The following is a 144,179-nucleotide window of genomic DNA, read 5'->3' as shown; positions in this document are numbered from 1 at the left end:
CGAAATTTGGTCTTGCTATAAATCCTTGACATTCTACTGATTGTTCTCAAAACTAAGTCACTTCCTTCTTGCCTTACCGTCAACCAATCTGTCATGTTTTGTGTCAATTGAATGAACACTGTTTAAGGTGATTTTCTTCGATCAACGTCTACGACTATGACCGTGACCATTGACCTACTGGTTTTAAAAATAAGCATATTCATTAGCAGATCCTCAATCTTTCCACCACATTTGGCTAATATCAAGTAAAAATTGTTTCAGTACTTTTTAACACACACACACACACACACACACACACACACACACACACACACACATCAAAACATAACACCTGCTTTTGCTCCACGACGGGGTGTGTAATAGCCATCTGAATATTCTGATGTAAGAAACCTGCAATGTCTAAAGATGATGCACAAACAGCCCGCTGACCAAGTACTTTATCACTTATCTTTACCTTCATTCAACCTATAAAAACTGAGTCAACTGTTTCTAACATTACACACAGTGTATGTGCTAATCATTTTCCAGATCGAAGGCATTTGTGTCACAACAGTAGCAAAATTATTATAATTACCCACGATATTGTACTCTGATGGTTTAGTCATCTCCATCACAACAGGGTCACTCTAAACCAGATGGACTCAATGCATGTGCCGACATCAGTCCAATGGGATCAGCACTTATGAGATTATCCCAGATATTACCTGTGAAACTGATTCATGATCTTTCATATTTGACTGACCTGCACCCAAAACTAGTAATTTCTTCCCTGACTGACGTACAGTTTTACTGTCTTACTTTGACCCCTGTTAGATCAGACATTGATGAGGTACATCGTTAAGAATAGTGCACACACAATATATATAAATAAATAAGAGCTCCAGTCGAGCGGGGCTGTACCCCCAACGTGGATGGAAAGCTGATGAGAGGGAGAGCTGGAGCTCCCGTTTCATCAGCCCTCGAGACTAGGTCCCGACCATCCCCCTTTGCTGAACTTTTTCAGTGTCTCAGTAACACAGAGAGTAGGCCAGCATGCTTTCCAATACAAGTTTCTCTAACTATCAACATCAAACTATATGCACAATAACCACCACACTTCCTTTTCCAAAATTTGAAAAAATCATGGCAGTTCAACACGTGGCCTAGGACTCCCCAGGGGGGTGGACCATAAATGCACCCTCCTTTCGCCCCTCTCCCGGTGACGACTTAAGCTGCCTGGAACCATTGACTCTCTTCTTCTTCATGTCTGCAACATACGCGGCCTTTCCTCTAACTTTCGCTCAGTTGAGCACCACCTCTCCTTCTCTAAACCTCACCTTCTTTTTCTAACTGAGACTCGGCTGTCTGAGGCAACTGACAGCAGACCCTTTTCTGTATCCTCCTACTTTCTCTATACTCATTTCAAAGCCAAAGGTGGCTGTTGTGTATATATATGCAACGGCTTATCTTGCTCTCGTCTTCCTTAACTTGATTCTTCTGAATTCTCTACACTCTGGCTTAAGCTTCCCTGTCATTCTCTGACTAAATATATCTGTGCTGTTTACTTATCTCCTAATTCTACTATCAAAAATTCTTTGACTATCTTACTTCTGCAATGGAACGCATTCTTTCCATTGCTCCTTTCTCTGAAATCTCCATTCCAGGAGATTTCAATGTTCACCACCACCTTTGGCTCTCCTCTCCTTTCACTGATCCACCTGGTGAACAAGCCTACACCTCTTCTATCCTCAGTGACCTAGAGCAGCTTGTACAGCACCCTACCCGTATCCCTGACTACCTTGGAGAGAGCTCCAACATACTTGACCTCTTCCTTACAACTAATCCTTCTGCTTACACTGTTAATCTTATCTCTCCGTTGGGCTCCTCTGATCACAACCTTATCATCTTAACCTGTCCTATCGCTCCGGTACGGCCTATGGACCCTCCGTCGTCTGTGGCTCTTTGGAGCTGCGGATTGGGAGGTCCTCAGGCAGTACTTCTTTGATTTTCCATGGAATGATTATTGCTTCCATGGTCGGGAGCCATCCGAGTGTGCCTTGCGCATTACAGAGGTTATTCTCTCGGGCATGGAAGCATACATTCCTTTCTCATATCCTTTGACTAATGTAAGAAAGCCTTTGTTTAATCACGCTTGTTCTAATGCTGTCCGCAACAGGGAGAGGGCCTTTAGAAGATACCGGAGCCAACCCACCCCTGAATCACACCTTTCATACATTCCTGCCCGGAATCGAGCTAAGTCTGTTCTTCGCTCTGCTAAAAATAATTTCATCTATACAAAATGCTCTCAACTCTCCAACTCAAATTCTTCCTCTCCTTCTGGCACCTTGCCAAAAACCTTTCTAACAACTTTACCTCATCATCCTTCCCTCCCATTATCTACTCTGATGGCTCTGTAGCTATTTCTTCTACTGGTAAAGCAGATCTCTTCACTCAGACTTTTTCCTCTAATTCCACCTGAGATGATTCTGGTGCTGTTCCTTCATCACTTCCCCTCTCTGACTTCCTCGTGGCTGACATTAAAATTTCTTCACCTGATGTACTTTCTGCCATCACAGGTCTCAATACTAATAAGGCATTTGGGTCAGGTGGAGTCCCTCCTGTTATTCTCAAGAACTGTGCTTCTGTGCTTACACCCTGCCTAGGCAAACTCTTTCGTCTTTGTCTATCAACCTATACCTTTCCTTCTTGCTGGAAGTTTGCTCTCATTCAGCCAGTCCCAAAGAAGGGTGACCATTCCCAACCCTCTAATTATCGTCCAATTGCTAACATCCTGTATCTCAAAAGTATTCGAGTCAATTCTTAATAGAAAAATTTTAAAGCATCTTTCCTAGCACAACCTTCTTTCTAATCGTCAGTATGGGTTCCGTCAGGGACGCTCCACTGGCGATCTTCTCACCTACCCTTCAGATTCCTGGTCATCCACTTTTCGGGACTTTGGTGAAAGCTTTGCCATTGCACTTGACATCTCAAAGGCTTTCGATCGAGTCTAGCATAAATCTTTAATTTCCAGACTGCCCTCTTATGGTTTCTATCCTTCTAACTGTGCCTTCATCTCTAGCTTCCTTTCTGGTCGTTCTTTAGCCACTGTTGTAGACGGCCATCGTTCTTCTCCTACATCTGTTAACAGTGGTGTTCCTCAGGGCTCTGTCCTATCACCAACTCATTTCTTTTCATTCATTAATGACCTTATAAGCTGTACATCTAACCCTATCCACTCATACGCTGATGACTCCACCCTTCACTTTTCCATTCGGTTCCCGCAACGTCCACCTCAGCAGTAACTTCAGCAAACAAAGGCTGAGGCTATGGCACACCTAATGTCTGACTTGGCTCGTATCTCTGACTGGGGTAAAAATAATCTGGTTGTTTTTAATGCATCAAAAACTCAGTTTTTACATCTATCAACCTGACAAAATCTTCCACAGGTATACCCATTAAAGTTTAATAATATTCAGCTTAATCCTGCATCATCCTTGAACATGCTTGGGGTTTCATTTACTCGGGACTTATCTTGGAAGGATCATATTACATCTCTTGTAAAATCTGCTTCCAAGAGATTAGGTGTGCTTAGCCGACTCCGTTCTTTCTTTACCCCTGCACAGTTGTTGACTCTATACAGGGGTTTTATCTGCCTCTGTGTGGAGTACAACTCTCATGTGTGGGGAGGCTCCCAACATACAGCTCTTCTCAATAGGGTGGAGTCTAACGCTTTTTGTCTCATTAACTCTCCTCCTCTTACTGTCTCCCTTGAACCTCTGTCTCTTCGCCACCCTGTTGCATCGTTATCTCTTTTCTATCGCAACTTCAATGGTCAATGCTCCTCTGAACTGTCTGCATGCATTCCTCCACCTCTATGAAGGCCACGTAGCACCCGTCTAGCAGGAAACTCTCATCCCTTTTCTGTCCAACTCCCTAATGCAAGAGTTAACCGTTACTCCCAGTCCTTCATTTATGCAACAGATCAACTCTGGAACTGTCTCCCTCTGTCTGTACTTCCAGCTTCCTATGATCTCCAGTCTTTCAAATGCAGTGTGTCCAGGCATCTCGAAATAATCGGATCTTTAATTTGGCTCTCTTCTGTATTTTTTTTTTCTCTTGGAAGGAACAATTTTGTGGGCTCGTGGCATTTTGTTCCTTCTTCCACACATTATATATATATATATATATATATATGTCCAACTCTGGGCATAGGCTTCACAGCCTGCTTTCATGGCCTAGTAGCCCTCCTATGTACCACACACTTCTACATGTCACCATGTATATATATATATCCAACTCTGGGCAAAGGCTTCAGGGCCTATCCTTAGGGCATATCTACATGTCACCACTTTGGCGCTAACACCCAGCATCCATATGGAATACGTGCTAGGGCTGTCTCATACTGCACTAGTGTACTAGTTTTAGCAGGAGTGTTCTTATGATGTGTCGATGGGTCTTCTGGTAGATCAGTAAAGCCCCTGTCACACATACGCGACTCAAGGTCCTCACGATTTGCCAAAAGTCGGGTCACAGTTGCATCGTAGTCCAGAGTGTCGTATGTCAGTCCTGAAGCAGTCTTAGCTCAATTGGATGCATCGTGATGCGTTCGTTGCGTGTCAGCGAGCAGTTGCTGACAAAAAAACCTTACAACTGCGTAATGAGTTGCTGACCACGACCAGACCACGGTCAGACCGCAAAAAGACCCAGAGCCAACCATGCAACGCATTTTAACAGTCCAGTCAGCGATTCGGGATCATGGCTCAAGATCACGTGACAACTGCAAGCGGATCACAAGCAGACCACACGACGACTGGGCTAGGACCGGTCCCAGACCACACAAAGAATGTGCCAAGAGTCTTGGGAGGACACCGGGCATGGTCGGCAATCTGGCAACGCCTGTCACACATGGCAACTGCGTGCCAGGAAGCAAGCAGCGTCTAAAGCGTGAGAGGCCCGTGCTTGCCATCGTGGGAGGGGTCGGCGGGGGGGCGGGGGAGGCTCGGGGAGGTTGTCATGCATTCCCCGAATGTGTCATGCAGTCGTGTTGCATTCTCGGGCGGTCATGGCTGACAATAATCCGTTAAAATTTCAAACTTGAAGACTCGTTGTTCCTTCACCTTGTGAATGCCTTGCGGTCTCCTTGCGGTCACCTTGTGATCTGGTCGCGTTCTTGAGGACATCACGACCAGTCGTGAGGCAGTTATGAGCAGATTAGATTAGGGGCAGTCGTGAGGCGTGGGAGCCAACTAGGACACTACCTTGGGTCCCGCCACGGTCGGGCCTTGAGTCGCGTATGTGTGACAGGGGCTTAAAGTCTACTTTTTATGAAATTCTAATCCATTAGCTGTTCCCTGCCCCAGTGAGCATTTGAACTGGGGTCCGTTAGGACTGCAGGCCACCTCACTACCAATTGAACCGCCACCTCCCCACTATATATATATATATATATATATATATATATATATATATATATAGCACTTGCAATAGACTCAGTCTCTCTCTCTCTCTCTCTCTCTCTCTCTCTAATATATAATATATATATATATATATATATATATATATATATATATATTATATTATATTATATATATATGAGAGAGAGAGAGAGAGAGAGAGAGAGAGAGAGAGACTGAGTCTATCGCAAGCGCTATGCCTCTGACGCCACCAATCAGCTGCCATTGATCCGCAAGTAACTGCGTCATGGCTCAATCCCTGATCCATCTGATGATAGTTAGAGACGTTTCCACTGCGCCATGATCTGGTAGAAACTACACTACTTGGCAATAACATGCAACCAATATTCCTCTATCCTCAGTACACGCTGAAGGAGCTCAAGCAGCTCGCTGACACTCTGATAGAAGTTGTTAATTTCTACAAAGGACTAGTCGTTGGACCCAATATGATCTAAGAAATATGTGGTGTCACAGTAAAAGTTCGCCAACATTTTCCCGCACGCAGCAGCCAGGGAACCGTGTTTGACTTTGGAGCGTGCCCCACCAATATAGTTCGAAGCTCAAGCTGTGGCTGCTCTTTATGTGGGTGATGGTAGTATGACCTTTTATATGACTGGTGTTTGCAACATATCGGTTCTACTGATGGCTTACAGAGAGTCTGACGCAGACAAACATTACCATCACAACACATGCCCTTTCACGTGCATTAGTCTCCGAACAGACATAGCTTCTCCATTCAAGTTTCACCAGTATGTGAAAGAATTAATTCGGCTATCGCTCTCCCACCTTGGAGAAGGGCCAGTCTTGCAGTGGACTACCTACTGACTGATACAGTTGCAGCTAAAACTACCATGCTGTGCACCGATCCCCAGACCATGGGATGGCAATCAGGCAGCTTTTCCACTGCACCACGACCAGGTAGAAACTACCTCTACTTGCCACTGACTTGTAGCCATGATTCCTTGACTCTCATTAGACGTATTGGGTTAGATCCCTGGCGAAGTACAAGATGATGAATTCCAGTACATTATCAAACACACTTGAATAATACTTACCCAACATTTTCTTGAATTACTTGGTTGTGTTCAACAAGGCTTAGGAAATGTTAACTCTGAAATTTATAAGACTGCAGAGGACTGTTTATTACCATGTTATGTTAACAGATATAAGATGAAGAATGTGTGGTTAGCAAACCAAATGGTATTCAGTGCATGACGGTTTGGTGTAATGGGCGCTATAACAGTGTCATCGAGTTGGTGAACACTGAGCTTGACCAATTTACCGGCCACATACATTGAAATACCAAAGGAGGTTCTGCTGCTTTTGGTGAAAGCAATGCAATCCCCTCACCGAGATTTGTTCTACCTCCTCCAGAATAACAACTCTATCCATACGTGACAGGTTGTCAAGGAGTGGCTTGCTAACCATCCTCGCATCATACTGTTGTCACATTCTTCAGTATCTCTGACCATCATTCCTATCGAGAACGTATGGTGAGCCACGCTGCAGCTCATACCCGACTAACAAGAACATATGTGTTATGCTAATGTTATAGTCAATACTCTTCAGGCACTGGAGCACCTTCAACACCCTAATGGAACAACCATAACTGAGACATTCAGGGCACCCATACCTCGTAGGCTAACTAAGGTGTTAGTAGTAGTTCACACCAGTTATTTAATTAACATATGTGAAAACCATTGTCATCTTTTTTTTCACCCACAGTATACAGTTCATGCTTGTCAGCGGAGAAGCGCGGGTTTGGCCCTATACTTCCCAATATCCGTGGTCTTCGTACCAATTTCAATTCAGACCACTATTTCTTCTTCAGTCAGTATCCACTCTCCGTTCCTTACAGAATCCCAAATCTCTTCCTCTACTGAAGTATCCCGATTTTGTCTTCCTGGTAACCATCTCCTCACAAACTTCTATAACAAGGGTGGCACCTGTTGTTTTATCAAATCTGAATTTGCTGTTGACACTGTATTGAACTTCACATCAGTTAATTTTGATTATTCACTGCATCAACTAAGCTACCTATGTATTACCAAATATATTTGTGTAGTCTATTGCTTCCCCAATGCCCAGTGTATCTGATTCCATATCCATACAGCTGACTAACCTTAACCCTAAGCATTGAAATTAGAGTTTTGGGTGATTTAAATGAACATAATGAAGAATGGTTATCTCATTCTACCAGGACTGATGATACTAGTCTAGAATGCAAGCTGTTTCCAGAAACGTTTAATCTCGCGCAGTTGGTAAAGCAACCAACCAGAATACCAGATAATCCTCACCATGATGCCTATCTCTTGGATCGACAAAATAAAAAGTAGTACAACAGTGCCCAGGAGTACGCACGCGCACTCCTGGGCACTGTGTAATGAGCATCCCCGCTCCCCCCATATCCCTCCTACCTTCTGTGTACTACTGGGTATGCCTTCAGGCAAACCCCACTTCAACCCCCTGTCCAGGTCTACACACGCCTAACCCTGGACACTTTGTAATAGGCATCCTCCCCTCTTATATATTTGCATATATATATATATATTTATATATATATATATATATATATATATATATATATATATATATATATATATATATATATATATATATATATATATATATATATATTATTAGATCATACCGTATACCTGCTGTCCAAACCTATAAGTAGGGATGAGGAGCTTGGGGGGCCTGACTTTCCGTGGAGGTTGGTGATAAACTAAACTGAGCAGAAAATAACCTCCAGCAAAAAAACTTTCACCTGCCGAAAGATTCTCTCTCTCTCTCTCTCTCTCTCTCTCTCTCTCTCTCTCTCTCTCTCTCTCCATCCTGTATTCTAACTAATTTCTTCTCATTCTCCACACCATTACCATTATTGTTACCTGATTTAAGAAACGTCTTTTTATAAAAAGGACCAATAAAAAGCAGTGAAACAGTAATCATTTTTTTTTCCTATAGCTACTATCACTCACCTACACTGGAAAGCTGCATTTCTCTCACCTGTTCCCTCACTAAATCAGATTTTGACCATTTGTCACTTAGGCTGTCACCTGGCGAAAATATATAAAGCATTTGGAGCACTTCTGTGATAGCTGTGAAAGACAAATTTCAGTAAACAAGTCTCTCCTCCACCTCTTTCTTTTCTTTTTTTATACCCTGCTTTATATAGTCAAAATCACCCTTCAGCTAGAATTTTATAGCTTTATTATCATTATTATTATTATTAAGTTTATCACTACTGGAAAAATAATTAGTCTGTCTGTCTGTCTGTCTGTCTCATTTATTTTCCTCCTATTACTGTAGTCAAAATCAATATTACAGCTGAATTAACGACCACTAATATTTTCCATTATTAGAAAAAAAAAAACAATTAAACAAAATTAAATGGCTAAGAACAGTAATCTCCCTTTGTGAGAGTGTGTGCATCCGTAAAAATCTGACCACATCTCGATATGAAGATCACAGCTGGCAACTGAGGCTCTCAGGATTTATAAAGCCACCGATAAACTCTGTGAGGCCCCCCCTTTTCATCATGGTACGTCAAGAGACACGCTGCGAGAAGTGTGCCAAGAAGATTAACATCAAAACCGCCCACACTTGTGTAAAATGCACAGGTTGTGGACGATTTATTAATATTTTTTATCAGCGATATCACAGACAGTCCTGTTTACAAGGTGAGTAATCATAAACACTGAAGAGTAGCTCTTCCTGTTAAATTGTTTCACAGTATCATCGTGTGCAACATTCATGGATTTGGGAGAAAGCATATATCAGGGTGGATAAACAAGGATTGTGGGGAGCATCACGGCTGGATTAAGCATGTGGGAGGCCCGGGGCCCGCTTGGAAGGGAGGCCCCCTTTCCAACTCCCCCAGTGGCATACACCACAGACTGGTAACCTAAATCCTAATATATAAATAGGACACTTTTAGTTAGGAAATACTGAACGGGGACTATTCATCCAATGCTGTAATATATAATGCATAAACACGAAATGAAATGAACACAAGTTGCTCTGGTGGGAGGCCCCCTCTTGGTGGGTGGCCCAGGGCCCGGGCCCCTTGGGCCCCCCCCTTAATCCGGCGGTGAGCATTAGGAAATACATGGAGTACATGGGAATCGCTGTAGGTCGTGAAGAGTAGGTATGAGGGTGCTAAAGCTGCAGTGCAAGTGGATAGTGACCTGAAAGAAATTTTTCTACTTAAAGGTTGGACTGAAGCAAAGATGTGTCATGTCTCCATGGTTGTTCAGTCTGTATATGGATGGGGTACTAAAGAGATACAACATTGGGCAGTGGATGTTGGAGGGCCCCTACTGAGAGAGGGCAGTGCTTGGAAACTCCATGTACTGTTGTTTGTAGATGATACTGTGTTTTTAAGTGAAGACAAAGAGGAGCTGCAAGGCTTGGTTGATGAGTTTGAGAGTGGAAAAGGAGAGGGAGGGGAGATCAAGGATGAAATGGGGGATGGAGTGGAGAGGTTTATGAGGGGGGGAGTGAGCTGGGGTCAGGGTGACATGGAGGCGATTTGTTTGTGGCCACCCCTTACGGGGTTAAGACTTCTGGCAATAGATAGATAATAGATAGAAATTATCAGGAACAAAACTTAAGGGAAAAAAACACCGCTGTTCACAGGCAGAGTAGGGGGGAATTCTAAGCAGTTAAGACGACCCCATCTCTCTGGAAACACACCTGATGATGATGATGGTGCCACTTCCTCTACAGTAGGGAAGACGGACATACACCTTCATCATCTATGGCATCAACCTCAAGGTCATTTTTAAATGGCCTTTTAGAGGAGGTCAGATTTACTCCTCCAGGAGTGTACTGTCAAGATCCTCTAGTGTTTTTAACAGATTTTGCTACATTTTTCAGTCGCCATATTCACAATATCATGAGGCAGATGCAAGCACCATCTGTTGGCATATACTTAGTGCTGGTAGTTGTTTTAAGACGGGAACCTGTTTTAGAGAACCAGAACTCACTATATTCATACTCCACGAGTTTTCAATAGTCAACACTATAGGACAAACACTGGAGGAACTGAAACAGTACATATTAAATCATATAGAAAATGTACTATCGAACACAGAAGGGAGTGGGTTTATTTTAGACTACATCAAACATTTAGAAATAAATACAATTAAAAATGTTGTTCCTCAGTATATATGTACATATGTAGAATTCCCCACTGGTGTTAGGGAAAGGAGGAAGATATTTAATCCTCGACCTATAACAGGAATATATAAAGATGCTTGTACAATACAGTGTTTGGCTGCATATAAGATATTTTCTATCCATAATAAATGGAGGGATATGCAGCGTCGAGTGGATTCATGGGAAAAACTTATTACTTTGATAAAGTTTGCTTGAGGGAAAGATATTTCTTGGTACTCCCTTGATCAGTTAGAAACTCAAAATCTATCTATCTATCTATATACATAGGCTGCTTCCCCCATGGAAAGGGAGGTAGCCGAGACAGGACGACACACTCCCCATTTATTCATCCATTAAACACATTCATTTGCATCTTAGCCCCAAAGGGGAAAAGGGACAGATCCTCACCGCATCACACTGCACAAGGGTCAACTGCACAGTGCAATCAGTGACATCCACAGCAGGACCCGACAGCAGAGCTGGTTTACCCCTGCCACATCATAATAGACCCATCCCCTTACCCGCGCCTGACCTGACTAGCTGATCAGACCAGGTGCGGGAAAATATCCCCTCAGGGCTGCGTCATCATTTATTCATTCACAATTTCTCTCCATTTATTTCTGTCACACACAGCCACCCTTCCTTGCTCAACAGACATCCCTCTCACATCCAGCGCTCTCTTCACACTGTCCATCCATCCTATTCGTGGTCTCCCTCTCAGCCTTACACCTCTCACATCAGATCTAGTTATCTTTTTCACCAATTGCTCATTATCCATTCTCTCCATATGCCCAAACCACCCTCTGCCCAACTCTACCAGTCATCTCCCGAACAACTCCGGTTCTCCTTCGCACTTCATCATTTCGCACTCGATCCATACGCGTCACTCCACACATACTCCTCAGACACCTCATCTCCATTACATTCAAACTTTTCCTCTCTGCTACATCCATATTCAATGTTTCAGCCCCATATAACGCAGTCGGTACCACAACACCCTCATACAGCCTTCTCTTTACATCCATTCTAAGCGAACGACATCTAAACACTTTTTTCATTCCTTCCAGCACCTTACCTACTTCATTCTTTCTAACCTTCACTTCTGGATCTATTCTTCCATCCACAGCAACATGTGACCCTAAATATTTAAAACACTCTACCTCCTCAAGCGACTCACCATTCAAAACTATATTCATCCCCCTACCATCTACCAACCTCGTACACTTCGTCACTTTACTCTTATTCTCATTTACTTTCAATTTCCTCCTTTCACACACCCTTCCAAACTCCTCTACCAACTGTCTCAATCTCTCCTCTGAATCAGCCACCAGTGCAGTATCATCTGCAAACAACAGCTGCTTCAGATTCAAAATCAAATAAGAATTAATATTTATAGCTTGAATGATAAACATCCCTACGAACTGGCTATAGTCAGAATAGGGAGCAAGAAGGATGAGGACAAAGTAAATTTACTTTTATTAGACGAAAAACACTGTTGTCTGATATAAGATTTAAAGAAATGTCTTCAGGCTTTTCTACATAAACGTCAACCTATGAGTCCCTTCTTCTGTGAAGTGTACTTTTCGGAATTTACTGGGAAGGAGGAGAAGGTTTCACATTCTCAGTAGTGCTGTTCTCGACAGAAAGAAGTAATTCCTGACCCGGGTTCCACCATTAAATTTAAAAATTGATGGAAAAACAGTGTCCCCTGATTTTGTGTGCTTCTATGATTTTGAAACCCAACTGAAGGATGGGGGTGATAAGGATCATATTGTCAGCACACATCACGCTATAGCATAAGCCAATATCATTGTGGATAGAGATGATAATTTAGTAGATTCATATACATATGTTGGACCCGATGCAGCCACACATTTCATAGATAAAGAAACCCTCTCTTATGCACAGTTACAGTCACCACAAATTTCCCATCCATATGACTGACGAGGACGAGTAAAACTTTCAAAGGCAAATGAAGTGTCAGTTATGTGAGTCAGCATATGTTAATGGTAGCGATAAACACAGACACCATTTACATTACAGACAATTTAACAATTATGTATGGGCTCTGTGCAGGAAATGTAATATGCAGATAAAAGATAACTCTGATAGACTAATTACCATAGCTCATAATTCGTCCTATGATTTGGGGTTAGTCATTAAGGAAATGAAACAAGACTTCCCTGCTTTGAAAACAGGCACTTTTGTTTTTCAGGGTTGATATCGGCAAGATGAGATTCATCGATAGTTATGACTTTATGAGTGGGAGTCTTGCTGATTTGGCTAAGGTACACATTCAGTCTGGAAATTCTCTCAAATTCACTAAGGAAATACTTGGAGAAATGGATGAATCCTTAAAAGAAATGCTAATTTCTGGGAAGCAAGTTTTTCCATATGAATATCTTTCTGAGACTGATAAGCTTGAAGATCATAGTTTACCACCCATTGATGCATTTTACATTTCATTAAAAGGAAGCTGCATTACAGAGGAAGAGTATGATCATGCTTCAAAAGTATGGGCAATGGCGGGTTGCTCTAGTTTGAAGGAGTGCCTCATGCTGTACCTTAAAGTTGACTGTGGCCTACAAGCTGATACGTTCACAAACTGGCATAGAACTTTGCAGTAACAATACCATTTAGATATAGTTAATTATATCTCCCTCCCTTCTTTCAGCTTTGATAGCTGGCTGAAATCTTCAAAAATAGAAGTTCAACTCATCAGTGATAGTTCTTTGATTCACCTCATTCAGAATAACATCCGAGGTGGTTTCATTACGGTTGTTCGCCGCTTCATGAGAGCTAATAATAAATTCACCAATCCAAGTTTTGGTAGCATAAAAGAAATTTCAGTTTTTTTTTGTGTTATAACTTTAATTCACTCTATGCCTCTGTAATGACAGAATCGCTTCCCATTGGTGACATAAAGAAGCTTAGTGACAGTGAAATGAAAGCATTTCTTGATAAGGGAATTGAAAGGCAACCTACTGACGGTAGGTTTGGGTACTGGGTTCTGTGTGACACTACCAGTGTCTGCAGAGGTTGGTCAGTTAACCGATGATTTTCCTCTGGGCTTAGAACAAAAAACATTACTTTTGATGATTTTTCACCCTATTCTAAACAGCTATTAGAAAAGGAAGGTAGAAAACATCCTAAATTTAATAAATAACTTGAAGCTTCTCACTCAGCAAAGTACAACTATCTTATAGCTCTACCTTTGTTACAGTTATATATGAGACGTGGTCTGAGATTAGCTATAGTGATTTCAGTGTTCATTTTTAGACAGGAACCATATTTAAAAGCCTATATAGAACGAAATATACAACTCAGAAGTAATGCCTCAACTAAGGACAAAAAAGCTATGTACAAACTAATGTCAAATTTACTGTTTGGGAAAACTTTATTCAATCCCCAGAGATATGCCACCAAAACTAAAGTTTGCCGAAAGAGGAAAGAATTCCTAAAAAGTGTTAGGAATCCTTTGGTCAGAGGGGTGATGCCCTTAAAAGAAAATCGAGTAATAACAACCTCTCAGTCTCCCCAAATAGAACTGTCTCATCCCCAGTTTGTAGGATTTCAAATTCTTGAGTTGGCCAAGGTGAAGATGTATCATTTTTGGTATGATGTTCTCACAAAGCACAATGAGGAAAGAGTAAAAGCTGTGTACTCAGATACAGACAGTTTTGTATTATCACTTGAGTGTGAAGATATATATTCAGTGCATTACAAAGGTATCAGCTTGTGGACTGGATAGATACATCAAATTTCAGTCCCCAGCATCCTTTGTACAGTGATGCACGTAAAGGACAGTTGGGTCTGTTAAAAAGTGAGGTAGGGGAGAAACTGATAGTTGAAGCATGTCTGAAGCCAGAAATATACTCCTTACTTTTGCAGTCAGGTACAGAGATGATAACTGGTAAGGGTATTCCTAGTTATGACAGGAAAAAACTTAAACATCAAGAATACAAAGACACTCCTCTGGGGTCCAATAAGATTCATTATGTTAGAGCCACCAGTATATCTTACCAACAGGGACAGATCACCACGCTATCATCAAACAAGAGAGGGTTGAGTGAATTTGAAGATAAACGTTATTATTTGTCCCCTACTCAGTCAGCTATGAGCATCCTTTGGCTAATAACATTCAAGTACAAGGAGGGCAAGAAGAAGAAGAAAGAGAAGAAGAAGCAGAAGAAGAAGAAGTAGAAGAAGGAGAAGAAGAGGAAGAAGAAAGAGATGGGAAGGAGCTTCCATGTCTGTGGGGGTCACGACTCATTCCCATTATCCAACAGTATTTCCCATGCAAGCAAAAACAAGGGTCCGACTTAAATGACAGACAAAGGAAAAAGAAAAATGGTAAATATTTCCTAGATAGGGAAGCTACTTCGTGATCTATGAGGGTGTTTGTAACATTCTTTTCATAGATATTTTGTATGCAAATCCGATATACCGTATATATATATATATATATATATATATATATATATATATATATATATATATATATATATATATATATATACTAAAAAAAAAAAAACTTTACCGATAACGTGTAAAAAAGTGTCTGCAGTGTTCATGTTTTATTTATTTATTAGGTGAGGACATTTTTTATTCTCTTTCCTAGAAATGGAAGCTACTTCATGATCTATGAGGGTGTTTGTATCATTATTTTCATATATAATTTGTATGCAAAATCCTATATAGCCTACTGTATATCCTATGTTAAAAACCTTTACTGTTAATTTGTAAATAAAGTGTTTGCAGCGTTCATGTTTTATTTATTAGGTGAGGACATATTAGTTTTTTTATCAGTATCTGTTTAAACACCATGGAAAAACCGTACTGATGTCTAAACTCATCAAATACTACGCAGAAAAGTTTTCGAAATTATTTATCTGTGGTGTAAGCTATCACCCTCTTCAAGATGATCCAGTCATTGGTCGTAAAGTTTCTGTTTACAAAGATATAATTGACCTTTCAGTACACTCTACTCCACAAGGAAAATCACTAATCACATTAGATGCTTTGTATTTAAAGGCAATGCAGAGTCAAACTGTAGCTGAAGCTCCCATCAAGGGACGTCATTCAAACCTGAGTGTTGTATTAATATCTCAAAACCTTTTTATGAGAGGTCCCTTTTCTCGTGACGTATCCCTTCATGCCACTCATTTTTTACTCCTTCGAATGCGTGACTTGGGACAGGTGGAATGTTTAGCTCGTCCGATATTTGGTAAGCAACTAGTCCAGGTATTTTTGAAATATACAGGCGAGCCGTTATCAATAAATTTTATGGGTATTTACTAATTTATTTATCTATAAAAACTCCCCCACAACTGCAGTTTAGGTCAAACATTGGAGAGCCTCCTTGTGAAGTAGTCTATATCTATGGAAATTAATAGCTAACTTCGAAACATATAATATGATTACATCTCCTGGATCCTTGGGTAGTATTGAAATATTATATTGGGCCGCCAAAAAAATAAACACTCTAGTGATGAAACAGATGTGAAGAGATTTTTAAAAGGTTCTAGAGTTTATACTCTGCATAAATTACAAAGAAAAAGATTCCCACGACGAAACATTGTAGCAGCAGGACCACACATTATGCTGACATGTGACCTGGCTGATCTGAGGCACTTACGGAGGGAAAATAATCATGTACAATATTTACTGGTATGTGTAGATGTCTTCTCACGTTACTTTCGAAACAAGGGCGGCACCTGTTGTTATATCAAATCCCAATATGCAGTTGACACTATTTTAAACTTCACTTCATCCAGTTTTGATTACTCATTATATAAATTAAATTGCCAAAACATTACCAAATATATCTGTGTAGTTTATCGTTCCCCCAATGCTTCTTCGGAACCCAGTGTATTTGATTCCATATCCACTCAGTTGAGTAACCTTGACCTTGCCCTTGGCAATGAAATTACCATTTTGGGGGATTTTAACATACACAATGTTGAATGGTTATTGCATTCTGCCCGGACTGACGACGCTGGTCTAGAATGCGAGCTATTTGCGGAATCGTTTAATCTCACCCAGTTGGTAAAGCAACCAACCAGAATACCTGATAATCCTGACCATAATGCCCATCTCTTGGATTTATTCTTGACAAATAATCCAGATCAATACAGGATAGAGGTACTGTCACCACTTGGATCCTCTGACCACAATCTCATCAAAGCCTCATTAGTTAACCCTCCTACACCTCCCCATTCCGAACCTGTCAGGGTGACCCGATGGCACTTTGACAAGGCAGACTGGGTTGGATTTAGAAATTATCTTGCTGATGTTCCATGGCAGTCTTTCTTCTCTAGTGATCCTAGTTCTACCCAGTCCCACATTTGTGACTTAATACTAGCTGGTATGGATTTATTCATACCAAGTCAACAATTCACTAAAAGATCAAACTCTCCAAAATGGTTTGATGGCAATTGTGCCAGAGCAACAGCCCAAAAGTCATTAGCATATAACTCTTACTTAAAATAAAAAACACCTGAATCACTCTCCCAATTTAAAATTGCTAGAAATCATGCAAAAGCTGTATTAAATCTATCTAAATCAAACTTTCTTCAAAAGCAAGCATCAAAACTACTTAACAACCCTAATGACAATAGAATATTCTGGTCAACTCTTAATTCTTTCAATAATAACTTTAACAAGTCATCTTCCATTCCCCCACTAAAATCTTCAGATGGCAGTATTACAAATGACCCACGTGGGAAAGCAGATATCTTTGCTAGTACCTTTGCAAGAAACTCTACCATAGATGATACCAGCCAGAATGTCTCAGTACTGGAACTTGATTCTCCCGAAATTGCCCCACTTAAAATACAGACAAGATTTGTAAAATCCATCCTAGACAATTTACCTACCAACAAAGCTCCAGGTCCAGATGGAATTCCGCCAATTGTTTTGAAAAAGTGTTCCCCTGAACTTGCCTCTGTCCTAGCTAAATTATTCAGACTATGCATACGTACTTCTTTATTCCCAAATTCATGGAAAGAAGCAAATATCCACCCAGTTCCGAAGAAAGGAAGTTCGTCTGACCCCTCCAATTTCAGACCAATAGCTATCACATCTTCTCTTGGTAAGGTATTTGAAACTTTAATTAATAAGCATATTGTTAAACATCTTGAATCCAACAACTTAATTAATGATAGACAATACGGTTTTCGCCACGAAAGATCCACCATTGACATACTCAATCTCTTAACTCATACCATCCATCAATCAATAGATCTTTTTGGAGAAACTCATGCAGTAGCTCTTGATATCTCTAAAGCTTTCGACAGAGTATGGCACCGTTCCCTGCTGTCCAAACTCCCTTGCTATGGACTAACGTCTTTTGTTCCTTTGATTTCTTCTTATCTTAGTGACAGGAAAATAAGGGTAAAAGTAGATGATGTATATTCGAATTTCCACTCAATTAACGCCGGCGTGCCGCAGGGATCAGTTCTGGCGCCAACCCTATTTCTGGTTCATATTAATGATCTCTTATCTGTCACTCACAATCCCATTCACTCATATGCAGATGACTCAACACTACATAGTTCATTCACACTCAGACATCCATTTACAAAGTCTAATATCTCTACCTCTCAACTCAATACAGCCATATCCATAAATGAAGATCTATCTACAATCAGTGACTGTGGACAAAACAACCTTGTCTCTTTTAATGCTAGTAAAACTAAATATATACAGTTTACTAATAGACAGATTTTGCCAGACTCGTACATTACCTTCAGTGCTACTAATATTCCCATCTCTAAAAGTATTGAAATTCTTGGTGTCTCACTTAACAGTGCCCTCAGCTGGACCTCTCATGTCAGATCACTTGCTAAAACCGCCTCAAAGAAACTTGGATTATTGTACAGAGTCCGTAACTTCTTCGCCAATGAGCAGTTAGCTATAATTTATAAGAGTCATGTGCGCTCTCAGCTTGAATATTGCTCACCCTTGTGGAATGGTTGTGGAGAGGTTGCATTAAGGCAACTTGACAAAATTCAGAATAAAGCTGTTAGAATCATTAACAACCCTGCCATTACATATAAACTACCTCCCCTGCAAGTAAGAAGGAATGTTGCCTCCCTTGCATTATTTTACAGATATTTTTTTGGCAAATGCTCAGACGAAGTTGCGTCCATGGTGCCACCTCTCCATGCCTTCCCTCGTGCTACACGGGCATCTGGTAGCGCTCATGACTGGAATGTCACTCAACCATATTGCAGAACTTCTGCCTATCAGAATTCTTTCATTCCCCGAACTGCATCTCTCTGGAACTCGCTTCCCCAGAGTTGTTTTCCTCCAAATTTCAACCTACAACTCTTCAAGTCTAACTGTTACAGATATTTTATGAACAGAGGACACCAGTAATCTGGTGTATGGATTATTTTTTTTTTCTCCATTTGTTTTTCCTTCCTCCGTTCTGTTATTTAAAAAAAAAAAAAAAAAAAAACATGTTTGTCCACCCATTCAACGAAAAACTGGAGCTACTGTAACTAACGCTCTTTCAATCATAATAAGTAAACTAGAATCACATGGTTACTCAAGACTTTTCACTGACAGGGGGGCAGAATTTTATAACAAAACACTGAAATCTTACTTGAGGAAGAATATTACTCTGTATAGTATTTATTCACAAGAGACAAAGGCTAGTCTCTGTGAGCGTGCCATAGGAACTCTGAAGCACAAAATTTATCGGTATTTAACTGCATACAAGACTTTAAACTACCTACCCCTATTCTAAGTACACTGGTAGGCACATACAATCTCACTCCTCATCGAGGCTTGAAGGGCAAGACACCTAATGAAATTCACAAGCTAACAGACCCCGGAGTCTGGCGAAAGCAATTTACAATAATGTATAAAAAGCCTATCAAAAGTAAAAAAAAAACACTTAGTTCAGACTTGGCTGTAGGGGACTTGGTACGAATAGTGACTTCATCCAGGAGTAAGAGCTTTGCAAAAGGGTTTACTAAACAGAATACAGAAGAGATATTTCTCATTACGAAAATACACAGGAGTAAGTCAGGAATTTATACCTATGAGCTGGAAGACTGGGGTGGAGAATCAATCAAGGGAATATTCAACAGAGAAGTAATATTCCCTACTTTAGCCCCAGAAACCTTCCCCATTGAAATATTAAAGAGACGGAAAAAGAAAGAAGGCTCTTTGCAGAATTATATTCACTGGAAATCATACCCAGATCACTTTAAACGAGTGGATAGATGCCTCGGAGATCCAGCAAACCACTGATATTCCGCCATCGTGAATTTATTCAGTTTCTGAAAGAAACCAAACCAAAGCTGAGGAGTAAAAGTAATTTCCAGGTGTCGCAAACTAGAGTTAGACTGCTTATCAGAGATACTTTCAAATTTCTTGAAGAAAGACTTAACAAGAGATACAAAGGTAATAAGAAATCTTCCTCCACACCAGTCTGTAATTCGAGAGATTGCTTTGAAACAAACACCTTTAAAGAAAAAAAGGCAGATCCTTACCTCTACCACTGCAGGGTCTATTCTAAGCATCTTGCTACCCATTGCCAGTGCTATATTAGGGAGTCTTCTTAAATAATGACAGTCAAAGAATTCTGCCTAGTACCAAGGTCTCAGGCGGAAACCATTCTTTATGCTTCTACCACTCAAAGACCCCAGGAAAAAGCTTATCCAAAGTCTTCCCATGTAATTGCCCCCATTCAGCCTTCAAATACAGAACATCGTCACCCACTCGAGGACACAATCAAAATACCACTCAAATCAGAAGTCCATCAGTATGCTTTAAGTACCTTATCATATATACGACAACACCCTTTAGTACACTGGGATGATATGGGTAATTTGATGTCTCCAATTCGCTTCATTAATATTACAGATGTAATTCAGTACTGGGTAACCCGAAACAGCACGTTTGTTTCACGTAAAATAATTGACTTACTAACTTTGGTGAAACTTGTAGATTTACCCGAGGCTTATATCAAGAATCCAAAGCCAATGAAACAACTATTCGGGGGTAGGGTCACATCTCATTATAAAAAAAATAAAGCAAAGTTTTAAGAGGTGGGACCCATAGTAAGTCTTTCATTACAGCCTGTAGAAACAGTCTGCCTTGAGATCTCGAACAGAATGGATGTCTGTGGGAGAGGCATGCAAGTCCATGATCAATTAAGGGAATTTCGTTTGGCCTACGCTGTCGCCAGACATAGGGCCACGATTATCAACTCGCTATTTGAGACATAACAGACTAGTTGGCAATCTCACTGAGGATTACTATAACCAAGAACTAGATTTAGATGTTTCCACTCTAAGTCTGAATGATAAGGATATAGACACTTAACTTCAGTATTATCAATAACAATACCATCGTTATAGAGAGGTGGCTCTCCAATTTTTGTCTGTCAAGTCTTTACTAGATGATCTTCGAGCCATATGACAAGATTTGTAATTTAACTACCTAGAAAAAGAAAAGTGGGAATTCCCACCCAGTTACGACCTTGAAAGAGGTGAGTGAGTGAGTTTGTTGGTTACCATTCCCCCATAAAAGGAAGGCTCCAGGAGTTCAGCCACCACACTTTGCTCTTTAACACTCGTTCACACTTTAGAGACCCGGGATGGACGCTGAGGGTATATTTTTTCAAAGAGTTAGCAGGGTAATAACTGACGATCAGTATGACGTCAGAGACAATGCTATTTGTCACATAGTTAATGCTACTGGAGTACAAAATTACGGCCTTTGTGCTGCAATTTCTGAAAAGTACCCTTATGCCAATTTGTATTCCACTCGAAAACTCCTTTATAATATTAACAGAGCCCAGGTCAAATCACTTGATACAGATGGGTCTGTCAGAATATTTAAAGAAAGTAACAGACCCTATATAATTACTTTAGTAGCCCATTGGGGTCCTGGCTCTTAATTAGAGACCAACGAGACTGCCCAAGCATTAATATCAAGGCCGTCAGACCGACATTACATTCAGGGTCTCCAACTGGATACTCTGATTGGACGTGTGGGTAACATAGCTCTATGTATTGAAGAGCTAAAACGTATCCTATCCCATTTAGGTATTAACAGTTTATTAGTACCTACAGGGACTGGAAGTGGTCTGTGTGGGGATACGTGGGCTTTAAAATATTTGCCTTGCTTTGAGAAGCTTGCGATATAATGCTGGCGTAACAACATCAATTGTACAATTGTTGATAGGAGATTTAATGTCTCCGATCATAAATCCGCAGTTGGAGTACGCGAGTGGTATCCACCACAGAACCACTAGTACAGCTTCCATCACAACCACAGCCTCTAACACAGTTTACATCACAACAATCACAACCTCTTCCACATCATCCTTGCTACGAGGAGGTGTGGCTGGAGGATCCAATGTTACTACCCCTCCTCCAGCATGAACCACTACAGCAGCGGCAGCAGCACCAGCAGTTGTCCCATCCCCAGTATGAGCCACTACAGCAGCAGCAGCAGCACCATGGACAATGCAAAGACCCACGAAAAAGACCTGCAGCAGCCTCAGATGAAATGGAACCACTCGGTATCATAAAAAAAAAAAAAAAAATAGAATAAGTAACAGAGTTCGTGTATTAAATGTTTATGATGATTCCCCCGCCTGAAAAGAAGCCAGAAACGTAAGTTGTTATATAAAAGAGGCCTCTGATCGATCCTGATTTTAAAGGAAAATTTATATAGAGAAATTACTTACAACAATATTACTTAAGAAATTAATACTTATCAAAACTAAGCATTCCCAAATTTGATTACTAATAGTAGTTTGTAAGATGTTTTGGGGAGATGGTATATAATTCTAATTACTGAAACAGATTTACTTAAGAAAATCGTGTATACTACTAGCATTTAGTCATAATAGCCTATAAGATGTTCCTGGGTGATTCTATGTAATTCTAGGTACTGTGTTTTTTGAGGGTTGGTAAAATTCGTATGTAAGTTGTTAGTAAAAGTAAAAAAAAAAAACAAGATTTACAAATCATTAGTTTTCTTAACCTATATTACAATGGTATATAGTACTTTTTTGTTAGTATATATTCTACAAGGGAAACACTCATGTCACTGAAAGACACTGATGACATATACCTCTATCTCTCGTCCATTGCAAGTGGAGATGTTTACCGAGATAATACCACAACAAACTTTCAGAATCGCATTATCCCATTGCAGCTAGATCCAAATCATGAATATGAAGCTGGGTTAAGTAATATTTTATTCCCAAAACTTTATTACTGTCTCAGAAATGGTGATCCGGAGTGTAAAATTGGTTTTCTTGCACGAATAATGAGATCTGAAAACGAAGACTATGAGTTCAATTTTTATAATTATGTACCTGAAACAAATATTGTTTGCAACTTAAGCTCTTGCAATTTAGGATCTATAATCGAATCCATTAACCATCAAATGATGAAAGAACTTCAGGAAATTATTCAAGAAACGTATGCTGATTATTTCCCTTACCAGCAAATATTCCACTATGATTACAACCTAGATAGGGTTGTCATTAAAAAAATGGTAGTTGGGGCTGACTCAGATCGTTTATACACCGAGTTATCAGTGGAGTTTGCTCCTCAAATTGCCTTAGTGCTGGGGTTTGAACCAAGAGTTCGTTATTTGGTATTTCAAAAAACTAAAAAGGAAAGTCCTTCATCCTCGAAACCCAATCCTGTTGAAGTTTTAGGTCCATATCCACCCAGATCTGATGGTTCCAATGATCATTTATATGTGTACTCTGACCTGGTTAACTCTTCACGATTCGGGGGGCAAATTGTGAATATCCTTGATGATGTACCCCTACCGAGTGATGTGACAAGTAAGGGTGTTCATCCTATACTGTACAAAACAATTAGTAGTTCAACCATAGAAAGTGTTGTCATAAAAATTACTAATCAAAATGGTGGACCAATATACTTTGAAGACAATCACAGTGTTACCTTTGGTTTACATATAAGATGTAGGTAAAGATGATCACAGACTCATTACTGCTTTTGACACCATGATGCGTACTACCCTGATTCCTCCTGTCATAAAAGACTTTGTAGCTCCTTTGTGGTTACTTGTAGTTGAGTTATATATATATTAGACTTGTGGGCGAGCGGTTGTTATATTTGAGTAGCTTTGTAAGTTGATAATCTTCTTTCCCATTTGTCATGTAGTGACAGGAGAGGTAAAGAATAGTATGGGACTATTTTTATTTGTCTTGGAAATATTAACAAGTCTCTCACACAGAGCGAAGTATAGAGTCCCGCTAGCTATCTCTCTGTCTCGCTCTCTCTGTCCCTCTCTCAAGTTGCTAAGCCCTTCTCCCTGCGACCTGTCTGTTGTAAGGCTAGCTTCTTTCTTTTTCTGACCTTCCTGTTCTATGGCCTGTCTCCTTCTGCCCTCTCTTTCCTAAATTCTGGTGAAACAGGAGACGTATCACGTGTGTTCCTTGTGGAATGGAAAGTTCTAGAAGCCTGTGTGTGAGTATGTGTGTATGTGTGTGTATGGTCACTAGGGCTTTGTTCACCAGTGGATTGCTGACAACTAACTGCATCATCTCCTTACTGGCCACTGTCGTCAGCTTTCCTCAGTGTAATTTGCAAGCTCATTTCCCATTCCCAGGCTCGCATAGAGCTGTCTATCTATCTATTTATCTATCTATCTATTATGATTTGTAACTACAATATGGAGTCCCAATACATTGCTCGGTCACGCGAAAATGGCGTACCATCGACAGTTAATAGTTATAACATATTAATACATATTATATACACATTATAATGAACTTATAAGCTAATTAAGTGAAATACATACTATTGTAAATGTAACATAATTGTATGAATATTGTATACATATAATATTCATAGTAAATAGTGATTATTCAGTAATATTACATTTTAAACAAGTTGTGTACATATTTGAATAAATGCATTAAAGTAAATTATTTAACTGTAATACAGTATGTACTTGGGTTATTGTAGTGAAATGCATACATGTGTTGGCCTTATAATTGTAGTTACATTTTGTTAATGCAACTGTTACATAAGTGTCTTGGCCTTATAATTGTAGTTAAAGTTACATAAAAGTTACATCTTGTTAATGCAACTGTTAATTGGCAAAGTGTAACATAATGCAATCGTTTGTCGTTACATAATTGTTACATATCGTTTGTAGTTACATAATTGTAGTTAAAGTTACATAAAAGTTACATCTTGTTAATGCAACTGTTACATAAATGGTACATATTGTTTGTAGTTACATAATTGTAGCAAGTGTAACATAATGCAATCGTTTGTCGTTACATAATTGTTACATATCGTTTGTAGTTACACAATTGTAATAAGTGTAACATAATGCAATCGTTTGTCGTTACATAATTATAATATGGAGTTACATAATTGTAATAACTGCAGTCCTAACATATGCTGCGGTCGATGATAGTGATGATGTGTCATGCCACTTGCTTGTGGAGACAACAATTTGCTTTTTTATTTGTAGTTTATGTGGTATTTTGACATATGTAGTAACACTTACACTTATTTTCATTTGTTTGTTATGTGATCTTACTCTATTTCTCTCTTTTTTCTTTCTTTTTTTTTTTTTTTATGTATGTATTGATTTTCTATAGTTTGTTTTTCTTCGCTTGTGTACGCTTTTTCCATGTTGTTCATGGTTGCATAATTACTGGCTAATTTCCTTGGGATACTTTTTTAAAGCTTAGTTTATATTGCACAGATATTATTGAAAATGATATTATATAGTCCCATATTTTGTTATTTTATATAAAAAAAATATATATACACTATATACAGTATTAACTATATACACTGACTTGTTCTTCACCTGTACCTATCGTGGGTAATATGTGTGTCAGCACTGTGTGGAAATCATTGTCTTCATGATTGTGTGGAAGATGTTCACTCTTGCTAACATCATTTGTGTTGGCCATTTTTTTTTTTCTCTCTAGTTTACCCTGTAACTTAATATATATGTTTCCACTAGGTAGCTTTAATTAATAAATGTTTAATACAGTTCTTTTAATCGCTCACTGAGTAACTGTGATGGTATATTTTCTTTATTACTTTGTAGATGTAATAATGTATAGCTGTATGTATGAAACACGTATTTTATGTAGGTATAAATGGTAACACTCGTTGGTAGTAAATAAATGTTATGATAAATGAATGAATATATACAGTGTAAAATATTTATTGTTGGTGATTATTTAGTGTTTGAGTTATGCAGATAACTGTAGTAAGTATGTGTATTTAAGCTGTAACTATACAGCACGTGTTTGTGCAGAAGCTTATTGTCTATCACTGTGTATTGTATAAATGAAGTAACTCACTAATTTTTTACCGTGGTGGGAATGGTGTGACTGGTGGTGCAGGTGGTGTGTTGACCGACGTGGCGTCTTTTCAGCAAGCACGCATGATGACGTCGACTTCCCACACTGGTGGCTGTGGTGAGTGAATGAGTAGCGATGAGTAACTTGAGTGAAGACGAGTGAGTAAGATGAGTTGTGAATATGGACTTGGTATTTGCTTCGTCGTCTTGACCTCTTCACTCCTGCGGGGGACGATAGCAGAGAGAGGAGGGTGAGGTCAGGTGGTTATGAGTTGTGAGTCGTATCTCACTCTTCGTTTGTTTGTTTGTTTGTTTGTTTTTTCTTCCTCGAGGTATTCTTGGTCCTTTTTTCTTGTGATTTACTTGTTCTAGGATGAAGATTGCCGCTACTTGTAGGTGCGTGTAGAAGATTATACAGACGACTCGTAGAGTTGTTACTTTTAGTTGATTGTAGATGGTTGTAGTTCGTTGGTTCGTCGTAGAAATTTCAAGATTGTTTGTATCAGTACTTTGTTAAATTACTGGCAAGACGTCGTGTGATCACTTCTACATCAGCGTGATGATCGTGGAGACGGAGGGGACTGGTTGGAGAGAACTGGCAGGAACTGGTTGTAAGTTGTTGGTTGTGAGAGTTTTTTTTTTTTTTTTTTCAATCTTGATATTTTTTAGGAATTCACTGTTGATTCGTAGATGAGGTTCGTATACGTTCGCTGCTACCAAATGTCATAAAAAGACTTAAATGTCATAAAAGACTTTGTATTTATTTGTAGTGGAGTTTTATATATATTAGACTTGTGGGCGAGCGGTTGTTATATTTGAGTAGCTTTGTAAGTTGATGATCTTCTTTCCCATTTGTCATGTAGTGACAGGAGAGGTAAAGAATAGTATGGGACTATTTTTATTTGTCTTGGAAATATTAACAAGTCTCTCACACAGAGCGAAGTATAGAGTCCCGCTAGCTATCTCTCTGTCTCGCTCTCTCTGTCCCTCTCTCAAGTTGCTAAGCCCTTCTCCCTGCGACCTGTCTGTTGTAAGGCTAGCTTCTTTCTTTTTCTGACCTGCCTGTTCTATGGCCTGTCTCCTTCTGCCCTCTCTTTCCTAAATTCTGGTGAAACAGGAGACGTATCACGTGTGTTCCTTGTGGAATGGAAAGTTCTAGAAGCCTGTGTGTGAGTGTGTGTGTATGTGTGTGTATGGTCACTAGGGCTTTGTTCACCAGTGGATTGCTGACAACTAACTGCATCATCTCCTTACTGGCCACTGTCGTCAGCTTTCCTCAGTGTAATTTGCAAGCTCATTTCCCATTCCCAGGCTCGCATAGAGCTGTCTATCTATCTATTTATCTATCTATCTATTATGATTTGTAACTACAATATGGAGTCCCAATACTCCTTCCAAAGATGAATTCTTCCTACTATCCAGAGACCCATTCCTACTCAAATGAGGAGGGGCTCTAAGTGATATAATTATTTTTAGGAGCCCCTTATACTACCAAGGGGGGGCTGGTATTTTTGACTTTCTAAGGGGCATAGGGAAACGAGTAATTCCTTTCTTTATGAAAAATGTAGTTCCTGGAGCTCTGGGTATGGGACGAGGTGTACTCGAGGATGTATCTTGTGGCAAGGCAAACCTGAAGGACTCTCTGAAACAGAGAGGAATTACAGCCCTGAAAGGTGTCGCTCAAGAAAGGAGGATGTAAACGAAAGTCAAAAAGGAGGCGGATATTACGGAAATGTTATAAAAAGGATGTATTTGACTTAATATAGCTTTGTTAGAATAGTGATTTGATTCTGGTAACATGTCTCTTGATGTTGCTTCGGGAGTAGGGGTAAAATCCCCTCTCAACAATTATTCAGCAGCCATATCAGAAATGTTTCCTTGTCCTCACAAAGTCCGTATGATAGAATCATCAGCTGCTTCAAAGCAAGATATGGATGTTCTACCCATAAACGCAGGCTTTGATCAAAAAATAACTAAAAAATATGTAGAATTTCGCATACCTAGAGCTGATGGGTCATTCTTTGATATGAACACTCTAGCCCTCGAGTTGAGATTACGAGTTACGAAAGCAGACGGATTTTCCGTACTCGTAGACAATGATAAGATGATGTTTGTGAATGCAGTATTACATAATTACAAAATTTAAAAATGCATCTGTGTTTTTAAATGGGATTCAGGTTGAAAATAACTCTATGTATAATCATGCAGCCTTTATAAAATAGCTCACAACACTTAGTACCTCCAAAGTAGGGACTATAGGTAAAAATTTTTATTTACTTCATGATGAAAATGGTACTGGGATTGGAGATACTTATACTGAAGACTATTTTCTTGGGCTCAGTGATCAGGGAAAAAGGTTTCTTACTCTAAGGAACATGGACTGCATCTATGTAGTCCACTACTGGTGGACTTGAATGGGTTGGATGGATATTTACTTGATAACATTGACGTCAGTATTCGACTTGAATTCGCTAATCCGAGTTTTATTATTAACACTCATCGAGATGGGGGCAAAATGCAGCTCCACATAGATTTGTGTAAACTGTGGGTTACTCGTGTAATTCCTCAGCCGGCGGCCATGGCTGCACTTAATGTTTCTTATCTGATCCAGGGTCATTTGTAGAGTATGTGTATAATAAACAAGTGGTAAAATCATACGTCATTGCTCAAAATCAAAGTTCAATGACTGTTGACAACCCTTGGGGGAACCGTATTCCAAGCAAACTGTATTTGTGTATGGTTAATATGGGGGCTGTTTCTGGATCATATAATAAAAATCCTTTGTATATGACTCATGCTGACTTGTTAGGACTAGCTGTAAGTGTCAATGGGAGAAGTTTGTATAACTTCATAATCTCTTTCCTTATCAGTACGCATCACTGTACCATTATAACTTGAAGGCTGTAGGTCTCAATTGAGATCACTTACTTAACTTTGAGGCCTATACCAATGGAAGAATGATTTTAGTTTTAGACTTATTACCTGAGGACGTAAAAGATGCAATTGATCCCGAATACACAGGAAATTTGAGAATAAATACAACATTCAAGAAAGCCAGTGGGTCTAACCGTGTCCTGCTGATGTTTGGAGACACTCAAGGAATTCTAAGGATAAATAGTGATCGGCAGATATATTCAGATGTGAGAGCTTAAAGAAAGAAAAAAATGAATGATCAAGAACTCGAACTGTGATTCGTAAAAATTTACCCCCTCACCGTATTAAACAATTCTGGGGATGTCTGGCAGCTGATGAAATGATAAATGTGAAAATTCCTAACAAACCAGGACCTGTTTTATCATCGCTAACATATTACCCACTTCAAAAACTGGAGAAATGGGGCACTGGGTTTGTTTTTTTCATAAAGGATCACTGTATATATTTCCTTGATTTATATGGTCTTCTACCCAACCAGTACTCTGAACATTTTGTAACTTTTTAAAGAAATCATAAAACATATAAACTGTGCACACAACCCTACCGCCTGCAGAGTGTTTCTTTCTATGTTTGTGGGGCCTATGTATTATTTTTCTTACATGTCATATGTACAGAGGGTGTAGATTGATTGATGATGATAATCAAAAAACATTTCCGCAAACATAATTATGTCGAGAACGATAAACGGGTACTAAAATATGCATATAAATATTTTCTTGTACTTATCCCTGACTGCCGACGCACATTCTGTGTGAAAAATATAATTACAAAGTATGCGCATTTCACCTATGCAAGACTCTTCCCTGAAGAATGTAGTCACTACACACTGGTATGTATCAGTCCTTACAATTCCATAATACTGTAGGTGATGGGTGTATGACAGTACTTGGTAATAATCTAGAGATGGATATAATATTATAAACCTCTGGAGGTGAGACTCCGACAGACATCTATGGAAAATGGGAGAGCCGGGTGGGTAAGGTATCTTTGATGGGCTACTCATGAAGTGTTTGTTTTACCGTATCTAAGAGTGATTTATTGGACTTTTTTTCCTTAGGTACATGCCTGGGATGTGACCTATGGACGGTTATCAAACTCGACCATAACTACGCGAAATCACCCTTAGCTGAACTGTTGTGTGATGAACATTTGGAAACACTGTGTGATCCACACAAGATACCCATGATATTTTGCTTTAAATATGCAGATCCAATGTACCTGATGATGCACAGTGCCTAATATGTCCTGGTTTAGGTTGTGTGCAATAGGAAAGAGATTTAATAAATTGTCTTCAAATATTTAACTTTGTTTTTTATTTGTCCTTTATATGAGAAGACGTTTCTTCAATCAGGTAATAATAGTGGTAATGGTGTGGAGAATAAGAAGAAATTAGACAGAAACAAGAATGAAGAGAGAGAAAGAGAGAGGGAGAGTTACTCGCTTATGAAAGTTAGTCAAGGCCACTCACTCGAGCATTCCCTCAGTCATTTACCCACCACCCACCACAGAAGATGGACGTGTGAGATGAGCTCTCTTGATTAAAACATTTTCAACCCTGTGTAGATTTGGACAGGAGGTATGTGACCTAATAATGGGGGGGGGGGGATGCCTATTGCAAACTGTCCAGGATTAAGCATGCGTAGACCTGGACAGGAGCTTGAAGTGGGGTTTGCCTGAATGCATGCCCAGTAGTACGCAGTGGGGGAGGGGATGCCTATTACAAAGTGTCCAGGACTAGGCATGAACATATCTGGACAGGGGCTTGAATTGGGGTTTGCCTGAGGGCATGCCCAGTAGTATGCAGAGGGTGGGGGGTAGGGGGGAGGGGGTAATGCCCATTACACAGTGCCCAGGAGTACGCATGCATACTCCTTGGCACTGTTGTACTGCTATAGAATTACTATCACCACGTGGATCCTCCAAACACAATCTCATCAAAGCCTCACTAGTCAGCTCTTCCAACCCTCCCCATTCAGGGTGACCCAATGACACTTTGATGGGGCAGACTGGGATGGATTCAGATATTATCTTACTGGCATTCCATGGCAGATGTTCTTCTCTAGTGACACCAGTTCTACCCAGTCCCACATTAATGACTTAATATAAGCTGGTATGGAATTTTTCATACCAGGTCAAAGTCCAGTAAATGATCGGACCTCCCAAAATGGTTTGAGAGCAATTGTGTCAGAGCAACGAACCAAAAGTCATTATCATATTACTCTTACTTAACCCTGGAAAAGTAGCATTGCCAGCATCACGTGCCTACTAGCGATGTCCGGAATCCCGGACAAACTTCGGAGGTAGAAATATACATATAGGAATGGTACAGTTTATTTTTTAAAATTTGCACTTATATTAGATGCTAACCTTAACTCTAGGAACTATGAACTAAATGTATTTAACTAAAACATTATAAAAAAAATAAAACAAAAAATGTGTAAAAATGACAAACAATGCTACATCCTTGTAATCTTTTCACCACTGCCAGCCACAGTGTTGCCTGATGCTGATGACTTGTGCCACACATGAAGTCCAGACGTCCCCCAATATGCTCCAGCCTCCCTAGACAAAATTCAACATTTTACAGTATATGTTTCGTAGGCACACTCACAAGGTCCTATTTTAATTGCGTTGTATGAAATACCGGATAATTGGCTACAGCAGATGAGACAATAACGGAAGCAACACGAACACACCTCACACACACAGGACAGAGTACAAACTGAAATGTCATGGCAGCTGAGCACCATAGGCCTTGGAGCGTCTCCTCCACAACCCAAAGTAGGCCTAAATTCGGAATCCCGGATGACGCTACTGAACTAGGGTTAACCCCTATCTTCCGGGTAACGTGTATACACATCACAGTCAGGCTGCTACGGGGCTGCCAGGTAGCGGCTATACACGCAAGCATTTTCCCGTCACCGTTTGAGCCCGTGACCATTTTCTCTCATTACCATAGGGTAGGGAGATACCCAAGGAACCCCAGTGATGCATGGTTCAGTTTGTACATGGCCTTGACACAGCGGTGCGATGTCTTCCTCAAGCTTCTTGTCCGATTCCATCCCCTCAGCGGCCATTCCAACTGCATCATCAATCCCCTCAAAAGTTCAGCCCTTATGAGCAGGGGAAGGGCTTAGTGACAGTGCCATAGGTCATGCCCAGGAGGAAACTGTGTCCTCCATGAGCATGAGTGGTGAGACTTCCTCCAATGGAGGGAGAAGCTACCACACAGAAAGTGAAGTATTTCGCCCTGTGTCCCCAACCCGCCCAAAAACACCTGAAAAACCACTAGAATTGCTACAGGAGGGCAGGGGTAAAGAGAGTGATGAGTTCACATCCGAGGTGGAATTGGATGACCCCTGGCCACGGAGAAAACGAGGGAGATGATGGCAATCATCTCCTACACAAATGCCACTGCCGCATCTCACCACCACTCTTCTGGACAGATCAACGCATCTCTCCCTCCAACGTCATTCATCACCACAACCCAGCTCCTCAAGGGCATTATCTTTCCAACCTGGCCCGTTACATGTGGCCCAACCTGGCCCTTCACCTGTGAAAATTTCCACTTAGTCCTCATATGGTGTGACTGGGCCGCCAGCATCTCCCCAGGGAAGGCCCAAGGCAGGTGAGTCATCACCCCCATACTCCCCTACCTTTGCCTCTCCTTCCCCTTCTCCCTCCGCCAATGGTCGCCCCCGTGGGCGTGCACGTGGGCGAGGGCGTGCAGTTTGCTGTGTGAAAAGACGTCTAGCCCGAAATCATGGCCAAGGCTCCCAGGTGATGGGAAAGTGGATGCCTTTGTGGGGGAGGAGGGGACAGGATTCAAGCGCTTTGTGGCTGCCTTTGATGAGGAAGGGGCATGTGTGCAGTTTGGTGAACCGTTGCCTGGACCCAGGACTGTGATGTGCTTTTTGAAGGCGAACTTCACCACTGCCATAATGCAGTACCTGGTTGCCAAGATAAACTATCATCAGGCAATAAGTGTGCGCTGACTGGATGTTTTGGCCAGCGAGAGTATAAAAATGAAGAATGGGGTGCTTTCAAAGCTAGTATTCCGGTAGATGGCACCACCATTTGGACAAACACATTCCCCGCACTGTTTAAAAAGCATACTTCTCTTTTTTAAATATCTACACTGTTGTGTGAAACTGTGAATGATGGTAATGTCATGTACCAAAATATAAATAATACAAATAAAACATGTATATATAACGTAGTGTGAAGTGTTTATTTTTATCATAAACGGAAATTAAAATATCATTGATGACACATGATGGCAACCCGCCATTTCAGTGGTCCTATATTATATAATCTCTGCTACATTTAGTGGAAGATAGGTTCTTAATACATAGTTTGTTCAGACTGTAAATTACGCCTAGTGGGTATCTTGACTCATTCAGTCTCTGTGTGGGCAGACATTTAATGCTGAGCAGATACTGGTACTCAACATTTTGCTCACTCCCTTCACGCATGCACGCCACAAGACAGTCCCATGTTTAATTTTTTCACGAGAGATTTGTTTTCAAAACAAACGCACAAGGACTAATGATTAAAATAATACAATATAGACTACTTGTGGCCTGGTTAGGTTAGATGAAGTAAGGTACTGTAATTGCTTTGGAGGGCCTGAGGGGCAACACGGGAATGTCTTGTTGCGCACATGCGTGAAGGAAGTGAGCAAAATGTTGAATCCCAGTATTTACTCAACATAAAATTTCTGCCCACATAGAGACTGAATGAGTCAAGATACCCACTAGGTATAACTTACAGTCTGAACAAATCATTTATTAAGAACCTAACATGCACTAAATATAGTAGAAATTAAATAATATAGAGCCACTGAAATGGCGGGTTGCCATCATATCCATCAATTAATTTTAATTTCCATTTATGATAAATATAAACAATGCACGCTACGTTATGTATATGTGTTCCATTTGTATTATCTATATTACAGTGTATAACATTACTATGATTCACAGTTTCACACACCAGTGTAGATTTTTAACAAAGAAAAACATACTTTTTAGACAGTGCAGAGAATGTGTTTGTCCAAATGGTGGTGCCATCTACTGGAATACTAGGCTTTTTAGAAGCACCCCATTGGGTTCCAGTGGAGGTGGAGGAGATATTTGTTTGGTTTGCTTTGACCATGATGATGGCCCAAGTGAGAAAATAAGTGCTCCATGATTATTGTCCATAAACGAACTTCTGGGCACACCTGTCTTTGGACAACATATGGCCCATGATAGGTACCTGGTACCTGGGCCAGAATCCAATGAAAGGTTATGGAAAATAAGGCCAATCTGACCATGTTCAAAGAGTCTTTTGCAAGGCTTTTCTGGCCATTTCAGAAAGTGGTTATCAACGAGTTGCTTTTGTTGTTCCAGGGTCGTTTAGCATTTATTCAGTATATTCCCTCAAAGCATAACCGTTTTCGACTGAAGTTCTTTGTCCTATGTGACTGCAAAACTGGGTATGTGCTTGATGTACCGGTAATAGTTTATTCAGTAACAGATATTGATATACCTACCGATGATCCTCATGGTGTCTCGGCACCAGTCATGAAAGTGCTCATGGATAGGTATTTCAACAGGCACCATATCCTGTTCACTGACAATTATTACACCTCCCTCACGTTGACCAAGTATTTGCTTGAACATGGTACTGAGTCCTGTGGAACTGTCCATGCTGGTCGAAAGAATTTTCCATCTTTCCCTGAGAAAACTGAGAAAGGTTAACTCCTAACCAGGGAATGTGGTAACATGTTAGCCCTTATGTGGCACGACCAGCGTAAGGTTAACTTGTTGACCACAGTTCATAAGGGGGTTATGGGGGACACAGACAAGACAGACATCAGGACCAGGGAACCCATATTCAAGCCCAATGCTGTCAACAACTACAAAATCAACATGCAGCTCGTTGATAAGTCGGACATGCAGATAGGGGAACTTGATTACCTCCATAAATCCTGACGGTAGTACAGTACAAGAAGGCATTCTTACACCTTGATATTGCCATCCTGAACAGTTACATACTCTTCAAGCAGGTTTTGTGAAGGAATCTTTCTCTATGAGAGTTCGAGAAAGAGCCAGCACACAAGCTGCTTGCAGAGTATGCAACTGCACAATTGACAGTTGGAAGGCGGGGGATGTACCAGGCGGTGAAGGCAGAGAGGCTGCGCTCAGTGTTTACAGCATCACTTTTGTTGACGTAGACGATACACCTGCAAGTCGGCCAGCCTACAGGCACTGTCATGTGTGCAGCAAGACAAAAAGCCACTCCCCCCACACGGAAGGAAAGCCCTACCAATGTGATGAATGCAAGTTTGTGCTATGCCCTGAATGCTTCTTTGAGTATCATTCTGAACGTGATTATTGAGAACGTGTGTGGGAAAGTGTAAAAAGTGAACGAGTGTGCACTTTTTTTTGTTGGGTAAGGTTTATGAGGAAAGTGAAAAGGGCGCTCACCATCCACTCACTCGATGTAGTGCTGCTCTCGGGTGTCTGCCCCTTCCTCTCCTCCACCCTTCTTTTCTTCCATGCTCTTCTGTCTTTCTTTCCTTCATTCTTTCCTTGTCCTTCTGCCTACAGGTGACTTTACACTCCCTCTTCTGTCTTTCTTTCCTCCATTCTTTCTCTCTTCCTTCTGCCTGTGGGTGACTCTACACTGACAAGCCAAATGGTTTCCTGTACACCAGGAAACCATTTACCATGTGGGTGGTAACCATATTACCAAATTTTGGCGCCTGGTGTTTTAGTGGGTAATTATTGCACTCCAATCGGATTGAGCCGGTGAAGATTTATATCCAAGGGGTAGTTGAGATTGATTGCTCATATAATGCCACTCAGGGATAAGTGAGGCTGGTCACTCTCATCTTAAATGTCGGGACCAACTGCCTAGCTCCGGGCTCCTACGCTCCTCATGGGGCAATGCTGGATTGGATGATGAATGGATGGATAATGTGATGCCACTGTTGATATACCATGAGTAACCGTACCTGATGTATGAAAGAAACCCAAGAGTGCACGCAATAAAATGACTGTACTGGGTAAAACTATAGTTTCTTTTCACTTATCCTTGAAAAATTTGGGAAGATGTACCATAAAGCGTATTTGTGAGCTAAAGTACAAATATTATAAGTTGTATGGAACATAAGTAATATTTTCATGGTACCTGAGAATAGTAGAAAAAAGCCAAAATTATATACAAGTGTATACCTCATACTGAACCATACTGCGTGCAATATGTTGAGCAAAGATGCTTTCGAGTGCATTACTTTGTTGGGCAAACAAGATTTTTTTTCTTTATTTAGCCTACTCTTTGAATATTTGTGAAGATGTGATAAGAAGTCTATTAGTGATCTGAAGTACAAATAGTATAAGCTGTTGAGAGCATAAGTAATATTTTCATGATACCTGTGAAGAGTAGAAAAAAAAATACGTACAAGTGCATACCTCATGCTCAACCTTAACTGCGTTCAATATGTTAAACAACTATTTTTTCAAGTGCAATAAACTGTAATTGTGATATGAAGTACATTATAAGTTCTAAGGTAAGTATAATAACTGATGCCTGAAAATAATAAGGAAGAGCATAACACGTAAGTTTTCCCACACAACTGCGGGGCATAGTGCCACTCTGTTACGGCTAGAAAACCAACGGCGAGCCACATGGACAGGGTGATGACTTATCCTTATGATGGTGCGTAAGGAAAAGTGGAATGAAGAGTGAAAAAGTTCAGGTGTTTGCGAAGGAAGGCACGCATGTTACAATCACTACTCCAGTCAGTGCTGCCAATGCTAGCCAGGCTCGCCAAGGCCGCTGCCAGCAGAGCGCACTCCGAGACTCCCTGTCAAAACACCAAAACCCACTCATCTCCTACTCGTCTTTAATCGTAGGCCCTAGAGACATGGGGATGGTTTCATTTGCAAAAGGACGATTTGGTGAGCAAAATGTTTTCTGTTTTTAATTCTATTTCTCTAGCTATTATAATTTTCCAGATATTAAGGTTTGAAAAAGAGCTACTTTGCCAGGAATGCGTGTAGTGAGAGCACGCCCAGCTGAAAATATGCCCGGCGTTCAGGGGTTAAAATAAAAAAAAATATCTGAATCACCTGGTCAATTTAAAACTGCTAGAAACCATCCAAAAGCAGTAATAAATATTGCTAAATCAAACTTTCTTCACAAGCAAGCATCCAAACTACTAAACATTCCTAATGACAATAGAATATTCAGGTCAGATCTCTGTTCTTTCAATAATATTTTTAACAAGTCATCACCCATTCCCCCACTGAAATCATCAGATGGTAACATTACAAATGACCTGCGTGATAAAGCGAATATCGTTGCCAGTACAGTTGCCAGAAATTCTACGTTAAAGGAATTTTTTTTTTTTCCTAATAATCATGGCGGCGCAACTGCCAGGGTACGTTAAAGGAAATCATCCAGAATGTCCCAGTACTAGAACTTGCCTCTCCCAAAATTCCTGCACTTAAAATACAGACTATATATGTAAAATCTATCCTGGACAATTTACCAGTCAACAAAGCTCCAGACCCAGATGGAATTCCTCCAATTGTTTTGAAGCAATGCTTCCCAGAACTTGCTACAGTTCTAGCTAAATTATTCAGACTATGCATACGTACTTCTTCATTCCCTAATTCTTGGAAAGAAGTTAATAACCACCCAATTCCAAAAAAAAATATGTTCCTCTGAGCCCTCTGATTACAGACCAATAGTTATCACATCGTCTCTTGGTGAAGTATTTGAAACTGTAATGAATAAGCACTTACATAAACATTTTGAATCCAACAACTTAATTAGTGACAGACAGTATGGTTTTCGTCACGAAAGATCCACCATTGATATACTCAGTCTTCTGACTCACACCAGCAATCAATTAATTGACTAACGTGGAGAAACCCATGCAATAGCCCTTGATATTTCTATAGCTTTTGACAGTGTGTCACCATTCCCTGCTGTCCAAATTCCTTTGCAATGGACTGACGCCTTTTGTTCCTCTGATTTCCTCATATCTCAGCAACAGAAAGGAGTAAAGGTAGATGATGTATATTCCAATTTTCACTTAGTTAACACCAGCGTGCCACAAGATCAATTCTGGCTCCAACCGTATTCCTAATTCATATTTATGATCTCTTATCTGTCACCCATAATCCCATCCATTCATATCTAGGTGACTCAACACTTCACAGTTCATTCATATTTAAACACCCATTCACTCAAACCTCAGTACAGCCATCTCCATAAATCAAAACTTTTCTAGGATCACTGAATAGGGACAAAATAACCTTGTCTCATTTAGTGCTAGTAAAACCGAAGATATTCAGTTTACTAATACACAGATTTTGCCAGATTCCCATATTACCTTACTAATACACAGATTTTGCCAGATTCCCATATTACCTTCAATTCTACTAATATTTCTGTCTTCAAAAGCATTGACATTCTTGGTGTTTCACTTAACAATGCCCTCAGCTGGACCTTTCATGTTAGATCGCTTGCTAAAACCGCCTCAAAGAAACTCGGATTATTGTGCAGAGCTCGTAGCTTCTTCACTGAAAAGCAGTTAGCTATAGTGTATAAGAGTCATGTGTGCTCTCTCAGTTGAAATATTGCTTACCCATGTAGAATGAATGTGGAGAGGTTGCACTGAAACTAGACAAAATTCAGAACAAAGCTATTAGAATTATTAATAACCCTGCTATTACACATAAACTACCTCCCCTATAGGTAAGAAACAATGCTGCATCCCTTGCATTATTTTACAGACACTTTTATAGCAATTGCTGAGAAGACGTTGCGTCCATTGTGCCACCTCTCCATGCCTTCCTTGTTACAGGGACATCTGGTAGCGCACATGACTGGAATGACACACTGCGATAGTGCAGAACTTCCACTTATCAGAAGTTTTTTATTCCTCAAACTGCATCTCTTTGGAACTCGCTTCCCCTGAGTTGTTTCCCCCTCAGGCTGCAACCTACAGTTTTTGAAGTCAGCTGTTACAGAATTTTATGAATAAAAGACACCAGTAATCTCGGAGTTTGTGTCCAGCAGCTGTGATGACATCTCAGACATGCCTTCTCCAGCTACCTCGGCCTTCGACCCGTCGAGAGGGGCCACGACAGTCACAGAGGAGTCGCCACGAGCGCAGTCCATCATGGGGGTCGTGAAATGGTACAGCATGAAGGCGGGATATGGATTCATTAGGTGCCAGGACACTGGCGCTGATGTTTTTGTACACCATCTGGGGATTGCTGCTCCCATTCACAGAGCCTCCGGCGCCCGTTAGGCGAAGGCGAGACAGTCGAAATCCGTCTCCACCAGACACCGAAGGGTTCCGAGGCTAGGGACGTCACTGGACCAGGGGGTGCGGCTGTTCAAGGCTCTGCCTATACACGGCAGCACCCCACGGCCTGGGGGGACCGGCCTCTGGATCCCCGGTGTACTGGTGGAGTGGAAATGATTGTTGCCATGTGCATCGTGACCGTGAGGGCTTTCTGTGGTGATGACAAGGAAGCGATGCTCGTTCTTCTCCCCCAGATATTCGAGAAGAACAGGCTGCTGCACCTTGTTATTCCACAGATCTTCGCCTGTGGTGCACAGGCAGCCCTTCATCAGTAGCATCGTGTGGTCATGCTGCAGCCTCCCAGACTTGCACAACACAGCGGAAAAGGCTGCAGCTCGACGCTCCACTCAACAAAGCGACTGCCTCATCCACCACCACCTCTGCCATACCTATGGACACCATCAGTATTCAAGACAGCACAGTCACTCACCACCCACCGTCAGCAGCTGTGGAGAGAGCCACTTCTTCTGCTCCCTCCATCCAGCAGGGAGAAGACTCTCCCCCGCCCCCCAGCACCATGTGCCACATCACCTGCTGAGGTTCCAAAGTGTTCACCACCCAAGAAGAAACAGAAGACGAAGGGCAAGAGCCAGGGCAAGCCTCCACCCATTGCCTGGTGCATCGCAAACGCCCGTCCCCTCATCGATACTGCAACGGCCGCCCACCTAGCCTCTTGCACTGACACTGACCTCCAGGTGATATTGCTCGACCTCTTCATGCCAGCCTAACCTGACGACGCTTCAGCTCCTCTCTACAGGCAACTGTACATCGACCTGAAGGAAGGGTACATAGCACAGCCCATCCCCCATCCCCGCCAGCCTCGAGTCTCTGCAGATCCTCCATGGTCTGTAGTCCTAAATTTCATCGTTACCTGGCTGCTGTCTTAAAGCCCTCTAGTAACATCGATCTTCCTCTTGCGGGCCCATATTTGACCCGGTCCTCCTACAGGAGGTAAATCTTCACAACACAACAACCAGTAATCTGGTGTACGGATTATTCGTTTTATTAATTTGTTTTGTCTTCATCTGTTCTGCTTTTAAAATACTTGATGCGGCTTCATTGAATGTAGTCTGCTGTTCATTATGCCACCGTAACTTACTACAATGTAATTAATTCAAACACAAGCACCAGCCTAATATCGCATATCGTACGTACTTACACATTCTGAACCATATTAGATTAAAGTTCCGCAGGTGTGTACTATTATACGGTCGTTAATGACATCAGTGGAAGTGAAGATTATGCAATATCATTGATAACCCACTGCACCAATGAGCACCATCATCAACGTGATCCAGGTGCTGCAGGTAATAGGTAAATTATTCACTAAACACTGGCCACTTAAAGATGATTTGATACGAAAAATTATTATGTGTCTGGAAGTGCAGCTAATGGTATTAATGTCGTGTCTTTAGCAATGGTGTGTAAGGACATGTAATGCAGCATTGCCATAAGTAAACGGGGCAGATATGGATTCCTTGTATGTTGTGTCATATTCTTTCGTACGAAAATCCTTGCGGTAGTTTTTAATTACACTAAGTAATGAAACCCCGACTAGGCCTTATAATTTGTATTATAATTCATGTATTTTTCTGAAATACCTATCAAGGGAAATGAGACCTTGCCAAACTATTTATCGTTTTACAAGCGTGTTCGAATTTTCTCTCATTAGTTTGGAACTCTGAATGATTAAAGTGATTATTGACAGCAATAGTACATTATCAGCATATTAATCTGGACTAGCATAGTTTCACTGATCATTATATGACACACTTCTCATGGTTGCAGTTTTTTGTTCTTTGAAGTTTTGGATTCCTTACATCATCAACTGATGAAACTTTGTAGCACTTCTTGCTTTGCGATTTATTTGGTACTGTACATTTTCTTATGCGCCCAATTTTGAACAGTGCAGCGTTCTATTGACGTGCACCACATTTCCAAATCTAATCCATGCAATACTCACCACACAATCTGAATGCATTCTCAGAATGTCCGAGTCAGTACAGGTATAATGTTATTAGCGAGGGTATTTCATGCCATGCTTATGGATCTTGCTGAAGATGGGTAAAATAAATTGTATCCCATTTGAAATACACAACTGTTTGCTTACGCAACGTGGGGTCTACCTCGCGTCCTTTTTCTGTCAGCACATCAATTATCTAACCACCAGATCACCACCTGCATCAGGGTCGGATCCAGCACTTTGGAGAGAATGGGAGGCGTGATTCCTAGCACAATTACCGGATGATGCATTCAAACTGTTAACTCAAAATTAATTTTTATTTTAGGTTTTTATTCATAGTAGTATTATAGAAAAGTGCAAATGCATTAAAATATTATTCTGACAAATATTATAACATTTCTTCCGGTTGTAAGTAATCACTGTTCGCCGAAAAAATTGCCATGCATGTTAATTGCCGTTTTTACGAATACACAGATGGTATATACTTTTTTTTTTCCCTATCGACCAAGGTATATACTTGTCATAGAAGAGACTATTAACGTACCATACTGAGGAGTAAACTGGCACGGGAGATTATATGCCAACCCCCCCAAAAAATTCAAAGTGTGCGAAGTTAACATATGCATATGTTGTGTATTTCCCGCTTGTTTTGGCTCTTAACTATTACTGGCCATCCATAAGAGAGACACATCTTCCACCGGAATTTTAATCAATTCATCCTATTTCAGTTGGCAGTAAGTTTATGATGATGATGACGATGATGACTATGACAGCAGAGCTGAACATCAAAGTACGAATGAACGGAGACTTGAATGTTGAGTTTTCTGTGAATGTTGGCGTGCATCCTTACGGAGGATTCCAGATTATCTCAGCTGACTGGCCGAAACTGACCTATTGACACTTTGATGGACCATGAACGGACGCCTCAGTACTCTAGTTGCTACCAACCATAATGCTTAATCACCAATGGACTAATCTCTTCCAGCGTCATTTCTTCACACTCAACACCTGAGGCCTTCCAACATGCAATTTCACAGTCCACACTCTTAAATTGTTTTCTTCATGTATTCCAAACCTAATACACGTATTTGTTTATTATCGCCATATAGCCTTCCATCATCATTATATTCGGATCACTGTTATATGTATCTGGTGTCTCCTGACCAGGCGATGATATCCAAAATATCTACATCAATTTCACGTAGGAGACTTATTGTCAGTTCATTTTCCTCCCAACAAAGTTTTCATTTTAGAATTTTTTTACATTCCATATAATAAAATAAATGATTAGTAATTACAGCTACAATATAGTTGGTGCCTAGGCCTAAAAATATAGCGATCTGATGTCACAACAGAAGACAACTCCAAAATTGCCCAAAAGAAGGAACAATCCTGGTGGTGTTGGATTAGGATTCGTGCTTACGGCAGCAGAACAAGTTCCAGTGACGGTAGCCATGACTGGTCTTTACTTTGTACAGAGACTGCGAGGAAGCGAAATGAACTTGTTCCCTACCATAAGGTCGGTAGGATATGTAAACCAAGCAGAGCAAATAAAAAGTCCTTGTTGCCCTGGAGCAATTGAGGCACGGATGTGTCCTCGTGGAATCATATTGTTGTGTTATCTTGTTGTTTTCACTTATGTTATCGATATTACTCTATCAATCTGATACTTCTGTGATCATTTCTTCCCACCGCATTTGGGGTGACATTCCGTCTACCGAGGGAAGAACTGTAATGTATGTGTCTTACTGTACAGCTTGTTGTATGATGTAGTCGTAGGAATATCCAGTGTAGCTCTTGGGACTTATGTTGTGGCTAGATCAGAATATCTGCAAGCGCAGCACAACTTGACTAGCTCTGGGCCATTGCCTCTTCCTCAGGCAGTAACAGTCAAGACTTCATAAGACACCAGATCTATACTGCTCGACTCAATAAATCATAAAGTTCCACCCTCAGTTGGCTTCTGCTATCTGGACCTGTACCATCTATCAACACCTGTTTTAGGATGGAGTAGCTCATAGCCGGTCAGGTTGCACCGTGCTTGCAAATACTCTGTTCTAGCTACAACAGAATTCCGAACAGATACACTGTTCATTTCAATAACTACATCATACAACTACCAATCCCGATCTGGCCTTAATGAAGTCTTGACTGCTACTGCTTGAGAAGGGGGCAATAGCTCAGAGCCTGTCAGGTTGCCGCTGTTGTAGATGGCCATCGTTCTTCTCCTAGATCTATCAACAGTGGAATTCCTCAGGGCTCTGTCCTGTCACTAACTCTCTTCCTCTTATTCATCAAAGACCTTCTAAGCTGTACATCTAACCTATTCACTCGTATGCTGATGACTCCACCCTTCACCTTTCCATTCGGTTCCCCTGACGTCCACCTCAGCAGCTTCTTCAACAAACAAGGGATGAGGCTATGGCAAACCTAACGTCAGACTTGGCTCGCATCTCTGACTGGGGTAATAATAATCTTGTTGTTTTTAATGCATCAAAGACTCAGTTCTTACACCTATCAACCAGACAAAATTTGTCATGGGAGTACCCACCAATGTTTAACAATATTCAGCACAATTCTGCATCATCCTTGAACATGTTTGGGGTTTCATTCACTCGGGACTTGTCTTGGAAAGATTATATTAAATCTCTTGTAAAATCTGCTTCCAAGAGATTAGGTGTGCTAAGCCGACTCCTTTCCTTCTTCACTCCTGCACAGTTGTTGACTTTATACACGGGTTTTATCCGCCCCTGTGTAGTGTATTACTCTCATGTGTGGGGAGGCTCCTAACATACAGCTCTTCTCAATAGTGTGGAGTCAAAGGCTTTTCATCTCATTAACTCTCTTCCTCTTACTGGGTCCCTTCAACCTCTGTCTCTTCGCTGCACTGTTGCATCTTTATCTCTTTTCTATCGCTACTTCAATGATCACTGCTCCTCTGAACTGTCTGCTTGCATCCCTCCACCTCTACGACGGGCGTGTAGCACCCATCTAGCAGCAAACTCTCATTCCTTTTTTGTCCAACTTTCTAATGCAAGAATTAACCTTTACTCCCAGTCCTTCATTTATGCAACAGGTCAACGCTGGAACTGTCTCCCTCTGTCTGTATTTCCTGCTAGCTATGATCTCCAGTCTTTCAAACGCAGTGTGTCCAGGCATCTCGAAATGATCAGATCTTGAATTTGGCTCTCTCGTATCTTTTGTTTTTCTCATGGAAGGAACAGTATTGCGGGCTCGTGGCCTTTGGTTCCTTCTTCCTAGCATAAAAAAAAAAGGCGTGCTTGAAATATTCTGAAGTAGCCAGTAGCTATTAAGGCATATACATTACAATACAATGGCTGTCGGAATTCAGTAAATCGCCTTTTGAAGAATGAATTTCTGACCACCTGTCATCCGCTACCATATCCCAGACGAAATTTCATATATCTGTTGGTAGTGTGCACCTGACTAATGAAGCCGGTGGGGAGTTTATAATACATATAATACATATGTGTTTCTGTCCACTGCCTACCTTGAGTGTCTGGAAACCCATTACTGAACTAAAAAGCGTTCAGAGAGCGCATACCTCCGCCACTGCCATTGCCATTAAAAAGAATCCTGATCCGGATCCGTGGATATAGGATCCGCATCCGAATCCGCCCCCAGATTTAACCAACTCTTTCTTGGTCCATCCTTTCCACAAAATTTCATTGAATTTCATTGAGAACTTTTGGACATATTGTGCGGGATACTCCGGAGCCTGATCCGCCCCCAAATTTAATCGTTTTTTCCTTGGCCCATGGCCCAGCCTTCCACAAAACTTCATCAATATCTGTTCATAACTTTTTGAGTTATCCTGGATCCGGTTCCGTGGATATAGGATGCGGATTCGGATCCAAATCAGCCCCAAATCCAGTCAATTTTTCTTGGTCCAAGGCTCACATTTCCATAAAATTTCATTGAAATTCATTGAGAGCTTTTGGAGCTATTGTGCGAGATACTTAGGAACCGGATCCGGATCCATCCCCAAATTTAAGAATTTCTTCCTTGGCTCATGGCCCACTCTTCCCCCTAAGATGATCAAATTTCGTTCATAATTTTTCGAGTAATCCTGCTAACAGACAGAAAAATAAATAAAAAAACGCGGGCTAAAACATAACCGCCTTGGCGGAGGTAAAAAGAACACCTTCGTCCATTGTGCACTTTCTTCATTCATCTTACTTGAACTGACCACCTGCGAGTTTGCGGCTAAAAGGATGCCGAAAATATCGATTTTGACAATTTCAGCAATATCAGCATAAATCGCTTTTAAACTAGATCAATATCGTGTGAAAATAACTTTGATTTAATATCAGGTACTTGCTGAACTATGTTACGCTTTGATTTAGCTGCAAAAAAAGGATATAATCAGATGTTTCTGAAACGGTTTGACATGATGGAGAAACATAGTGATTTGGATGACAACATTCCAACTGCAACTTTTCCAGAGATATGAGGTCGTTATAAATACCTCTAAAACACCTACAAACAAGGAGCTATCTTTAAGCCGTCTGATTACTGACAGTATGAAACAGGAGGAGGATTTAGGTAAGCAACTGTTGACTATTGTCATGTGATTTTTTTATGTGTCCGACTCTGGGCAAAGGCTTCAGGGCCTATTCCAAGGCCCAGCAATGCTCTTACAACCTCCATATGTCACCACTTCGGCGCTAACATCCACCGTCCATATCGAATACATGCTAGAGCTGTCTCATACGGGACTGGTGTGCTGGTATTAGCGAGGGTATTTTATGATATGTCGGCAGGTCTCGTGGTATATCAGTAAAGACTGCTTTTATGAAACTCAAATTCTTAATCTGTTCCCTGCCCCAGCCTCGATTCGATCCTAAGTCCATTAGGACCGCAGACCGCCTCTCTACCGATTCAGCCACAGCCTTCCCCTCATTCGTTCATTTAGCGGCAGCACTGAATAATCAGAATGGGAAACAGTGGTGGGAAGTTAACAGACGCTCAACGTTGTTGGACGTGAAACTACCAACGATAACACTTTCCACTATCTGTGGTAAAAGGATAGAATGGCTGTAGTTTTGGTATGCATTTTCCTTTCTCATTCACAACACATAACTGAACAGCATTAACAAAAACTACTCTTTAATGCGAGAAGTGGAATAGGAAGTTCCAAAGTTATTAAATGTTTTCGGTAATTAAGTGATACTTAAGAGGAGGCAATTACTTCGCTTAAAAACGCGTATGGCGACACAAAACAGTTAAAAATAGCTCATGTAACTGCCTTGTAGCAGTTGCATGTAACCAGAAGCGAAGCTAACGATCTTAGTAAATTTCAGGGTGCAATGGAGTGTTACACCTGTTGTCTGACTGTCTTGGAATATTATTGAGGAGTGGAATTGATGATCATTATTCTAAGGAAAAAGATGCCAAACAAAATTTGTGATTGAACATTCAACGTGGAGCAAATAAATGAAGACCTGACAAGTGAAATCAATTATATATCTTACTCTCGTGTTCCTGAATTTGAATCCTCTGATTATCTACACTCTGGCTTCAGCTAACCTGATATTCACTGAATAAATATGTCTATGCTGCTTACTTATCCCCTAATTCTACTGTTTATATATATATTTTAGACTCCATTCCTTCAAGATGAAACACATTCTTTTCCTTTTCCTGAAATACCCAGTGTAGGAGGTTTTAATGTTCTTTCCACCTTTGTCTTTCCTCTCTATTCATCGATCCATCTGGTGAATAAGCCTACATCTTTTCTCTCCTAAATGACCCAGAGCAGCTTATACAGTACCCAACCCATAGCCCTGACTGCCGTGGAGAGAATTCCAACATACTGAACCTTTTCCTTTCAGTTTATCCTTCGGCTTACTCTGTTAACCTTTCAGCTCCACTGGACTCCCCCAAACACAATCTCATAAGCTTAACCTGTTCTATCACTCCAGTAAGGCCCATGGACCATCCGAAGAAGTGGCATCTGTGGCTATGAAGCTGCAGAGCGGATGGTCCTCAGGCATTAATTCCGTTATTTTCCTTTGAAAGCTTATTTCGATGGCCAAAGGTCATCTGAATGTGTTTTGAACACTGCGGGAGTTATTCTCTCAGGCATGCCAACATACTGAACATTCCAATCTCTTACCCTCTGCCTAATGCAAAAAATCCTTTCTTCAATCGTGCTTGTTCTAATGCTGTCCACAGCTATGAGCAAGCCTCCTAATAAAATCAGAACCAACCCACCGCTTACTGTTTTTTTTTTTTTTTTTTTTTAATGTTTCTGCCCAGAAACATTCTAAGTTTGTTCTTCACCATACTATGAATAATTTCATTCGTACTAAATGCTCTGAAAACTCTATTTCAAACCCTTCTCGCTATTTCTGGCACCTTGCTAAATACTTTTTTGACAATTTTGCTTCATAATTACCGTTCCATTCATTTTACTGCTCTGTAGCTGTTTCTTCAACTCAAAAGGGAAAACTTTTACCCAGACTTTCTCCTCAATTTCTACTTTGGATGATTCCAGAGCTGATCCTCCATCTCCTTCCCCTCTGATTTCCTTATGACTCATTAACATTTTTTAAAACTGTGTATTTTCTGCCCTTACTGATCTCACTCCTAATATGGTGTACAGACCTGACTGGGTCCCTCTTGTTGTTGTCAAAAACTGTGTTTCTGTGCTGACACACTGCCGAGGTAAACTTTTCACCTTTTTATGCTAGCCTGTACCTTTAATTCTTGCTGGAATTTCACTCTCATTGAGCAGTCTTGAAGAAGGGTGGCTGTTCTTATTCCTCTAACTATCGCCCAATTACCCTAACATCAAGTATTTCTAAACTCTTGGGATCTGTTTTTAACAAACAAGCAAAGAAAATTCTTGAACACCTTTCCTATCTTAACGTTCTTTCAGACTACCAGCATTGGTTCCGCCATGGACGCTCCAGTGGCGATCTTCTGACCTTCTTTTTAAACTCTTTTATCATCCTTCTTTCATATAGCTGCCGAAAGCCTTACCATTACTCCAGCCATCGGAAAGGCTTTTCACTGAGTCTGGCATAAATGCTTAATTTGTACACTGCCTCCTTACGGTTTCTATCCTTCTGCTTGTGCCTTAATCTCTAGGTTTCTTTCTGGTCGCCTTACATCTGGCGTTCCAGATGACCATTGTTCATTTTGGAGCTATCATAGTGGTGTTCCTTAGGATTCTGTTCTGTCACCAACTCTCATCGTTCTTTCACAAATGATCTTCTGAGCTGCATAATTATGTAACCATGTCCAACCATACGCTGATGAACCCACCCTTCATCATTCCATCTGCTTCTCACGGCGTCCATCACAGCAGTTACTTCAACAATCACGCGATGAGGCTATGACACACCTAATTTCTGACTTGACTCACATCTCTGACAGGGGCAGAACAAACCATGTTGTTTTTAACACTTCAAAAACTCATTTCTAACATCTTTAGACCTGCCAAAATTTTCTGCAGCAATATCCGTTATTCAGCTAGTAACAACTTAGTCCTGCATAATCTCGATATTCATGATATTTCATTCTCAGGAATCAGTCATGGAAAGATCACATTACTTTTCTGCAAAAACGGTTTCTAAGAGGTCTGAAGTGTACTAAGCCGTCTCCATGACCAACCAATAGGTAAGGATTTATGTGTCCCTGTGGAGAACAACACTAATGTGTAGGGAGGTACCTACGAACAGCTTTCCTAAACAGGGTGGAGTAAAGTCAAAGGCTTGTCATCTTATCAGCTCCCCTCCACTTACTAACTCCCTTCATCCTGTCTCTTCACCGTACTGCTGAATATGTCTCTACCATCGCTACTTCAATGGTCACTGTGTTGTGAAATATATACTAGTGCCTATATAATGCCTACATGTGGGGTAACCAGTTCTAGTCGGTTAGTCCACGTGAATGGAAATCTACAAGACACTACATCACACACACACATCCTCTCTAAGCTGTACGAGTACCGGTATATAATGTCGGAGAGATTCCCTTCAGGTCAGAAAGAGTTAGAGAAGGCCCCAGAACACAATCAGGGTGTAGGCAGGAGATAGGGTCAGCTAGTCGGCTTTGCTGTCACGCTACGTTACGCTGTAAATTATAAGTCGATATAACTGTGTACAATAAACTCTGTAACCCAGAGTTTCTCTGTAACTCACCTCGCTTATGATACACAAAGCGGGAAGGTGAGAAAACGATAGAGAGACCTACCTATTCACTCTACCCGACGACACACCATTTTACTAAGCAGCTACAAGTTCGAGCCATATGACGCCTCACGATTTTATACTGGCAATGCTTCTACGATCTACAGTCAAGCTCCCTATCTTCCTGCATCTGTCTACGTCTACGCTCATCGTGAACTGCTCCTCTGAAATGTATTCTTGCATTACGGTGGGCGGGTAGCACTTGTTTGGTAGCGCACTTTAATTCGTTTTCTGTCCAGCTCTGTAATACATGAGATAACTGTTACTCTCAGTCCTACATGTATGAAACAAGTCACCTCTAGGAATGAATTCCGCAGTCTGATTTTTCCTCTACCTATGACCTTCAGTCTTTTAAGTGCAATGTGTGCAAGCATTTTAGATGAATGGATCTTAAATTTGGCTCTCTTGTTTGTTCTTTCTCCGGGGGCACAACCGTGTACACTTCTAGCCTTTTGTTTCTTCCTCTCAGCCTTAAAAAAAAAAAAGAAAAAAAAAGAAAAAGAAAAAACCTTAGTCACTTATCTGCAAGTTGGATAAATGAAAATCTGGGGGGGGGGGGGAAGAAAAGAGACATTAAGTGTGACAATAGGTTGAAATTAGAATCAGAATGGGATGGATGGAAGTGGCTATAAACTTTACCTGACCTAAATACCAAACTAATGGGGCTCATGTAACAAGCCAAGGGGTTAAATTTATGCATGAGTTGTTTATCCAAGGATCATCGGAACAGTGGTTATTGAACAGCAGGATATCTAAGAAAATGCTCTCACCGTACGGGTTGATATTTCGGATAATTAGGCATGTCGAAGGAAATAAGAATTGATGAAAGCGAAGTAAATCCGTCGGTAGATGGAACAACAGTCCTGGCTTTGGCGACTAGAGGACTGTATGAATATTACTTGCTGTTCCAATGCCTGTGCTAACCATAGGCAAAATCATCCTTTCTCCAATCCCGGTGGATCAGTATGCCCAGAAATCTTACATAAAGAGCGGCAAACTCAACTTGAGGCATTGTAAACCTGGCATAGGTTTCCTCACATTTTAGGTTTCACAGATGTGGAAGAGACAAGAAGAGTTAATGTTCAGGACTGGTATATCTCGTATATAATAATATTTATTTTGTCGAACTATGTAGCAACTCATGCAAGAACATGAACCTTTAAAGCCAGTTTTCCTCTCACCCGTGACCTTTTCGTTCTGGTAACAATGTGAGCACATAAAGACGCACGCACTCAGTGAGTGGAGCGTGAGACGAATCCCTGGACTGATTCAAATATTTGTCCACTTAAGGGGAGGTGGAGAGGAGGGTGTGGACTTCTGGGGGATGTCTGTTTGTTGGTTTGAATAGTGCTGGAGTTATAGTTTCGTATGTTGAGTATCAATATACCTAATGCTTAGACTAACACAACGATCTTAGCGATTTGCTCACTCAGTCGGGGCCAAAGCACCTTTTCTGGCCAAGTGGTTGCATCAGTATTTTATTCTGGGTAACTCCAGACAGTTTTATCATGCTGTGGAGGAACAATGAATGGTAAACATGTAAACACTGAGAAAGTCCCAACTTCATTAATGTATCGTTTTACATCGTTCTCACCTAACTTTTCATTTCAGCTAAAACCTTGAACAAGGCACAGTTGACATTATGTTACACAATAGGTGATATATCCGTCAAAGGGGCCATTGTCTCTACGACTGGAGGAACAAATTAATGATAATTTTAGACCACGTCATTGTGCACTTTTGATATGGTAATTTAAATACCAAGATTTACAATACCCAAGGCCTCAAAGTACATAACCTTCAATATTTAGTATAACAGTGGAGCTGAGAAATGGTTCCTGGAGGGCAGGCAACTGAAGACCCAGACAGACATAAAATGTCATACCATTATCCTCATTTCCCTTATTCATACCTCTGCTTACCAATTTCTTTCATCTCCCTTGCATCACAACCTCATGCAGTATTGTTCTAGAGTAATAGATGACTGTAGTAGTTACAGTAATAAACATGTGGTAGTGCGGTGTACTAAAACATCGTCGTTAAATGTCCAAGCTTCCATGCAGATGGTGAAAGGATAGAAATAATTCGTCAGGGGAAATACCGCAACATTTAGTAATTAATGCCATATGAATGATTAGATTCTGCCTAATGTAACAATGTGTGATGAATGTTTCTAAACAGTTGTTCTTCCCCACTGAATTTGTATATGAACTTCCACCCTCTCCGCATAGCATGGTGTTGGGAGGAGATGCACGAGGGTTGGTGGAATACACAGAAGCAGGGTTGGCGGGTTGGTGTATGAACAGTAGCGGAGCGGGTCTTCATAGGAAACTATCCATTTTCCGATCCGACAAGCCCATATTTTCGAACTAGCCCATATTTTCGAATAGCGTAAGCAGGGCTAGTGGGCAGAAGTATGAGGGCTGGTGGGTAGATTTGCGAGGGTTGGTGGGAGACACAAACGTACAATACAGTTGGCGGGCAGGTGCGTGAGGGTGAGTTGGCGGTTAATTTTGAGAGGGTTGGTGGGAAACACACGGCAGTGTTGGCGGACAGATTTATGAGGGCGGGTAAAAGATAAAGAGGTAGGGTTGGTGGAAGTATGTGCGATGGCTGTTGTTTCTGTGACCCTAGGTTCATCAGATTATGGCCCAGGTGAAATGGAGTCTGAAGTTGCCTCTCTCTCTCTCTCCTCCTTCCAGACAACAGTGAGTGAGTTGAGAGATGTTTGTATAATCAGGAAGTGGAGCCACACAGTTACATCAGTCCCACGTGAAGGTGTCCCTCTTCACCATCAGATATGTGAGGTATGGTAGGGAACAGGGATAGGGATAATGGATTCATGTTTGATGATTGGTGGAAGACACAGAAGCATGAATAGTGGAAGAATGTGTTGGTTGGTGGAAGAAAGAAAGGGTACGAAAATACGACTTCGAAAACGTAAAAATATTGGTGTCTATATACATCAGTTCCAACTTTACCCCTGTTATCAATGTTCACACTGTGTTCATTACAGCTTCCCAGCAGATCAAATGGCACATTATATCATTCATTCAGTAATGCATAAACTCACATAAGCATCTCTGCATGATTTTTTTTTTTATTATGACATGAATCCGCTTGGCACATTACATAATACTTGTAGACGGAAACTTTGTGCTATATGAAATGTATTATTTATTAAAATATAAGGACTGTATTATCGATACTGCACTAGCTACACAGCAACTGAAGATCTTATGAGTGTTTACGAAAAAAAAAAAATTAAACACCACTGAATGGGGATTGATTCTTCTGCAATTCCATAACCACTAGGTAAATGGAATGGGACAAAATTTTAATCAACCATTCGATGCACGATGTTATCATTTGTGTCATCTCGTAAAGTACTGTTGCACGAGATTCACCCTGCAATTGTGTGTGTGTGTGTGTGTGTGTGTGTGTGTGTGTGTGTGTGTGTGTGTGTGTGTGTGTGTGTGTGTGTGTGTGTGTGTGCCTTAACTCCTCTCGGGTGAGTTAGATAACATCGAAGGCCTTCCACTATATACAGTTTTCCAGTCATGATATTTAAGGGGGTTAGTTCCCTCACCAAATTAAAATTTCTCAGAAATAGAGAATGGAAGGCATATACGGCTTTGATACATCAGCACATGATGTGCAATACTCGCAGACCTCCCCCCCCCCCTTCCCCAAAATGAAAATGATCAGAAACAGGAGAATGTGAGCATCTGGATTGCAACTAAACTTCTTACGTCAGTTCGTCTGGTTCGCTGAAACGTCTTCCACTATATAAAAGTATCCACCCTTATTTTTAGGAGAGTCAGAATATGGGAAGCAGGGCAAATATCGCTCCGATATCTTGGTACATGATTTTTTTTTTTTTTAATAACAGAGAAGAGGAGGGAAAAAACAAATGAATAAAAAAAATTATCCACACATCAGATTACTGGTGTCCTCCATTCATAAAATAACTGTAACAGTTGGGCTTGAACAGCTGTAGGTTGAAGTTTGGAGGGAAATAACTCTGGGGAATGGAGTTCCAGAGAGATGCAATTCGGGGAATGAAAGATTTCTGATAGGCAGAAGTTCTGCAATATGACTGAGTGACATTCCAGTAATGAGCGCTACCAGATGCCTGTGTAGCAGGAGGGAAGGCATGGAGAGGTAACGCAATGGACGTAACTTCATCTGAGCATATGCTATAAAAATGTCTGTAAAATTATGCAAGGGAGGCAACATTCCTTCTTACTTGTAGGGGAGGTAGTTTATTTATAATAGCAGGGTTATTAATAAGTCCAACAGCTTTGTTCTGAATTTGTCTAGTTGTTTTAATGCAACCTTTCCATATCCATTCCACAAGGGTGAGCAGTATTCAAGCTGAAAGCGCACATAACTCTTATAAATTATAGCTAACTGCTCGTCAGTGATGAAGTTACGGACTCTTTACAATAATCCAAGTTTCTTTGAGGCGGTTTTAGCAAGTGATCTGACATGAGAGATCCAGCTGAGGGCACTGTTAAGTGAGATGCCGAGAATTTCAATACTTTTGGAGATGGGAATATTAGTAGCATTGAAGGCAATATACGAATCTTGCAATATCTGTCTGTTGTTGAATAGGCTCCCATCCACCAGCTATGACTGTTTTACATAAGGATACTAGCTTCTTTTCTGACGCAGTTTCATTATTTGTTACTTCCTTCAAATCGGCATGCATATCCCAAGATTGGGTATGCAGATTCCATGCTTTATCTGAATGCACAGGAAGAAACTGCACATCAATTTTATTGGTAACTGAAAGTCACTAATGTTTTTTTAAGACAACGTGAAATATGGTCGAAAACAGTGGGACTTGACAAACGTCTTCCCCAACTTTAGATTCTGATACCTCTCTCGCTTCTATTTTCACATAATGTATAAGTTTAAATTGTGTTTGACTCACTGTGGGACTCTCTCTCTCCCCGCGAACCACCCACCCAACCCATGCAGAATGACGGCTCATTGTGACTTGAATAGTTATACCAACCTGACTAACTGCCATTAGCCCCACACACCTGTTCATTATTTATATTAACTGAATGCTTTGCGACATACAAGATCCCATGAAAAATTAAACTAGTTACACTACACACCATAAAGTGGAGACGTTTACTGCAGCCTACAGAGAAAGAATGAAATGTTTTGTTGGTAGCTGTGGAGTTGTAAATTTCTTCACTTCTGAATTTCACTTCATCCATCAGTTGTGTTAAGCATTGTTTCACCATCAGTAAAGTGGGTTAACACAACACTACAGCATAACATTTTAAGATGAGTTATTAATTTGGTTAACACTAAAGCATAACATTTTAAGCTGAGTTTTTAAAATTAATAGTTAACAGCTAGATCCAACATTCATTTACAAATTTTGTGGGTAGGCTACGGCACGCAGTGCAGAAAAACAGACAGAACACAATAGTGCCCTATATCTGTGTCCCTCTACCGTGAGGCACTAGGCGTATCTCTGCCCTTCCTCATGTACTTTATGTACTTTACACGAAGTAAAGTCTTTCAAGCAGTTAACAATGTTCCTGAATAACCTTTGCTTAACAACAGTTATGTATTAACTTACAGTATCTTCATTATCCAATGACCCTATTCTTACTGTGATGTGTAATTTTGCCTTTATTCTTTGCAGACAATGTTATTAAATTTGAGGAAAATTATATAAACAGCAAGGGTTAGACATACCCTTTATTTACCGTTTCACCATTAAGACTCCTTCCAAGCGTGAATAAACCGTTCGCTGATGGCCTTAGCAAAATGGCAAAATGCAGCACCATTCCAATGTGACGCAGTTCAAAGCCTTGCCTGCCTAAAGTCTCTAGAATAACACGGGACCATTGGAAGTTTTACCTGTATTTATAGTCATACTGTATATACAGGAGAGAGAGAGAGAGAGAGAGAGAGAGAGAGAGAGAGAGAGAGAGAGAGAGAGAGAGAGAGAGAGAGAGAGAGATAAAGTATGGAACTTTTTTCGGTATGTATTCACTATTAACAAATAACACAGCTTCGTCTGCATTTATCATAACTGACGTACTCCACCCTTAACTCACGATGATTATCTTCATCCATGGCTCCATAATTCGTACTTTAACTCTCATAAGAGAAACGATATATATATATATATATATATATATATACTCACAGCCTCGTCTACCTGTGCACAGGCTTCATTACAATCAAGGAAACCCGCAAAAGCATTCGGCAGCACTCCACTTAAACCATGCATATGCTCGGATCCCTCAGTAATCTCTTTGTTTACACTGTCGCACGCTTTTGGGGGGATCGGTAAATGCCATGTAAACATTACAGTATGTTTCACAAGCTTTCTTCACTGCCTGTTTCATTGCATTTACTTAATCAATAGTCCTTTTGCGATTTCTAAAGCTTTCCTCCTCCGTACTTTCCACACATTCTGATAAACAGTACTTTTCATCTTCACAATGGAAATTCTTTCATACACCTTTCATACAACACTCTATACTATCATAATTTTCACACTTCGATTACTATTGTTTTTGTACGAGGGTACATTTACAGCCTTCTTCCACTCCACTGCCACGCTTCCACTCCCCCAAACTCTCTTGCATTTTTCCAACAACTACTACATTCTTCTCTGTCCACTTCAATTAATCATCTCTGCATACACCTCAACATTTCATGTCTTACCATTTACCAGCAGCTTCAGAGCTTTCTTCTCCTCTGCCAGTGTAATATTTCTTGGTCATACATTCAATCTCTGCACATCACCAAACTAGCTACACGTATGCTTACTCTCAGTCTGTTCTCATAATTTCAGATCTTCATCTTTTCATAAAATTCCTTCCTTCTCCCTGCGTCAGTTTCACTTGTTACTATTCTTTCACTCTTATCTCACATATTTGTATGGTTCCGTCCACCTATGGTGGAAGAAGCATTAAGTCTGTCCGTCCGTGCGTGCGTGGGTACGTGCGTACGTTGGTGCTTTAGTGCGTCCGTAACACTTTTCTGGGCGCGGTATCTCCTGAACCCATAGATGGATTTCCACCAAACTTTTATCAGTGATGTAGTATGTGATGAACTGACTACGTCAGTTGGTAAGGGGGTCAAAGGTCAAGGAAATATGAGTCGACTTAGTTTACCCTTGTGGCCGCGATATCTAGTGCTCCCCCAAAGGATTTCAACCAAACTTGTCAGTTATACAGTATAGTCAAGGGCTCAAAGGTCAAGGTCATTCGACTTAGTTTATCCTTGTCGGCGCTATATCTCCTGAACCCCTCTACAGATTTCGGCCAAACTGTTGTCAATGATACAGTATGAAAGGACGATGAACTGATTAGTTCAGCAAGGTAAAATTGTAAAAGATCAAGGCCATATGGCATTGGTCGCAATATTTCCTGAACCCCTCGACTGATTTCAACTAAGCTATTGTCAGCGATTCAGTATGAAGGGACACTGAACTGGATAGGTCATCAGTGTCAACAGGTTGAAGGTCAAGTTTATCTTAAGTTTCATTGTAATCCACAATGAACCCTGTCATGGAGGTGGTATAGCAAATCTGTGCGCAAGGCTTAACGGAGGCAAACTGAGCGATGCTCTGCATCGACAAATTGGGGCCCGATTTCTCGGCGTTTCATTTAAGTCTCTTTCTTCCATCCAGTATTGCCATTTCTTTCTTATTTCCTCCACTGTCCATTCAGCCTCTATATTTCTTCAAGCTGTATCTCAGTAATTGCTACTATCGCGACTCCACACACAGCTTTCGCATTCCTGACCAAACATTCTATATACGCATTCCACAGTTTTCCAGATCCATTAGCTCCAATTTCTTCGACATTAATTCCTCCACTACCTTTACTTAGTATTCATTATCTACCGTACTGTTGTGTAGCTTCCCCCATTCCAGTCTGTACTGTGGCTACTCATCTCTTTCATCATCCACACGTTCCTCTCAGTGTTACCTCGCAGACAGCGGTCACATGATCAGAAAATCTTTCGCAGCGTCACCTCGAGTTCTTCGTATCACCAACACTTAAACACCATCAAGTACGTATTCGTATTTTCTTCTCAGTACTCTCTCCAGTTTCTCTACACCATATAACTCTTAGACATCTGCTCTATCATTCCATTCAACCAGATCCAAGCTTGACTTTTTCTTCCACATTTTCAACATTACAAGGTGCATACGCAACAACCAGTGCCACTTTTCCTTATCTTAAATTCTATTTGACATACATATGCCTCTAACTGACTAATTCATAATTTTTCATTTCCCTGTGTGACTAACCATCAGTAGCATAGCTACCAAAGGGGGGCATACTTGCGCCCCAAAATGCTGACCCCCCTCCCCCCCCGAACGCTTCCTCATTGCTCAGCCAACTAGAGGGAGGTAGAGCCTGACTCTTCACTTTTTTTTTTTTTTTTCACTGAAAATTTGTAATTCAGGATTCAGTTGGTGCCGCCCTCAGTCATTGTATCCAGAGTACTCAATAGTCTTCATAATTACTGGAAACATGAACATTTAGTAACTGTTACATAATGATCATTTTGATTGAGCAACATACGAGTGTACAGTATGTGATATTTTTTCATCAGTACATATATTATTTGCAACATATCTGTACCCAATTTTTCATCATAGTATTTGCATATTTATGAATTTCAAAGATTTTGGACATGATATAGGATATATTGTATTTCCAGACATAATTGCATTTATTGTCGTCATGTAATAATTTTGGAAACTTGTGCGATATTGTTACCAGCAGCAGCAGCAGCAGCAGCATTAGTAGTAGTAGTAGTAGTAGTAGTAGATGTAGTAGCAGTAGTATATTAATATTATATTAATTATATATAATTCTGTCTATTAACCTGTGCATCTTTCGTTCAGCTCTTGCCCAAAGGCTGAAATGAGAGCTGTTTTTGGATTACACGTTCCTTTGCGTGAAACCAATTATTCATGCTGGACGGAGGAGCAAGTGCTTCACAGCAGCTTCATCCATCCTGCCAGGCTTCATCGAAATTTATTTTCTAGTTTCGGCTGCTCAACACACACACACACACACACACACACACACACACACACACACACAACGATTACACTATATATATATATATATATATATATATATATATATATATATATATATATATATATATATATATATATATATATATATGCATGGTGTGCCTGGAAGAAATGAAAATGAGGAACGAACGATAGGGATGTGTGTTGAGCGAGAGATGGTGACTGGAAATACGCTGTTCGAGAAGATATTTCTAAGTATACATGGGTGAGACAAGAGGGTGGAATGGTTGTGGATAAAGCATTGATGGACTATGTGGTTGTGTCTAGGAATGTAATAGGAAGATTGTTGGATGTGAGAGTTCTGAGAGTGGAGGGTGGAGGTAAGAGGTTGGTAGATGGTAGGGGGATGAATATAGTTTTGAATGGTGAGTTGCTTGAGGAGGTAGAGTGTTTTAAATAATTAGGGTCACATGTTGCTGTGGATGGAAGATTAGATGCAGTTGTGAAGTTTAGAATAAATGAAATAGGTAGGTGCTGGGAAGAATGAAAAAAGTGTTTAGATGTCGTTCGCTTAGAATGGATGTAAAGAGAAGGCTGTATGAGGGTGTTGTGGTACCGACTGCGTTATATGGGGCTGAAACATGGAAAGGAAAAGTTGAATGTAATGGAGATGAGGTGTCTGAGGAGTATGTGTGGAGTGACGCGTATGAATCGAGTGAGAAATGATGAAGTGCGAAGGAGAACTGGAGTTGTTCGGGAGATGGCTGGTAGAGTTGAGCAGAGGGTGTTGCGATGGTTTAGGCATATGGAGAGAATGGATAATGAACGATTGGTGGAAAAGATAACTAGCTCTGATGTAAGAGGTGTGAGGCTGAGAGGGAGACCACAAATAGGATGGATGGACAGTGTGAAGAGTACGCTGGATGCGAGAGGGATGTCTGTTGAGCAAGGAAGAGTGGCTGTGTGTGACAGAAATAAATGGAGAGAAATTGTAAATGAATAAATGATGACACAGCCCTAAGGGGATATTCTCCCGCATTTGGTGTGACCAGCTAGTCAGGTTAGGTGCGGGTAAGGGGATGGGTCTATTATGATCTGGCAGGGGTATACCAGCTCTACTGTCGGGCCCTGCTGCGGATGTCACTGATTGCACTATGCAGTTGACCCTTGTGCGGTGTGGTGCGGTGAGGTTCTGTCCCTTCTCCCCTTTGGGGCTAAGATGCAAATGAATGTGTTTGAATGGATGAGTAAATGGGGAGTGTGTAGTCCTGTCTCGGCTACCTCCCTTTCCTTGGGGGAAGCAGCCTAGATAGATATATATATATATATATATATATATATATATATATATATATATATATATATATATATATCAGCTGTGGCTCTGGATTAGAGCACTCCGCTCTGACCGAAGGTTCAGAGGATCGAATCCACCCACGGGTCATTGGTAGACATCAGAAAGGGCATCCGGTCAAAAAATGCTACACGCTCCATTCAAAAGTCCTCTACCCAGGGACAACGCCTTAGCCCTTCGGGGATACCTGGCATAAACACACATACACACACACACACACACACATATATATATATATATATATATATATATATATATATATATATATATATATAGATAGATAGATAGATAGATAGATAGATATAGATAGATAGATATAGATATATATACCAACACTTACCCCCTACATCATCCTCACGCCCCCCCCCCCACCGTCCCATGGCCCGACGGCTAGCTACGCCACTGCTTAACATCCATCAACATTGCAACTAATGTTTTGAAATTTGCCGGATGCCACTCTTGTACAGTCGCCCCAATAAGTGATGGAAGAGTTGCAGATTGCTTCGGTCACTCTGCATTGATATACGTTCAGTGCAAACTTAATGAATATATGTTAAAACTTCTGTGCCTCCATTACGTCACATAAAATAAAATATCACGCTAAGAAGTTATGCAAACGATTAACATGAGGTAGTGAAATATTAGAAGTTAACTCTCACATATGTATCCTGATTTGAATGAATGTGTAATGTATTAGTCCGCGCGCGGCGTGCAGCAAAACCCCTGCTCCTCATGTATTTGCTTCTCAGGATTTCAAATACAGATGTTCTAGTTTCGAAGATCAGTTAAGGAAAATTCTTGTGACTGCAATGCACTACCATGTTTTCGAATGCTGTGGTGTTGATACATCAACAATAAGGATGCTGCAACAATGAAGTTTATTTTAGTAATGATACCCTAGCTGTGGTAGCAGCAAGACCATTCTTCCTTTTATTCCTGTCTTCCCCTCGCTTATAATAATTTGCTACTTTAATCCTAACTAATGCAAAATTATTCTAAGTTGTAAGAACATATGACGAATTTTACCCTTTTCTCCTACGCTAGGCAATGAAGAGGACCAAAGCATGACTTTATACTCCTGCAGTGCAAAAGCACATACTTTTTGCTCTATCTCTTAATCTCTAGTATCCTTCTTTTAAAATAAACCTCTGTATCCTGCTTAACTGAAGTTTCTGATTTGAAAGTTTTGAACTCAGTGGCTTGTTTATGAACATTTGCGTTTTACTTCTTGCCAATTGTTTAGACAATGAGGATACTGGGCTATGATACAAATTTGTCATTATCCAAAGAGCTTCGTCTCTCGGCAAATGTTCGAGGTTTTCCTTGTTTTTCATTCACCGATGGTCCTCTAGCTTATATTAAAACTTCGAGAGAATTTTCTGAATGAAAAACGGGCGAAAAGCAGTGTACTAACTGCATGTCTTTGAGTAAAAGTTGTTTCCTTCCGTGCATGTTTATCGAACCATTTAAAATAGCTAAGTACTAACTTACGCCGCATTCCCGCTTTCTGTCGACGTCTATGACGATAACAAAAGCGGAAATAAATGATGTTAAATAATTCCTTAGTATTGTAACGGAAACTATTTTATAAATGATAAGGACTGATTTTAATTTATTATTAAAGCGCTTTTCTTTTTAGTCATATGCTATTAAAAAAAATATTGTGTTACCATATTAGATATGAACCCCGCAAATTATTCCTGACTGTCCCTGAGCGATAGTTCTGAAATTTCAATTTGTTCCATTTAGCATTTTCTATCATCGTAACTAACGAACTGATTCCTACAATTCTGAAATATACCGGTGCTTTTGCAATTACTTATTGTTTTTTGTAACAATTTTACATAATAGGTTTCACCTTGAATTGGAAAATGTGAGTACGTTTAAGTATTTGGGTAGTGTGATGAGTAAGGATGGAGGTTTGGAAGGTGAAGTGCTTGAAAGGGTACAGCAGGGAAGAAAGGTTGCTGGTTCCTTGAAAGCAGTGATAAGAAACAGGGAAGTGAGCATGGAAGTGAAAAAGTTACTACATGACAGTATTGTGATACCAACTCTAACGTACGGAAGTGAAGCTTGGACATTGTTGGAAGGACACAAGTCAAGAGTGAGAGCAGTGGAAATGAGTTATTTAAGAGGAGCCTGTGGAGTCACGTGGAGAGACAGGCTGACGAATGAGGATATAAAGGAGCGTTGTGGTGTGGATGTGGATGTGATAGGAAGCGTTATGAGGAACACACTGAGGTGGTTTTGCCATGTGGAGAGGATGGAGGGTGAAAGACTGACGAAGAGAGTGCATGTGAGTGAGGTGGAGGGGGGAAGAGGGAGGGGGAGGCCGAGGATGAGATGGAGGGATGGGGTGGAGAGGTATATGAGAGAGGGGGGTGTGAGTTGGGAGCAGGGCAGTGAAATGGCGGGGGACAGGGCGACTTGGAGGCGATTTGTTTGTGGCCACCCCAAACGGGATTGAGGCGTCTGGCAATAGATAGATAGATAGTTTCACCTTGTAAAGATATAAGGAAGAGTATGTACAGTCAGGGAAAGTTCCGCATTACCCACCTCTCGAAGACTGGTGTGAGACGTGCGAATGTGATGCAGCAGCCTGACCTCAAGTGTCTGGTAACTGTGAGTGTGAAGGAGGGGAGGCGGGGGACTGGGGGCAGAGGAGGGTTTGGTGATAGGTTGGGAATCAAGTGTAAGTCTGCAGTGCATGACTTGGATGGTGTGTTTGAGTTAATTTAGTAAGGATGGATGACAATATGATGCTGGCATATTATTTTAAAAAATAACATAGATGTTTGTATATCTAGCGCTGTCACGGAAGTTAAGGAAATTTGCTGGGTTCGGACAGGGGTTTGAATGATTTCATTCCCTCTCGACTTTAACATGAGAAAACAAAGCCTATTATATCTATCTATCTATATCTACCTATCTATCTATCTATCTATCTATCTATCTATATATATATATATATATATATATATATATATATATATATATATATATATATAATATATGTGTGTGTGTGTGTGTGTGTGTGTGTGTGTGTGTGTAAATTCTTATAAATTTCTTTATCCTCTGCCATCTCACAGTAAACATCCACCTGCAAACATTTCTCGAACTTAGAGGCTAGGGTAGTGTGTGATAATAATTAAAAAAAAAAAAAATCTACATGAGAAATTAACAGACTTTTCGTTTTCCTTTAGACAGAATCACATGGGAAGTCCTAATTATAAGATCAGTCTCTGTAACCATCATTCCTATCGAACATTACAAAACAATGGCAAAGAAGCATACCTTGAACAATAAACATGTATTATACATGCAGTAACGTTGACAGACTCAGAGAACAGTGTGATACCATGCAAATAATAACATACAACTTCGCACTTTGAGAATACGTCGGACGCATTATCATTGGCTATTGATATTATGACGTGAGCATCTCTCCAAACCCTCCCACCTTCGGCCACCCTCCCTCCTACTCACAGTTACCAGACATGTGGGGTCTAGCTGTTGCTTTGTGACTATTCGTCGGCCATCAATGCTCCGAACAGTGAGTAATGCGGAACTTTCCCTGACTGTACATTATAGCTGACTGAAAACTTCTGGATACTCTGCCGTCGCTTCTTAGGTTAACTGTACAACTGATGATTTTTTTTTTTTTTTCTATCCAAAAACAAAGTGGTTGCCTGCCAAGAGAAAATTACAACTTCATAGTTTCTGGTGACAGAAAGTCAATCTTTGCGTCTATCTGTGTGTTTTGGGGGTCAAGAAATGCAGAGATGAATTTTACATGTACACAATATGTTAGAACGTTTTCATATGAATTTCAATTTTCATGCTTGTAGTGAAATCGTTATCATAATATCTTTAGTATAAATTCATTTTTTCAGTTTTGGCATCATACATCTTTTTTTTTTTTTTGTGTGTGTGTGTGTGTCCGACTTCTGGGCATAGGCTTCACAGCCTTCTCTCAAGGCCCAGTAGTCCTCCTACATACCATACACCTCTTTACATGTCACCACTTCGGCGCTAACACCCACCGTCCATATTGAATACATGCTAGGGCCGTCTCATACAGGACTGGTGTATTGGTATTAGCGGGGGTACTTTTATGACATGTCGGCGGGTTATCTGGTAGATCAGGAAAGTCTGCTTTTATGCAATTCAAATCCTTAAACTGTTCCCTGCCCCAGCCGGGATTCGAACCTGGGTCCATCAGGACTGCAGATCGCCTCTCTACCGATTCTGCCACCGCCTCCGTGTGTAAGAGTACATAGTAAAATAATATCTTAGCAGCAGCTGAAGTATTTTTTTTTTTTTTTTATTCAGTTATTTCTTTCCAGACATATACCGGTAGTGGCATCATTACTTTTATGATTATGGTTTTCCTACATGCAATTGCCTCAAAGTTCCAACACTTTTCCTCTCAAACAGCTGGCTGCATGATTTAATAATTGTCTGGTGATGGCTCACTGTTACGACTTTTTTGTTTTTCTAGACAAGCAAACGTATCTGTACAGCTATGTATGGTCCTACTGCGTTGACTTCTGATTTAAAACTAGAAAGCACTTAGAGAGCGCATACCTCTGCCAATGCCATTGCCATTAATAAGGATCCGGATCCGAAGCCATGGTTATTAGAATCCGGATCCGGGTCCACCCTCAAATTTAATCAATTCTTTCTTGGTCCATGGCCCACCTTTCCACAAAATTTCATTGGAATTCAATGCGTACTTTCGGAGATATTGTGCAGGATACTCCGGATCAGGATCCACCCCCTAAATTAACCATTTCTTCCTTGGCCCACGGCCCAATCTTCAACAAAATTTAATAAAAATCGTTCATAACTTTTTGAGTAATCTTGCTAATAGATCCGTGGATATTGGATCCGGATCTGGATCCGAATCCGCCCCCAAATTTGTCCACTTTCTTTCTTGGTCCATCGCCCACCTTTCCACAAACTTTCATTGAAATTCACTGAGAACTTTCGGAGATATTGTGCGAGATACTCAGGATCTGAATTTGGATCCTCCCCCCAATTTAATCACTTCTTCCTTGGCCCATGACCCACCCTTCCAAGAAATTTCATCAAAATCCGTTCATAACTTTTTAAGTAATTCTGCTAACAGACAGACAGACAAACAAGCCAACAAACAAACAGGCAAACAAACACTGGCAAAAACATAACCTTGAAGGAGTTAAGTACAGACTTGCAAGTGGTGAAGTCACTCAATATCAACCTATTTCTTTTGTTACAGGTTAAAATGGCAGCATGGAAACTCTTAATGTAGAATATTATGGTTGCTTGTTCAATAACAATAACGACCCTTATCAGCTACTCAACTGTGGCCTCACTGGAATACTCGTAGACAACAACAGAAAAACGCAGTAACACAGGAGTTGATGGCATTTTTCATAAACTTGAAGGACACGTGCCAATGCAGTGTCATCAAGACAGTGTGTCAACATACGTACAACTGAGCACACATGAAATGCTATTGATGCAAGAAGATGATACTGAAGTTCAAAAAAGAAGTCAGCTGCATCCGATTTCAGATTCAAAGGCTACTGCATTTTTTGTGTTCAGCCATGCATACCACTTGATTCTCGTCATCCAAACAGGTGGAAGAAAGTGGTTCGATGCCAAACAACTGATGTCTTTAGTGAGAGAAAAGTAGATATGTGTGACCTGCACAATGAATCTCTGGCTGATAAGTAAGAGTACTCGGAGCACCTCAGAAGAAGCTCTGGGTAGAGGTATCAGATGGATGTGCAATGTTGTGTTCATTGCCCAGTACATGGTAATGTTGAGGACTACATCAGAAACTCTATGAACAGTCATACCCAATACCTGTGAAAGTGTTTTGGCCAGTTGAAAGCACCAGGTGACTTTGCATACCCAACTTCCAGCCAAAAAGGTAGTTCTGAATGTTTCAAACTTCAGTTTGCTTTGCTCTTACCTGGTACAGCAGTTCCAGGACAATATTAATGAGCTAATCATACGACAAACCATCCAGCTCCTATCTCTATCAAGGATGGAGAAATAACCCTATGGGGTGGTCAGCAAAATAACACATGAAGAGGCTTATGTCGTCATCGTAATTCAGCTAGTATTATTAGGAACACATGGCACTTTAAACATTCGTGTAACATGTGATGACACAGATGTATGGCTGCTTCTTATGTATTTTCACACCAACCAGAAGCTTACTTCTGTTTTGATGGAGAATTTTATTGCAGGTAGAAGTATTATCGACTTCAGAGGTATAGTCCACAAACAAAAGAACATCACAGATTTGCTTCCAGGCATGCATGGACTTACTGGCTTTGACACTACTGTGGAATTTGCAATATAACCTCTCTGAAAGTACTCCAGAGTGGGGAATCAGTTAGAATGCTTGGTGTGGATGGAGTAAGTGTGGAGGTGATATCTAAGGAAGCACAGTTTGTAGCACACTGTTAACGGTCGAAGATTTAAGGGAGTATGAGTATGTCATCTTTGATCGTGTACGCGAAATGGTGAATCCAATGGTAATATATGTCACAAAGTTGAATTCATTACCTCCTATGGCAGATGCCTTCACAGAACATGTGTTTCGTGCCCATTATCAGATGCTGATGTGGAAATTGGCACTGACAAGCGAATCACCAGATGCCAGACCACTACATTATGGATGGATTACCGTAGTAACTAAGATAAGCTTTTCCTAGTAATATTACTTGTCGATGTCTTCCCTGTTCACATTGGCATACTGAAAGTGGGCAAATATGAATGTGCTTCAGCAAGACCATGCTGATCTGGAAAGTGCAATTGTGTATTTGCTCAGCTGTCATAATCCTTGTGATGCAGTTATCATCGCAGGAGTGGAATATAAGAAATACCTCGTCAAAACTGATTTGTTACGGATACATGGGGAGGACATTTCAGTAGAAGATAATCAGTAATCAATATTTTCGAGAATGGGTTGCTAAATCAATGGTGCAGTTGAAAATGGTTTGCATCATTCGTACATTTGCATGTGGCATGTGTCAGCATTTATGTTACATGTTGCTCTGAACCAGTTAAATTATTGGTGGAGGTATTAATTGCTTTATTTGTGGTTATTTGCAAGACTTAAAAAACTTAACGTTTTGTCGAGTTAGATTTTAATTTAACTGTGGTAGTTTAGATTAGTTTATGAATTAGAGTGGTAGGAATTGAAATGATTTGACTTGAACAAACAGGAAATATATAATTGTAATTTTTATAAATACATATCTGAATTTAATGTAATTTACAAATATTTTATGTTACACTATCAGTCCATAGAAAAATATAGAAATAAATACAAAACCAGATTTATTGATCCTAAAATATAAACAGACACCAAGATTGACTTCCTATAATCAGTAATGAAGTAATAAATGGTTTTCTATCGGCAGGTGACCTATTTGATTTTTGGCCTCTTAAAAAACTTCCTCAGTGGTTTAGAGTGGCACCCAGCTAATTCCAGATCAGGGCATGCCATAGTACCAAAAACAGCAATAAAGTATCATTTATATCGCAAAAAATGCATTAAAAAAAACTTCCAGTGGACTAAATCTTGAACATGACACAACTTCCCTCCTCACACGGTCATCATTCACTCCCCTCACTATGCTCATGGCCATATAAGCCTGACTATTTTTCCTGGACCTTGGTCAGGTACAGGAACCAAACTGGACCTTCTCTGATCTTTTGCCATGGATTATGAATGAAGGGTGGTGAAAATCTAATCCCAGCCATGCATTCCATTTTGACCTCAAGCCTTTGGTAGTACGAGTGCAAGTGTAGTAAGTGGTCTGCTTGGTTTCAGGAGAACTTGTTTCCCACTCATTGCAGAGTCAACTGTCGATAGCCCTACATTGTCGAAGTTGTTGAGTAATTCCGCAGGCAAGAGACAGACCGTGCAGGTCCGTCCTTTGCAATGAACCGGTGTTCCCCTGTGACCTGCGGGAAGAGTATGGATGTTTGGTTCCTGGTTGGATGGCGCATTTGCGTCTCTCCACCCAGTAAACAGGGGTGCAATTGTGGCTCCACATCACCCAGTTATTTGGCTATACAGTATAGTCACCACCAAGCACTGTAAATGGTTTCTTGGATTACAGGAAATCATTATGCTTGCCACTCAATATAGGGCCATCTGAACTGAAAAGAAAAGTAATAAAAAGTGACAAGAAGGATGAAAGAACTAGGATGACAAGAGGCAGACACAAAAAAAGGTTGATGAGGGTGGGTGAAGAAGAAGGCAACACTACACCCAGTGAATGGATAATGATCACCACCACCTACCACCATTACATCGAGTAAGTGGGATAATTTGTAACCACGCCTACCAATTATCTGTAAAAAAAAAAAAAAAGATAATTGTATACTATTTTACAGTAAGTTAGTGCTATAGATTATTGACACTACTGCAGTAGCCATTCTCCACATCAGCCAGCTTAGTAGTAGATCCACGTTCCCTCGTTACGGTTGCTTGTTGTTGATTAACCCGTCACATCTCAACCGATTTCCCCCCTCCGATACCACCCACTCTTGAGCTATTTTGGATTTTTTTTTTTTTTTTGGCTAAAACATCCGCTTTGTTGAGAAACAAAGGAAAATCACCGAGAAAGGGCTTACCGGGGTCCATAAGTGGTCAGAACAGGTGAGCCTCCCTGTGTCAGGTATCATATTCTGTCAATGACATGTCAGGCTCTCACGTTTTCTATGGTAGGTAATTTTGGGAGAAAACACAAAGAACACGTTTACATTTATTGATTTGGAACTAATAAACAATCACAACAAGAATATAATGGTTTTCAATTAGATATATAGGAAAAATAAGCATTGTTCCATTGTGCAAGCATAGCAAGTTTGGTCACATTAGTTACACGGTTGTTGCTAAGTTTCTTGTTTCAGGAAACATATAATTTTTTCTACTTGCATAGTACTGTTTCAATGACATTTTTCCGTTTTTGACTTTATGTAAATGTTTTCAGCTGTTTACATTCATTACGATGATATTTAGCATAATGATTGCACATATTTGCCTACTCAGCGCACTCGCTATGACTCTTCTCTCAACATACATTACATTTTTTTTTACTTTCATATTATTGTTTCCATGCCATTATACCATTTTTTAACCAATGTAAATGTTTTCACCTATTTACATTCCATAGGAGGATATTTAGCAAAATGCTAGTGCATAATCACATAGCAAGCACACTCACTACCATTCGTGTTTCAACTTATATTTTATTTCTTCACTTCCAATATACTTCCCCACTTACATTACACCCGCTTCCACTTTATACTACAATTTCCATATTTACGGGCCTTATTTATTACACTGAGCATCAGAATATTGCATCTTTATACACTCGCTAGGAATGTTTCGACTTAGAGTATATTTATGCACTTACATAACAATTTTCCACTTACACTACACCCGTTTCCACTTTATACTACTATTTACATATTTACGGGCCTTATAATTACACTGTCTGTATGTCGCATATTTTCCTGAGTACAGTATGAGCGTCATATCGCATTCACACCGTATTAGTAGTGCATCAAGGTGTGATATTCCCTGAAACAAGGGTGAATGCAGAGACCCAGGTTACACTCAACGCACTCATAGCTGATGTCTTTTCTTTGAGTGGTGGGTCTCACACGTGAATTACCACACACATGACACCTGCACTGGGGACTAGGTCTATTTGGCTGGGTAGGTATAGGAGTGGCAAAATGGCAGGAGGAAATTCTCAGGGGAGTTTAGGTGGTAGGGGCAGTGTGTGGACGTTGTTGGGTCCTATCGACTGCACACTGAGCTATGATCTCACGGCCAAGCTCCCTCACAAACCCTTCAAAGGTTTCCTGGACTCCTGTTGTCATGGCGTGCAGGTGGTGGTAATTGAGGGCAGTTATATTGAGGAGGTGAAAGAAGAGATTCTTGTACCACTTCATCGTGGTCCTGGCACACTCGACAGTGGATATCATGGAGTCAGACTGGTCCACCTGCCGCATGTTTATGTTATAATCCAGCACACACTCAGGCTTCCAGATGCGGTGCCTCCTCTTGCTATGGTAATCCACTTACTCTGTACGGTGAATCAATGGGTGGTGAACTGTGGACAAGAGGCAGACTTCTCTGTTGTGGTTCCACACTGTAGCTATGATGTTCTCCTTGAAGAAGACCACCTCATTTTTGTCTAGTTTCTGCACCGCCTTGACCATGTGATGCCGGTTCACCTTGACTGTACCACAGAGTCCCGTGTCACGCAGGTGTTGATAACGAGCAAGAATAGGGCTAGTGTACCAGTTATCCAGGTAGAGGACGTTACCACGATGACGGTACTCTTCAATCATTGTCTTTACCACTGCTCCAGACAGTCCAATACTCCGATCTTCTGTTATGTCTGTCTGTGCACATTACCAGTCCTACAGTCACACATAACAAAGATCTTGAACCCAAAACAGTGACTTTTGCTGGGTATATACTGACGAAAAGAAATATTGCCTTTCCAGAACACGAGACTCTCATCAATAACAAGGTCTCTATGTGGTAGGTCTCCATATTATAATTGCAAATCATAATAGATAGATAGATAAATAGATAGATAGAGAGACAGATAGAAGCAGGAAGTCAAATGATGAGAAGGTGTTGTGTCTGCGAGAATCGAGCAGTGCTAAGCATGCTTACACACTCTTAATACTGAGGAAAGCTGACGACAGCGGCCAGTAAGGAGATGATGCAGTTAGCTGTCAGCTAGTCCACCCACGAGGAACACACGTGACACACCCCTGCTACACCAGAATTTAGGAAAGAGAGCTCAGACGGAGATTAGCCACCGAACAGGCTAGACGGAAGGAGACAAGCGACCCTAGAGAGAGGTCGAGACGGAGATTAGCCACCGAACAGGCTAGACAGAAGGAGACAAGCGACCCTAGAGAGAGGTCGAGACGGAGATTAGCCTTAGAACAGAAAGAGAGAGAGATAGCGAGACAGGGAGGTAGCTACCCGGGACTTATACTGTTATACCTGTTTAATATTTCCAAGACAAATAAAAATAGTCCCATACTATTCTTTACCTCTCCCGTCACTACATGACATCTGGTGGGGAAACTACTACAAGATATAAAAGCCGCTCGACCACAAGTCTAAAATATACTTCTCTACAAGTAACTACAAAGTCTTTATGACATTTGGTGGCAGCGAACGTATACGAACCTCGTCTACGAATCAACATTAAATTCCTACAAAATATCAAGATTGAAAAGAACCAACAATATCAGCTCCTGACAGTATTCTCTCCGTCCTGCCCCCTCCGTCTCCCAGATCATTACGCTGATGCAGAGGTCAAGAGATCACTTGACGCCTTGCACGTAGCTTAACGACAAACCAGCAAATCTGCGGACATCGTCTCCGAATTAAAAGCAAATTTCTACAAAAGCAACCGATACTACAAGATTAGCTTCAGTTCTACATTGAATCCTACAAAATACAGCCTACAGTGCAAATAGTCTACAAGTCTACGACGAATAAGCGAACTACAGCCATCTACAATCAACTACAATTAACAACTCTACGTCGTCTGTATAATCTTCTACACGCACCTACAAGTAGCGGCAGTCTTCATCCTACAACGAGTAAATCACAAGAAAAAAGGACCAAGAATACATCAAGAAAGAAAGAAAACATACAAACAAACAAACAAACAAACGAAGAGTGAGAGACGACTCACAACTCATAACCACCAGACCTCACTCTCCTCTCTCTGCTACATCCACCCAACCCCCAACGCTTACGCAGGTGTGAAGAGGTCAGGACGACGAAGCAAACACCAAGTCCATATTCACAACTCATCTTACTCACTCGTCTTCACTCAAGTTACTCATCGCTACTCATTCACTCACCACAGCTACCAGTGTGGGAAGTTGAGGTCATCATGCGTGCTTGCTGAACAGACGCCACGTCAGTCAACACACCACCTGCACCACCACTCACACCACGGTAAAAATTGGTGAGTTACATAGTTACTTCATTCATACAATACACAGTGATAGACAATAAGCTTCTGCACAAACATATAAAACGTGTTGTATAGTTACAGTTTAAATACACATACTTACTTCAGTTATCTGCATAACTCAATCACTAAATAATCACCAACAATAATTATTCTACACGGTATATATTCATTCATCTATTATAACATTTATTTACTACCAACGAGTGTTACCATTTATACCTACATAAAATACGTGTTTCATACATACAACTATAAATTATTATATCTACAAAGTAATAAAGAAGATATACCATCACAGTTACTCAGTGAGCAATTAAAAGAACTGTATTAAACATTTATTAATTAAAGCTACCTAGTGGAAACATATAAATTAAGTTACAAGGTAAACTAGAGAAAAAAAAAAAAAAATGGCCAAGACAAATGACGTTAGCAAGAGTGAACATCTTCAACACAATCGTGAAGACAATGATTTCCACACAGTGCTGACACACATATTACTCACGATAGGTACAGGTGAACAACAAATCAGTGTATATAGTTAATACTGTATATAGTGTATATATATATATTTTTTATATAAAATAACAAAATATGGGACTACATAATATCATTTTCAGTAGTATCTGTGCAATATAAACTAAACTTTAAAAAAGTATCCCAAGAAAATTAGTCAGCAATTATGTAACCATGAACAACATGGAAAAAGCGTACACAAGCAAAAAGAGAAACAAACTATAGAAAATCAATACATACCACAAAAAAAAAATATATAAAAAAAAAAAAAAATAAAAAAAGAAGAAGAAGAAAAGAAAGAAATAAAGAAAAGTAAGAAAGAAAAAAGAGAAATAGAGTAAGATCACATAACAAACAAATGAAAATAAGTGTAAGTGTTACTACATATGCCAAAATACCACATAAACTACAAACAAAAAAGCAAATTGTTGTCTCCACAAACAAGTGGCATGACACATCATCACTATCATCGACCGCAGCATATGTTAGGACTGCAGTTATTACAATTATGTTACTCCATATTATAATTATGTAACTACAAACAATATGTACCAATTTATGTAACAGTTGCATTAACAAGATGTAACTTTTATGTAACTTTAACTACAATTATGTACCTACAAACGATATGTAACAATTATGTAACGACAAACGATTGCATTATGTTACACTAACTACAATTATGTACCTACAAACGATATGTAACAATTACGTAACGACAAACGATTGCATTATGTTACACTTTGCCAATTATGTAACAGTTGCATTAACAAGATGTAACTTTTATGTAACTTTAACAACAATTATGTACCTACAAACGATATGTAACAATTATGTAACGACAAAACAGTTGCATTAACAAGATGTAACTTTTATGTAACTACAATTATAAGGCCAACACAATTATGCATTAACACAATATTTGGTAACAATTCATAAAATGTTACAATTATGTAGTACCACAATGTTAGTACAATATTATAAGTCATACAATTATAGCACAATTCTATATTACCAGTATCATCATACAAGTTAGGTGAAATATTAGACATTACTAAAGTGATAACTCAAATATGTAATGTATAACCTAGCAGTATTACCATTGCACAATTATATGCGTACATCTGTTGTACATGCACGTCTTACAAAGTGTTATACAACAAACATTGCATTTATTCCAATATGTATACAACTTATTTAAAATGTAGTATTACTGAATAATCACTATTTACTATGAATAATATATGTATACAATATTCATACAATTTACTTTACAATATTATATATTTCACTTAATTAACTTATAAGTTCATTATAATGTGTATGTAGTATGTATTAATATATTATAACTATTAAATGTCGATGGTACGCCATTTTTGCGCGGCCGAGCAATGTGGTAGGTCTCCATATTATAATTGCAAATCATAATAGATAGATAGATAAATAGATAGATAGAGAGACAGATAGAAGCAGGAAGTAAAATGATGAGGTGTTGTGTCTGCGAGAATCGAGCAGTGCTAAGCATGCTTACACACTCTTAATACTGAGTAAAGCTGACGACAGCGGCCAGTAAGGAGATGATGCAGTTAGCTGTCAGCTAGTCCACCCACGAGGAACACACGTGACACACCCCTGCTACACCAGAATTTAGGAAAGAGAGCTCAGACGGAGATTAGCCACCGAACAGGCTAGACGGAAGGAGACAAGCGACCCTAGAGAGAGGTCGAGACGGAGATTAGCCACCGAACAGGCTAGACAGAAGGAGACAAGCGACCCTAGAGAGAGGTCGAGACGGAGATTAGCCTTAGAACAGAAAGAGAGAGAGATAGCGAGACAGGGAGGTAGCTACCCGGGACTTATACTGTTATACCTGTTTAATATTTCCAAGACAAATAAAAATAGTCCCATACTATTCTTTACCTCTCCCGTCACTACATGACATCTGGTGGGGAAACTACTACAAGATATAAAAGCCGCTCGACCACAAGTCAAAAATATACTTCTCTACAAGTAACTACAAAGTCTTTATGACATCTATAGGGATAAAATGAGGAATGGAATGTTTGCCGAAGGTGGTCAAAAACCAACCTAATTCGCCTCATTTTATCAATGTCATTTGCATTGGCAGGATCATCAGCATCGTAAAAGTGTAGGTGGCTTAGAATTTGCTGAAACTGATTACAGCTCATGATCTTGCCAAATATAGGTGTCTGCATGAGAGGGTCCATAGTCCAGTATGACAGAATTCTGTTTTTATGTAGAATTCCCGTCAAAAGTACCAGGGCAAAAAATACAAACATATCTGCCAGGGAGACAGGGTAATCGTAAATGATCGAATGCCTGCTCCTTGTGCCGAGTCGTTCACTCTCACGGCGCTGGCTGCTAGCAAAACGGTAGGTTTGTTCCACAATCTGCTCCACAAAACCCTCACCGAAGAACAGGTGGAAAAAATCCAGCCTGGTGGAACCACAGTGAATCCCATGAGCTGTGCAGCCAGTGTGCCCCTGCTCAGTGAAGGGGTAAATGATGGGAGAGAAATCACTGCCATCATCCCAATTCCAAATCACATTACCCTCACCCCCATCGTCCCCATTGTCGCCTCCGTTGGGGTAGGGAGGAGATGCTGGTGGGGGAGGTTGGGGAGGAGGAGTGCAGAAGGCTTCCCCACTCACACTCCTCTTCCCTCTGCCTTTACCTTTCCCCTTTCCCTTACCCTTACGGCCTTGGGGAACATCAGGGGGCTGTGGGGAGGAAGTCCTGGAATATTGGGGAGCATAAGACTTGCTGGAGAGGGGCTCCTCCTCACCTCCCGGCTCCATTACCACACCATGTGATTCACCACGCACCCTCACTGCCCCACACGATACGCTCCGCTCCCTCGCACCACCACATAAGAGTGATTACTCAATCCCGCCACTCTCTCTTTCAATTACCACCCGTACACTTTCAATTTCACTCCCCACTCCCTTCACGCCACTTCTGCCCTCCCGAAATAAAACACTAGGCCCATAGCTGATAGAACTACGTGCTGTCTGCTCGGGGCTGCGATGAGTGATGATCTTGCGGCAGTACCATGTGGCAGCACATTCCATAGCTCCATCCTTGTCCTCATCCACATCCTCGTCCTCGGTTTCAGGCTCTACATCACGTAGGGGCTGGAGAGAGGTGATTGCACAATGTTTTGGTGCAGGCTGGTCCTCTCTAGTGGCACGATATGTGACGTAGTGCCGCTTCCTCGGGGACGGGACCTCCTCATCACTGCTGCTACTTTCCTCCTCCTATGGTTGTATATAATCCTTGTCTGCCACCTCGTCATCGAGGGGCAAATCACTGTCACCTGTGAAGGCATCCAGGGCGGCTTGAATTTGCTCTTCTGAGAGACCTCTGCACACCATGTCTAACCTTGGTCATTGCTAACAGTTGAGTGACTGAGGTGAGGGTGAGTGCTGGTCACGCGGGGTCGCCGAGTATGGTGGCAGGTAGGGGAAAGTCTCCTGACCCTATGTACCAAAAATCAAGTGCGAGATTTGAAAATTGGGCAAATTATGAACCTTGGAATTGCGCGATGTACCGGTATGTCGACAGGTCTAGCTGTGACAAAACGTTGCGATGTACCCATATGTCGATGGGACGCCTCGGGTTAAGGCCATTTTTGGCCGTACTGGCAGATCGGTTATTTATGGCACATAGTGTGAACAATACAAAATTATTTGCAAGATTCATGGCTCTGAGTTGCAATGTTGGTTTATAGAATGTGGTTTTATTGATAAGTTAGTTGACGCAGAAAAAACCGGCAAGATTATGAACCACTATTAGCCACTGGGATAAGTGACAATTCACAAATACCATACATGAATAATACACTCAGTCTTTCTATCACCTACAATTGGTATAAAAATGTAGGGTCTCAGTGGTGTGTATGAATACATTCATATTTCAAAATTAAGACTTTATAAAGGATAATTCATTCAAATCATTGATATGCATGTTTTCACACTCTTACACGGTAACGAAAATAGGTTAATGTGAAACATATTAGTATGTCACCTGGACTTTCAACCAGGAAGCAAATGTTAACAGTTAATATTCACAGGATTTTGTGGTTACTGTGTCTATTTCATTGACTTAACTGAAATATATGCGGAGTTAACCAGTTAATCTGACACGATGTCACTTAAGTTAATTTTTTTTTTTTTTGTCATAACCAACTGTTCAGTTGATCAGTCATGTGCCAATAATGATTAACTGCCCCGTGCCTGAACTAAAAGGACCGTGTAACAACCACGGTATCATAACCTCTCCCCCCAAAAAAAATATGCAATCCACAATGACCCATCACACCAGAGCCACCACATTGCAACTCATATACAGGAACTAACTCAGGGAGATAGCCTACACCCACACAACTTCACCAATATAACACAGTATAACGAACAGCACTACAACCCCCACATCCCAGCTACTGTACCATGTCACAGCCACCACACCAACTCCACACCAGATCTGCCACACATCACCAGCCCCACATTACAGCCACGACACTACACCAGGCAAAAATAACAACCACCACATTACGCCAGCTCCACATCTTAACTTTCAGACCACATCAGAGCCATCACAATGTATCGGCCACAGCACGTGTACTACAACATAGCCACCACAATAGCACAACCACAACACTAACCAAATACTACACCCAACGTATTCGTAGCATCAGCATACAACCATCACACTAAAACTACCGCATCAAAATCAGTGCTACTACCGCCACATCACATCTACTAAAGCCCATTCATTTAGACCAGCGTTTCTCAATCTTTTCCGACCTCAGCACCCCCCTTGTAATAAGGCCTCAGTCTACTGCCCCTTTACATCTGGTTACTGGGACTACAGTTGCTACACTACTGTAGGGTTAAAGTAAAATGAAGTACTGCCTAACGGTTTATTTTTTACACTCTCAGAAAAAATCGAGGATGCTAATACTAAGCAAAACCGGTAAAAAAAAAAATAATAATAATAATAATGCAGCATTTTCCAGCACTCCCTAAAATTGATTTCAGCACCCCTGGGGGTGCTAGCACCCAAGGTTAAGAAACGCTGACTTAGACAGTCGCAAGGAGTCCAGATACAGTTGGAAGGTTGCTGCTGATTGGCTGGTACAATACAGTCTGATGGTTGCTGTTGATTGGCTGATACAATACAATCTGAAGGTTGCTGCTGATTGGCTGATAAATACAGACAGTTGGTTGCTGCTGATTGGCTGATACAATACAGGCAGTAGGTTGCTGCTGATTGGCGTATACAGTACAGTCTGTAGGTTGCTGCTGATTAGCTGATGCAATACTAGGCGTGGCAGTGGACAGTGAGGTGTTCCCGATCAGTCTGACTAATGTGTTATCTGGTGCATCATAGAGTTCATTCGTAATGTAGATTTTTTTTATTTAATTTTTATATTACAAACAATGCAACGTACCCATGACAGTCACTGTCATAGAACAAGGCATGAGAAGTGCAGTGAACAATGGACACGGAATGGTAACGACCTCAGTCCCTCAGTCGTACTACGGGTGCTATGAGCGTTCGACACGTGGTTCACTAAGGGTAATCACTTAATTCAGTCGTCTGGGAGGAATTAATCGACGCTCATGATTGGCCAACACAACGAGATAAATGTGGGGTGGTAGGGTTGCCGGAAGAGTGGTGGGATAGTAGTCAGTGTGACTATGAACCACAGGTCAAACGTTCACCGCATCCTTAGTACTGATTGAGGGACAGAGGCCGTTACCTATTCATATCCATTGTTCACGGTGCTTCTTATGCCTTGTTGTATGGCAGTGACTGTCATAGGTACATTGCAATGTGTGTAACATAGGGATGAAGTAAAAAATATCATGCACATTCCGAATGAACTGTACAAAGCACCAGAGAACATCGTAGTCAGACTGATCAGGAACATCTCACTGTTCGCTGCCACGCCTAGTACTGCATCAACAATCAGCAGCAACCTACAGACTGTATTGTATCTGCTAATCAGCAGCAACTTTCCACCTATTTCTGGGCTCCTTGTGACTGACTTAAGAGAATGGACTTATATGTTGTTGCTGTTGAGTTGTCCAAGCACCATCAGAAACGTGAAACCAGTGTACAAGGGTCGTCAGTTGCCCTACAGCACTCCTCAATTTTAACATGCACAGTTAGAGAACGGATTTGTGGTGCAATGCATTCTACTATGCTTCGATGATCTAGCCACTTGCATGAATGCGTTGAATAACACTGATAGTTTCCTATAGCAGAAATGCAGACTAAGGAAGAGAACACTTAGAAGACTGTTTTTTGTGGACAAATCCAAGAATTCCTTAACTCAGTAACGTGATGGCACTGGGTAAATGGATGCTAAGTTACTTCTCTTCCAATTAAATTAGGAGGGACAGAGATCAGCAAGATCTTCAGAGCATGAGAAGGGCATCTTTCAATAAAGCAGTCAGCAGTTTGTCTATCTATCTATTGCCAGACGTCTTCATCCCGTAAGGGGTGGTCACAAACAAATAGCCTCCATGTCGCCCTGTCTCCCGCCATTTCACTGCCCTGCTCCCTGCTCACACCCCGCTCTCTCATATACCTCTCCACTCCATCCCTCAGTCTCAACCTTGGCCTCCCCCTCCCTCTCCCCTTCTCCACCTCACTCATATACACTCTCGTCAGTCTCCCACTCTCCATCCTCTCCACATGGCCAAACCACCTCAGTCTGTTTCTCCTAACGCTTCCAATCACATCCACATCCACATCACAACGTTCCTTCACTTTCTCATTTGTCAGTCTGTCTCTCCATGTGACTCCACATGCTCCTCTCAAATAACTCATTTCCACTGCTCTCACGCTTGACTTCTGTGCCTCCAACAAGGTGCAAGCTTCACTTCCATACGTTAGAGTTGGTATCACAATACTGTCATGTAACTTTTTCACTTCCATGTTCACTTCCCTGTTTCTTATCGCTACTTTCAGGGAACCAGCAACCTTTCTTCCTTGTTGTACCCTCTCAAGCATTTCACCCTCTAAACTTCCATCCTTACTCATCACACTACCCAAGCACTTAAACGCACTCACATTATCCATTTCCTCCTCATCCAGCCTCACTGTACATTCACTGACTTCACCTCTCTCAAAGATCATAACTTTACTGTTCCCTACAATCACCTCTAGATTCTGTTTCTTACACACTCTCCCAAACTCATCTGCCAAGCCTTGCAACTCTCCTTCGTCTTCACTTAACAACACAGTATCATCTGCAAACAACAGCACAGGGAGTGGGGGCATATTTATAGCCTGAGTTCCCTATTGTATATCTATAGTCCTACAAGTCCCAACTTCCATAATTTGCCGGACCCTCATACTACTCAATCCTCCCTCCTGTGGATGGGGAAAAGTTTGAGGAATGGTTACATAACTGGGTAACTCCACCACCTTGTCATATCAGTGCCATAACGTGAAAGCGTCCCTCCCCAGCCCCAGTCATTACACTAAAATCACAATATAACCACCACACCAAAACAACGTCACCAATATCGCCACCACTATCTCAGTTACATCCACACCGTCGCTAAACAATGACCACCAAACAATGACGACCGCGACATAAACCACCAGTGCCATTACAAACACACCCACCATTGCCACGAAGTTAGTCGCAACACAGTCATAACTACAGCATAAACCAACACTATCCTCACCACCACACCCACCACTGCCACCAAACCACTCATACCACACGTTAACAATCACCACTTGTCACCACTACTCCCACAACCACACCCACCGCTGCCTTCAAACCCCCAATACCACACTAGGATGACCACAAAAAAGGCAACCACTACCAGCAACCAGGGACGTAGCCAGAAATTTCACAAGGGGGAGGGGGGAGGGGGGAGAAAGATGTCTATAGATTCTTGAAAAGGTGGTAGGGAGTGAAAGATAAAAATGGTAGATTACTAGTGGAGAAGGGAGAAAAAGTGAGCAGATGGAGAGAACACTTTAAGGAAATGTTGAACATAGAGAATGAAATAATGCAAGTATAAGTGGCTGGGGCATGGCTGGGAGAAGGAGGGATGTGAGAAGAGAGGAAGAAATCAGTAAGATGGAAGTCGTGGAAGCAATGAAGAAAGATATAATGGGGAAAGCCCCAGGAATTGATGGAGTGTGTGGGGAAATCATGAGGGAAAGATAGAAGTAGAATGGATGTGGAAAATGTGAAGATTGGCCTAGGAGGAAGGTAGAGTACCGGAGGATTGGAAGTCAGGTATAATTATTCCCCTGCACAAAGGAAAAAAGTAAAAAGAAGAGTGTGGTAATCATAGGGGTATTTGTCTTCTTAGAGTAATAGGAAAAGTATATGGTAGGATACATATTGACAGAGTTGGGTAAATAACAGAGGAATTCGTTGAAGAAGAACAGGGAGATTTTAGGAAGGGTAGAGGTTGTGTAGATCAGATATTCATTCTTAGATCTGTGGAAAAGTTTCTAGAGAAGGGATTGAAGTTGTATGCGGCCTTCATGGATTTGGAGAAAGCATATGACAGGGTGGATAGACAAGGATTGTGGAAAGTATTAACCCGAGATGTCCCATCGACGTATGAGTATGTTGCAACATTTTGCATTTGCAAGTCCCGTTGACGTACTGGTATGTTGTGCAATTGCAAGGTCCCTAATTTGCACAAATTTCAATTTTCATGCAGGATTTTTCGTACGTATACATGGGACACCTTCCTCTACTCCTCTACAAGATGCCAAACAGGGACAATGCCTTACACTGCATAACCTCCGCCTCCCCATTGTTTCAGCAATTCACCTGTTACCAGTCACCTGGCCAATGAAGACATTCAGGGCCAGAGTGATTCCCCAATCAATGACAATGTAGAGGACAAAGTTTACATAGCATTAGAGGAAGAAACAGTCGGAAATGATGATCAGGTAATGTGGCAAAAGAAGGTCAGGAATGGTGATGAGTTAGTGAGTGAAACAATGCTTATAATGCCTATATTACTGTTTGAAAACCAATATACTCTCGTACTACATATAAATTCGAACCAAATAAATAAATAAATACCGTTTATGAGTGGTGTGGAATAGTTATCCTCCCATAGAACTCGTTTTCTTTGCAGCCAGTCTGATAGAAAACCCTGTAAGGTAAGGAGGTACTCCTACCTGTATCGGATATTTTAAACCTCAGGTGAGCGATTTCTCTATGAATTTTCGATGTTTCTCACCAAAAGCGTAGGTTTTAGCAAAAAAAAAAAAGATGTTCCAAAAATGCTCGGGACTGGGGGGTGTCGGATGTGCGAAAGTGCTCGGGACGTGACGGGTTAAGAATATATGGAGTAGATTGGAAGTTGCTGAAGGCCATGAAGGGTATGTATGAGGGTGCTAAGGCTGCAGTGCATGTGGATAGTGAACTGAGTGAAATTTTCTTTTTAAAGGTTGGATTGAAACAAGAATGTGTCTTGTCTCCATGGTTGTTCAGTCTGTATATGGATGGGGTTATAAAAGAGATACAAGGTAGGGCAGTGGATGTTGGAGAGGCACTAGTGAGAGAGGGCAATGTTTGGAAACTACCTGTACTGTTGTTTGCAGATGATACTGTGTTGTTAAGTGAGGACGAAGAGGAGCTGCAAGGCTTGTTGGATGAGTTTGGGAGAGTGTGTAATAAACGGAATCTAAAGGTGAATGTAGGGAACAATGAAGTTATGGTCTTTGAGAGAAGTGAAGTCAGTGAATGTACAGTGAGGCTGGATGGGGAGGAAATGGAGAAAGTGAGTGTGTTTAAGTACTTGGATAGTGTGATGAGTAAGGGTGGAAGTTTAGAGGTTGAAGTGTTTGAAAGGGTGCACCAGGGAAGAAATGTTGCTGGTTCCTTGAAAGCAATGATAAGAAAAAGGGAAGTGAACATGGAAGTGAAAAAGCTACTACTTGACAGTATTGCGATACCAGCTCTAACGTATGGAAGTGAAGCTTGGACCTTGTTGGAGGGACAGAAGTCAAGAGTGAGAGCAGTGGAAATGAGTTATTTGAGAGGAGCATGTGGAATCACATGGAGAGACAGACTGACAAATGAGGAAGTGAAGGAGCATTGTCGTGTATATGTGGATGTGATAGGAAGCGTTAGGAGAAACACACTGAGGATTTGGACATGTGGAGAGGATGGAGAGTGAGAGACTGACGAATAGAGTGTATGTGAATGAGCTGGAGGGGGGGAGAGGAAGGGGGAGGCCAAGGATGAGATGGAGGGATGGATTGGAGAGGTATATGAGAGATGGGGGTATGAGCTGCGAGCAGGGCAATGAAATGGTGGGGGACTGGGCGACATGGAGGCAATATGTCTGTGGCCACCCCTTACGGGATTAAGGCGCCTATATATATATATATATATATCCCTGCTTGTCGTAAAAGGCAACTAAAAGGATTGGCGGAGGGTTAGTGCCCTCCCCGGAAAACAACTAACTAAAAAGACAAACAAGACGCCTCGGACAAGGACTGACCAAACGATGACGACCCAGGACTGGACAAAGGACTTGGTAATGGCAACATGGAATGTAAGAGGAGCAAATGATGAGGTGAAAGAGAGAGAGATTGTCCAGGTGTTTGAGGGTGCGAAAGTGGATGTATGTGGAATAACTGAAACAAAATGGAGAGGAGAAAGTGTGAGAGAATGGGAGTATGGATAGGGTACATGTGCAGAAGTAGGTGAGAATGAGAGGGCAAAGGAAGGAGTATGTATAGTTGTGAGTAAAAGATGGAAGAACAGCATAAGACAGTATAGATCGCTTGGGTCAAGGATTGTGTGGGTAAGGTTGAAAGTTGAAATACAAATGTGGGTGATTGTGTGTGTGTATGCGCCAACGCAAGATCGTGCTAGCAGAGTGAGAGAAGAGTTCTGGACAAATGTGGAAGTGTGCATGGAAAAGTTTGGAAGGAATGAGAGAGTGTTTTTGATCGGTGATATGAATGGTAAAGTACGGAATGTGAAGGTGGATGGAATAATTGGTGAGTGGGGTGTGCCTGCTGAGATAGATGAGAATGGCAGTGCGTTAGTGGACATTTGTGCTGTGAGGGGGTTGGTGATAGCCAATACTCTCTTCAGGCATACAATGATCCACAGGTATACATGGCGAATGATGAGAAGGGTGGGTGGTGAACTGAATGAAAGGAAGGCAATGATTGATTATCTGCGTGTGGATGAAAGGATGCGAAGATGCGTAATGGATGCAAGAGCTTATAGAGGTTGAGGGAGTGGACAATCTGACCACTACTTGGTGGTGGCCAGAATTAGGATCCAAGTAAGATCAAGAAATAGAAGGGAAAGGCGAGAGGAAGGAGTAGTTGCAAGGAGAGTGGAAAGGTTACAAGAGGATGAGAAAAAGGCAGAGTATAAGAGAGAAGTGGAGGAACGACTGGGCAAATATAAACTGGAGCAGATGGGGGACGTGGAAGGAGTGTGTGCAGGATATTTACAGAAGAAATATGTGCAGCATGTGATGTGGTGTGTGGGAGGAAGAGAAGACGGAGGGGTGTGCAAGGAACAGCGTGGTGGACTGAAGAGGCAAGACAGGCTGTGGCACAAAAGAAGAAAGGATACACTAAATGGATGAGAAATAGGGGCGTGGAAGAAGTTGAGAGGCGGAAGAGAGAGTTATATGTAGAAAGAAAGAGAGAGGTGAAAAGATTAGTAAGAGAGTGTAAGAAGAGAGTGGATGAGGAATTTGGAAGGAATTTGAGTGTAAAGTGGAGGGTCTGTAAGAAAATGTTCTGGAAAGATGTGAAGAGAGTAAGACAGGGTGGAAGTGAGGTTAGCAGAGGAGTGAAAGATAAAAATGGTAGATTACTAGTGGAGAAGGGAGAAAAACTGAGCAGATGGAGAGAACACTTTAAGGAATTGTTGAACATACAGGATGGAAGTAATGCAAGTATAAGTGGCTGGGGAATGGCTGGGAGGAGGGAGGTGAGAAATCAGTAGGATAGAAGTTGCAGAAGCAATGAAGAAAGTTAAATTGGGGAAAGCCCCAGGAATTGATGGAGTCTGTGGTGAAATGGTGAAGCATGGGGGAGAGAATGTAGTAGAATGGATGTAGAAGATGTGTAGATTGGCCTGGGAGGAAGGTAGAGTCCCGGAGGATTAGAAGTCAGGTATAATTATTCCCTTGTACAAAGGAAAAGGGGAAAAGGAAGTGTGTGGTAATGATAGGGGCATTTGTCTTCTTAGTATAATATGAAAAGTGTATGGTAGGATACTTATAGACAAAGTTAGAGAAAGAACAAAGGAATTAGTTGGAGAAGAACAGGGAGGCTTTAGGAAGGGAAGAGGTTGTGTAGATCAGATATTCATTCTTAGATCTTTAGTGGAAAAGTTTCTAGAGAAGGGAAAGAAGTTGTATGCGGCTTTCATGGATTTGGAGAAAGCATATGACAGGGTGGATAGACAAGGATTGTGGAAAGTATTAAGAATATATGGAGTAGATAGGAAGTTGTTGAATGTTGTGAAGAGTATGAATGATGGTGCTAAGGCTGCAGTGCGTGTGGATGGTGAACTAAGTGAATTTTTCTCTTTGAAGGTTGGGTTGAAACAGGGAGGTGTCATGTCTCCATGGTTGTTCAAGCTGTACATGAATGGGGTAATAAAAGAGGTACAAGGTAGGGTAGTGGATGGAGTGGCCCTGGTGAGAGAGGATAGTGTTTGGAAACTCCCTGTACTGATGTTTGCAGATGATACTGTGTTGTTGAGTGAAGACGAAGGGGAGCTGCAAGGCTTGGTGGATGAGTTTGGGAGAGTGTGTAAGAAACGGAATCTAAAGGTGAATGTAGGGAAGAGTAAAGTGATGGTCTTTGAGAGAGGTGAAGTCAGTGAATGTACAGCGAGGTTGGATGGTGAGGAATTGGAAAATGTGAGTATGTTTAAGTACTTGGGTAGTGTGATGAGTAAGAATGGAGGTTCGGAGGGTGAAGTGCTTGAAAGGGTACAGCATGAAAGAAAGGTTGCTGGTTCTTTGAAAGCAGTGATAAGAAACAAGGAAGTGAGCATGGAAGTGAAAAAGTTACTACATGACAGTATTGTGATACCAACTCTAACGTATGGAAGTGAAGCTTGGACGTTGTTGGAAAGACACAAGTCAAGAGTGAGAGCAGTGGAAATGAGTTATTTAAGAGGAGCCTGTGGAGTCACATGGAGAGGCAGGCTGACGAATGAGGATATAAAGGAGCATTATGGTGTGGATGTGGATGTAATAGGAAGAGTTATGAGGAACACACTGAGGTGGTTTGGCCATGTGGTGAGGATGGAGGGTGAAAGACTGAAGAAGAGAGTGTATGTGAGTGAAGTGGAGGGGGGGAAGAGGGAGGGGGAGGCCGAAGAGGAGATGGTGGGATGGAGTGGAGAGGTATATGAGAGAGGGGGGTGTGAGTTGCGAGCAGGGCAGTGAAATGGTGGGGGACAGGGCGACATGGAGGCTTTTTGTTTGTGGCCACCCCAAACGGGATTGAGGCGTCTGGAAATACATATATATATATATATATATATATATATATATATATATATATATATATATATATATATATATATATATATATATTTATCTTCCAACTTTAATACGTGGGAAAATGGATCGATGTTAAGCTCAAGGAAATTGCTTCTGTCAGACAGCAAACTTAAAATTTTACCCATTTAATCAGACTTATTCAACACCACTACCCCTCTCCCTTTGCCTGGCTTAGTTATGGCGATATTTGTCTCAGTCTTTGGCTTTGTTATAACTAAGCCAGACAAAAGGAGAGGGGTAGTTGTGTTGAGTAAGTCTGATTATGTGGGTAAAATTTCAAGTTTGTTATCTGAGAGAAGCAAGTTCGTTGAACTTATAGGCCCATTTTCCCACGTATTAAAGTTGGAAGATAAACTTAATAGAGTTCTTAGGAGAATAAAGAACTTGATGTCATCACAAACTTATATATATATATATATATATATATATATATATATATATATATATATATATATATATATATATATATATATATATATATATTTATATATATATTTATATATATATACCTGATTTCTATTTTGTTAATGGGCAATAAAAGCTCTAGTACTCATTCTAGCTGATCGTTTTCATACCTTGAACAGATATTGCTTAAGAAATCATGATTCTGAATAATTAAATTAAAAGGAAACACTGGTTAATAAAAACATAAGATACTGTCGAACTCAGACAAACAAGTGTACTGTAGTTTCATTCTTTCTGGTACTCTATAACCACTATGTCTACTAAAAAAAAAAAAAAAAAAAAAAAGTCTGGATACGTGTACATGTTCTCTGCAATTTTGCATGTCAGTACAGTACTGTCTATTCAGAAAAGGAGATTCGGTCTTCTTGTTTTTCTCTTTCACAACTGATCCAAAATTATGTCTCCATGACGCTGACTCACCATGATTCTCTGTCTGTCTGTCTGTCTGTCTCTTAAGTGATTTATTTATTTATTTTTAAAGATTTATTATATTTTTAGCCCCATACGATTTCAAGACCTTGGGGGGGGGGCGGCCGCCTCCTCCGCCCCCCCCCTCTTCGCTACGTCCCTGCCAACAACACACAGCACAACCATCCCACCACAATCACCATTACCAAGGCCAAAACCCTCACACCACCACCACACACCAGACCAGCATAAAGTGGATGTCATTCCTAGTAGCCAGTGGAATTTTATGAACTAATATCACGACACTCATAAATTCTCATAACCTGCTCTCTCTCTCTCTCTCTCTCTCTCTCTCTCTCTCTCTCTCTCTCTCTCTTCTAATCAGCGGTCTCCACTTTTCACCATGTTAGGTCTCTCTGATCTTCGGTTTCGCATTGGCGTCTTGGACTCTCTATGGGACATATTCTCTAGGCTTAGGAGGCTTTCAATCACCTTTTCCTTATCGTTAATCTGTCTTTATATTCCTTAATAGCGAAAGATCTTCCGTAACGAACGTAGGTGAAATAACCTCAACTTCTCGGTTCAACTCTCATCCCTACACTTTCCCCTTTGTTACAGTCCCCTTCTGCCTGTCTCATTTAAGCGTAAGCAGATGAAGAGGACTGCCATAATGCTGCCAATTACTGGCAGTAAGAGCCATCCCGGCAACCTGTGCATGTGTAAAGGCTGGTAGTGCGGGAGGGTGGAAATTGGGAGATTGTGGGAGCTAGAGCGATGGACTTAAGGAAGTTTGGGAGGGACTGAAAGTGTGGGAGGAAAGGGAGTGTGGGAGTATGGAGAGTGTGGAGGGAAGGGAGTGTTGGTGTATGGAAAGTCTGGGAGGAAAGGGGTGTGGGAGTAGGGAATGTGGGAGGAAATGAGTGCGAGAGTACGGAGGGTGTGGGAAGAAGGGAGTGTGAGAATAGGGAAAGTGTGGGAGGAAGAAAGTGTGGAGTAGGGAGGCTGTGGGAGGATGGGAGTGTGGGAATAGGGAGAGTGAGGGAGACAGGAAGAGTCTGGGGATGCAGGGAGAGCGTGGTGGTGGGAAAAGTGTGGTAGGTAGAGTGTGGGCTAGTGAGATGGAAGGGGCAGGGAAAGTGTAGCAGTGGCAAGAATATAATGAAACACACATATTTGTTAAGAAGGAATTTCTGGTGAATTTTTAACTTCCGCAGTTCAACGGACGTACTGTACACAGATTTTATCTTGGTGGTGGTAAGAGGAAACAATTAAAGCATCAGGCGGCGCTTTCTTCATCTTCTTGAGGAAGTTTAATATATATTGCACCCTGAATGTTTAGTTCATGCCCCATGTAGTCTAATGAATTTTTTATTGATTTTATTTTGGGTTTAAAGTAGGCTACGCAGCCCAGCACATTCATACATCTTTTTATGCAAGGAAGAAGGAACCAAAGGCCACGGGCCTGCAAATTCCTCCCTCCAAGAAAAAAACGAAAACAAGATAACAGAGAGCCCAATTCAAGATCCATTTATTTCGAGACGCCTGGAGACACAACGTTTGAAAGACTGGAGATCGTAGGCAGTAGGAAAAACGGACAGAGGGAGACAGTTCCAGAGTTGACCTGTCGCATACATGAAGGACTGGAAATAGTGTTTAACTCTTCTTGTATTAGAGAGTTGGACAGAAGAGGAATGAGAGTTTGTTGCCAGATGGGTGCTACGTGCCCACCGTAGTGGTGGAAGGATGCAAGGTGACAGTTCAGAGGAGCAGTGACCATCGAAATAGCGATAGAAAAGAGCTAACGAGGCAACAGTGCGAGACAGAGGTTGAACGGAGGCAGTAAGAAGAGGAGAATTAATGAGACGAAAAATCTTTGACTCCACCCTGTTGAGAAGAGCTGTGTGTGGGGAGCCTTCCCACACATGAGAGCTATACTCTACACAGGGCGAATAAAACTCGTGTCTAAAGTCAATAACTGTGCAGGGGTAAAGAAGATACAGAGTCAGCTTAGCACACACAATCTCTTAGAAGCAGATTTTACAAGCGAGATAATATGTTCTTTTCAAGATAAATCCCGAGAGAATGAAACCCTAAGTATGTTTAAAGATGATGCACGACTGAGCTGGATATTGGTAAAAATTAGAGGGTATTCCTGTGGAAGATTTTGTCGGGTTGGTAGATGAAAGAACTGAGATTTTGATGTATTAAAAACAACAAGGTTATATTTACCCCAATCAGAAATAGGAGCCAAGTCAGACATTAGGTGTGCCATAGCCTCATCCCTTGTTTGTTGAAGCAACTACTGAAATGGATGCTGAAGGAAGTGAATGGAATGGTGAAGGGTGGAGTCATCTGCATGTGAGTGGATAGGGTTAGAAGTACAGCATAGAAGGTCATTGATGAATAAAAGGGAGAGAATTGTTGATAGGACAGAGCCTTGAGCAACACCACTAGTGATAGCTCTAGGAGAAGGACAGTGGCGGTCTACAACAGCAGGAATCGAACGACCGGAAATGAAGCTAGAACTGATGGCACAGACAGAGCATTGAAGCCGTAAGAGGGTAGTTTATAAACCACAGATTTATGCCAGACTCGATCAGAAACCTTTGAGATGTCAAGTGCAATGCAAAGCTTACAAAAAAGTTCCGAAAAAAGAATGGTCAGGAGCCTGAAAGGTACTGTAGGTGGGAAGATCACCAGTGGGGCATCCATGGCTGAACCCATACTAACGATCAAAAAGAAGGCTGTGATAGGAAAGATGCTTTATTTATTTATTTTTTTTTGTTAAGAACAGATTCGAAAACTTTTGAAATACAGGATGTTAAAGCAACTGGGCGAGAGTTAGAAGGCAAGGAATGGTCACCCTTCTTTGGGACAGGCTGAATGAGGGCAAACTTCTAACAAGAAGGAATGGTGTAAGTTGATAAATAAAGACGAAAGTGTTTGCCTAGGCAGGGTATATGCTCAAAAGCACAGTTCTTGTGGACAACAGGAGAGACCCATCAGGTCCATATGCCTTGCTAGTATTGAGGCCAATAATGGCACAAGTACATCAACCGAAAAAATTTTAATGTCAGCCATGAGGAAGTCAGAGAGGGGAAGAGATGGAGGGACAGCACCAGAATCGTCTGGAGGAGAAAGTCTGAACAAAGAGATCTGCTTTATAAGCAGAAGATATAGCTACATAACGATCAGAGTGGAAAAGAGAAGGGAGGGATGATGAGGTAAAGTTGTTAGAAAGGTTTTTGGCAAGGTGCCAGAAGGAGCAGGAAGAATCTGAGTTAGAGAGTTCAGAGCATTTAGTACGAATGACATTATTTTTAGTAGAGAGAAGAACAGACTTGTCACGATTCCGGGCAGAAGCATAAAGAAAGATGAGCTTCAGGGGTGGGTTGGCTCCAGTACCTTTTGTAGGCCTTCTCCTTGTTGTGGACAGCATTAGAGCAAGCGTGATTAAACCATTTTTTTTTTCATTAGTCAAAGGAAATGAGAAGGAAATGTATGCTTCTATGCAAGACAGAATAACCCCCCTAATACGCATAACACACTCAGATGGCTATCGGCCATGGAAGCAATAATCATTCCAGGGAAAATCAAAGAAGTATTGCCTGAGGGCCTCTCCATCAACAGCCACAAAGTGCCACAAACGACGTTTCTTTGGAGGGTCCACAGACTGTACTGTAGCAATAGGACAGGTTCATGTGATGAGGATTTGATCGGAGGAGCCCAATGGAGAGGGAAGATGTATAGCATAAGTTTTAGTTTTTTAAAGGCTCCAACATGCTTGCATGTGTCGGCCTTGGTCACCTAATGGCGGCTCTCACCGCTGCACGATCCATTGCAGCCTCCCTGTTCAGTCCCTTAACCCTGAGGTCACACTTAATGACCTCGTCCCATGTCTTTCTTGGTCTACCCCTCATAACCCCACCCCCAATATTAACACTTCTCACGTTCCTCACCCAATTATCATCCCCCATCATCTCCACATGTCCAAACCATCTCAATCTACCTCTCCTCATCACAACACCAATACATTCCAGTCCCATCCTACCTCTCAACTCTTCCATTGTAAACCCAGCCCCTCTAGGCCTTGGACTCAGGGACACACTGCACATCCACCTAATCATTGTCATTTCTGTACGTCTGAGCCGGCGAATATCTTCCTCCTTCACTGCCCAGGTCTCACTACCATACAGTACTACACTCCTAACACATGCTGCATACAAAGTCCCCTTAGCACGTAGGGAGAGTCCTCTCAATGTCAGGAGAGGCAAGAGCTCCCTGAACTTCTTCCAACCACTTCTCACCCTAGCCACAGAGCTAGCTCCAGCCCCACCTCCAGCACACATGTCTCCCAAATTACAAAACTCTTCCACACACTCAAGAGATTCATCAGCAAGTTCAATCCTTTCATGTCTGACAATCTACACCTGCTCACCCCGACAAGCCGTACACATAAAATCAGCATTATCTCGCAGTCTACCTCTGATACCACTACATCTCTTATGCACCCATTTATCACAAACACTGCACAAGATGGAATTACTTCCCACGCCCTTGTGGCAAACTGCACATGGCTACTCTCCCTCGTCTTTGACAGTACTGCCACCAACATTAGATATCATCACTTTTGTTTTATCTACATTTACCCTTAAGCCCTTCTGCCCCATACTATCTCTCCACTTTCTAAACCTTTCCTCCGCCTCCCTTTCGTTCTCTGCAATCAACACCAAATCATCAGCATACAACAACTCCCACGGGAGTCCGTTTCTAAAGTCACGTGAAAGGGCCTCAAGTACCATGATAAACAACATGGGACTCAAGACTGACCCCTGATCCACACCAACATTCACGGAAAACGCATCACTCAAATCTCCATTCACTCTTACCTGGGTGTGAGCACCCACATACATAGCCATAACCACCCTAAGCAGCCACTTCTCTAAGCCAAGCTTTCTCATTGCCCACTTCACCACCTCTCTAGGGACTCTGTCAAAGGCCTTTTCCAAATCAACAAAAACAAAATAAAGATCCCTTCTCCTACCAATATATTTTTCCTGAAGCTGTCGAACAATGAATATAGCATCAGTGGTCCCCCTACCTGGCATAAACCCAAACTGCATCTCATCAATATTCACTCTTTCTCTAATCATACCTTCTAAAACTCTCTTCATTACCTTCATTATCTGATCTAAAAGCTTTATACCTCTATAATTTCTTCTTCCCAGGGCGTCACCCTTCCCTTTATACACATTTACAATTACACTCTTCATCCAATCATCTGGGACAACACACTCATAAATAATCCTATTTATCAGGTCAGTGACTAACCTCACCCCTATATCACCTGAGGCCTTCAACATTTCGGCAGTCAACCCAAACACACCTGCTGCCTTCCCCACCTTCATACTGCCTATTGCCTCACTCACAGTAGCAGCATCAATCAAAGGCCAAGGGCCAGACACTGGATCTGCTGGCTCCAAACCTTCCCTGTCCCAGTCAAACTCCTCATTCAACAACCGGTTATAATGCTCTCTCCATGCATCTTTAATATCCTCACTGTTCACCACTACCCTTCCTTCATCATTCTTCACGCACTGCTCACCTATAATATCCCAATTATCCCTCTTCACATGACCTGCCACCCTAAATATCATATATTTCCTTTCCCCATGATTTAGGTTATCAAGTAATAGTCTCCGTGACTCAGACTTTGTCCTGTATACCTCTCTTCTAGCGCTCCACTTGGCAGCCAAATATTCCTCTTTGCTACCACCCTTCTTTCATTCCCGGAAAAGCCTTCTTTTCGCCTTAACTGCAGCTTCTACACCCTCATCCCACCACCAAGTTACTTTATGTCTTGGATGTCCTCTTGTCCAACCGCATGTTACATCAGTAACTCTCATGAAATTGTTCTTGAGAGCTCTGTACTGTTCATTAACGCCTCTGTCTACAGCTCCCTGTTCAGCCACCACTTTCCTCAACTCGCTATAGAAGGCATCCCTTGCTACTTGGTTTTTCAGCTTCCATATTTTCCTCCTAGGTACATAAGTCCTCTTTTTCATCAATTGTTCTGTAAGCACCATATCACAAATCAATAGTTTGTGCCGCTGCACACAGTCCTCATTTCCTATAACTTTAACATCCCTCACTAACCTCCTATCGGCCCTCCTAACCAGAAAATAATCTATCTGGCTGCTATTTCCCCCAGACTCATACGTAATTAACCTACTGTCTCTTTTCCTAAAATATGTGTTGCACACAATCATATCCGTTGCCTCCCCAAACTCGAGTATCCTTTCCCCTTCTGCATTCCTTATACCATAGGCACATCCCCCATGCACTCCTTCATAACCTTGTGCTGCATCACCTACATGACAATTTAAGTCCCCTCCCAAAATCATTATCTCATCATCCCACATACCACCCACTACACATATTACATCATCCCAAAATCTATCTTTCTCTGATTCATCCAATCCTGCCTGTGGAGCATATGCCGATATAATCGCAGCTATCTTTCTACCCAACGGAATTTTCACTACCAATATCCTATCGCTTATTCTCAAAACATAACATATTCCACCCATTTCTCTGCAACCATCACACCAACCCCTCCATATCCGTCTGTCCCCCCCTACTAAAACAACTTATAGCAAAGTCCTTCCCAACAATCTTTCTGGCTGATCCACCCCTGTACCGGACTTTCTGCAAACACGCCACATCCACCCACCTCCTACTGAATGCCTCAACGACTTCCCTTGCTCTTCCCCTCAGACTTCCCACATTCCATGAACCCACCCTCATCCCCTTGGGTGATTTACTGTCCTCAGGTTTGCTTTGAAACTTATTTTGTTTTGTCATCTTCAATATTAATAAAGGGGGATAGACATAGCACAGGCCCCACTCACTGCACAGTCCCAGGTCCAGGCAATGGATCTGGGACCCCTAGCCCACCAGCTTACCAGTGGCTGTGGTAATGGCCTCGGGGCACCCTGTCAGGACAGCTGCAGGGACACCCTGCAAGCAAGCCTTGTCACTGCAACTATCCCGCTATTATACACCCACTGATAGGGCAGCCTCCTGGGGTGCTACTCCCAGGTTCGGGCCCCTCTCTATTGGGTGGAAGTGGCAATCTGGGAACCGCAGTGCCCTGTACCCTCTAGCACAGGCCCAAGCCCCAACTCGCCCTGGACCCATGATCTATGCCGGCGGAACCCCCGCCATGCCTCCCCCCAGAAGTCCGCCACTAGGTAGCGGGGGCAAAGTTTTCTGGCCGCATGCCCTTGCTGGCACTAACCCCTGTAACGCAGTGGGATACGTTGTGTGAAATGTAAAGTGCATGTGGTGCAGTGCATAGATAGTTAGAGGAAATGTTTGGGAGAGTATGCTGGTCTACTCTCCATGTTACTGTCACACTGAAAAAGTCAGCAAAGGGGGATGGTTAGATAGCTAGTGAAACAGGAGCTCCAGCTCTCCCTATCACCAGCATTCCCATTCCCCTAGGGGGTACTACCCTGTTTGGCCTGTGCTACGGCCTCCTCCAATTATTAATTGTAATTGTAAGGCCGAGGTCAGTTATGTTGGAACTCTCTCCAATGTAGTCAAGAGTACAGGTAAGATGCTATACAAGTTGCTTTAGGTTAGTAAGGATAGAAAGGATGTAGGCTTGTTCACCAGGTGGATCAGTGAAAGGAGAGGAGAGCCAAAGGTGGTGGTGAACACTGAAATATCATAGAATGGAGATTTCAGAGAAAGAAGAAATGGATAGGACGTGTTCCACCACAGAAGTAAGAGAGTCAAAGAATTTTTCATAGTAGAATTAACCTGCCCCGTACCCACAACGTACGATGCATGACACAACTTTTTTTCATGCTCAGTCCCCACGACGTGCATCATACGTTTTGCAATTGAAAGGCCTGTCGTCTGCACATTACTCGAGTTTCGTGGGTGATTTTTGGTTGGCATATATGGAAGACCTTCTTCTACCCCCAGCTAGGTGGCGACACTGTCTGACCCTTTGTAACCCCCTCCCTCCCCGCACGCCATTTTCTCAGCAACTCACCTGTTAGCAGTGACCTAGCCAGTAAAGACATGTAGTATCATGGTCTCTCCAATGAAGAAATTCAAGGCGAAAATGATTCTCAATGTGGAGGACAAAGATTACATGACACCACAGTTAGTAATGAGCACAAGATAATGAGGAGGTAACAACTCCAAGGTAGATGCAGTATGTTGATGTGTTTGGTGAGTGAACAACACTTATATTCCCTATATTCTTGTGTGAAAACCAATATACTTTTGTACTACTTATGAATTCGTACCAAATAGATAAATATCTACCTATTCTCAGTGGTTTTGGTTAAGTTTCTTTCCCATAGAAAGCGTTTTTTATGGAGTGCGGCTTCACAGAAAGTAGTACCAGGTGAGGGGTTTCACCAGTATAGGGCATATTTAACCTCAGGTGAGTGCTTTCTCTCTGAATTTTTGATGTTTCTCATAAAAGTCGGAGGTTTGAGCCAAAAACTAAAAGTCGAAAATCTGTCGGATTTTGGGGGTGGGTTTTGTAATAAATTAGTCAGTATGGGGCGGGTTAAGGGATAAGTAAACAGCAGAGATATATTTAGCCAGAGAACGACAAGAAAGCCAAAGCCAGGGAACAGAATTCAGAAAACTCAAGTTCAGGAACACAAGAGCAAGAAAAGTCATTGGGTACATATATGCAACAGCCACCTTTGGCTCTGAAATGAGTATAGAGAAAGTAGAAGGATACTGAGAAGGGTTTGCTATCAGTTGCCTCAGACAGTTGAGTCTCAGTTAGGAAGAGAAGGTGAGATTTGGAAGATGAGAGGTGGTATTCAACAAAGAGAAAGTTAGAGCAAAGGCTGCGAATCTTGCAGAAAAGAAGAATATGTGAGTCAGACAGTGGTTCCAGGCATCTCACTGCGTCGTCACCTAGAGAGAAGCAGATGGTGGGGGCATTTATGGTCTCCCCCCGGGGACTCCGAGGCTTGGTTAAACAACGCCATTTTGGTTAATTTTGAACAGGAAATGTAGTGAATATTTTTTTTTTATGTGAGGAAGAAGGAACAAAAGGCTGCAAGCCCGCAATTAATGTTCCTTCCACGAGAAAAACAAAATACAAGAGATAGCCAAATTCAAGGTCTGATCATTTGATATGCCTGGACACACTGCATTTGAAAGACTGGAGATCATAGGAAGCAGGAAATACAGACAGAGGGGGACAGTTCCAGAGTTGATCCCTTGCATATATGAAGGACTGGGAGTAACGGTTAACTCTTGCATTAGAGAGTTGGACAGAAAAGGGATGAGAGTTTGCTGCCAGACGGGTGCTACGCGCCTGTCGTAAAAGTGGAGGAATGCATCCAGACAGTTCAGAGGAACAGTGACCATTAAAGTAGCGATAGAAAAGAGATAAAGATGCAAAACTGCGGCGAAGAGACAGAGGTTGAAGGGAGTCAGTAAGAGGAGGAGAGTTAATGAGACGAAAAGCCTTTGACTCCTCCCTATTGAGAAGAACGGTATGTGGGGAGCCTCCCCACACATGAGAGTTGTACTCCACACAGGGGTGGATTAAACCCCTGTATAGAGTCAACAATTGTGCTGGGGTAAAGAAGGAAAGGAGTCGGCTTAGCACACCTAATCTCTTGGAAGCAGTTTACAAGAGGTGTAATATGATCTTTCCAAGATAAGTCCCGAGTAAATGAAACTCCAAGCACGTTCAAGGATGATGCAGGATTAAGCTGAATATTATTAAATATTAGTGGGTATACCTGTGGAAGATTTTGTCGGGTTGATAGGTGTAAAAACTGGGTCTATGATGCATTAAAAACAGCCAGATTATTCTTACCCCGGTAAGAGATACGAGCCAAGTCAGACATTAGGTTTGCTGAAGTAACCGCTGAGATGGACGTTGTGGGAGCCGAATGGAAAGGTGAAGGGTGGAGTCATCAGCGTATGAGTGGATAGGGTTCGATGTACAGTTTAGGTCATTGATCAATAAAAGAGAGTTGGTGATAGGACAGAGCCCTGAGGAACACCACTGTATATATATGTAAGAGAAGAAATTGTCTATCTACAACAGTGGCTATAGAACGACCAGAAAGGAAGCTAGAGATGAAGGCACAGGTAGAAGGATAGAAACCCTAAGAGAGCAGTTTGGAAATTAAAGATTTATGCCAGACTCGATCGAAAGCCTTTGAGATGTAAAGTGCAATGGCAAAGATTTCGCCAAAGTCCTAAAAGGAGAATGACCAGGAGTCTGAAAGGTGGGTGAGTAGATCGCCAGTGGAGCGTCCCTGACGGAACCCATACTGACGATCAGAAAGAAGGTTGTGATAGGAAAGATGCTTTAAAATTTTTCTGTTAAGGACTGACTCGAAAACTTTTGAGATACAGGATGTTTATGTAACTGGGCGATAATTAGAGGGTTGGGAATGGTCACCCTTCTTTGGGACTGGTTGAATGAGGGCAAACTTCCAGCAAGGAGGAAAGGTACGAGTTGATAGACAAAGGCGAAAGAGTTTGCCTAGGCAGGGTGTAAGCAAAGAAGCACATTCCTTGAGAACAACAGGAGGGACTCCATCAGACCCATATGCCTTATTAGTACTGAGGCCTGTGATGGCAGAAAATACATCACGAGAAGAAATTTTTAATGTCAGACATGAGGAAGTCAGAGGGGGAAGTGATGGAGGAACAGCACCAGAATCGTCTAAGGTGGAATTGGAGGAGAAAATCTGAGTGATGAGATGGCTTCCAGCAATGGAAGCAAAAATCATTCCAGGGATAATGAAAGAAGTACTGCCTGAGGGCCTCCCAATCCGCAGCACCAAAATGCCACAGACGACGTTTCTTTGGAGTGTCCACAGGCCGTACTGGAGCGATAGGACGGGTTAAGGTGATAAGGTTGTGATTGAAGGAGTCCAATGGAGAGAAAGGACTAGCAGTGTAAGCAGAAGGATTAGTTGTATGGAAGAAGTCAAGTATGTTGGAGCTCTCTCCAAGGCGATCAGGGATACGGGATTGGTGCTGTACAAGCTGCTCTAGGTCATTAAGGATAGAAAAGGTGTAGGCTTGTTCATCAGGTGGATCAGTGAAAGGAGAGGAGAGCTAAAGGTGGTGGTGAACATTGAAGTCTCCTAGAATGGATATTTCAGAGAAAGGAGAAATGGATAGAATGTGTTCCATCGTAGAAGTAAGACTCAAAGAATTTTTGATAGTCAGTTGAATTAGGAGATAAGTAAACAGCACAGATATATTTAGTCAGAGAATGACAGGAAAGCCGAAGCCAGAGTGTAGAGAATTCAGAAGACTCGAGTTCAGGAACATGAGAGCAGGATAAGTCGTTGCATATATATACACAACAGCCACCTTTGGCTTTGAAATGAGTATAGAGAAAGTAGGAGGATACAGAAAAGGGTCTGCTGTGAGATGCCTCAGACAGTCGAGTCTCAGTTAGAAAAACAAGGTGAGGTAAAAGAAGGAGAGGTTGTGCTCAACAGAGTGAAAGCTAGAGGAAAGGCAGCGTATGTTGCAGAAATGAAGAAGAAGAGAGTCAGACAGTGGTTCCAGGCAGCTTGAGTCGTCACTGGGAGAGGGGCGGAAGGTGGGGGCATTTATGGTCCTTCCCCCCCTTGAGGACTCCGAGGCCACGTGTTGAGCTGCCATGATTTTTTTTTTTTGGGGGGGAAAAGGAAGTGTAGTGTGTACTGTGCAAGTAGTTTGGTGTTGATAGTTAGAGAAACTTGTATTGGAGTGCATGCTGGCCTACTCTCTGTGTTACTGAGACACTAAAAAAGTTCAGCAAAGGGGGATGGTGAGGAACTAGTAAAAGGGCTGATGAAACGGGAGCTGCAGCTTTCCCTGCCAACAGCTTCCATTCTCCTTGGGAGTACCGCCTGCCCGACTGGTGCTACAGTCTACTCCCTACATGTCACCACCACGACCTTAATACTGAACAATATTTATTGCGATCTACTTGAGCTATCACATTCAGGAGTTGTGAGATGGTAATAGTAGGTTTCGCTATGGAGAGATAACCTATTGTGGAAGGTTAGATACACTGGACATCAAATTCTTAATCCACTTTCCGCCAGCCTAGATGCAACTTACAATATTACAAATAGCAGGCATCTCTCATAACCACCTGAATGACAAGAGATGCAATAGCAATAATGAATTATGTTGGTATTTCCGGGTATAAGTGAAATTTTTATATATTACTCAAAACAACCATTTCACATCTCACACCAGAGGACTTCCCCGTTATATAATACATTTCCTGAGGGCCAGTCGCCATGTTCCGGCCCATTTCCGCCACTTTATATGTATGATATTACTCCCTGGCTCCATACTTACCTCTCTCTCTCTCTCTCTCTCTCTCTCTCTCTCTCTCTCTCACACACACACACACACACACACACACACGCCCGTGCGCGCTATATTCATGACACTATATTCACAAGGACAACGGCATGCAATAACAGTTAGGATACATAATAATGCCAATAACATTAACGCTCCAGGCTCATATTAACTTCCGTTCGGTGACGTACCCATGTTTTACATTCTTGCAACTACGTGATAATTTTATTTACCTCAAGAAATAATTTTCGAACTAGAGGTGTCAGAGACAGCTTTCAATAACCCCTTCAGTACTAGAGTTCTTTTGTAGGTAAAATAAAAGTGCATGAAAATAGCAGGAATATCATATTAATATGTCACTGGACTAAAGGGGCTAAACTGATAGGATATTGCATGGCAAATAAATATCTAATAGTCAATCCATAATACGTAGAATATTAGAAGGGAGCCCCAGTAGAGATTGTTTTAACCCCTCGCGGCAGTCTGACTCATGGACAAAATTGTTTCCCATTGCCCCTGTTCGCCTATGAATACAGTTGGGGACCTGTTTGTGTATTCTATTCTTGCGTGTTGTATCCGGGGAATATTGGGACTCAGCCAGGGCCACATGGTAGTCATAAAAACTGTAGTATAATCGGTAGGCATTATTCTAGGCCTTGTACTTGCTTACCCGGTTTTCTCACAAAACGGAGAGAAGTCATCATCGACCCAATCGTCTTTTCCTCGCACATCTTACATTCGCTTTTCACCGGTGTTTTTATTTTTACTGCCATCATCATCATCATTATCATCATAAGCATTATCATTATCACATCCTCATTTCCAAAAGAGAAGATAAATGAGGGTAGGATCTAGAAGCAAAGAATGATAGGAATTTACAATCATCATGCTCAGTGAAATATGTTACAAAATCATGGAAACACCGTACGGGTCTTTAAAATCTTAGTTCTGCTTTATCAGTAGCTAAGGTACGCATTTTTATAATTATTTTTCTCATGCATTTTACAGATAAGCTTTACGTGGTGTATGTTGGATGGAGTGCTCGTAATCCATTGGGGTTAAAATTCAAGGGAAACATATGAGTAAGAAGCTGACAAGTAAACATATGCACTAAAACAAACTTTGATCAAATATAAGCAGTAATTAGTGGACAGGGTAATGTGGATAGAAGTAAATGACTCTACAGCAACGAAAGGAGGTAAAATAGTAGACTTTCAGGAGAGTGATTAATATTTTTGGTTTATCTTTGCCATTTCTAGATGATTTTATTCAATTGTGGGGAGGCTTCTTCAAGTGAATGGGTTAATGAGGATTATAGTTAACTTCTCCATTTCAAAATGTACCCTATCTGCTAAACTGAGCAGAAGTGAAACCAGTGATGCACTGGTTAGCACTTCCAGTGTGCAACTGGATAAATCCAAGTTCGATTCTCGGGCCCGTCAGACTCTTCGACAAAGTTTATTTTACTCTTATTTTCAGAAGCATATAAGGAGATTTGAATACAACATCGAAGAATCATGTCGATTGCAAGCGAAGACTGTTAGCCCATCTAACACCGATTCTCTGCCTTACTCATACTGGCAGGGCGTTATTTTTTTTTTTTTTTTTAGTCTTGGTTGAGCCAAATCGTCTGATGTTAACATGAATGCAATATAAACAGCGTCATTAGCAATGAATTTAAGTATTAATAGTTGCAGAATTACTGCATTAACAGTGGTTTAAATGCTATTGAATTTCTGGGGGGGAAATATTAAGAATCTGTAATTTTCCATCCAAACAGTAACTGTGTTTCGGATGAGAAAAGTACAATGAGGATTACAGGGGTATTTATCAAAGTGGAAGTTGGAGGAATTTTCGCAAATGTTACAGAAATAGATAAAAAAGTGACTCTAACAATGGTTCAGGACATGCCAGCTGCCCATCCCCAGCATTTATGCCCGTCCTTCCAAACACGGCTGGAGAATCCGAGGGTGGGTGTTGGTCTGCCACTTTTACTGCAACAGGGAAAAGACGGTGTATTATGCAATTTGCCTGGTGTAGATAAACAGAGTTACAGGTTTACTGGGACATCTTGGGCTTTTCTCCATTTATACTAAAAATGTTTTTCCTCTCTCTCTCTCTCTCTCTCTCTCTCTCTCTCTCTCTCTCTCTCTCTCTCTCTCTCTCTCTCTCTCTCTCTCTCTGCTCTTGTTAAGCCATCCTGGTGCTACTGAGAAGAACTACACTGACTGACTAGGTGGATGGGTGGGTGGATGAGAGGAAAATTTTTACACTGGAGAATAAATCTTTTGGGAAAGGATTCCAAGGAGTAGCATAGGTTCGTTGAGGTTACGGTTAAGTCCTTCTGTGGGGTGATATCTGCCCATGGGTGATAAGTCTCATATCGGGGAAAATATGTCTCGTGGTGGGACAGGTCGCAGGGGGAAAATGTCCATGGGAAACATGGACTTAAGAGAGAAAACTGGTTCACAAGGTGAAACAAGTGATGCCAGACACAACAAACCTCGCCCCACAGCAACCAGTTTCGAGTTATGGCGCCCTGAATGTCCGTGAACTTGAGTTTGACCTTTCAAGGTCACTTAAGGTCAAAGGTTGTGGGACCAATTAAAAACCCAAATGGGACTTCCTGCATGTTGATAACAGTAAATCTCTATCTTAAACCAGTTTCGAGTTATAGCCCCCTGAATATCCGTGACTTTGAGTTTGACCTTTCATGGCCACTTCAAAGGTCATGGTATAAATTAAAACCCCATATGGGACTTCCTATATGTTGATAATAGTAAATATCTATCTGCAACCAGTTTTGAATTGTAGCCTCCTGAATACCCGTGACCTTGAGTTTGACCTATCAGGGTCACTGAAGGTCAAAGGTATTGATACCAAATGAAGCCCAAATGGAAGTTCCTGTACACTGAAAATAGTAAATTTCTCTATCTTCAATCGGTTTCAAGTTGTAGCCCTCTGATAATCCGTGACCTTGATATTTATCTTTCAAGGTCACTCGATAACCTCCAAAAGTTAATCACTTCCTTTTGGGACTAGTGCCCACGTATGCTTTAAAGTTTCATGTTATTTATTTCAGAACAATACTTCGCCGGACTTTGTGCCGGCCGAGGTAATTAGGTCCACTGGAGAAATAGAGCATGAGGAAAAATATGTACATGCGGGGAACAGGTTTTTCCATTTGGGAAGAAAATAATTTCATTAAAAATAGGGTCAGTGGTGGAAATGAGCCCAAGTAGAAAAATAGATGCAAAGGAATAGGTCCATCAAAGAAAACCAATTAATGTACGTAACAGCTGTCTCTATCTTGGTATAAAGTAGGTCCCTGGAGGAACATGTCTATTGGGAATATAGGTTCGTTGAGAGAATATAATTATCCACAGGGGAAATAGGTCCTTGGAAGGATTATGTGGAATTATATGGAAAGGCGGACAAATGTGAAAGTGAAGGTGGTTTGCAATGTTGAAGTGAATGTGTTGGAAAACAATAGTAGTACCTTGAGATGACTTGGCCATGTGGACAGAATGAAGAATGAGAGCGTGACTAAGAGGGTGTATGTGAGGTGGAGAGGCATGGGAAAAAAGATTTAAAGGAGGGATGTGATGGAGAGGTATATGAGGGAGGTGTGAGTTTGAGAGAGCTCAGCATGATAGTGGAGGTCAGGGTGAAATAGAGGTGATACGTTTGTTGCCACTCATTCCAAGATTAACTGGTCTAGCTAGTGAAACACGACCTCTGGTTCTTCCTGTCATATGTTTTTCATCCATCTCAGAAATACCTCCCTGTTCAACCGGTGACAAATTCTCCTTCCTTCCATGAAAAGAATGTCTGGTTGTTTCTAAAATGTCTAATTAAAACAAAGACCAATATGGGTGGCAGTTTTCTTTCACATATTCCATTCTTGTCATACACTAGATTCTAGCATTCGTTCTGTGAGTTCTAGCATTACTGTATTAACATCCTCACCAGATGGCTCACGAACCTTCACATATAACCGTTTGAGTCCTAATCCCGTATCATCTATATTGTAACATGTTTGGGTGTTCTGTCTGAGGAGCTAGCATTATGGTGTTAGCAGACTGGTCATGATGAGAATTTGTTAAATTGGATTAGCGTAAAACAAGTCATTATCAGCTGAGTGGCCCAGCAGGAGCAAACAACAATTTCATTTTTTTAAGTAATGTTACGCAATTAACATTTTATATGCGCAAAATATATCAGTAGCAGACTTTCCAAACTGTTTACATACAGAGTTATCTTGGAAGTTCAATTTCCGCCTTCTGTAAGTTCATTCATTAGCCATTAATTTCTTAGGGTTTGTATCTCCTGTATGAAGTAGTCAGGTGTTAGAATCCCTATATTCTGCCATCACAGAAAGTTTTAAATTTGGTCTGGTCCTAACATTTCACTGGACAGGGCATCTGCTGAATTATGACGAGCAGAATTACTGAAAACATAATAACTACCACAAGTATAATGATCGCAATGAAAGAACTAGTAACGATAAGGAATCGCTCAGTGATAAGATTATGCATCTTAACTCATTACTGTGTTTAACAGATAGTCTGGCGGTAGGAGGAATACATCACAAACATAACCAACATAATAAAAGTGAGAGGACTGATGGAAATTGTATTTAATACCTTCAGTCATAGATATTGTACATGATTGAACTACAGTGTATGGAGGCAGCAAGAACATACTGTGGAGTGTATTATTGTTTTGACGAGGTTAATCATGCTTTTAAACGCAGTGAGAAGAGCTGTATCTTTGTCGCATCTTGGCAGGCTAATACTGGAGGAGAAGTTGAACATTTCTGCCGTGCCTAATCCGTCCATCTGGCTGTAACCAAGCTTCTCCTGAACAAATGTTTGGATTTTAGCCGCTTCACTCATATGCCGTAGTGTATACTACGGCATCTGAGTGAAGCGGTTAAAATCCAAACAGTTGTTTGGGGAGACGGTGGCTCAGTCGGTAGAGAGGTGGCCTGCAGTCCAACCGGATCCAGGTTCAAATCCCCACTGGGGCAGGGAACAGTTTGTGGATTTGAATGTGATAAAATCAGACTTTACTGATCTACCATAAGACCCGCCGACATGTCGTAAAAATACCCCCTCTAATACCAATACACCAGTCCTGTATGAGACAGCCCTAGCATATGGATGGATGAAATTTGCGAAGGTATCACCTTTTCATCGGTACCTCCTAAAAAATAATAATAATAAAAATAAATAAATAAATAAGTAAGTTACTTTCTAGTTACTTCCTGTCTCTTTTGATTTCGTCATCCTTTATTGTTTTGCTGTTGTATTTCTTTGCTATTCTTCTTGTAGGTTAGTGGGTTCCTTTAATTTCCTTTCTCTTTTTTTTTCCAAAATTTATGTAATAGTTCTTTCTTTTCTTTCATTCTACTTCATTCAACTAAAAATTTTCCTACTATATCATTTTCATTTTCTTTATAAGGCTGTTGCAGTTCTCTTGCCGTTACTCTGAATTCTAAATATTCTGGACATTCCAGGATGAAATGTCTCAGATCTTCATTTTCTGCTCCACATATATTACAAGATGTGCTCTCACTTGTGTGTCTTTTCCTATAATTTAAGGGTAGGGTATTTGTTCTTGCTTTATGTAAAATAACAGATGCTGGTTTATTGTCATATATGAGGTCTTCTTTAACTGATTTTTTCCATTTCTCATATATTTCTAAAGTTGTTTTACTCTTTACTTGTTTTTTCCCATTCAGATGTGTCCCAAGATTTCACTTTTTTCTTCAGGGCATCTTTTTAAATTTCTACTAAGTCCATATATCTTAGGTTAATTTTTTCCAGATAACTTCTTATCACTTCCATCAACTGATTGTCTTCTTTAATCCTCAAATCTCTTGCTATATCTTTCAGTAGTTGATTTTTTCCTTCTTCGATGCCTTTTAGATACATCAGTATTCAATATGGACGGTGGATGTTAGCGCCGAAGTGGTGACATGTAGAGGTGTATTGTATGAAGGAGGACTACTGGGCCTTGAGAGCAGGCTGTGAAGCTTATGCCCAGAGTCGGACACATAAAAAAAAATACTATAATTGTTTCGGCGAAACTTTTTTAAATGGAGGGTTGAGATCTAGTCTTCATAAATCTCTTTACTAAATGGAGACTCAAGCTGAATAAAACAGCTTAGTGGTAGCCTTTGGGAAAAAAAAAAATGACAATGAATTTAAAGTTTAGCTTGCTAAAAGTAATGCAATATTAATGGCCAATCTACTGGATATTTCCCAACTCCTACTCGAACCCCATGCCTTCTTACTCAGTCCCCCCCCCCCTTTCCCCTAATGCCCAAAGATGCGCCTGTAATACTTTATCAGATTGTAGCTAGTCTTCCATCCAACTATAAAAACATTAAAATTGATGAGAAAAAATCTGATCTAAAGTGGTTCAAAATAAAAAGTCAGAGACTGACGTCAAAATTTCCTAGAAATTCGTAACTCATTATTAAAAGAATTGGAATTTAATTACTTTTATATCATGCCCATAATAAACTCTCTCTCTGTGCGTGTATAAATCTCTCTCTCTGTGCCTACAGTGTATATATATATACACATATATATATATATATATATATATATATATATATATATATATATATATATATATATTGTCATGTCCCAGTCCACACACTGCCACAGGCTCCAACAGCAGTAGTACAGTACAGGAAGGACGTTGCCCAGCGAGTTGTTCTTCCTATGGTCAGCCTTCAGGTGTGCAGTACACAAGATCAGCTGAGGCGAAAATAAACACTGGCTCCTTAAAGTTCACTGTCTTTATTTTCCAAGTAATTCCACTTAATGCTTTCCACTTCACTGTTCACACAAGCACTGGCGCTATACATCATTTACTAATTGCAATTACACTTAATGCCTGACAACACTTCACATTTAGTATACTTAATACTTGCCAACACTTCACTGTTATTATAAGTTCTGATGATATACAAACTTCAATAAACACTTCACTGTTTTCACAAGTACCGATAATAATCTTCACTGACAGTAATTACACTTAATGCCTGGCAGCAACTCTTCACAAACTTCACTAACAGCACTACACTTAAACTGAACCAAAATCCAATTAAACTCGTAATAGTCTCAACCCCATCTTATATAAACTTGCATTGTTCAAGGCTGATCTACATTCCACGAGAACAACAGTTGCCAATTCGGAGACAACCAAAACATAGGCCTACCACAATTTTCATACATTACATAACACCCTAAATCATTTACCATACGAACTTAAATTACTTAATTTAACAAGGAATCCCATACATAAAACATTATAGAGAGAAAAAAGAGCAGAAAAGTTAATGCATAACTTACGAAATAACTACGCTCACAAACAACAGGCAAACTGGCAACTCTGACTCGTACCGATACTGGAACTACTGTACACGAAACACCAAGAAACTTGTCGAGCACCCAGCTGGCAAATCTCACATCTTAACACAACCCACTCCCTAGTTCTTTGTCGTCCCGACAAAACTACACAGTATATACAAACATAAACCCTGATGCAACTGAAACATCCAACTGTACACAAAATTATCTTTCAACTTATCAGGTTTCCTTCTATTCGGATTCCGATGATGTCCTTGCTCCTCCACACAGTCCACTCCTCCTGGAAGGTCTTGGTCCTCTTGACGCAGCACACATCACAGGTCCGACACCACTCTTCAACATCCTGACGTATGCCAATCCAGTAGAACTTGTGTCACAGCCGGCTTAGAATTATATTCACTCCCAGGTGCCCACTAGTGATCTGGTTATGGGACTCATCCAAGATCTCAGACCTCATCTTCTTCAGAACCACCAGATGCCAACACTCGCTGAGGTCATCTCCCACTGACGCTCCAGTAGTCCGTTGCAACAAAGAAGGTCCCACTGACTCCAGCAGCTCCCGGTCGCAGGGCCCAACCTGGAAACTCCTCCCCATGATGGTCACACTGCACTCTGCTGCAGCCACTCCAGTACCGGTTGCAAATCTGCACCCTCCATCTGCATCTTCCCCAGGTCTTCTCCGTCTGACACTGGCCCCGTCACTACAGTACAGCAGCATTTCTTCCTACGATTCCCATTCCTACTATGCTGCATGTCGTCTGTCCTTCTGCCTTCTTGCACACTATTCATCAAGGTTCTTTTGCATTTCTTCAGTGGTGGGTCTTCTGCAGCCTTCTTATCATCCCAACCATTCTGATCCACAAGTAACTCAAACTGTGCACGGTAAGCTTCCCCAGATACTCTACCATCACTTTCTTGAGGTTTCTTCTTAACTGGATCCCCGTTATAGCCAAGCACATCACTGGCTTGGGACCTAATAACTGAGGCATCATAATTATGTCCATGACTTGAACTTTCTGCATTCTGATTATACAACCCTGCAATGCTACCTTTAGATGCTTGGGATCCGTCAAGATTCACCATACGCTGTCCATTCCCTTCATATGCCCCCTGTACACTAACCTGAGGCTCAGCAATGCAATATTTCTCTACAGCCTCAATTTTCTCACTAATCATCTTCACATGGTCAACTACATGCTTCATCTGGTTATCTACATGCTGTCTGCACTCCATCACGATTCCCTCACTAATTGACTTCAACTGGTCATCTACATGCTGTCTGCACTCCACCACTATTCCCTCACTAATCTTCAGCTGGTTGTCTGTCACATTATTGGTTACCTCATACTTCTGCAGCTCTAGCTTGGCATCTAGTTCCTCCTTAAGCTGTTGCTGTTCTTCCTTCATTTCCCATATGAATGCATCTACCTCTCCTTGCACCCTCGGTTATAATTCCCTCTGTTGCTCCTCTGATGCCTCGATGCCTCTTGAAGTTGCTCATATCGTTCTTTTTGTTCTTCACGTTGTGCCTCTAGTTGTTCCCTATTTGCCTGAAATAGTTCTTTGATTTCGTTCCTGAACTCTTTCTGTTCTTCGATTCGGGCTTGAAATTGTGCTTGGAGATTTTCCTGTCCTTCACTCTGTGCTTCTAATTGTGCTTGTAGTGTTTGTAATAGTTTCATAATTCCATCCAGCGATGCCTCTTCCTGCCTAGCTTGGCCTCTTGTCTGGACACCTTTTTGCTCCACGTCGAAGATTAGCCTCACTGCATCCCTGAAAAAATAATCCCACTCGACACCAATGTTATCTCCCAGTTCCAACTTTGCCACAGGCTCCAACAGCAGTAGTACAGTACAGGAAGGACGTTGCCCAGCGAGTTGTTCTTCCTATGGTCAGCCTTCAGGTGTGCAGTACACAAGATCAGCTGAGGCGAAAATAAACACTGGCTCCTTAAAGTTCACTGTCTTTATTTTCCAAGTAATTCCACTTAATGCTTTCCACTTCACTGTTCACACAAGCACTGGCGCTATACATCATTTACCAATTGCAATTACACTTAATGCCTGACAACACTTCACATTTAGTATACTTAATACTTGCCAACACTTCACTGTTATTACAAGTTCTGATGATATACAAACTTCAATAAACACTTCACTGTTTTCACAAGTACCGATAATAATCTTCACTGACAGTAATTACACTTAATGCCTGCCAGCAACTCTTCACAAACTTCACTAACAGCACTACACTTAAACTGAACTAATACCCGACTAAACTCGTATTTTTTTTTTTTTTTTTTTTTTGCCTATCGACCATTGAGGCCGGAGCCTTTTGTCATTAAGGCAAATATATATATATGTATATATATTGACACATATATACATATATATATACGAACATATATATATATATATATATATATATATATATATATATATATATATATATATATATATATATATATACAAACATACATACATACACACATCCATGCATATGAACATACACACTTTCATGCACACGTACATATATATATAATAATTTTTATTTTAATATTTTTTGTAGTTTTATTTTTATTATTTTTATTTATTTTTTTATATTTTTAACCTTATATTACTTATAATCAAAAATACCTAATCTAAATACCCTAAAACTAATCACCTAACAGACAAATCGCTAACCTGTACTAAGTCCTAAGAGACAAATAACTAGACCTACACTAATGGTAAAAAAGCCTCGACCAAGAGAACACCATCGACTGCAGATATGCAATGCCTTTTTACATTACATACCTGCACTCATCACCTGGTGACTGTCAGTTGAGGCACAACCTAATATAGGGGACATCAATATATGAAAGGGAACCAGACGAGTCAGGAACATTTCCATATACGTCAGCTGTCGGCCCTAATTAGAAAAACTTAAGCAAGATAGTATAATGTATTTACATAATTTGTACAAAAAAGTGAAGCACCTCGCCCAGCATACCACCATCGACTGCAAGTGCCCAATACCTTCCTATATTGCACACTTGCACTCATCAGCTGGTGACTGTCAGGCGAAGAACTTGGCTTAATGTAGGGGATATCTATATTAGAAATAGATCGGTGGGAGAAGGAACTATTTCAAATATGTCAACTGTCAACCCTAATTAACAGTACTATATATACATATTTACCGTTGATAAAAAAAAACATAACCATACAGTAAAAAAGTCACATCACTCTGATCAGCCCGGTCTCTCTCAAGAAAGCCATCAATTTATCAGTCATAACAATGTCCCCATCACCCAGGATGGTGGAAAGGGTGAAGGGAACGTCTACTTCACCGCAGTAATTTATAAGTGAAGCACGTTCACGAATAAATCGCCGACAGCGCAGGATGGTATGACTGATAGATAACACCGCATTACAGATGTCACAGTGCGGTGGGAAGCGTCTTTCCATATATGTTTTCATGTGGGTTAAAATGGTGGCATTGAGCCATAACCGTGCCAACACTTTTTCTTCTAGGCGACTGGGACGCTTGGCAGTGTCCCAGTCGCCCAGGTACGGCTTACAAGTTGGAATATTTAGTCTGGTCCACCGACCTTTGCCGCAGAAGATTTATTGATTTCTTTCCGAGAGATAAACTCGACCGTAAATCACGAGGAACTTCCCAAGTCTCCTTGAGCTCTACAGCCAACTTTGCAAGTAAGTCAGCCTGCTCATTGCCGTAGATACGACAATGACCAGGCACCCAGATCAGCGTGAATGACTTGTTGCATGAATGAAACTTATTAACGATGCGGCCCTGGATCTCGTGAGAGTCCGTAGTGCAAGATGCAATTGCCTGAAGGGCTGATTTTGAATCTGAAAATATGACAAATGAGTCATGCCTAGAATTGAGAGCATAGTCTATGGCTTTGTCAATAGCAAAAAGTTCTGAAGTAAACACAGATGTATGAGTCGGCAACCGAAACCTGAGGGCACATTCAGTCGACCACACACTTGCACCCACACATTCACTCGACTTGGAGCCGTCGGTGTACAATTGATGGGACTCCAAGTGACGAACAATGATGTTACGAAACAAGTGATGGACATCCGCCTCCGGCATCTTGGCCTTTGGTGCTGGGAACCATGTAACATCCACTGGAAAGCCGGGTGGCTCCCAAAGCGCTACATTTTTAAGCACCAACTTGTCACAGTCACTGGGGTCCACATCAAGCTCCTGAGTCAGTAAGTGGAGGCGAGCAGCAAGTGGCCGACGCACCCCTCGCAGAAGGTGGTGGTATTGACACAGGGGGGTACAGGCCACATTGCCGATATTACTTTTCCTTAATGTCCTTACGCCGTAGGACAAGGCCAGGTGGTCACGGCGAATACGGAGGGGAGGCACATTCGCCTCCACTTCCATACGAGCCACACGGGTACACCGGACGGCTCCAAGACACATTCGCAAACATTTATTCTGTAGCACATCCAATCCTTTCAGCGTGGCATCGGATGCCGAGCCATGCACCTGTGCGCCATAGTCTAGCTTCGATCGAATAAGGGACTTATACACCATTAATAAAGATTTTCTGTCGGCACCCCAGGTAGTACACGCTAGGTACTTGAGGACATTTAACGGGTTATCACAAAAAGCAAGCAAAGTATTAACGTGAAGTTTAAAATTAATTCGACAATCAAAATGTATTCCTAAAAATTTTACAGAATTTTCAAAAAGTACCACCAGATTATCCAAAGTTAAGCACAAATTAGGTACGTTACGATTAGTGAAGACTATAGCGGCACACTTACGGATGGAAAACTTAAATCCCCACTGCAAGGCCCATTGGTGGACGGAGTCAAGGGCTGCTGGAATCCGCCCAGCGGAAAATTGTGCGTTACGGGAAGAGTGCCATATTGCACAATCGTCAGCGTAGAGCGAGTATTTAAGATTCCTCGGGATGGAAGCTGATGATAGAATATTATTGATCATAATACTAAATAAAGTAGGACTAAGCACACTTCCCTGTGGCACCCCATTTTCCTGGATAAATATATCTGATGTTATGTTACAGGGCAATTTGACAGAGAAAGTTCTGTCCCTTAAGAAATTTGAAATAAAAATAGGCAAATTTCCTCTTAAACCATAAGCATAGAGCTTCATTAGTATACCGTGTCGCCATGTCATGTCATAGGCTTTATGGATGTCCAAGAACACCCCTATCATGAATTCTTTATTGGCAAATGCCTCTGCAATACAATGCTCCAAATTCATTAAATGATCTAATGAACTTCTGTATTTACGGAAGCCACATTGTTGATCATTTAACAAATTCTTTGACTCTAAAACAAAAAGAAGGCTATTGTTTACCATACGTTCCATGACCTTACATAGACAAGAAGTCAACACAATAGGACGAAATGAAGTGGGATTCATAAGACGACCAGCCTCTTTGGGTATCGGTATGACGTGCGCAAAGTGCCATGAGTTTGGGAACGTTCAAGACGCCCAAATCTCATTGTACAATGCTAACATCTTAATCAGGTTGTTCTGATTAAGATGCTGGACCATACCGTACGTGATGGTGTCTGGTCCAGGGCTGGTGTCTTTACAGGATTTAAGGGCAAGGAGCAGTTCATCTAGCGTAAACTCTTGGTTGTACAGGGAGACTACGTCTTCTGTGGCAAAGTCTAATATCTGTAGCTCAGCCATGCATTTATGATGTTGAAAACGCGGATCATAATTGGCTGAGCTACTTACATGAGAAAAACTCCTGGCGAGGATGTTAGCAATGTCCACGGGCTCGTCATAGATGTTATTATTAACCTGAAAGGTGGTGATTGGAAAATATGGGACTTTATTATTTAATATTCTTATAGTAGACCAGACTTTACGTAATGGTGTTGTACGAGTCACCGTGGACACAAAGGACCGCCAGGAGCCACGTTTGGCCCTTCTTATTATTCTCCTTGCCTCAGCCCGTGCCTGTTTGTATGCAATAAAGTTTTCCTCAGTGGGCTGACTATCAAAAATCCTGTATCTCCTATTGCGTTTTCTTAATGCTTGTCGGCAATCCGGTGTCCACCAATGTGATCTATGCTTCGCATGAACTGTAGAAGTCTTGGGAATAGCAGCCTCAGCTGCGTGTAATATGGAAGTAGTTATATTTTCGACCTTAACATCTATGGTCTCCCCAGATATATCTAAATTGGCAATCCTTGAGAAGGATCCCCAATCTGCTTTCTTATAGTTAAATTTTGGAGATGGAGGGTCCGGAACGATGTCTCCTGTATAAGAAAGACAGATGGGTAAATGATCACTTCCCAAGGAGTTGTCATAAGGATTCCATAAAAAATCTTGATGTATACCAGGGGAGGCCAAAGATAAGTCAATGGCCGAAAAGTTACCAGTACGATCATCTACACGAGTCGCTCTACCATCGTTCAGAAGACAGAGGTTGGACTATAGTATTAGGTCGGCTACTTGCTCCCCACGACAATCAATCCTCAAGCTACCCCATTGATAGTGATGGGCGTTAAAATCGCCCAACACTAACTTATTCCCAGGCAGATGTTCAAATAGTGAATATAAAGCATCTCTATCAATGAGGCCATGTGGAGGACAGTACAGAGAGCAAATAGACAGATACGTGTTATTAAATTTTACTCTGCACGCGACCGCTTCCAGAGTAGAATTTAGAATCACTTCCGTTTGTGGGTGTGATTTGTGTGTGTAAATGGCTACTCTGTGACCTTCATATCTTCTATACGAGTGATAGTGTTTTAACTGCGGAGGATCAGGATGATCCTCCAGGCGCGACTCTTGTAATCAAACAACGTCTGGCCTGTGTATTGACAGCAAGATTGCTATATCTTGTAACTTATTCCCAATATCTCTACAATTCCACTGTAATAGAGTGAATGGGCAGTTTAAGATTTTCATTGGGGGCCAGTGTGCTTCGTCTTTTTTTGTCGCCCGCCAGTAGGCGAGCGACTACCGGGGGACCTATCCTGGTGCTTGTTGACAGAAACCTCCATATTTTCATCAATAACTAGGTTCCCAGCCTCCCCCGAGGAAGAGCTAACCTTTCTCTCCCTCGCTGGAGTAGGAACCGGAAGGACATGAGGACGTGACCGTTTCGTGAGGGTGGTCATGTTATTCTTAGTAGACTTGTCAGGCTTCGTTTTAGGCCGTACCGATGGAGAGGCAGCAGCAGCCTGAGAATAGGTTGAAGTCTTAGGGATGTCAGTGAGAGAGTTGGAGCAAACAGGAGGTCGAGATGGAGATGTACTGTGAGTGGCAGGAGGGAGAAGGACAGGATCAGTCTGCGTTGCTACAGAGCACATCACAGGACGGGACATTACCGCCGAAGCATAGGACCTATTCGGCGTGGGCGTTGCATGCAACTCCTTCACCTTTTTCCTAGCTTCGTAATAGGAAATGCCCTCAGTTGCCTTCACTGTGCAGACCTCGTTCTCCTCCTTCCACTTGGGACAATCCCTAGAGGAAGTGGAGTGAGCGCCCTTGCAGTGAAAGCAACAGACCGTCTCAGATGTGCAATGTTCCGCATCATGACCTTGGCTTGCACACTTGCCACACATTGGCTGGGAAGCCCGACAAGTCTTGGAATCATGCCCATACAACTGGCATTTCAAGCAACGGAAAGGGTTAGGGATGTATGGTCGAACGTGAATGATTTCATAACCAACTTTGACTTGACTAGGAAGGGAAACTTTGTCAAATGTCAAGATAATAGTTGCTGTCTTCGTCTTTATGCCTTCCGAGTAACGAGTTATGAATTTAGCCTCAATTACATCTTGCTGCGCCAATTCTTGTACGATTTCGTCCTCGCTCATCACCATGAGATCCCTGTAAGTGACAACACCCTTGCAAGAATTCATGGAGACTGGGATTTTGGCTTCGACATCGTAACAGCGGAATTTACGCAGTTTCATCAAATCTCTCACCTGTGACGAGTTAACAGTTTTTACCAGGAGATCTCCGTTAGCAAGTTTTTTTACTTGTTCGACTTCTCCCGCACAGTGGTCAATCACCTTCTTGATAAGGAAGGGATTGAGACTGGACAGGGGAGTCGAACCTAGAGCATGGATAATGACGAACGTGGCCTTGTCAACAGGAACGTCAAGTGGGGCACGAGTCTTGCGTCCGTCAGTCTGGGGGTGGTCAGTCCGGTCGTCAGGACCACCTCCCCCCCTGAAGGGGGGGGAGGCAGCAGGGGCGTCCGTCATAGTAACCAGTCCCCCCGTGAGGGGGAAGTGGGAAGAAGGAGAAAACCAAGCAAGGAACAAAGTACCTGGGAAAGACACACCTAGCCTGAGATTACCCTCTCAAACCACTCTCGAGAGGACGTGCCTGTGTATAACTCACACCCCAGAGCGATCAGTGGGAGGTACACTCCAGAGGCGAGAAAACAAAGGCAATCTCAGTAAACAGATACAGACACCTACTATATCTCTAATAAGGGTAGGGATGAATGTGAACGTTAGCTAACCTAACTTTATTCAGGGAAAGTGCAAAACTATTGCCGGTGGGGCAGCCCTAGAATCTGGAGGAGAGTTCAGCACACGTCCGTCCTCTCCGAAACCATCCATCAAAGTCCTAAACTCGTAATAGTCTCAACCCCATTTTATATAAACTTGCATTGTTCTAGACTGATCACATTCCACGAGAACAACAGTTGCCAATTCGGAGACATCCAAAACATACAGTAGGCCTACCACAGTTTTCTTACATTACATAACACTCTAAATCATTTACCATACGAACTTAAATTACGTAATTTAACAAGGAATACCATACATAAAACATTATAGAGAAAAAAGAGCAGAAAAATTAATGCAAAACTTACGAAATAACTATGCTCACAAACAACAGGCAAACTGGCAACTCTGACTTGTACTAATACCGGAACTACTGTACACGAAACGCCGAGAAACTTCTCGAGCACCCACCTGGAAAATCTCACTTCTTAACAATATATATATATTGTGTGTGTGTGTGTGTGTGTGTGTGTGTGTGTGTGTGTGTGTGTGAGTACGGAAAATAAAAATAGCACGTGTTATCACTATCACTCACTATGAATGTGCACCTTGGCTGGACCCAGGACCCAGACTGAGAGCATCACAATGTGGGAGGTGAACACAACATCAACGAGCCGCTTTCATAACTTCTTCCCGCCCAAATTTCCACACAAATTTTTCTCATAAACTTCCCGTTCAAGATGTCCACAAAATTCTTTGACGAGTTTTGCTTATATATATCTCAGTACTTTTCCTGGCCAATTAACCTCTTCATGCTAAAGGTAACTCCTGTATTTCTTTTCCAGATAAAACAAACTACTAGATTCAGTCGACAGTCAGTATTAAGGACCTAAATACAAGACCTGTCTGGCTGGTATTCACTTACAACTAACAAAACACGAGTTTACTTACCTGAAATTGAGCCATTGGAGCCTGAGAGTTATCAAACTGGAGCCATTCGTTAAATTTTAATTCATTTTGGCTGAACCTTGGGCACGGCAGCCTTGTGATTCACACAAGGATGTATTTTTAATCCGTTCTAGCTACCGTCTGACAGCTTAAGTCAGTTTACACTAAACACAGTATTGTGAAAGGTTAATGAAAACTGCTTTCATTGTTTCACTACAAGATTGTCACAGCTTTTAATAATGTAACCTTAGACAGTCAAAAGAAGGCACCATATTGTGCAATACATGTTAATCCCTTCTCTAAGCATACCTTTCATATTTTATTCTTACTACCACCAGATTATATTGTTTTATTATATGCGGCTGAGTGTTGGATTACTTAATCAAACCATATTCACTACTGATCTAGATTTTTTTTTTTTTTTCAAGGATAAATCTATTAAGAGGTACAAGTATCACAAAAAAATTACATCGTAATGCCAATGGCTAAGTTTTCCTGTACCAGATATTTCTTGGGTCGAATACTTGTATCTGATGGCAGCAGAATTGTACAAAAAAATCGTCTTTGTTGTGAAAGAGTTGATGTACTCTCTTAAATGTTTACAATTATATATTGGTCCGTAATACGCCCTCCACTATGATGACATTATCATTCAGCTCTTATGAGGCTTTTAGATGTGGAAGTGTTCCGTATAGCCTTCATTACCCCCTTCAGTATGTGAAATAATTCCTTCAGGAAAAAAAAAAGAAAAAAGAATAAAATCGCTAGGGAATAAGACGGAGAAAGGAGAAGACGTGATCCTACCGAGTGTTCAGCTAATGAAAGCAACAGTGACACGAAATCTGATGGTAAAAAAAATTTATCATGATCTCCATCAAACAGTACTTTATTACCCCTCAGGAGGCGTAGGGACCCGAGGCTAGGTTACTCTGGCCCGATGTTTAAGGTGAAAAGGAACAGTCTCACTCATCCCTGAGTGGCATAAGTAAACAAAAAATCCCAACCACTGCCCGGATGCAAGTCCCTGTGGGTTCCATCCCGTTGCAGCGCCTTTACCCACTACACCTGGGGTTGTGAAGCTAGGGGTTGTGACCCCCTCAGGGGTCGCGAGATGAGCTTGAGAGGTCGTGAGTTGATTTCTAGAAAAATAAATATAAGTGAAAGTAAAAAGTATGACCGCTTTGCACTGTTAGGCATTTTTGGAATGGAGGGAATTCACAATAAAATAAATGTAGTCTATCCAGTTAAGACTCTAATACAGTGAATGTGTAACGGATTTTATGCGCATTATTCGTATGTATTGTACTCAGTGCATCGCAGAATGTTACAAGTGTGAAAGGTGTTTAGAATCTTGGATGAGAAATTCATGCGAATTTCGTGTTGGAAAATCGATGTTTGTACCGTAGTATAAATATACGAAATGTGAAACAACAGAGCACAATACAGCAGTTACTAGGCCTACATTAGCAGTATTGGTATCATCTGATACATCTTACAGTGAAATTTATCGTAAATTTGGAAGGAAATTGAGAATTTTTTATATAAGTCAAATTGGGATATTTACTCAACAACACTTTGTGTGGGATTATTGTCTACTAAATAATCAGCTTCTCGTTTGCTACAGCCCGGAGAGACAAGTGATGAAAAAGCTATGCATTCTGTGGCTGAGACAAGATATTCTTCCCCCCTCCCCCTGTCCCTCACCATTTTGTCCTGACCATAACTATCACAGGTCAGTACCTGTTGGCGTCGAGTTCCATTGGTACACATAATAAGGGCTGACAGACTTTCGTGCATTTCCAGCTGACACTGCAACTCTTATAGTTCCCAAAATTAGCCTGATAGTCTTTGATGCCTGAGAACAATTGGTATCTGACTGTAAGAATCAATAATTTTAAGTGTATGTCTGGTATCAGAAACAGTTATTTTGGTATCGATCCGGCTACATGTGGCATCTGCTTACGGGAACTTAGGGCAGAAACAGTATTGACATGCTGCTTGGTCTGTGTGGGTGTGTGGCACAATCTCTGTTAGTTGTTATCAGCAACATGAAGCAGTTGCTAATGTGTGCTCCTGTAAACAAAAAGAAGCAAACAGATAATGCAAACATATTTGAAGGAGCTGATGACATTCCTTTAGAAAAAAAAATCAAATGAAAATACATGAAACGGCAAACGCAAGGGTAATGCCCTCCATTCTGACCAACAGTTCAATCGTTGGTAATACCAGACGGATTTTATGCTATAAGGATTCACATGCAGTATCATTAACTAGATGCATGCCTCACTCCCAGTGGGTTCCATGTTCAGCAATACTTGCAAGCAAATACCCAAAGCCAGCAAAAAAGAAAAGACCTGGACAAACCAAGCATTCCTCAAATACTGAAACCAAAATGATTTTTTCTGTCACAAGGAAGAGCAACTGCTGGACAAAAATCAAGTGATATCTATACAAATCACAGTCTCAACCAAAGCTCAAGTGGCATAATTTGAAGTAGCTTATTTGACTACATACCCAATAAAGCTTCACACAATCTTGAAAACCCTCAGCAAACCCGGCGCAGTGGCTATGAGTCAGGCTATGTATGGTTATTAAAAACTTGGAAAAGTTCCTCAGTCTAATGACATGGTTGCTCGGCATAGCAAGGACACTGTAGATGACAAGTGTCAACTGACTGATAGGGTGAAAGATGGGAAATACTGTATATATATTTTTAATTTTTAATAAGACAACAGAGGAAGGAAAAACAAGGGAATAAGAAAATAATCCATTCACCACGTTACAGGTGTTCTCCATGCATAAAAAATCTGTAACAGTTGGATTTGAACAGCTGTAGGTGGAAGTTTGGGGGATACCACTCTGGAGAAGCAAGTTTCAAAAAGATGCAGTTCGGGAAATGAAAGAATTCTGATGGGTAGAACTTCTACAATATGGCAGTGTGATAGTTCAGTCATGAGAGCTACGAGATGCTCGTGTAGCATGGGGGAAGGCGTGGAGAGGTGGCACAGTGGATGCAACTTCGTCTGAGCATTTGCAATAAAAGTATCTGTAAAATAATGCAAGGGAGACAATATTCCTTCTTACTTGTAGGGGAGGTAGCTCATTTGCAGCAGTAGGGTTATTAATAATGGATTGGTTGATGGCCGTGTACAAGTTACATAAAGTAATATAATAGTTACTCGTAATCATCGGAATATCATTATTTTTTCTCTCCAATTTATTATTTATGAAATAAAAGTAAATCAAGTTGGAGATTACCGTACCTCAAGAGAAACATGCACCCTCACTGTGACACGACAACCATGCCGAGGCCGCAGCTGACTGCCACCAACAATATCTGGGAATCATAATTCAGTACCAGGAAAATTCTTGTGATATTCAGGTATGTAAGACTTAGCGTGATAGCTCTCTTAGAGATGAAGTATGCTATATCTGTGGTTTATTGAAGAGTTTTGTTGGTCTTAGAGAGACTAGAAGTGACAGCGAACCTTGCGACAACCAGGTACCTGTAGGATAACTTGATAGCACAAAGATTAGATTTGATGAAGTCATAACGAAGTGATTTTGAACTGAATCAGTATAGGTATTGCTCGGTGTTAACTCCAGGGGCATATAGCTCTGAAAATGGCCAATAATACATAGGGAAGATGTCACAAAGATTGAAATATTTCAACTTTTTTCCTCCTAGGTAGGCCGGACCATGGACAATGAGACCTCTGTGGGGTATCTGGTTATCTGATTTCTGGGTCTTATGTATTGGCGATGTTTGAACATCTTGATTCGTAACAGCGAATCTGATCTGATTTTCACATCCTTACCGATGATATAAGCCAAAGTTAGGGCTGGTTTTGCTTGACAGGTGACTGTAAGGTTAGGTTAAGCTGTATATGTCAGGCTATTATAATTTCTATCAACATTTAGGTTCATACACACCTTATTATCTAAAATCCGGTCAAAAATTTGACTTTAATTTGATTATCAATAAAAATTCAGGATTCAGAGCAAAAATTTGCTAATTTACCGGAAGCGTTTCACTCATAGCTTCGCAATTCGACATTCTTGTTTTGTATAAATATTGATTTACAATGCAAATACATATATTTGTGCTCTAAATCAATATTTATGCAAAACAGAAGTCTGTCGATGTGTATTGACGATATGAAGGGTAAATATCTGCCAACTTCAGCATGTTTTCGCTCTGAAACCTGACATTTTATTAACAGTCATATCAAGGACAAATTTTTGACCAGATTTCAGATAATTATAGTCTGACAAATCTAAACCATAGGGTTTTGGTGGAGTCACCCCCTCCCTGCAATGTTGCCATGTTTCCTAACCCTACGATGTATAACGCCTGTGGTTTGTGTAGTAGGAATGATACATAAACATAACTCATACTAATATAACTGTAATGAAAGTGCTGACATGTATCAAGGAAGAATAAAACTATTTTGCATACTATATTATACGATAATAGAGAAACGTGGCATAAAAATTTGGCAGTGTTGCTCTAAAAATATTCTAATTATTATTTACTTCCCCAATACTTCTAACATTGCTAATTAATTTAGCAAGTATAATTGCAAGAAAATTTGAAGGGATAAAAGTGGGAAGAGGCGATCCTTTCATAATTAAAATAAATATATCAAACAGCTCTGGGGTGGCAGCACTCACGCGACACGTGAGAGAGAGAGAGAGAGAGAGAGAGAGAGAGAGAGAGAGAGAGAGAGAGAGAGAGATAATAATAATAATAATAATAATAAAACTTTATTTCCACTAAACAGTGGGTATTCTTATACATTATACAGTAATACAGCATACAGTATGAAAGTTCTATACACAATATAATACAAGTTGATACATATGGTGGAGAATAGTGACAGAGAGGTAAATTGTTTAAAAGGTGTGGGGACACTTGGTTAAAAATAGATCAATTAAGGGATTTAGGAACGACGGCAGTGGGAAGGATTAAGACAGATGGGAATTTGAGCAATAGGGTAGAATGTTTCCAAATGCACCTGGGAGGAGGAGGAGGAGGAGGGGAGAGAGAGAGAGAGAGAGAGAGAGAGAGAGAGAGAGAGTCAAGCAGTTACGGTACGGTAGGTTACATTTCCGTATGCTCTCAATAAAATAGCATAGCAATTATCAACGGCTAATTATTATACAGGTGTTGATGGTGGGGGTCTATATTTATAGGAGGTGTTGGTGGTGGAGGTATAGCGGGTGTGGGGGTGTTGTTGGGGGTAGGGGTATAGGGGGTGTTGGTGGCAGGGGTATAGGGGGTATTAGAAAAACGGAGATGACAAGAGGGAAACAGTGTCAAGGTCATCGCTGATGGAGAGGTCAGCTCGGAAACGTGGCAACAGTGCAGGGAGGGGCTGACTCCACCAAAACCCTACGTTTAGATTTGTCAGACTATAGGTGTGCATGAACCTATATGATGAAAAAAATTATGTTTTCCATTTAAAGGTGCCGATCAGGTAAATGACCGCTGATTCGGTATTCTTTCACAGCGCTTCGCAACAGCAAAAGTTGCCAATTGTGATGGGGTATTCCAAACATGTGCTCGCCATACGGCTTCCTGGTTTTTGTGTCTTGGAACAATGATAAATCTTTTTTCAGGTGTAATTCTACTTGTGTTTGTGCACAGTGGAACAAACCACCAATGGTGGTTACAGTATTTGCTGACTTGGCCGTGACAAAGCAAAGCTTGGCAAATCAGCAGAACTACAATCACACAACTTAGCTGGGGATCACAGTCTTGTGTTGTCTCCGGGCTTGGCAGTTTATGACGTCATGGCCACTCGAGGCTTGCACTGCCATCAACCTCTTTTTGTGCAACTTTGAAGGCTTGTAGCTCCAAATTTTTACTTTGGTTTATCAAATTAACTATATCATAGGATAATTCAGTGCATTTATCACCCAAATAAATTGCTTACTTAAAAAAAAAATCAACCATCAACCAGTCCATTCTAACAGCTTTGTTCTGAATTCTGTCCATTTATTTTAGTGCAGCCTCTCCACATCCATTCCACAAGGGTGAGCAATATTCGAGCTGAGAGGCAAATGACTCTTGTAAATTTTAGCTAACTGCTAGTCAATGAAGAATTTACGAACTCTATACAATAATCCAAGTTTCTTTGACGTGGTTTTACCAAGTGATCTATCATGAGAGGTCCAGCAGTGGGCACTGTTAAGTGGAACATCGTTATATTTCATTACTTTTGGAGATATGAATATTAGTAGCATCGAGGGCAATATTGGAACCAGGCAATATCTGTCTATTAGTAAATTGGTTTTCCTAGCGTTCAATGAGACAGTTTTATTTTCTACCCATTCATTGATCTTAGATAAGCCTTGATTTATGGAGATTGCTGTACTGAGTTGTGAGTTAGATTTATTAAACTCTGTGAATGTGTGTTTAACCTCCTAAACGGCGGTCAACATTTCCAAACGTCTGCTAAGGAAAGGGCGTTGATGTTCCTTCATGCATTCCTATTCTGCGGGCCTAGTATATGAAACAAATGGGAGATATTGCAAGAGTGCCTGTCAGGACGTGATTATATCTCATGAAGCCACCTTGAGTCACTTCCAGTTTATGCGCATGGCTGTAAACAACAGAGGAGGTGTGTTATGTGCAAGAATTCTGTGAGACGCCCAGGTAAACTCAGAGATGTGACTACGTGGTGTCTTGAGTGTGGTGTGAGTCTCTGTATCAATTGCTTTACAGAATACCACACACTAAAGACATAGTAGTGTGAACAGTTGTAATGTGCAGTTGTACATAATACACTACTTAGGTAAGATTATAACTGTTGAGACATAAGAAAAAGTTTACATTATAATTTAGTGTGTAGTATTCAAAGTGCATGGCGATGACACAGAACAATTTACGTAATAAAAAAATAATATATTTTAGGCTACTATTACAAAAGAGCAGAAAACAAGACTCTCTGCCCGCCTGCTCTCAGTTGCATACCACTGAGAATGACCTTGATGCTCCACCACCCCTCTCACTCACCTCTCACCACCACCCAGCCCGTGCGTAATTTGAAGTATTACCAAATTCTTTGTTTTTTCAGCAATTCTGACCGATTTATGCATGCTTTGCCTGATTTCATAACACTTTATTTTCTTCCAAAATAATCCGTCCTATACGGATGTAAAATTGGAAAGTGGCCCTCTGTTTAAGGGTTAAGTGAATGAGTTATGAAGTGCTGAGTTATCTGCATATGAATGGATTGAATTATGGGCGACAGATAAGAGATCATTAATATGAATTAGGAGTAGGGTTGGGGCCGGAACTAATCCTTGTGGCACGCTGGCATTAATCGAGTGGAAATTGGAATATATATCATCTACTTTTATTTTTATCTTTCTGTTGCTGGGATATGAGGAAATTATTTTGTGACAAATAATTCTGCTAAGGGGAAACACAGAAAAAACGAGAGGTTAGATATGGCCTTCTTTAACCCGTTCACTTTAAGATGACACCCCAGAGATGAAAGGAGAAACAATGAATCAAAAACAAAATCGATGTAACAGGATCGAAGAAGTCAACAATCGTCAGGCAGGTGCAGGGACGACGATTGTTATGTTCTATTTTTGGAATGGTAAACCAGAAGCCTAAGTTTTAGCACGAGTTGGTGCTGGCTGTTGTAGTGATACATAGTTGTATTGTCACTGGTAGTGGAGATCTTGTAACACCTACTGTACGTCAAGAGTGCAAGTAGTGGAAATGAGTTATACAAGAGGAGTATGTGGAGTTACATAGAGAGACAGACTGACAAATGAGGATGTGAAGGAACGTTGTGGTGTGGATGTGGATGTGATAGAAAGCATTAGGATAAATACACTGCAGTGATTTGGCCATGTTCAGGGGATGAAGGGTGAGAGACCAACGAGGAGAGTGCATTTGAATGAGGTGGAGGGAGGGAGATGGATGAGGAGACCGAGAGTGAGATGGAGGGATGGAGTGGAATGGTACAAGAGAAAGGAGGATGTAAGTTGGGGGTACGGCATCGAAATGATAGGGGACAGGATGACATGCGGGCGTTTTGTTTCTGGCCACCGCTTACGGGGTTAAGGCATCTGGTCACAGATCGGTAGACAAACTGTATTCCTCAGTTTTTGAATCATCTTTTAAGCTTTATTTTTTCTGTTACTGAAGCAATGTCGATAATAAAATGATATTGCATACGGCAGAATGTCGATGTAATATGCAAAATATACTAAGGAAGAAGCACTACAAGTTTCATGTGCAAATGCATATCCTGGTCATAACACGGTTTCTAATAATACGGCATAGTATACGCCAACCTCCTGAAGTACAGCATGTTAAACAGAATGAGAAATAGTTACAGTTTCCAGTTTAGAGTACACCATAACATGCACCAACCCTTGTCGTGCATTTGAACAAGCAGATTCGTTATTCCAAATAGACCTGGACTGTATGATTGGTAACATGTAGAAAACTAACTCCCTTTCAACGAGAGATCTAAGGAAAATAAGTAAATATCATAATTAACGGGTTAATCAAACTTGTACGGTATCTAATCTCTTAACGAGGTGTGGTCTCCACTAAACTGAATAATAGCTAGTTAACTTTGAAATTCATGAATCAATAGTCACTGTAGTGTAGGAATTAATGGAGATGGTTCTAACCCATTCTGTTGCTCATCTATCCGCACAAGTTGGCGAGTAAAAGTAAAGCTGAATAAAACCGCCACGAAATACTCTATGTAGTAAGGGAGCAAAGAGTATTTCATATTGCACCATGACATGAGTAAAATATTTCTGTCTGTCAAACAACAGAGCAACAGTTTATGGTCAAATATGAAAATGTGTCTGTCTGATATTCTGTTTTATTGAATTAGGGGTACTATCTAGAGGGGCTCCAAAAATTTCTAACAAAATTATCCTTATACAAGTAAGTTAATGGTGTTGTATAAAGTTGCTAAAGTCGAGGCCCTGATGGCCTACACCAGGTAAGCACAGTGGAACCCTGTGGCCCATTACGGCGCCCTCTTACAGCCATATCATTATTACAACATACACATTACTCTACCATCAAAATGCTGAAGCTTGGTGACCAGGTGGGTAAGGTGATGAGCAGATGTATGGGATGGTAGGGCTGGGTTGGGTGAGTAGGTGGCTGTGATGGGAATTATATAATATGGGTGTGTGTGTGCATAAGGCTTTAATCATAACTTACTGACATGAGTACACCTAGAGTATAGTGCTATATTGTATCTTGCTAATAGCGAAGATAAATCTTGTTTTCCAGGCGGGATACTTCGGAGACTGAAGAGTACTTAGATGTGGAGAGAAGAAATAGCCCCCGCCAACTGAAAGCCGATGATAACGCCGCTTGTATTTAATTTTATTCAACTTGGCAAATATCAAACTAGGTAGAACGAGGACAAGACAAGTGGCCCATTCCGTTACCTGTATCTAAATCTGGCACCACTGCATACTGGAGATAGTTTGTAATGTTAAGCTTGATGCACTGGATTAACTTACATTATGGTGTCTGATGTTATACTGTTTTCTGACCTGACGTTTTTATCATTCTCATTTAGGAATTACTGCATTTTCAAGAGAATGGTTAAGTATTTTGATGACAACTGTTGGGTTAAACTTAGCGTTTTTACTACGTTACTTGATTTATCGAGAGGGGATGATGATGTAGGATAAACCCTCCAAGCAACTGTAGAGGAGATTCATTCCCTCCCCCCCACCCCCCACCCACTCTTGGCCACAGGATCTACGCCATTGAAGTCATCTTCATTAATTAACAGTAATAACACCAGAGTGGATTTACCACCTCGCCTACTCGTATGAGGCGGTCCTATGGGGCATCATTCAGTTTAAAACGTGGTCGGAGTTGAGATCTACCACATCGCAAAATTTCATATTCATCTTCCAAAAGATAACTCTGTGACTGTGGGTGCATTGGTAAATTAGTGCCGCCCCCACATCTACCCCGTGGGTGCGGCAGAAATGCACGACCACGGTAGCAATGTCATTCATTTAGTCACCCAATCAGATGAAACAACAGGATCCTGCACTAAACTCCAGTTGCATGCTTGTAGTAAATAAGTATAACTCCTTAACTAGAAGAGATGTTTCCTGGGCATAATAAAATTCTTATGGTGATAGTACGAACAAGATCGGAAAAATCACCATCATTTATAACATTAATAAAATCATTTGGATGTTAAAAAAAAATAAATAGAAAAATCACAGCCGCAGTGAATGGCTTCATTGAGGGTGTTTAGAATCCTGTCAATGAGTGGTCCTTCTTGACCCAAATGTGTCCTGAGGAGGCCAATATGAATTAAACTGCAGCTGTCGTTATCTCCTCATAAGCGCTATTTCTTGGTTCATTTCACTTTTCATTATCCGTCTCATTACCCGCATCATATACTGCTGTGCCTTTGCTAATTATACGGCCAATAACTAGTTGATCATCCTGGTTAATGGAGAGCCAACTCTCTCTCTCTCTCTCTCTCTCTCTCTCCCTCTCTCTCTCTCTCTCTCTCTCTCTCTCTCTGTGCGTGTGTGTGTGTGTGTGTGTGTGTGTGTGTGTGTGTGTGTGTGTGTATGTGTTTAATATATAGATTTAAATCTCTCAGTCAGTAAGGGCATATTATTTAATTCAAACAACAGTTTATTTTCACGTGAAATAATAATATTATAAAAGTACGACTCCAGTAGACAGAACAAAACAAATATCGTGGGCAAACCATTAGTATTATTAAGGTCGTTATCTTTGTGAGAAATGGGGATAAAATTTACGGCTGACAGCTTGAAAGGCCAGTAGAGAGGCACGTAATTGTGTCTTTTGCCTTCGTCATAAGTCAGGTAAATCAGGGCAGCTTCCACTGCACTCACACCACTAATCCTTCATCATCCATTTCCAGACGGCATACTTCCTGGCCCGTCTCCACCTCCCGTCAATATTCAAGCTCTTTCCACCCACTTTCTTGTCCATCACGTCTGCTTCATTACCCTACAACTCCGGCACTTTCGTTCTTGGAAAATGTATTGATATAAACCTTCACTGTATTCAGACTATAACCCTACAACACCTGTTTCAAAGGATGTACTAGCCACCACAAACCACACCGTTCACTAAGTTTCCAACCCATCCAACTTATTCCTTAGCGTACTACACCCATTTCCTTACTTCCCCTTTGACAATTTCATAATACAGATCACGCGGCTAACAAAACTTCATTTACTTTAATATATTCAGCCAATTTAAGAAAGAATTATGTAATTCAGTGAAAGGAAAGCACATTTCTTTGAGGAACTCTTTAAAACTACAGGCTATTGCTCATATTGCCGCTGGAACAAGCATGAATCAGTCACAAGCCATTTTCAACAAGTTGAAATTCATCACAGGAGAAAGCAAAATGTTTTAGAACAAAAAGTTTAAACAATTGATTTCTAACTGGCCCAGGACTCCCATGAATTGAACAACATGGAAACTAGTAATTTCGGCAAAAAAAAAAAAATAATATTTTGCTGGAGACCAAATCTTTACTCAAATGGGAATGTCAAAAAAAAAAAAAAAAAAAAAAAAAAAAAAAAGCCACTGCCTCTGCTTTAATGACCGATTGACAATGGCCCTCTTAGCACCAAGTGACATAAATGTGTTTTGTTTCTCACCCGCGTTAGTCACTGTGCACTTTAATGTGGTACCGTATACAGGCTAACTACGGTTTAAATCATTTGTGCCTCATACACTACCATCAGTATACTGAACCTCTTCCTCACTCTCCTAATGCCACTTTTAACTAGTATCTTCACAGAGAAGAGACTAGGGCAATTACAGAGCAAGGATCAACTAAGTATATTTTGACTTACTTTTATCACTAATAGTTCGTTTATTATAATGCTACGGATACAGTAATTTTATCCTTTATTTTAACTAACCTTTCATGTGGTATAATATGCACATGAAACTCACGATCAATTTAAGAAAAAGTAGTTAAATTTACCTAGATTAGAAACAGCCAGTAGGGGGTGCCCGATGTCACAATCAGTTGATTATCAATCATAAAATCGGGAACTCTTGCACTTTGTGTTGCATAGCATGAGTTAAGCCAAGCACTGATCGTTCGCTTTAGTTATTATAAAATAGTAGATAGACCTAAATATTTTTATTTATTTTATTGTTTGAGGACAGACAGGCCCTGCTGCCAACGTGGAATTTCTTTAGGATCATGCCAACACAGATCAAATATCTTCTTGTATGAATGGTATATGATCAGATCAGTCCTGTAATTAAAGTCTATTTACAGCAACTGGTTTACAAACTTTTTGTTGGTGTTTGGACAGAGTACTGCTGATCAGAACGATAGTTGTTAGGCGGTTTTCCGATGTAGTTCGAAGTAGTTTCTAATTCCTAACACATTCAGCTGCGAGGTGCTTAGTAAGCCGAGGAGTAATGAAGTGATCCTGTGGCTAACTGCCACTCTTGCACGATGAATGCCTTCTTACAATGTTATGTTACATACACCTCATGGCGACCACCAGCCACTCACTTCATGTAGTGCTGCCTACTTCTTCGTTATCATTCTTTTTCTGTGTCTGCCTTCCTCTCTTTCTATTACTCCCATGTTTTCTGCCGCCTTTCGATACTGTTTTTTTATTTTTCTTCTGAGGGGTAGTTTCCATTACATAGTGTCAAGCCTAATGGTTTCCTGTAAGCCAGGAAACCATTTACATTGCTGGGTGGTAAACATATAACCAACCCATACGTGCTCCCAGCGTGTCAACTAAACTCGTTTTTTTTTTTTTTTCTATCGAGGCGAAGATGCACTTGACAGGCTGGTGATGATTGGTTGAATACTTCATGTCCGAATAACATCGTTGTATTTCAGATAATTACTGGGTATCGATTTTCATTACCTAACGAAGTTATCTGGACATACCGCATTCAGCCAATCATCATCAACCTGTTAAGTGCATCTTCGCCTCAATTTAAGAAAAAATAAAAGAAAAAGAAAAATAATAAAAAAGAAAACTGAATATAGTGGGTCGGCGGAGGTTTCGTGCCCCTCCCCGTAAAACCAGTAACCCAGAGGCAGACGGCCACACCTTACGGGATGATGGCGTCTGCCTACAGATAGACGGACTTCAGTGTACTAGTACATTTGCAGAAAACAAAAACCTTAATCGAGTAAAAAGATTTCCCTTTCTATTCTTCCGTACGTAAATGTCACCTCAAAGAACCCAATCCAAAACATTTTCCAAAAGGCAAACGTACACTTGCGCTTCCAGTCTCACACACATTTCTTTTTCCTTCCAATTCCACGAACTCGCTTGCACAAAAATGTTAGCTTTTACAATCTAGCTTTTTAGTCCTAAGCTTCTTTTGAAAAAAAAAAATAATAATAATACTGTGTTTAGAGAACCGTAGACGACATTCGAGTCGCAAGTTCGAAGCTTTCAAAGATTTTCAGTCCGAAAGTTCCCTTTTTCTTTCTGCTTAATAAGGCCCTCAGTGACTTATAAAACCGTTACAACAGAGGAAGCTTGCCACTGCATGTACACACACACACACACACACACACACACACACACACACACACACACACACACACACACACACACACACACACACACACACACACATATTTGAAGTCAGGTAACCAGCATATACCTCGAATATGCATTTATTTAGGTAATGAATATTTTTTGAAGCAAGTCAAAGGTACCCTCGTGCCTCCATTGTTTATGTCTATGAAATTCTCTACCAAACATTTTATAATAAATGTCTGTTTTATGTATCATATGCCGTCCGTGAAAATATCCATTTATTATCACAATAACTCCTCACTGTATGGTTTTGCTCATTCACTCACCTTATATTAGACAGGTATTCATGTCTAAACGTTTCCTTTCTCCAGGTACACTTGCAAGGTCACACCTTCCCCCTGTTTGTACGGTATATCCCGTATATGGATCCTCTTGATTTGATGGCCACGAAGGGCGACTCCGATGATGAAAAAAATCGTTCTGAGGTAGCTAGAATACAGTTGATGAATTTTCAACAAAATGAGGGCTGCAATTATATATATACAGTATATATATATATATATATATATATATATCTATCTATATATATATATATATATGTATATATATGTCTATCTATCTATATATATATATATCTATGTGTGTGTGTGTGTGTGTGTGTTTGTGTGTGTGTGTGTGTTTGTGTGTGTGTGTGTGTGTGTGTGTGTGTGTGTGTGTGTGTGTGTGTGTGTGTGTGTGTGTGTGTGTGTCTGTGTGTTGGGTGGCAGAGAGACACTAGTTAGAGACTGAATTCTATATTTTCCCTAAAGTTTTGGAGTACACGGATCCCATCATCAGAGAGCTTAAATTATGAACAAAATGTGACAGAGCCGAAACATTTATATCCCTGGAAATTCCCTCCTCCTTTTAGTGTCGCAGCCTGATTGGCCACCTAGAGGAATATTCCGTCGTCCCATCCCACCCCTGATTGCAACATGAGTGCTATCCTCGTTGTATACTTACATAGGCCGAAAATTCCTCTCTATGGTTGGTTACAATTTCTTTACACAGATGTGAACTGCTTTGCTGATGGGCAGTAAGTGTAACACTAGGGACTTGCAAATAAATAATCTGAGACCCCATACATCTAATTTGTGTTCTGCTATCCTTGCGTCCTTGTGTCCACTATGTACCCTATCGAGCATTCGCTGCACGGTATGTCGTTCTCATTTTTTATTTCCTTTTTCTCTTGTTATGACAACATCACCTATGGGAATTTTGCCTCCTAAAACTGCTTCGATCTTAAGGCCAGCTTTCTATAAATACTTGTTGGTAGCCGAAGCTTTGGCTTAGTTGGGGACGATGCAAATCTTGATTTGTCATCTTTTGATTAAACATTCGAGTTATCTTTTTTTCGTTTCAGTGATATTAATTGCCATCCTTCTTAGTTATAACAGCATGCCTGCTGGACAGTACAACATCTTAAGGGTTTCAGTTATGTATCTAATGACATTTTTTTATGCAAGGAAGAATGAACCAAAGGCCAGGAGCCCGCAAACCGTTCCTTACAAGAAAAAAACAAACACAAAGGTAGCCAAATTCAAGATGCGTTCATTTCGAGGTGCCTGGACACACTGCGTTTGAAAGACTGGAGATCATAGGAAGTAGGAAATACAGACAGAAGGAGACCGTTCCAGAGTTGACCCCTTGCATAAATGAAGGACTGGGAATAACTGTTAACTCTTGCATTAGAGACTTGAACAGAAAAGAGATGAAAGTTTGTTGCTAGACGGGTGCTACGCGCCCGTCACGGAGGTGGAGGGATGCAAGCAGACAGTTCAGAGGAGCAGTGGCCATTCAAGTAGCGATAGGAAAGAGATAAAGATGCAACAGTGCGGTGAAGAGCCAGAGGTTGGAGGGAGGCAGTTAAAGAAGAAGAAATGAGACGAAAAACCTTTGACTTCACCATACTGAGAAGAGCTGTATGTGGGGAGCCTCCCCACACATGAGATTTGTACTCTACACAGGGACAAATAAAATCAATGTATAAAGTCCACAATTTTCCATGGGTAATGAAGGTATGGAGTCAGCTTAGCACACCCAACCTCTTGGACGCAGATTTTACAAGAGTTGTAATATGATCGTTTCAAGATAAGTCCAGAGTGAATGAAACCCAGAGCATGTTCAAGGATGATGCATGACTGAGCTGGATATTACTAAACATTAATGGATACTTCTGTGGAAGATTTTGTCTGGTCGACAGGTGTAAGAACTGAGTTTTTGATGCATTAAAAACAACAAGATTAGTTTTACCCCAGTAAGACATACGAGCAAAGTCAGACATTGATGAATTAAAGGAAGAGAGTTGGTGATAGGACAGAGCCCTGAGGAACACCACTGGTGATAGATCTAGGAGAAGAACGATGGCCGTCTACAACAGTGGCTATAGAACGACCAGAAAGGAAGCTAGAGATGAAGGCACAGATAGAAGGATAGAAACCATAAGAGGGCAGTTTGGAAATTAAAGATTTATGCCAGACTCGATGGAAAGCCTTTCATATGTCAAGTGCAAAGGCAAAGCTTTCACCAAAGTCCCGAAAGGAGGATGACCAGCAGTCTGAAAGGTAAGTGAGAAGATCACCAGTGGAGCGTCCCTGACGGAACCCATACTGACGATCAGAAAGAAGGTTGTGATAGGAAAGATGCTTTAAATTTTTTCTTTTAAAAATTGACTCGAAAACATTTGAGACACAAGACGTTAAAGCAATTGAGGGATGGTTGGAGGGTTTGGAATGGTCACCCTTCTTTGGGAGTGGCTGGATGAGAGCAAACTTCCAGCAAGAAGGAGAGGTACAAGTTGATAGACAAAGGCGAAAGAGTTTACCTAGGCAGGGTGTAAGTACAGAAGCACAGTTCTTGAGGACAACAGGAGGGACTCCATCAGGCCCATATGCCTTGTTAGAACTGAGGCCAGTGATGGCAGAAAATACATCAGCTGAAGATATTTTAATGTCAGCCATGAGGAAGTCAGAGGGGGGAAGTGATGGAGGAACGGCACCAGAATCGTCTAAGGCGGAGTTGGAGGAGAAATCTGAGTGAAGAGATCTTCTTTATCAGTACAAGAAACAGCTACAGAACCATCAGAGTAGAAAAGAGGAGGGAACAATGTTGAGTACAGCATTAGAACAAGCGTGATTAAACCGAGGTTTTATTGCATCAGTCAAAGGATATGAGAAGAGAATGTATGCCTCCATGCACGAGAGAATAACCTCTGTAATGCGCACGGCACATCTAGATGGCTCCCGGCCATGGAAGCAATTATTATTCCAGGAAAGATCAAAGAAGTCCTGTCTCAAGGCCTCACAAATCCGCAGCTCCAAAGTGCCACAATCAACGTTCCTTTGGAGGGTCCACAGTCCGTACCAGAGCGATAGGACAGGTTAAGGTAATAAGGTTGTGATCAGAGGAGCTCAACAGAGAAGAAAGCTTAACAGAGTAAGCAGAAAGATTAGTTGTAAGGAAGAGGTCAAGTATGTTGGAGCTCTCTCCAAGGCGGTGTGGGATACGGGTAGGGTGCTGTACAAGCTGCTTTAGGTCATTAAGGATAGAAAAGATTAGGCTTGTTCACCAGGTGGACCAGTGAAAGGCGAGGAGAGCCAAAGGTTGGTGGTGAACATTGAAATCTCATAGAATGGAGATATCAGAGAAGGAGAAATGGATAGAATGTGCTCCATCGTTGAAGTAAGGTAGTCGAAGAATTTTTCATAGTCGGAAGAATTAGTGGATAAGTAAACAGCACAGATATATTTAGTCAGAGAATGACAGGAAAGCCGAAGCCAGAGAGTAGAGAATTCAGAAGAATCAAGTTCAGGAACAGGAGAGCAAGATAAGCCATTGCGTACATATACACAACAACCACCTTTGGCTTTGAAATGAGTATAGAGAAAGTGAGAGGATACAGAAAAGGGTTTGTTATCACTTGCCTCAGACAGCTGAGTCTCAGGAAGAGAAGGTGAGGTTTAGAGGAAGAGAGGTAGCGCTCAACAGGGCGTAAGTTAGAGAAAAGGCCGCAAATGTTGCAGGAAGGGAGAAGAAGTGCTCTACGACCTAATTACTGCAAATTCTATATGCCCTTACATCCTACAACCACTTGTCGTAATAGATCAACTAATTTCACACTCTCTCTCTCTCTCTCTCTCTCTCTCTCTCTCTCTCTCTCTCTCTCTATATATATATATATATATATATATATATATACACCAGAGAGCCTAAGCCACTTGGTAGAGGTGCATTGGCTGTATCGTCCCGACTTCGGTCGGGATAGGCCGGTCATGCAGTGGATACTCAAACGGCTGATGATGATTATTATATATATATATATATATATATATATATATATATATATATAGGTAGATATAGATCTATCTATATATATTTATAGAATATATATATATATATATATATATATATATATATATATATATATATATATATATATATATATATATATATATATATTGTTACGGAACAGAGAAAGATAATGTACACTTTAAGTGAGAATATTAAAAATCACTACTGTCCCGTAAAGTTCCAGGTTCAAAACAAAAGAGTTAGGTAAAATTACAAGTTAAAGTTTAATGCTCAAACTAACAACAAAACATTCAGGACTCATAAGCATAATGTAATGGCAAAAAACAGGTTAAATATATGGTTAACTGCAAATAGCCTCTATTAACACGTAATTAGCAAGAGTAAATTTATCTAAGTCAGCCCTGATAAAATGAGAATACACTGGATAATGCTCAGTTAACGCAAGGTATATTATTATAGATACAAAATATTATCAAAAATGACTGACAAAAACACATGAATCACAAAAACCCCACCAGGCCTAAGAATTAACACCTTACGCTACACAGTACAAGAAAAAATGCAATAACAGTTATACTCAAATTACACAGCTGCTAGATGGTTGGAGACTTCCTGAGCACTCACAATAATAACAACTGTACAGGGGAGGACAGAGATGTGAACAAAATGAGGAGTAGATCTAAGTGGCAATTAATGTAGAGACTGAGCTCATTATATAAGGGCAGGCAGAGCTTGATACAAATTGTAAGAAGGACGCGCAAATGAAGCCATAGGGGACAAAGAGTTGACAATCCTGCTCTGAACAACAGAAAGAACGACTTACTCTACTATAACGGTAGAAGGGGGGACTGAGGTAGAACACGCTCGTGATCAAACATGCAGCATACTGTACGTTAGAATTACACAAAGGATGATGAGATCATAGGCTATGTAACACCTCCCCACAAAGAAAAAGAAATTTACAAAGGAAATTTCTTATTACTCTAAAACAATCTGTCTAAAGTCTAGATAAGCAATCTGCAATAACATTTTCTTTCCCCTTGACATGTTGTATGTTTAATGAATATTCCTGAAGAAGTAGACTCCATCTTGTCAATCTCTGATTTTTATCTTTAAACTTACTAAGGAATTTCAGTGGGTTATGATCGGTATAAATGACTATGGGGTCAAAACCAGAACACAAATAAAATGAAAAATGCTGTAAACCCAAAATCAAGGCCAAAAGCTCTTTCTCAATAGTTGAGTAGTTCTTTTGAGGTGGAGTGAACTTCTTACTGTAATAAGATACAGGGTGTTCAATACCCTGATCATCCTCTTGCAGCAAAACAGCCCCAGCTCCTGTATCACTTGCATCAACAGCCATCTTAAAAGGCTTAGCAAAATTTGGAGTAGCGAGCACTGGCTGACTTAATAGGATAGCTTTAAGTTTGCTGAAAGAGGATTCACAGTTATCGGTCCAGACAAATTTAACTCCCTTTTTCAGTAGGTCTGTAAGTGGTGATACAAGAATTGAAAAGTTAAGAACAAATCTCCTGTAATAACCTACCATTCCCAAAAATCTTTGTAGCTCTTTCCTACTTTTAGGTCTGGGAAGATCACTTATAACCTGAACCTTAGCTCCTGGTGGTGCAACATGTCCATCACCAATTACGTACCCAAGGTACTGAACTTTAGCTTGACCAAACTCACACTTTGATAAATTAGCTACAAGATTAGCCTGAACCAAATGCTCAAGAAATTTACTGACATGGCATAGGTGATCTTTCCAGTTGTCACTGAAGATTAATACATCATCAATATAAACAACACACCCTTCCAAACACTCTGTTACAACATTCATGAGCTTCTGAAATGTGGCTGGTGCATTCTTCATACCATATGGCATTACAGAACATGCAAAAGTCTTTCCTAGTGTTACAAAACATGAGATCTCCCTAGCACGTTCAGTCATTGGTACTTCCCAGTATCCCTTTAACAAATCAAACTTACTTATGTACCTAGCCTTTCCGATCTTGTCTATGCAATCTTCCACGCGAGGGAGAGGGTAAGTGTCTGTTTTGGTTATCTGATTAAGACGTCTGTAGTCAATGCAAAGCCGCTGTGACCCACCTGGCTTAGGGACTAGAGTGACAGGAGACCTCCACTCGCTCTGACAGGGCTCAATCATCTTGTGGTCCAACAGGTAGCCAAGCTCCTTCTGGATGAGAGGAACTTTCACTGGGTTCACACGGTAAGGAGGCAGTTTAATTGGCTTTGCGTCTCCAACATCGACATCATGCATCAACACAGTGGTTCTTCCTGGAGTGGCACGGAACACTTGCGGGTACTCCTGCAGTAATGCCGAAAACTCCTGCCTTTCCTCGGGAGCTAGATGAGAAAGCTTAGTCTGGAGATCATTCATGATATCAGGATTCTTCCCCAAACTATCACTCAGGCTCATGCTGCATGGGAGAACTCCACTTGCAGACTCGGGTGGAACAGCTACAGTGCAGACTGGGTTATTTTCGTCCCGCCTGTGATATAACTTTAGCATGTTGATGTGACAAAGTTGCCTGTTCTTTCTACGATCTGGTGTGGCGATGACATAGTTGACATCACTGAGTTTCTTCTCCACGAAATAAGGACCACTAAACTTGGCTTGAAGAGGTTGCCCATGCACTGGTAGCAGAATCAAAACCTGATCTCCTGGCTGAAAGTGGCGTAATCTGGACTTCTTATCATACCAAGTCTTCATCTTCTCCTGAGCAGCTCCCAAATTCTCTCTCGCCAGCTGTAAAGCAGTGGACAGCCGTTTTCTGAACTTCATCACATACCCATCACATACCCCAGCAGGTTGACGTCATCTTCCTCTGACAGCCAGCATTCCTTGAGTAGCTTAAGGGGTCCTCTTACTTCATGGCCAAACAGTAGTTCAAAAGGTGAGAAGCCTAGTGATTCATTTGGAGATTCTCTTGCGGCAAATACAACAAATGGAAGACCTTTATCCCAGTCTTTCTGATGTTCCAAACAGTATTTCTTGAGCATCGATTTGAGTGTTTGATGATATCTCTCCAACGCTCCTTGGGTCTGGGGATGGTAAGCTGAAGACGTGATCTGGGTGATGCCCAACTCTTTCAGAGACTGCTTGAAAACATTTGACATGAAATTACTTCCCCGGTCTGACTGTACCTCCTTGGGCAGACCAAACTTGGTGAAGAACCCTAGCATTTCCTTAACCACGTTCTTTGCTGAGATATTTCTAAGTGGAATGGCTTCAGGATAACGAGTAGCCATATCAATCAGGGTCAACACATAAGAAAATCCTGAAGAAGTCTTAGGAAGAGGGCCCACAATATCCACCAACACACGGGTGAATGGTGCCTCAAAAGGAGGAATGGGAACTAGAGGTGCAACCTTTTCGGTCTGATTACACTTCCCCACAACTTGACAGGTGTGACAAGACTTACAATACCATGAAACATCCCTGAAGATACCTGGCCAGTAGAAGTGTTTCAAAATGCGTGCCACAGTCTTCCTCACTCCAAGGTGTCCTGCCAAACTGGAATCATGAGCCACTCTAATGATATCCTGCCTACAAACACGAGGGATGACAACTTGATGTACAACCTCCCATTCACAGTCGGCTGATGCTGTTGGGGGTCTCCACTTCCTCATAAGTACTCCTGACTTTATATAATAACAAGTAGAAGCACCAGCTGACTCTTCCTCACTGCAAGCATAGTTAGCTAGACCTATCAACTCAGGGTCAGCAACTTGCAACTCAACCAACTCTTGACGAGACAAATTATCAACACTACGGGGTACTGCCTCATCTGGTGAGTGGTCCAAATCAGCAAGAAAAGTGTCAGCTAGGATAACATCATCATCATCATTATCCTCTAAGTCACCAGTAACTTTAGACTTAGCCCTAGTGACAGCACATGCAGGGAACACATCAGGGACATCACAACCCTGGGCCGCAGCCACTGGCTCACTAGACAACTGAGGAGCTGGACACACTTGACTTCCACCAATATCATTTCCAAGTAAGAAAGTTACACCTGACATTGGGAGTGTCTCAACCAACCCAACCATAACAGAACCATTAACAAAACCAGACTCTAAATTCACTCTGCACAGAGGGACAGAGAAGTAATTATTCCCTACACCTTGTAAGATTAGAGTTTCATCAGAGGAATTAACATTAGAGCCTAGAACACTGGTCAGCATAAGGGATTGGCAAGCACCTGTATCACGATATATTTTAACTGATTTCCTGTCAGTACTGTCCAGAGGACTGACAAAACCTTCAGACAAGAAATTAGCACATGAACTCTTGAGAGTGTCACCCACGTTACTGCTCAAAAGAGGAGCTTCATCATGAGGATTTAATTTACCCCTCAAAGCAGGTTCAGTTAACTCAGTTAAAGAATTCTGGGAACTCTCAAGGGTGGACACTAGACCAATTGACTGAATATTTAAAGACTCCTTTTTGTTCACATCACGCTGTCTCCTGAAACTTTTCTCCGTAGTATGACCAAGCTTACTACAATAAGTACATTTACTTTTCTGAAATCTAGAGGTGAAGCTGGTATTTACTTCCTGAGAAACATCATCTTTATTCTCTTTCCTGTTACCTGTACTCTGAGTAGAGGCACGTACTTACTCTCAGCTTTCCCTTTTTCTTTAGAAAATCTCTTGTGAGTGAGAACATATTCATCAGCTAAAACTGCAGCATCAGACAAATTATCTAATATTTTCTCATCAAGATATAGGCTTACATCTTTATAAAAACACCTTTTGAAATCCTCCAGCAAAATCATCTGCTTAAATTTATCAAAATCAGAATCCACATTCTTAGAATTTAACCACTGCTCTAACAGATCTTCTTTGATTTTTGCATACTCAACATGGGATTGCTTATCTTGCTTATAAGTTGTCCTAAATTTTACTCTATAGGCTTCAGGAACAAGCTCATAGGCCTTAAGAATCAAGCTCTTAACTACATCATAATTATCACATTGATCCTGAGGCAAAGATGCATAAGTTACTTGAGCTTTATCGGTGAGAACAGTTTGAAGGAGTACTGGCCAATACTTTTTGGGCCAATTAAAACCTGTAGCTACCCTCTCAAACAACTGAAAATACTTTGTTAAATCAGATTCATTAAAAGGAGGGACAAGTTTAACATTTTTAGCCACATCAAAATCATGAGAGCTAGATGATCCAGTTCCACCTTGTTTCATGCGATACTCATGGTCTGCCTAAATCCTAGCAAGTTCAATTTGTGCCTGAGCCTGTATCTGTGCCTCCTGAATATGAGCCTGAGACTCCGCCTCCTTAGCCTGAGACTCAGCCTCCTTAGCCTGAGACTCAGCCTCCTTAGCGCATGCTTGAAACTCAGCCTCCTGAATACGAGCCTGAGACTCCACCTCAGCCTGAGACTCAGCCCTTAGCACGTGCCTGAAATTCAGCCTCCTTAACACGAGCCTCCTGCAGGGCTAGCTGTAACTTAGCTATTTCAATCTGCGTTTGCTCATTTAGAGGAGTTACATTAAACAAGCTTTTATTAATCATGCCAACAATTTGACCTTTAGAAAGATGAGAGTGAAGTGCAATTCCCAATTGTTGAGCAACAAGCTTAAGTTCATTCTTTGTTCTGTTTTCTACATCACACACTGTTTGCACATTTGACAAAAGATCTTTGGCTTCATCAAGCGTAGTAGTAGTAGACATCATGAATAAAGCAATATCCTTATGATAATATCCTGAATATCCTGATAAGAGGTCGCCAAATTTATGTTACGGAACAGAGAAAGATAATGTACACTTTAAGTGAGAATATTAAAAATCACTACTGTCCCGTAAAGTTCCTGGTTCAAAACAAAAGAGTTAGGTAAAATTACAAGTTAAAGTTTAATGCTCAAACTAACAACAAAACATTCAGGACTCATAAGGATAATGTAATGGCAAAAAACAGGTTAAATATATGGTTAACTGCAAATAGCCTCTATTAACACGTAATTAGCGAGAGTAAATTTATCTAAGTCAGCCCTGATAAAATGAGAATACACTGGATAATGCTCAGTTAACGCAAGGTATATTATTACAGATACAAAATATTATCAAAAATGACTGACAAAAACACATGAATCACAAAAACCCCACCAGGCCTAATAATTAACACCTTACGCTACACAGTACAAGAAAAAATGCAATAACAGTTATACTTAAATTACACAGCTGCTAGATGGTTGGAGACTTCCTGAGCTCTCACAATAATAACAACTGTACAGGGGAGGACAGAAATGTGAACAAAATGAGGAGTAGATCTAAGTGGCAATTAATATAGAGACTGAGCTCATTATATAGGGGCCGGCAGAGCTTGATACAACTTGTAAGAAGGACGCGCAAATGAAGCCATAGGGGACAAAGAGTTGACAATCCTGCTCTGAACAACAGAAAGAACGACTTTACTATAACGGTAGAAGGGGGGACTGAGGTAGAACACGCTCGTGATCAAACATGCAGCATACTGTACGTTAGAATTACACAAAGGATGATGAAATCATAGGCTATGTAACAATATCTATATATATATCTATATATATCTATATCTATATATATATATATATATATATATATATATAATTACCCACTAAACCACCAGTCGCCAAAATTTGGTTATATGGTTACCACCCAGCTTAGTAAATGGTTTCCTGGTGCACAGGAAACAATTTGGCTTGTCACTCAGTGTAGAGTCACCCACAGGCTGAAGGAAGTGGAAAGAATGAAGGAAAGAAAGACAAGAGGGAGTGTAAAGCCACCCGTAGGCAGAAGGACAAGGAAAGAATTAAGGAAAGAAAAACAGAAGAGAATGGAAGGAAAGAAGGATGGAGAGGAATGGGCAGACATCCGAGAGCAGCACTACATCCATTGAGTGGATGGTAAGCGCCCCCATCTACCACAAATATATATATATATATATATATATATATATATATATATATATATATATATATATATATAGATAGATAGATAGATAGATGGATAGATATACAGTATATACTGTATATAAAAAAAAATCTTTACCAAGTGAAAAAAATCTGACCTTAATTCTTGCCTTAACGTTGAAAAACTACGGTATCTGTCATTGTTCGAGAAAATTATCTGTCAATCCAGTTTACTGCTGCTTTCATTCCCCATGCTACCATGAATCTAGTGTTGATGTTGAAGTTATTCAGTATGAACACATATTTTGTTTTATTACATTTTATGATTATACTGGTCAGATGTAATCATGATAATGTTGTTTTATATCCAAGGAAGAATGAACAAATGGCTAATAGCCTGAAAAATACATTCATTTCTCATATCCTTTGAGTAATGCAAGAAAGCCTTGGTTTTATCACGCTTGTTCTAACGCTGTCCACAACAAGGAGAGGACCTATAAAAGATACCAGAGCGAACCCACCCCTGAATCACATCTGTTTTACGTTTCTGCCCGGAATTTTGCTAAGTCTGTTCGTCACTCTGCTATAAATAATTTCATCCATACTGAATCCTCTCAACACTCCAACTCGAATTCTTCCCGCTCCTTCTGGCACTTTGCCAAATACCTTTCCAACAACTTTACCTCATCATCCTCCCCTTCTCTTTTCTATTCTGGTGGCTCTGTAGCTACTTCTTCTACTGATAAAGCAATTTCATCGCTCAGACTTTCTCCTCCAGTTCCACTTTAGTCGATTCCTGTGCTACACCTCCATCACTCCCCCCCCCCCTGAATTCCTCGTGACTGACATTAAAATTTCGTCAGCTGATGTATTATCTGCCATCACCGGCCTCAGTACTAACATGTTGCCCTCAAGGACTGTGCTTACACCCTGCCTAGGTAAACTCTTTTGCATTTGTCTATCAACTTGTACCTTTCCTTCTTGCTGGAAGTTTGCCCTCATTCAGCCAGTCCACAAGAAAGGTGACCATTTCCAACTCTCTAACTATTGTCCAATTGCTTTAACATCCCGTGTCTCAAAAGATTTCGAGTCTATTCTTAACAAAAAATTTTTACAGGATCTTTCTTATCACAAACATCTTTTTGAGGGTCAGTATGGGTTCCTTCAGGGACGCTCCACTGGTGATCTTCTCACCTACCTTTCAGACTCCTAGTCATCCTCCTTTCGGAGCTTTGGCGAAAGCTTTGCCATTGCACTTGACATCTGAAAGGCTTTCGATCGAGTCTGGCATAAATTTTTATTTTCTAAACTGCCCTCTTAGGGTTTCTATCCTTCTATCTGTGCCTTCATCTACAGCTTCCTTTCTGGTCGTTCTATAGCCACAGTTTTTGACGGCCAGCGTTCTTCTCCTAGATCTATCAATAGTGGTGTTCCACATGGCTCTGTCCTATCACCAACTCTCTTCCTTTTATTCATCAATGATCTTCTAAGCTGTACATCTAACCCTATCCTCTCATATGCTGATTATTCCACCTTCACCTTTCCTTTCTGTTCACACAATGTCCATCTCAGCAGTTACTTCAACAAACAAGGAAGGGATGAGGCTCTGGCACACCTAATGTCTGACGTGGCTCGTATCTCTCACTGGGGCAAAAATAATCTTGTTGTTTTTAATGCATCAAAGACAGTTTTTACACCTATCAACCCAACAAAATCTTCCACAGGGATACCCATTAATCTTTATTAATATCCAGCTCAATCCTGCATCATCCTTGAACATGCTCTGGGTTTCATTCACTCGGGATAATCTGCCTCCAAGAGATTAGTTGTGCTAACCCGACTTCGTACCTTCTTTCCCCCTGCAAAGTTGTTGACTCTATACATGGGTTATTCGCCCCTGCGTAGAGTACAACTCATGTGTGGGGAGGTTCCCCACATACGGTTCTTCTCAATAAGGTGGAGTCACAGGGTTTTTGTCTAATTAACTCTCGTTCTCTTACTGGCTCCCTTCAGCCTCTGTGTCTTTGCTGAACTGTTGCCTCTTTATCTCTTTTCTATCGCTACTTCCATGGTCACTGCTCCTCTGAACTGTCTGCTTGAATCCCTCCACCTCTATGACGGGTGCATAGCACCTGTCTAGCAGCAAACTCTCATCCCTTTTCTGTTCAGCTCTCTGATGCAAGAGTTAACATTTACTCCCAGTCCTTCATTTATGCAAGGGTCAACTCACTAACTGTCTCCCTCTGGCTGTATTTCCTACTTCCTATGATCTCCAGTCTTTCCAATGCAGTATGTCCAGGCATCTCAAAATGAATGGATCTAGAAACTGGCTCTCTCTTGTATTGTTTTTGTTTTTTCCTTGGAAGGAACTGTTTTGCAGGCTCTTGGCCTTTAGTTCCTTCTTGCTCGCATTAAAAAAATGTTCCCAGCAAGAAATAATTAAAACAAGATAATAGAGAAATTCAAGATCCATTCATTTTGCGTTACACTGCATTTGAAAGACTATAGGTCACAGGTAGCAGGAAATACAGACAGAAGAAGACTGTTCCAAAGTTGACCTGTTGCACACTTGAAGGACATGGATTATGGGTTAACTCTTGCATTAGAGAGCAGGGCAGAAAAAGGATGAGAGATTGCTGCTAGATGGGTGCCATGCAGCCACAGTAGTGGTGGAGGGATAAAAGCAGACAGTTTAGAGGAGCAGTGATCACTGAAGTACCGACAGAATAGGGATACATAAGCAACAGTGATGTGAAGAGATAGAGATTGAAGGAAGCCAGTAAGAGATGGTGGGTTAATAAGACAAACTTTCGACTATAGCTTGTTGAAATAAGCCGTAGGTGGGGAGCCTCCTCACACATGAGAGTTGTACTTTACACAGGTACAGTACATGACAGATTAGTACCTAATCTCCTGGAAGCAAATTTTACACACGAAATATGATCTTTCAAAGACATATCCCGAGAAAATGATACCCAAAGTATGATGAATGATGATGCAGGACTGAGCTGGGCATTGTTAAAAATTGGAGGCCATTCATGTGGTAAATTTTGATGGGTCAAAAGACGCAAGAACTGAGTTTCTGATCCATTACAAACAACAAGATTTCTTTAGCCTCAACCAAAGATATAAGCCAGGTCAGACATTAACTCTGCCATAGCCTCATCTCTTATTTGCTGAAGTAACTGCTGAGATGGACGTTGAAAGAAGCAGATTGAAAGATGAAGGGTGGAATCATCATCTGTACAAGTGAATAAGGTTAATGTACAGTTTAGACGTTCACTGATGAATAGAAAGAAGAGATTTGGTGATAGGAC

This window comes from Coenobita brevimanus, chromosome 45, assembly GCF_032717465.1.
Source record: "Coenobita brevimanus isolate Jiangsu-jjx chromosome 45, ASM3271746v2, whole genome shotgun sequence".
Classification (NCBI taxonomy): domain Eukaryota; kingdom Metazoa; phylum Arthropoda; class Malacostraca; order Decapoda; family Coenobitidae; genus Coenobita; species Coenobita brevimanus.
Note: the sequence above shows the minus strand (reverse complement) of the source record.